This window comes from Panthera leo, chromosome A1 (genome assembly GCF_018350215.1).
Source record: "Panthera leo isolate Ple1 chromosome A1, P.leo_Ple1_pat1.1, whole genome shotgun sequence".
Taxonomy (NCBI): domain Eukaryota; kingdom Metazoa; phylum Chordata; class Mammalia; order Carnivora; family Felidae; genus Panthera; species Panthera leo.
In genome coordinates this window covers 19,037,937-19,174,083 of record NC_056679.1, presented here as the reverse complement: position 1 = coordinate 19,174,083, position 136,147 = coordinate 19,037,937, and the positions used below count along the sequence as shown (strand labels likewise).

Here is a 136,147-nt window from a genome sequence, read left to right as displayed (position 1 = left end):
ATAAATGGAGACAGATAAGATGTTTTCGCATCACAAGACCCTATGTTGCTGAGATGTCCATTGTCTCCAAGTTGATCTATCCAATCCCATCCCAATAAAAACCCTAGAAGATTTTTCTATAGAAATCGACAGATTGTGAAAGTTAAATGGAAATACAAAGGATGTAGAGAGGCAAAACAATTTTGAAACAGAACAAAGTCAGAGGACTAACACTACCTGATTTCAAAATGTATTATAAAGCCACAGTAACCAAGACGGTGTAGCTGGCATTGGTGTAAAGACAAAGAAATCAATGGAATTCAATAGAGATGCCAGAGATATACTTAGACCTCTATGTTCACTTGATTTTCTGCAGAGTTTCCAAGACAACTCAATGGAGGAGAAGGATAATCTTTCCAGCTAATACAGGTAGGTACAGGGACAACTGGATATCCACAGAGAAAGTGTCAACCATGATCCTTAACGCACCTCTTGTACAAACAAACCTCAGAATGGAATGTAGACGTAAATGTAAGAACTCAAACAATAAAACCTCTAGAAGAAAACATAGCGGGGGGGGGGGGGGGACACCTGAGTGGCACCTGAGTGGCTCAGTGGGTTGAGCGTCCGACTTCAGCTCAGGTCATGATCTCACAGCTGATGAGTTTGAGCCCTGCATCGGGCTCTGTGCTGACAGCTCAGAGCCTGGAGCCTGCTTCAGATTCTGTGTCTCCGTCTCTCTCTGCCCCTAACCCACTCACATTCTGTCTCTGTCTCTCTCAAAAATAAATAAACATTTAAAAAAAAAAAAGAAGAAGAAAACATAGGACAAAAATCTTAGTGATTTGTGTTAGGCAAAGTTTTCTTTCTCTTTTATTTTAAATATAATTTATTGTCAAATTGGCTTCCATACAACACCCAGTGCTCATCCCAACAAGTGCCCTCCTCAATGCCCATCACCCACTTCCCCTTCCCTGTCAACTCTCTGTATTTTGAGTTTGTTCTCTGTATTTAAGAGTCTCTTATGGTTTGCCTGCCTCCCTCTCTGTTTGTAACTTTTCCTCCCTTCCCTTCCCCCATGGTCTTCTGTTAAGTTTCTTAAGATCCACATATGAGTGAAAACATATGGTACCTTTTTCTGACTTATTTCACTTAGCATAATACCCTCCAGTTCCAGCCATGTTGCCACAGATGGCCAGATTTCATTCTTTCTCATTGTCAAGTAGTATTCCATTGTATATATAAACTACATCTTCTTTATGCATTCATCCATTGATGGGCATTTAGGCTCTTTCCATAATTTGGCTATTGTTGAAAGTGCTGCTATCAACATTGGGGTACAAGTGCCTCTATGCATCAGCACTCCTCTACCCCTTGGGTAAAGTCCTAGCAGTGCTATTGCTGGGTCATAGGGTAGTTCTATTTTTAATTTTTTGAGGAACCTCCACACTGTTTTCCAGAGCAGCTGCACCAGTTTGCATTCCCACCAACAGTGCAAGAGGGTTCCTGTTTCTTCACATCCTCACCAGCATCTATAGTCTCCTGATCTGTTCAGTTCAGCCACTTGACTGGTATGAGGTGGTATCTCAGTGTGGCTTTGATTTGTATTTCCCTGATGATGAGTGAAGTTGAGCATTGTTTCATGTGTCTGTTGGCCATCTGGATGTCTTCTTTGGAAAAGTGGCTGTTCATGTCTTCTGTCCATTTCTTCACTGGATTATTTATTTTTTGGGTGTAGAGTTTGGCGAGTTCTTTATAGATTTTGGATACTAGCCCTTTATCCAATAGGTCATTTGCAAATATCTTTTCCCATTCTGTTGGTTGCCTTTTAGTTTTGTTGATTGTTTCCTTCACAATGCAGAAGCTTTTTATCTTGATGATGTCACAATAGTTCATTTTTGCTTTTGATTCCCTTGCCTTTGGAGATGTGTTGAGCAAGAAATTGCTGTGGCTGAGGTCAAAGAGGTTGTTGCCAGCTTTCTCCTCTAGGATTTTGATGGTTTCTTGTCTCACATTCAGGTCTTTCATCCATTTTGAGTTTATTTTTGTGTGTGGTGTAAGAAAGTGGTCTAGTTTCATTCTTCTGCATGTTGCTGTCCAGTTCTCCCAGCAACATTTATTAAACAGACTGTGTTTTTTCCATTGGATACTCTTTCCTGCTTTGTCAAAGATTAGATAGGCAAAGTTTTCTTAAATAGGAGACAACACAAACTATAAAAGAAACAGTACACTGGATTTCATCAAAATGAAAACTTTTGCTCTTCAAAAGACACTTTAGAAAACTAAAAGACAAACTAGAGAGTAGGAGAAAATATTTACAAAGCATATTAATAACTTATACCAAGATATGTAAGCCTTCTGACAACTCAATTTTTTCAATGTGAAAAAAAAAAAAAATTGCACTTCACCAAAGAACATAGGGACAAAAATAAGCACATGGAAAGATACCTAACATTCTTAGTCATCAGGAAAATGCAATTACTATCAATGAAATACCACTCACTATGCATCCACTAAAATGGCTAATACTTAAAAGATAGACAATACTAAAGTTTGGCAAGGAACTTGAACTCTTATATACCACTGGTACTGATACAAAATGATACAGCTACTTAAGAAAACAGTTTGACAGTTTCTTATAAAGTTAACCATGTACTCACCATATGACCCCGCAATTACTCTTCTAAGTATTTACCCAGGAGACATGAAAGCATGTACGCACATGTTATACTATCTTTATTCACAATAGCCCTAAGCAGCAAATTACCGAAATCTCCATCAGCCAATGAGTGGATAAAAAAATTGTGACATAGCCATACAATTGACCATTACTTAGCAATAAGAAGGAACAAAATACTGAATAAGACAACATGGATAAAATGAAAAAACTCAGTTTTTTCCTTCCTGTACAGGGAAACATTCAGCTCTCCCTGATTTTGTTTATTTCCAGCATGTCTTAGCTGTTACATAGAATGTTTCATTTCTGACATCTCTGGTCACCAAAGGTGTGGAGGTTCTTTCTCCACAACAAGCAACTTGTGACACCAACTGGGTACCCTACAATTTAATTCAATTCTAACATGACCTGGAGAGAGTGTTAGCTCCCACAGGCCAAGGACTCGGTCCTACAAGACTCCTGCCCTTCAACTTTAGTTGACAGTGGAACCCTAGGTTATCACTTGTGCTTCTGACTGAACCTCTCTTTGGGGTTTGCTAAAATTTGCTGAACCCTTCTTTGGGGTTTGCTAAAATTTGCTAGAGCAGCTCATAGACCTCAGAGAAGTATTTTCATATGTTTATTAATTTTTTAAAGATAAAGGATACAGATGAACAGCCAGATGAAGAGATACATAGAGCAAGGTCTGGAAGGGTCCCGAGTGTAGGAGCTTCTTCTGCTCCCTGTGGAGTTGGGGTGTGCTACCCTCCTGGTGTGGATGAGTTCACCAACCTGGAAGCTCTCCAAACCCCAAACTATTGGGATTTTATGAAGACTTTCTCATGTAAGCACGATCGATTATTAACTCTATTTCCACTCTCTCTCCATTCTCTGGAGAAGTGGGAGGCCACGGAAGGACCTGAAGATTCCAAGCTTCTTATCAGGGCTTGATCTTCCTGGCGACCAGCCCCCATCCAGAATCCCACCAAGAGTTTCCTCAAGAGAGTGAAAGGTGCTCCTACTGCCCTTATCACTTAGGAAATTTCATGGGTTTTAGAAGCTCTATGCCAGGAACCAGGGGCAGAGACCAATACCTATTTTCTATTATCTCACCACGAGTGAGACTCAAAAACATGCCATTACATTTAAGAAGCCAGATACAAAGGACTACATACCTTATGATTTCATTTACATGAAATTCTAGAAAAGACATAGATTGTACATGAGTGAAATCATATGGTATTTGTCTTTATCTGACTTGTCTCACTTAGCATAATGCCTTCTATATCCATCCATGTTGTCACAAATGGCAAGATTTCATGCCACCTCTTCTTTGTTAATCTATCAGTGGACACTTGGGTTGTCTCCATACTTTGGCTGTTATGATTAATGCTACAATAAATATAGAGGTGCATATATCTTTTTGAATTAGTGTTTTCATTTCCTTTGGGCAAACACCCAGTAGTAGAATTACTAGATTGGATAGTAGTGCTATTTTTGTTTTTTTGAGGAAACTCCATAATGTTTTCCATGATGACTACACCAATTTACATTCCCACCAACAGCGCACAAGGTTTCCTTTTTCTCCACATCCTCACCAACGTTTGTTTCTTGTCTTTTTGATTCTAGCCATTCTGACAGGTATAAGGTGATATCTCATTGTGGTTTTGATTTGCATTTCCCTGATAATTAGTAATGAGCAAGTTTTCATGGGTCTGTTGGCCATCTGTATGTATTCTTTAGAAAAATGTCTATTCAGGTCCTCTGTCCATTTTTAATGGGACTGTTTTTTGGGTGTGTGTGTGTGTGTGTGTGTGTGTGTGTGTGTGTGTGTAAAGGTATATAAGTTCTTTATATAATCCTTTATCAGATACCACTTACAAATATCTTCTCTCATTTAGTAGGTTGCCTTTTTGTATTGTTGATGGTTTCCTTTGCTATGCAATAACGTTTTATTTTGGTGTAGTCCCAATTGTTTATTTTTGCTTTTATTTTCTTTACCTGAAGAGACATATCTAGAAAAATGTTGCTATGCCCAATATGAAAGAAATTATTCTCTATGTTTTCTTCTAGGAGTTTTATTGTTTCAGGTCTCACATCTAGGCCTTTATTCCATTTTGATTTTATTTTTGGGTATGGTGTAAGAACGTGGTCCAGTTTCATTCTTTTGCATGTAGCTTTCCAGTTTTCCCAGCACCATTTATTGAAGAGACTGTCTTCCCATTCTTGCCTCCTTTTTCATAGATTAATTGACCATATAATCATGGGTTTATTTCTGGGCTCTGTATTCTTTTCTATTTGTCTATGTGTCTATTTTTGTGCCAATACCATATTATTTTGATTACTACAGCTTTGTAATATATCTTGAAATGTGGGTTTGTGATACCTCCAGCTTTGTTGTTCTTTCTCAAGATTGCTTTGACTAGTCAAGGTCTTTTGTGGTTCCATACAAAATTTAGCATTATTTGTTCTAGTTATGTAAAAAATGCTATTGGTATTTTGATAGAGATTGCATTCAATCTGCATAATGCTTTGGGTAGTATGGATATTCTTTTTTTTTTAATTTAAATTCATGTTAACATATAGTGTAATATTGGTTTCAGGAGTAGAATTTAATGATTCATCATTTACATATAACATCAAGTGCTCATCCCATCTGGTGCCCTCTTTAATGCCCATCACCTATTTAGACCACCCCTCACCCACTGCCTCTCCAGAAACCCTGTTTGTTCTCTGTATTTAAGAGTCTCTTATGGTTTGTCTCCCTCTCTGTTTTTGTGTTATTTTTGCTTCCCTTCCCTTATGTCCATCTGTTTTGTTTCTTAAATACCAAATTTGAGTATTTTGCTTAGCATAACATACTCTAGTTCCATCCATGTTGTTGCAAATGGCAAGATTTCATTCTTTTTGATGGCCAAGTAATATTCCATTGTGTGTATATATGTGTGTGTGTGTGTGTATACCACATCTTAATCCATTCATTAGTCGATGGACATTTGGGTCCTTTCCATAATTTGGCTATTGTTGGTAGTGCTGCTATAAACATTGGGGTGTATGTGCCCCTTCGAATCAGCATTTTTGTATCCTTTGGATAAATACCCAGTAGTGCCATTGCTAGATGGTAGGGTAGCTCTGTTTCTAATTTTTTGAGTAACCTCCATATTGTTTTCCAGAGTGGCGTAACCTCCATATTGTTTTCCAGAGTGGCTGCACCAGTTTGCATAACCACCAACAGTGTGAGAGGGTTCCCCTTTCTCTGCATCCTCAGCAAAATTATTGTTTCTTGAGTTGTTAATTTTAGCTGTTCTGACAGGTGTGAGGTGGTAGCTCATTGTGGCTTTGATTTGTATTTCCCTGATGATGAGTGATGTGGAGCATCTTTTCATGTGTCTGTTAGCCATCTGGATGTCTTCTTTGGAAAAATGTCTATTCATGTCTTCTGCCCATTTCTTAATTATATTGCTTGTTTTTTGGGCGTTGAGTTTGATAAGTTCTCTATAATTCTGTAGAATCTATAGATTCTCTATACTAACTGTTTACCAGATGTGTCATTTACAAATATCTTCTCCCAGTTGCCTTTTAGTTTTGTTGATTGTTTCCTTTACTGAGCAGAAGCTTTATATCTTGATGAGATCCCAGTTGTTCATGTTTGCTTTTGTTTTCCCTACCTCCAGAGACATGTTTAGTAGAAAGTTGCTGTGGCCAAGTTCAAAAAGGTTGCTGCCTGTGTTCTCCTCTAGGATTTTGATGGTTTCATGTCTTACATTTAGGTTTTTCACACATTTTGAATTTATTTCTGTGTATAGTATAAGAAAGTGGTCTATTTTCATTCTTTTGCATGTTGCTGTCCAGTTTTCCCAGCACCATTTGTTGAAGAGACTGTCTTTTTTCCATTGGATATTCTTTCCTGCTTTGTCAGCGATTAGTTGGTTGTACATTTGTGGGTCCATTTCTGAGTTCTCTATTCTGTTCCATTGATCTGTGTGTCTATTTTTGTGCCAGTACCATACTGTCTTGATGATTACAGCTTTGTAATGTACCTTGAAGTCCAGAACTGTGATGCCTCCAGCTTTGGTTTTCTTTTTCAACATTACTTTGGCTATTTGGGGTCTTTTCTGGTTCCATACAAATTTTAGAATTGTTTGTTCTAGTTCTGTGAAGAATGTTGTGCTATTTTGATAGGGATTGCATTGAACGGGTAGATTGCTTTGGGTAGTGGTAGTATAGATATTCTAACAAGATTAATTCTTCCAATCCATGAGCATGGAATGTCTTTCCATTTGTTTGTGTTGTCCTCAATTTCTCTCGTCAATGTTTTAATAGTTTTCAGAGTATAGGGCTTTCGCCTCCCTAGTTAAGTTTATTCCTAGGTATTGTATTCTTTTTGGTGCAATTATAAATGGAATTGTTTTTTAAATTTCTCTTTCTGCTACTTCATTATAAGTGTATAGAAATGCAACCGATTGCTGTGCTTTAATTTTGTAATCTGCAACTTTACAGAATTCATTTATTCTAGTAGTTTTTGGTTGGAGCCTTTAGACCTTTCTATATATAGTATCATGTCATCTGTAAATTGTTTTTAATCCCCCAAACTACTCAAGTAAAACTTTTACCTGAGAATACTTTGTTCCATTAGTCTCACTTTATAGCTATCAAGATGAGTAATTTCTAATGTCATTTTTTCATGATCTCTTCTCTTAGAAAAAGAGAATTAGTGATGATGAGACTCCCCCACCCCGCTTTTTTTAAAGTAGGCTCCACACCCAATGTGGGACTTGAACTAATGACTCTGAGATCAAGACCTAAAATCAAGAATTGGATGCTCTACCAACTGAGTCACGTAGGTGCCCAGAGACTCCTTTCTTTATGAATGAGAATGGCCATGCTCCCTGGAGGCAAAAACACATCATGCTTGTTCAGCATCACTATTTATTAGGGAAGTGCAAATCAAAAGTACAATGAGATATCACCTCACACCGCTTAGATTGACTATCATTGAAAAAAAAAAAAAACAACCCAAGTATTGGCAAAGATGTGGAGAAAAGGAAACCCTTGTACACTGTTGGTGGGAATGTAAATTGGTTCAGAAATATGTTTACTTCTCAAAACTTTAAGAATAGTACTACCATGGGGTACCTAGGTGGCTCAGTCGGTTAAGCATCTGACTTCGCCTCAGGTCATGATCTCACAGTCCGTGAGTTCGAGCCCCGCGTCGGGCTCTGTGCTGACAGCTTGGAGCCTGGAGCCGGCTTCCAATTCTGTGTCTCCCTCTCTCTGACCCTCCCCCGTTCATGCTCTGTCTCTCTCTGTCTCAAAAATAAATAAATATTAAAAAAAAAAAAAGAATAGTACTACCATATGACCCAGTTACTCCGCTTCTGGGTATTTATCCAGAGTATGAAAACACTAATTCAAAAATATATATCACCCCTATGTTTATTGCAGCATCATTTACGATAGTCAAGATATGGAAGCAACCTAAGTGTCCATCGATGGCTGAATGGATAAAGAGGTGGTGGTGTGCATACACACACACACACACACTCACACATTGACAGTGGAATATTAGTCATAAAAAGGTTTGCAATCTTGCCATCTGCAACAACATGGATGGATTTGAGGGTGTTATGTTTAGTGAAATAAGTCAGAGGGAGAAAGATAAGACAACATATGATTTCACTCCTATGTGGAATCTAAAAATAAAAGAAAACAAAACAAATGAGCAAACAAAAGAAAAACTTATAGACACAAAGAGCTGATGGGTGGTTACCAGAGGGGAGGGGGTAGGGGTGGATCAAATGGGCAAAGGAGGTCAAATGTATGGTGATGGATGATAGCTAGACTTTCAGAGGCGATCACTTTATAATGAATAGAGAGGTCAGATTATACATACCAATTTCACCTCAATCAAAAAACAAACACATCCTGCTTTTAGTTAAGAACTAGAGTTCCAAAAAATATAGCAACTATGATGATCTATATAGTCTTTTTTTAAAAAATGTTTATTTTTGAGAGAGAGAGACAGACAGACGGGGGGGGGGGGGGGGGCGCGGTGGTTAGGGGCAGAAACAGAGGGAGAGAGAATCCCTAGCAGGTTCCACACTGCCAGCGCTGAGCAGGGTCTGAACTCATGAACCGTGAGATCATGATCTGAGCCTCAAGACGCCTAACCGACCGAGCCACCCAAGTGCTCCAATGATAATCTATATAGTCTTATAACAACAAAAATCTTCCCATTACGTACTTCAAGAAAATCATAATGTAGAATAATTTTAAGCAGTGATAGTAGCAATACATGTACCAGTTGTTTTAAACACTCTACCACTATTACAGAGGCATATCGTAATTAAAAAATTATATTTTAGAAGGGGAACATAATGCCCACAGAAAAACAAAACTCAAAAATTAAGTTCTTCTACTATCTCTAGCTTTCTTCTCATATTTTTGACCTGGTTTTGGTCTCAAGTTTCTTGAGCTATGAAGATACTTAACTCAAAACATGTATAACCTGTGGTGTGTGTGTGGGGGGCGGGGAGTGTAGTTTTGGTCATGTGATTGCATTCTAGGGCTTTCTCTCCCACAGCTCACAAGACACAGGGGTCCTGTACCATTTTCCATACATGGAGTGGAACCCTCGGATCACAGAACTCAACTGTCTACACTTTTATTATCTCTCTTCTTTTTAGGGAGCCGGGTTGAACAATTTTAATCTTGATTGTTGCATCCTGAGGAAAAGAGGGTCTTTTTCCTGTCCCTGCTGGCTTCTCAGATTTCCTTCTCCCTGGCTCTCATGTTTGAGCACTTCTCCTAAGTCAGCCCTGGGAATACTGACAGCCCTGTGCATTGGATTTCAACAACTTTCTGCTTTCAGCTAGTTGCAATGATGGTTAATTTTATATCAACTTGGCTGGGCCACAGGGTGCCCAGATATTTGGTCAAATATTATTTTTTTAAATGTTTTTATTTTTGAGACAGAGAGAGACAGAGCATGAGCAGGGGAGGGGCAGAGAGAGAGGGAGACACAGGATCTGAAGCAGGCTCCAGGCTCTGAGCTGTCAGCACAGAGCCTGATGTGGGGCTCAAACTCACGGACCACGAGATCACGACCTGAGCCGAAGTCGGATGCTTAACCAACTGAGCCACCCAGGCGCCCCTGGTCAAATATTATTCTGAGTGTTTCTGTGAGGGAGTTTTTGGGTGAGAATGACAGTTAAATTGGCAGACTCTGAGTAAAGCAGATTGCCCTTCATAATGTGGCGGGCCTCGTCTAATCAGCTGAAGGCCTGGACACAATAAAAGTCTGACTCTCCCCATTCCCAGCAAGAAAAATTCTGCAACAGATGGCCTTCAGATTCAAACTGGAACATCTGCTCTTTTTAGTTCTCCAGACTGATGGCCATGATGGCCTTTGGACTTGTACTGTACCATTAGCTCTCCTGAGTCTCCAGCCTGCCTGCCCTTACTGTAGATTCTGGACATGCCAGCATCCATAACCATATGCATTAATTCTTTATTCCATCTCTTTCTCTGGAGAACTCTGACTAATACAGATGCCCTGTTCTCATTCTTGGACGAACTACCAGGCAGGTACTCTGGCCTACTCCATTCTTATCTCTTAACATGTCTGAGACACATGACATTTTTCCTTGCTCCAGCCTAGAAAGAGAAAACCCTTGTACAGGCGTCTATCCCAGCAGCTGTCATGTGTCAGGCACATTTGTTTACTGTGAAGTGTATGCCCCTCAAGGGTAGGGTAGAATGCATACCTTGTTTTCATGTCCATACTACCCAGCATTTTGATCATGGCAAAATCCAGGAGAAACTGCACAATTCCACATCAGACTAGGACACTTAGCTTACATGATGCCACTTTTAATAGGAGAAAAGGCAAAAAGATATAAATAATCTAACAGTAAAAAATCAGGAAATGACAGTAAATGGTCACAGGTAATGATGGCATATTACCATGATTAAAATGTCAAATAGGGGTGCCTGGGTGGCTCAGTCATTTGAGCATCCAACTCTTGATTTTGGCTCAGGTCATGATCCCAGGATTGCTCCACACTCAGTGTGGATTCTTTCTCTCTCCCTCTGCCCCTCTCCCTTGCTTGCATGCTCTTTCTCTCTAAAATGAAAATAAAAAATAAAATGTCAATGTTTAGTGCTTTGGGATACAGTCACGATATAAAATGAAAAGTATGAAAAGACAGAAGAAAAGAGTCATAAATAGACCAGAACATACACAGAATTTTAGAACATGATATCGGTGGTGACTTAATTCAGTGGAGAAAAGATGGTTTCTGTATGTTGGAAAGAGTCTTACCTTTCTTATAAAAACTCTGCTACAGATCAGTGACTCCATGATTAGGAGAAATGCAGAGCCATGGGAAAAGAGAGGGAGTCTTTCCTCCATCCCTCGGTCACATGGGCTGGCATGCAGCTTTGGGACTTGAAGGACAGACCAGGGTAAGGCAAGTAAGTGCCCTCACATGCATGGCCTGACTTCACTCTCCTTGCCGTAGTCCTGGACTGTTGATTTTGCCTTTAAAATGAGTATTTTGCTTATCATAGATTTTTTTTAATTCATCTTGTAAAAAAAAAAACAAAACATTGCTTTACTACACCAAAATAAAAAGCTTTTGGACAGCAAAGGATAGCATCAACAACACAAAACAACCTACTGAATGGGAGAAGTTATTTGCAAATGATACATCTGATAAGGGGTTAATATCCAAAATATATAAAGAACTTATACAACTGAACCCCCTCAAAAACAAATAACCCAACTAAAATGGGCAGGGGACCCAAATAGACATTTTTCCAAAGAAGATATACAGATGGCCAACACACACATGAAAAGACATTCAACATCACTAACCATTGGGAAAATGCAAACTAAAACCACAATGAGATGTCACCTTACACCTTTCAGAATGGCTACATTCAAAATGACAAGAAGTAACATGTGTTGGTGAGGATGTGGAGAAAAAGGAACCCTCATGTACTTTGGTGGGAGTGCAAATTCATGCAGCCACTGTGGAAAACAGTATGGAGGTTCATCAAAAAACTAAAAATAGAACTACCTTATGACCCAGTAACTCCACTACTGGGTATTTACCCAAAGAAAGTGAAAACGCTAATTCAAAAAGATATCTGCATCTCTATGTCTATTGCAGTATTAATTATAATAGCCAAGGTATGGAGGCAGCTCAACTGTCCATCGATAGACCAATGGATAAAGAGGTAGTATATATATACAAGGAGTATACACAAGGAGTATTACTCAGCCATAAAAAGGATGAGATCTTACCATTTGTGGCAACATGGGTGGATATAGAAGGCATGACACTAAGTGACATAAGTCAGACAGAGAAAGACAAATACCACATGATTTCACCCATATGTGGAATCTAGAAAACAAAATAAGTGAATACACAAAAAGCAGAAAGGGACCCATAAATACAGAGAACAAGATGATGGTTGCCAGAGGGGAAGGGGATGGGGGGAAGGGCAAAATGGGTGACGGGAGTGGGAGACACAGGCTTCCAGTTATGGAATGAATAGGTCATGGGGATACCAGGTACAGCATGGGGAATATAGTCAATTAAGAAAAAAGAATTAAAAAAAAAAACACCAAACCTATTTCTTTAACATATCATTTTTCTCGATTACTGAATTTTTTTGGCACCTCCTCAAGTTTTGCACCTGTGAGGAGTGTCTCCCTCCCCTCGCCTGAGTGCCAGGCCTGCCCAGCTTGGGAGAAATCAGCGGCTTCTCTTGCCAGCAGCACTGGAAAGGAGTTGAACAGTGCCTGACACATAGCGGGTATTTAATGAGTAGTTTTTGAATACTGGTTTAATGAGTGAGTAGGTTGAAGTCAGAGAAGCCTGTCTTTAAATAGCTCCAAAGAGATGTTCTCAACTTACTGACCTACTTGCCTATGGTTCCCTGGGAAAAACCACCTGTCAGTCCTTGCCATGTGAGATCCTAGTAGGGTGCCTTGCATAGGCACCGGGAGATCTCACAGATATAGAAAAGCAAAAGCAATTATAAGACGCTTAAGGAAACAGCAGCTTTAAGAAGGAACAAGATGAATTAGAATAGGAGGCTACTGTGGAGTGTGAATTCAGGGATGTCATAGAAGAAAATGTTATTAAAAATGCGGTAAGAATTCTGCGTAGATATAATCAGAACATTCTAGTGTTTCTGGAACTAAAAAATATTTGAGAACTTCAAAAAGTCCCAATTAAAAAATTCAACAGAAGAATTGGAAAAATGAGTGGTCACTATTAACACAAATTTAGTCCCAAAATATATAGAAATGAACATGATAGGGTGAGAGGTAGGGGTCATGGGAAACAGCTATGATGGACCTAAAACACACAAGTAATCAAAGGTCCTAAAGGGGCAAAAAAGAACACATAGACCAGAAGTAATAATCAAAGAAATAACAGAGGAACACTTTCCTGAAGGGGACAGAAACTTGAGCCTTCAAATTTAAAAGGACCATCATCTCACAGGCAGGACAATGGAGAAGGATACAGGCCCACAATCTCTGACCTGGTGAAATTTCTGGACCTCAGGGGTAATGAGAAACTCTTAAACAGGTTCCAGGCAGAATGGATCACTTACAGAGAACGAAGTAATCTAGTACTGGGCTTGCTTATGCTTCGTTGCCTCTTTCAAGCCGTGGCGTGGCAAAACCACATGCCAAATCAAATCCATGTCTTTCCTACTCTCCCATTAGGTTTTGCCCCTGAATGGGGCTGGAGTATTGCTCCTCTGGCGTCACTTTAACTGCGTGTTAGCAAACTTCGAGCAGGCCAGGCAATCATAGTATCCTTAGGTATGCGCTCATACCTCCTCATGCCTCCCCCCCCTCTTCCAGTCTTGCTTCCTCCTCCGAGAAAATCAGTCCAGGGAATTTTTGCAGACTCCCACCGCAAAATCTCTCCGCCTCACATACCCTGCTCTCCTCTGATGATAGAAACGTCTCTGACCCTCTCTTGTGCCTTCTCATCTTCTCAAGGACGTCACCCAAGCACATCCCCCTCTCTCACCACCTACCAGTGCTTTGCCTTCAATCACTGCTCTCGGCATTCAGACATATGATTATTTTTTTCTACCTGGAAAATAAATGAACAAACAATCCAAACTTCTCAGCCTCACTCTGCCTTCCTGTTACCAACCCATTTCTTTGCTCTCCTTTGCAGCAAAGTCCTCAAAGGAGTGGTCTCTATTCCCTATCTACAATTCCTCTCCTCTTTTTCTCATTTAAGACCGCTCCATTAGGACTTGTTCTTCTGCCCCTCCATTGCACTCACTCTTGTCAAGGCCACCAATAACTCCACCAATAAGTCAACGCAGTGAGGAATACTCACTCCCATGGTCTTGACCCATGAGCAGATTTTTACACAGGCTCTTTCCTTCTCCTTAACAGTCTGTCTTTATTTGGCTTCCAGGACACCACGCTCTCCTGGTTGAATTCCTACCTCACCAGCGGCTCCTTCTCCATCTCCTTTTCTGTGCCTCTTCTTCTCCTGACCAGTTTAATTTGGTCTAAATTAATAATCCTATCCTCTTAAGTGGAGGCTGTCCAACTTCATATGGTGTTAGCCATTCTTCAGGACAAGGATTTTCTTTCGATTAAAAGGCATTGAGAAATAGCCTCATCAGTAAATGAAAAATAAAAGAATAAAATCACTATCAAGTAGCAAACATAACAAAAGTGATAACATCTAATATAGACAGAGCTACTTAGCCTGGGAAAAAGACCAATTTGCTGGTGGCACTGCATCCTGGTTAAATAAGTCCCCAATATGTAGCAAGCTAAAATTTGTGCAAACTCTTTAAAGCAATAATTCTATTTTGGAAAGACCCGCTAAGAAAATAATCCTAAAAGCCAAAAAATATATCAATTGTAGCACTACAAATAATGCAAAGTGTATAAATAAAAGGAAAGGGGTAGCGACAGAAGCCCTGCAGGTGGGAGCCGCCAGGGTTTGTGGGGACCAACGCACAGATAAATTATGGAAGATGTACACATTAAAATATCGTCTAGAGTAAACTCATGATACTGAAAATGTTTAAATGAAAATGATTTTTTTTTAAAAGCAGGCTCCACTCCAGTGTGGGACTTGCACTCACCACTCTGAGATCAAGAGTCACATGCTCTACCAACGGAGCTAGCCAGGCACCCCTAAATGAAAATGGTTTTAATGGGGAAAAAGGAGGGGGGGGGAACCAAGGTAGTACTTCCATACAGTGTGGAGAGAACAGTTCAGGCCACAAATCTTCATTTGGAAAGAAAAGTTCCAGTATTATTTACAGCCTTTTACGAACGTGGCAACATGCTGGGCAGTGACAAGAAAACGGCACAAATACAAGGGATAATGCACGATAAGGAAGTCCAAGCTGCGTCCTGGCCTCCCTTGCAAGACCCCGCCGGGCCACCGGCCGACTGACCGCCAGGGGGCGCTCCACGCACGACCCCAGGTTTCCCGGGCACGCTCCCTCCCTGCCCGCCTCCGCCCCGCCCGCCGCCAGGGGGCGCCGCAGGCTATTCAGCGCTGGGCTCGCGTCCCCGGAGCGCCGGCGCGGGCGAGCGGCGGAGGCCGGCCTGCCGGCGGCCATGGACCGCTTCGTGTGGACCAGCGGCCTCCTGGAGATCAACGAGACGCTGGTGATCCAGCAGCGCGGCGTGCGCATCTACGACGGCGAGGAGAAGGTAGAGGCGGCCTCGGGGACGGGTGCGCGGTCTGGCCAGCCTGAGGGGCCTCCGCCCGGGTGCCGGGTCCGCACGCCTCGGCGCTTGGGCGGCCGCGCTCAGGGAAGCGGCGGGGACGGCAGACGGCTTGGCCGGGTGCCTGCTCCTCGGGCCCGGATCCGGCGCGGTGACGGCGGGCCGCGCCGGGCCGGTGCCTCCTTTGTCCGGCTCGCTGGCCGGGGTGCCTCGCCGAGCCGGGTGCGGCCGGCGGGCGTGCGGTCTGCCCCAGCGAGCGGCGGGCAGTGACCCGCAGGGGTTTCTGAGAAGCGTGTCCGGGTCTCACTGGTCGCCTTTCCGCGCCCTCCCCCCCTTTTTTTTCTTCCTGGAATGACTTAAGGAAGGAGTCTTGAGCGTTTGTTTAGTGAAGTGATGTGGTAGGCCATGCCTTGTCACCCGGGCGCAAACCTTGGGAGAGGAGCTTGCGAATGGAGACAAGTGTTACTAGCCCGGCGTGAGCGTCTGGTGGAGACTTCCGTCCGACTGTTACCTCCCGGGGAACCGGCTCGGCTCAGCCCGGGCGGCGCCCCGCGGGAAGATCCGTACTCCAGACACGAGCGCTGGGGGGACAGGCTGCTTTACTCAGGAGGCAGGCGGCCTGGGAGGACGGTAGACTCACATCCCGAAGCCTATCCTCCCCGTCCGGGCGAAGCCAGAAGGATTTAAAGGGGCGGGGGGGGGGGGGGCGAGTAGGGGAGAGGGAGGGGTGCTCCGTGCAGGAGAAGCAGGTGCCCTGGCTTTGTCCCAGGTGGACGTGACCCTGAACAGACTTGCTGGCCTCAGCCGCAGCTGTTTGCCAATGCTGTCAGGCCGTATCTTCTGGGGAAGTTTGGTCCTGATCAGAAAAATGTTCAAAACCCGCTTATTCTAACCAGGATTTTTAGTTTCCAGAAGTTTTCACCTGCTCTCTCATCTTCTTTGTGGTGTTACTGATGAAACTTCCTTCCGTACTTTTGCATTTGTTCCTTGACCCATAGCTTTTCCTGGTCGGTGCTTGCAGAAGCTCGAGGCTTCCTTCCTCCTAGGTCATGGAGGGCAGGGGTTACCCAGCTGTCTACAGGCGCAGCTGACATGACACCGGACCCAGGTGCTCTGCCTCCCTGAGGGCATTTTCCACGTACTGTTTCCTCTCTTATCAAGGCAGGGTCTTTTTCTTAAATAACTTGCTTGGTTTTACTCCATTTCCTGCCTCAGCACTTTGGTTAACTTGATCGCAATTGGGTTTGCATCTCTTGGTCGGAGTGACAAGCTAAATGGTTTTTGAATGAAGGTTACACCCTTGGAACTGTTTTAAATAGGAAGCATGATCAACTTCAGCATTCAGAACTGAATGCTGACAATGATAGATTGGTCTTCAGAAACTCCCCTAAAGACAGTCCATGCTGGAAGTCACACTTTTGCAGAACACCACCCTCTGTTGTTGTATGTAACTCCAGTATGCAAATTAGGAGCATCTTGGCCGGCACATAATACAACCACGTCCGTTTAAGACCATAACAAGTCAAAACCATTAGGACCTGTATATGCAAAACCATTGCTCAATCAGTGAATTCTAGTGTTTCCTTTAAGGTTTTTGTTTTTGTTTTTGTTTTTGCCTATTTTAATGGACAAGTAGATATGGTTATCAGAGGATTAACAAAAAAAGTACTGGGAAGAATTTAGTTAAGATCCTTTGATCTCGTGGAGAATTCTTAACTGTTCTAAAGGCTGAGGGGTAGTGAGGGAGGAATGTAGGTGTCCTGAAATGGAAGCAGAGCTCTCAGACAAGCTTGCTCACCGCTGTGGTCCCTGAGCTGCATCCAATGAGTCACTTGCTGAGCTGTCCCCAGTGTGACTGAGGGCTAGACTGATTCCTAGGGGGAAGTCCCATGTCCTGGCTTCCTCCATCTGCTGGAAAGCTTCCAGACCTCATGCAGTCTGAAGACTCTAGGAAGCTCCTTATCAGCCTCCAGATCTGGTCAAGTTCCCTTTCAGTGTCTTTCCCTGGCTCCCTTGGGCTAGGACACTCCAGTCCAGACTGCTTAGCCTTCGTAGCTTTGCGTCCCAACACGTTCCTCAGGCAGGCATGCACGTGGCTGTCTCATAGGCCAGGTGGACGCTCCTGGAGGGCAGAAAGTGTGCCTTACTCATCCTTCTATCTTTTGGCTCATCGTGGGTGTGAAATACGTGGAAAAAAAAAAAGACCTGAATAATAGGAGTACCTACTATGTGCCAGGAGCTTTACGTACAATCTCATTTAATCCTATTACTGGGCATATGAGGTGAGTATTTTATGGATGAGAAAATAACTCTTAGAAAGTGACTTGCCCACAGAGTTGGTTATCAGGAGAGACAGGAGTTAAATCTCTGTTGATCAGACTCCCAAAGGCTCTGCTTGATTGACTGTGCTACAATGCTTTCACAAATGTAGCAGTCACCAGTGCCAGACTCTTTATGTAATGCTTAATATAGTGAATCCTCCCAAAGATGAGGGCACTCAGTTGACAGTTGAGAAAACTGTGACCCATCTGAGGTGACACATTTAGAGTAGACTGGGCTCTTCCCACCGCCCAAGCGTCTCTTGTGAATAAATGAGCACCTGCTTGTTTCTACAGGCACAGTTTTCATGGGCCCGTTATGACCACACAGTATGTTTTCTTAAGTAGCATAGACAGGTCATTTGTTTAAATTCACAAAAGCTTCTATAGCCTCAGCTAATTTAAATAATAATGAAAGCAGGTTAGTAGTGTATAAAGTGGCAAGTTGGCAACATATACTGGGAGACTTAGAAAATGTTTATTTTCTTCCAGCTAGCTGTTTGACTTTTAGGGATTTACCCTTGGGAAGTAATCAGAGATGCATAAACATATAATGAATGAGGATGCTCATCTCAGCACTATTATATATATTATATATTATTACGTATAGGGAAAATTGGAAGCAATCTCAGTGACCACCGTAGGGTTTTGTTAATTAAAATGGGATATGCCTTAATCAGCATGAGGAATTACTAATGAGAGGTTGCTAACTGAAAAAAGCTACTTATAAAACTACAAATATAATGGCTTCATTTTATTTAAAGATTATTTACACCTGCACACACATATACACACACACATACACACACCCTGGCTGGTATGATTATGAGTGATTTCATTTTCTTTTTTAGACTTCCATTTTTTTCTTCAAATTTTCTACACTGTATTACTTTTATAAAAGAAAAATGTTGACTAAAAACAAAACAAAACAGGGTAAGAGCTTGTCCAGCAAAAGCCTAAGTTACATCAACTTTGAAGTAGTTAAAATTGTTCTAGCTCTGAGTGGCTGGAGCAAACCAGCCTAAACTTGTCTATCAGGTTCAGCTCATAATCCCTTGGAATCCCTGAAGGGAACTATTACACAATTTCTTCACTTGGAGCATCAGCATTACATGCGCACATTGTTAATTGACACGGTAATGGAATATACTCTGCCTTCAGCTTTAACTTACATCCTTATGCTTGAATTTCAGTGAGAGAAAGTGCATCTGCTTAATCAGAACTGTTGTGCTGTAACGTAGCACCAGGTACTCAAGTTGATAAAGTACTTGCTTTTGGAAAAGGGAAATCTTACTCATTGACAAAAAAGAAGTTTTAAAAATCTCTTTTTTATGTGTATTTATTTTTGAGTGAGTGAGCGAGAGAGAGGAGAGGCAGAGGGTCCGAAGTGGGCTCTGCCCTGACGGCAGCAAGCCCGACGCGGGGCTCGAACTCAGTAATAGCTCATGCATGACCTGAGCCAAAATCATGAGTCAGATGCTTAACTGACTGAGCCACCCAGGTGCCCCTGTATTACAGTTTTTAAAAACATTTTTTTACATTTATATTTTGGGTAGGTGATACAATCCCATGACAAAAATTCAAAAACCACAAAAAGTATAAAGTTAAAAGTCTCCCTTTCACCTTTGTCTCTTTGTCACTCAGTTCCCCCTCAGAGGCTAACCAGTGCATCATTCTGGAGAGCTGTGCATATGTATCATGCATAGGTATTTGTATAAATTGTGTTTCCTTTTTTAAGATGTAAATTTGTAATATGCTCTGCATACAGAGTGTTGCATCTGGCTTTTTTCACTTCATCTGTGTGGAGAATTTACCATATTTCATCAATTCTAAATGTCCATTCCCCACCCCCCACCCCCCCCCCCCACACACACATTTTAACAACCAGAATCAGGATGCATTTCGTAATCAGTGGCATCTTAGATTTTATCAAATACTTTACTATGATAGAGCCTCCTGATTTCTTTGTAATCACTGAGTAGTAGTTCATTGTGTGGATGTATATTTCTCTGTTGATGGGCATTTAACTTATTTCCTATATTTTGCTTTTCACAAACAGCAATGAATAACCTAGTAGTGTATGATTATGCACGTGTGGATTCACCTGTAGATAAATTGGATCAAAGGATATGTGTATTTGTATTTTTGATAGATTAATCTATTGCCCTCAGTGGAGGTTGTCCCTCCCAACAAGGTGTGCAAGTGCTTATTTCGCTAACATTTCACTTGCACGGTGTTACCAAGCTTTTGGACCTCTGCCAATCTCCTGGATGGACTGCCCTCATGTTCTCTTAATTGGCTTTTTTCTTGTTATCTGCAAGGTTGGGCATCTATTAATGTGCTTAAGAGTCATTGTAGTTCCTTTTATATGAACTTTCTGTTAATAGTCTTTGCCCATTTCTCTGATGGATTACAGGCTATTTTTTAAAAGTGATTTGTAAGAGTACTTTATACGTTACAGAAATTAGCCCTTTGTCTCTGATGTGAGTTTCAGTTATTTTCCCCAGTCTGCCGTCTTCGCCTTGGTGTTTTTTTGCTACAAGGAATTTGTGTGCATGTGTGTGTGGAGTTCACTTTATAAATCTTTGCCTCTAATGCTAATGGGCTTAGTGTTTTCCTTAGAAAGACCTTCTCTTACATTATGTAAAAAATTCTCGGGGCGCCTGGGTGGCTCAGTCGGTTGAGCATCTGACTTCGGCTTAAGTCATGATCTTGCAGTACGTGAGTTTGAGCCCTGTGTCGGGCTCTGTGCTGACAGCTCAGAGCCTGGAGCCTGTTTTGGATTCTGTGTCTCCCTCTCTCTCTGCCCCTTCCCTGCTCATGCTCTGTCTCTCTCTGTCTCTCAAAAATGAATAAACGTTAAAAAAATTTTTTTTTTAATTCTCTCATTTTTTCTAGTGCTTTTATAATTTTTCTTTTTTTTAACTCTAATATTTGATCTAGAATTTAATTTGGTTAAGTATATTAGGTATAAATCCAACATTATCATTATTATTATTTTTTTTCTCTACTGGAGAACCCAGTTGTCCCAGTGTCATTGATTGAATCTCCAGCCACACTTATTTTTGTAGGTTTATGTCTATTTTCTTATTATTTAAAAATTATTTTAAAAAATTATATGAGTGTTATATACAAATTCAATCTCACGGTAAAAAATTCAATCAGTAATGAAATGGATAGTTTAAAAAAGGGGGCCTCTGCTTCTCTTCTTCCCATTTCCTCACACTTTTTTGAGATAATCATTGTTAACAGATCACTGAATATTCCATTTATATCTTTTTCTACTGTGTGTGTGTGTGTGTGTGGGTGTGTATGTGTGTGTAGACACATGCATATATCTCACATGAAGTTTGGGATATGGAGATTATTTCTGTCTGATTACATTATATGTAATAGGCTGTAAATTTCTTCTTTCCCCACTAACTCTGTCATATAGTTCTGTGATAGTCCATAGAGCTATACCTCATTCTTCCTAACCTCTGCTTGGATTCCACAGTATGAGTGTATCATACTTGATTTGACTACTACCCTATTGTTACTCATTTGGTTGTTTGCAATTTTTTCCTCATTTTATCAGGGCTGTATATATATATATGTATATATACAGCTTATGAAGCGTATAGCATTGCTTCTCTTTAATTTGTGGTAAGCCTAATTCTCAAATGTTTATTTATATGATTAACTTTTTTGTGTGTAATTTATGAGGAAGAAAATCTGGACTGCATTAAGTGATACATCGTTAATATTTTGTGATGATCTTGTCTTTCTAGATAAAATTTGATGCTGGGACGCTCCTTCTTAGTACACACCGACTAATTTGGAGAGATCAGAAAAATCATGTAAGATAAAGGTTTTTTGTTTTTTTTTTAATCTGTTGTAGGTTTTAAATCCCTGAAGTCTCTTTCTGTCTGTCTGTCTGTCTGTCAGAATTAAACAGATGCAATAAATTTCCATTTTCACGGGTGCCTGGGTGGCTCAGTTGGTTAAGTGTCCGACTTCGGCTCAGGTCATGATCTCACGGCTCATGAGTTGCAGCCCTGCGTCAGGCTCTCTGCTGACATCTCAGAGCCTGGAGTCTGCTTCGGATTCTGTGTCTCCCACTCTCTCTGCCCCTTCCCTGCTTGCTCTCTCTCTCTCTCTTTTTCTCTAAAATAAATAATAAAACATTAAAATTTTTTTTTAAATTTCTATTTTCACGATGTCAAGAAGTGTCTCATATGATCTCTCTGAATGGAGTGCAGATAGAGGCTGTCCTTCATTCAGCTCAGAAAAGCTATAGTTGCTAAACAGAGAGAGACTCATGGTCACTCCATTTTTAAACACCAGTCAGCCTACTGCATACCTGAATGTTCCGTGCGTAACGGCAGTATTTCTCCCACCTGTTGTCAGGGGTCCTCAAAACAAACTTCCTGACTGAGAATCTGGAGTATGGGTCTGCTGGGAAGTAGATACTTTAACCTAGATACTGATAAGAATGGCCTCAAAGTCATTCAGCAAGAGGAGAAACCTCCCTGTTTTTTCATTTCTAGGAAGAGAAAACAAGTTCCATGTATAAAGCTATTTTTATTCCAAAGAGCTTTAACTTGAAAGTGTGCGTGTGTGTATGTGCAAATTTCAGTGTTGCCAGTAAAATAAGCAATCTGTGTTATTTTCATAATTGCTGCCCCCCCACCATGACATTTTTATTTTATAGGCAAAGTATATACTGTACTGAGGCTCTTTAAAGGCCACTAACTATTGTAAAATCTGACTCTTTTTAGCCCCAAGAATCAATCTCCTTTCATGGGGATATTGACCTTGTTGGTAAGGCACACCCTAGAACTGTTAATGTTGTCTAATTCTTTTACTTTTTATTTATTTATTAAAAAAATTTTTTTTAATGTTTATTTTTGAGAGAGAGACAGAGCATGAGTGGGGAGGGACAGAGAGAGAGGGAGACACAGAACAGGTGTCTCACCCATATAGAACCACCCATATAGAACCACAGAATCACCCATATAGAATACTCCAGGTTTTGATTTACCTGTTCTGGGTTTTTTTTGTCTTCCCTATAAGAATATATATAAAAAGTTTTCATATAAGTAGTGCTTTTAAAAAGATGTACCTACTGTAAAAACAAAGGTAGATATAGTTTCTTTAAAAAAAAACTTTTTAATGTTTGTTTATTTTTGACACAGAGAGAGACAGAGTGTGAGTAGGGGAAGGGCAGAGAGAGAGGGAGACACAGGATCTGAAGCAGGCTCCAGGCTCTGAGCCCTCAGCACAGAGCCCGATGCAGGGCTCGAACCCACAAGCTGTGAGATCATGACCTGAGCCGAAGTTGGATGCTTAACCAACTGAGCCACCCAGGCGCCCCATTTAAAAAAAAAATTTTTTAATGTTTATTTATTTTTAAGACAGAGAGAGACAGAGCGTGAGTGGGGGAAGGGCAGAGAGAGAGGGAGAACAGTTTCTCTGCAACCTCTTGTGTTCTTCTATGCAGCAAAATGCCACCACAGTACTGTTTCATTCAGTTTTTCTTCAGTTTACTTAAGGACTAAATTCATATTATAATTTTTAAAATTGTTTTTATTATTAAGTACCTTAAAGGTATATGATGCTGTATTAAATGCTATAAAACAAGGATTTCTGATGAGTCTTTTTTTTTGTAATGTTTATTCTTGAGAGAGAGAGAGAGAGTGAGTGTGCAAGTGAAGGAGGGACAGGGAGAGAGAGGGAGACACAGAATCCGAAGCAGGCTCTAGGCTCTGAACTGTCAGCAGAGAGCCTGACCCGGTGCTCAAACTCACAAACGTGAGATCATGACCTGAGCCAAAGTTGGACGCTTAACTGACTGAGCCATCCAGGTACCCCCTCTGATGAGTCTGAAGAGTCATATTTTCTGTTGATTTCCTCCTAGGAGTGCTGCATGGCCATTCCTCTTTCCCAGATTGTGTTCATTGAAGAACAGGCAGCTGGAATTGGGAAAAGGTGAGGTGTTATATACTGCAGTCTTTTTCACAAAAAACATTCCAGTCAAGCTATTATTATTAGCCTGGTAGATATATTGCTGTGCCATGACTTCATATGTGGGAGTGAACCTAATGATTGTGGTTTGGGGCTTTGTAAATAGTGGTCATTGGTCAGGAGCTCCCCTAAGAAGGTGTTTTCCTACATTAAACTCATGGGTAAATGGAAGTCATTCTTAAAGCACAAATCAAGTACCAAGGTTTGCTATATAATATCCTTGGATCAAAATAAATCAATGTCAGCCAGCTGTCACTGCATGTATTTCCACAAACATTTGCTTTTGCACCTCTGTGTATGTAGTACTTAAAATCAGAAAGGACTCATCTGAGAAAAATGACTGACTTTACTTCACTTTCTTTTAAAAAAAATTTTTTTAATGTTTATTGATTTTTGAGAGAGACAGAGAGCCAGAGTGGGGGAGGGGCAGAGAGAGAAAGAGAGGGAGACATAGAATCCAAAACAGGCTCCAGGCTCTGAGCTGTCAGTACAGAGCCCCATGCGGGGCTCAAACGAGCAGCGAGATCATGACCTAGGCCAGAGTTGGACACTTAACCAACTGAGCCACCCAGGCGCCCCTTACTCCCATTTCTAGTTGATCAATTAAGTTTCTCCACTTTGACTTTTTCACATATAGAAAGTATCATAGAAGTATCATAATAGTATCACAGAATAGAAGTATCATAATAGTTATTGTCAAAAATGGGACATTTATAAAAGTAATAGGGGGTGCTGTTTATAATTGGACCAAGGAAGCATAAAATGGGGACTGTTTTAAGCAAACTGGGACATGTGATCACCCTGATTTAAAGTCAAATGTTCAAATGTTTCTGTTTAATCAAGTACATAAAAAATTCTGGGCTTATTTTTTCAGTACATGTAATTGAGGGCAGTTATGAACAAATATTGCTGATAACTTTTTTTTTTCCATGTGGGCCCATCTTGAGCATTAGTATAGTTAACTTCAGTAGAGGTTAAATGGATGTTGAACTCCACTAGAAATGCAATGTGTCCCTTAATTATAATGTAGCTAGCATGAAAGATTGCTTATTTGACATAAAAGAAATTGACCAACATTTCAAAAAGATTAATAAAGGCATAGATTTTTAGAGTAGGCTATTTGTCTAATTTCTGTTTTTCCCCTCGTCATTTGTCTCCATCTCTTTAAGTTCTTTTTTTTTCAAATGGAGGTATAATTACATATAGCATTGTATGACTTTTAGGTGTACAACATAATGATTCAATGTTTGTATGTATTACTTTTTTTAAGTTCTACAAAGTAAAACTTTAAGGTGTTCCAGATCATTTGAATTTTCCTCTGCTGTCTTCCAAGGGAATCTAAACTGTAACAAAAATATTTAAAATATTTACTTTCCCATTAGTGTCTTATTTTTAACCATGTCCAGTGAGTAAGAATTTAATAATATGCCAGGTTAACTTTTCTCAAACATTCTCTTTAGCTCTCATCTCTTCCCTCCCAAGCAATTACCATATTTCATTGATTCAAAGACACACACACACACACACACACACACACACACACACACACACACATATATTTATCGTTTCACCTTTTAACATCTCATAACCTGGGGCGTGTGGGTGGCTCAGTCGGTTGAGCGTCCGATTCTTGATTTCAGCTCAGGTCATGATCCCACAGTAGTGGGATTGAGCCTTGTGTCAGGCTCCGTGCTAAGCATGGAGTCTGCTTAAGATTCATTCTTCCTCTGTCTCTCTCTCTTCTCTCTCCCTCTGACCCTCCCACACACATGGTGCTATCTCTTAAAAAAAAAAAACACACACACACCAAAACACCAAACATCTCATAACCCAAGATGCTTCTTTGATTTGGTGGTTTTTAAACTTGAAATATGGCAATTGAATGACCTGTGAAATGAATATACTTAAAAACTGGCCTGAATATTTTATGCTGACTTTGGGATTTTTAACCTTCATTTGACAAAAGGCTCTAAGCTAGGTATCCAAGATATTTTGACTGAGTGCTTTGGTTTTGTTAATTTTCGGAAGAAGATTGTTTATTGAGCGGGCTGGGGGAAAAAGAGGAATAAAGGCTTATAAAATTGAACAAATATAGTGATATTTTTATTAGCATAGAACATAATGGTAGTCATAAAGATTATGGTAGTTTGTGTTTCTAGAGCAGCAACATTTTGAGAATTGTTTTTGCTCTTGGATTATCTTCTAGATCATGCTGTTGATTGAGTGGCATTTTCCAAAAATTATACTGTAGAATGTTAGTTTTGGACAGAGTTTTAACAAAATGTCAGCTAGCCGGTTTTATACAGATAAGTTTTCACATTTTGTTTTCAAATGAGTAAGGTAGTATGCTTTGGCAGAAATTAGAGGCCCCCCTGGTAACCTCTGGGGATGATTCTGTCCATGGAAAACCCTAATCATAAGCCAATGTAATGAACTATCCCAAATTTTACAAACTTATTTTGAACTTATTTTTGAAACCACCTTCTGAATTAATCTATAGAACTCGTAACTTGAACGTCTTGGTTCGTAGCTTATAAATTATAAGTAGAGGTATTTTTGAAAGGTTCATTAATACTGATGTAATAAAAAATATAAAAGAATTCCTTTCAAGATGTCCCTTGTTTCTACATGAATTTTAAAAGTGAACTCAAATATATTAAAGGTTATGAAAATAGAATTAGTGATGCTTAAAGGTGATTAAATTCATTACATTTATTCCTTAGTGCCAAAATAGTGGTTCATCTTCACCCTGCTCCACCTAACAAAGAACCTGGTCCTTTCCAGAGTAGTAAGAACTCCTACATCAAACTCTCCTTCAAGGAACATGGCCAGATTGAGGTGAGCTTTTTTATGCATAAAATTGGACTAGAAATGTGTACTTGTGTGTATTTTTATTGTTTGTTAATAAGGTGGAAATCCGTATTGTACAACATACCAGGTTTCACCATATTTTTACAACAAAATTTTTCTAATAGATTAAGCCTTATCAGTAGAAAAATGAAGTTTAGGTTCCAGTGAGAACAGGAAGCAGGAGGGTGTGGTCACAAGGAAAACCCAGAAGCTGGCAATATGCTAAGTCATGCTATTAGGCCACTAGTAAACTTTTCAGTGGTTTGGTTAAGGAGGCAGAGTATAATGCAGTGAAATGTTAAACTATCTTGGTATCTGATAGCTCATCAGCCTTAAATCAGGCAGTCTTTCTTTACGGACTCCATATAGATCTAATCACTTACCTACTTACTCCATGATATGATAGTTTACAGGTTCTGATTAGTAAGTGACTATATAAGTATTCCTCAGACATTTACAAGGGTATGTTTATCTCCCCCATTGATATCCTAAATTATTTATGTTTTTTTTTTCTATAACCCCTCACCGAGTGCTCCTCACACAGTAGGCACTAAGCAAATGTAAGTGACTAATTGCAGTCATGCTCACTGTCGGTAAAAAATATAGTTGATTTTCTGTGAGTGTAGTGATGTTTTGGCTCTCATTTCTGGCTTCACATTTTAACTAGACAAATTATTCTCCGCTTCCTTCATGGATAATGGTTGTATATTTTTCTTGGCACTCTGTCTGTTTCACTATAGATTGAAAACAATCCACATATGCAGGATTGTTTAAAGTAAGTCTATTTATTCATTGTCACTCATCTCTTTGTTGAGAATAGCTCACTTAAATAGAAGGTCAGTTTCTTTCTTTCTTTTTTTTTTTTCCTTTGTGCTTTCTGAAGCTGATCCAAGAAGAGAACTTCCTTTGGTTTCTTTTGATGTCTCTGAGAATTCTAGGCTTTTTGCAATGACTGAACAGACCTTTCAACTAAAGAAATGTTAAGTAATAATTTGTATAAGGATACTATAACCTGACTGACTCATTTAAAGTGTATGTATGTGCGCAACAGTTTTATAGGCGTTTGTCTGAGGAAATGACACAGAGAAGATGGGAGAATATGCCAGTTTCCCAAGCTTTACCGACAAATAGAGGACCCCAGGTATTGTTGGAACTATTTCTTAACCCAATGTTTTCAATTCTGTACTTGCATCTTCATTAAGGGAAAAGATTTCTATGATTATAGAACTTGTGAGAAACAAAATGGTACTCTGATAAAACCTTTATTTTCAGAGAACCTAGTTTAGTGCTCTGCACACAGTAGATACTTAGCAAAAACAAATGACTACTTACCAGAGTAACTCTTGGGGTGGTCACAGTTAGATTCCATTCACTACATTCTGTTCTTCCTAATCAGTCTGGCATCAGAGAACAGACAGTGCCTCTAGGTGATGTTTTTCAGACCAGTCTAAATTAACCACCAACTGTGGACAGACACTCAAATGTGTGAAAGTACTTTGTGTAATAATGGTCAAATACCAGAATTTTTAACCATAATTTCTTGCATGTTTGAGACCCTATTAAATATGATACGTATATAATAGTTTACCAAAGAACAAAAATGAATTTAATTTCTATCTAAAATACAGAGTAAAATATGCCAGTTATTGTAGATACAGTTTTTTTTTTAATATTGATTTGAAGATCACTATGTATGACAAGAAACTGACAAATGTTTTGAAAGGAAACTAGATGTAATTGTATGCTGTTTTTCTTTGGTTCTTTGTGGGTCCTTTTCCACCATTGAAAACACATTATGGTGGGTTGCAAAAGATTGTGTCCTTCCTATTTTGTATGTTTTATTTTCTACTTTTGTTTCTCAGCCAGGAAGAATAAGGGCTGTGGGAATTGTAGGCATTGAAAGGAAGTTGGAAGAAAAAAGGAAAGAAACTGACAAAAACATTTCTGAGGTAACTCTTAACATAAGTTCCGGTCAGCTGTCTTTTTCAGCCATTTGTGTTTATTCTTTTGGATGTAGCTGATGACTAATTCCATTCTGTATATTGGAATATATTTAGTTTGCCTGAAGCCACAGTCTCTTATTCCAGGTCTTCTTCTGGGTGGCATAATTTAGCCAAACCATGTTTTAAAAAGCCTTTTCCAAAAAGAAATAAAAACAGTGCAAATTTGTTTTCTCTGATGTTAGAAAACATGGTGTGTTGTTGTGTAAGTTTTAAAGTGTAGATGGAGTTGATTGGATAATACTGCTAATGAATTCAGGGTCCTCTGTATAATTATTTTGGCTGTTTGGTTAACTTAGTTGAGGGAAAAATGCTGTTCTGTGGCTGTTAACCTGGTTAGATACCACACAGCTTTATGCTGATGACCACTCGGGGACCAGACACAGAGACAGTAAGAATGGCTCAAACCAGTCCGTTATTTCCACTAGGAGAACAACGCTGAGCATGTGCATAACAGTGTTTTTGAACCTTCATCATATATGAGGAAGTTCAAGTGAAAGGGGAAGAATTCTAATTAAGGAAACCAGTTATGCATATTAGACTCTGTGGTTAGTTAATACATCTGAACATACCAGTTGTTTTCCTGTGTTTATATAAAGATGGTCTCGGATTTTTATGAAATTACTCTATGAAGTAATTCTTCAGTTTTTAATAATAGTGTTTAAGTTAAATCCCATTGACTAGTGCTGTTCATAGAATTTCAAGGATATGTATCAGTCACATAAAGTCTAAACTGCAAATAGTTATTGAATACCTGTATTAATCAAGATTCTCCAGAGAGAAAGGATCTCTTTTGCACTGCTGGTGGGAATGCAAACTGGTGCAGCCACTCTGGAAAACAGTATGGAGGTTCCTCAAAAAATTAAAAATAGAACTACCCTATGACCCAGCAATGGCACTACTAGGTATTTATCCAAGGGATGCAGGTGTGCTGTTTCGAAGGGGCACATGCACCCCCATGTTTATAGCAGCACTATCCACAATAGCCAAAGTATGGAAAGAGCCCAAATGTCCATCGATGGATGAATGGCTAAAGAAGATGATGTGTGTGTGTGTGTGTGTGTGTGTGTGTGTGTGTATGTAGCGAAATTAGAGAAAGACAAGTATCATATGACTTCACTCATATGAGGACTTCAAGACACAGAACAGATGAACACAAGGGACGGGAAGCAAAAATAATATAAAAACAGGGAGGGGGACAAAACATAAGAGACTCTTAAATACGGAGAACAAACAGAGGGTTACGGGAAGGGTTGTGAGAGGGGGGATGGGCTAAATGGGTAAGGGACATTAAGGAATCTACTGAAATCATTGTTGCACTATTCGCTAACTAACTTGGATGTAAATTAAAAAAATAAAAAAAATAAAGAAAAGATTCTCCAGAGGGAAAAAAACAATGGGAGATATATAGATGTAGATATCAATATATACCTTTATATACATCTATCTTTCCATACACAGACACACACACAGACATTTAAATTTTCTTTTAATGTTTATTTACTTTTGAGAGGGAGGGTAGGGGCAGAGAGAGAAGGAGACATAGAATCGGAAGCAGGCTGCAGGCTCTGAGCTGTCCGCACAGAGCTGGAACTCATGGACTGTGAGATCATGACCTGAGCTGAAGTTGGACATTTAACTGACTGAGCTACCCAGGTGCCCCCAAAGACATTTAATATAAGAAATCGGCTTGTTTGATTGTGGGGATTGAGAAATCCCACAATCTGCCAACTGCAAGCTGGTGACCCAAGAAAGTTGGTGATATAAGTTCTAATCTGAGTATGAAGGCCTGCGAACCAGGAGCACTGACGGTTTAGGTCTAGTCCAAGGGCAGGGTAAGACTGCTGTCTTGGCTTAAGCAGTCAGGCAGAGAAAGAAAACGTGAGTTCTCCTTTCGACCTTTTGTTCCTTCAGACTCTCAGTGGATTGGGTGATGCCCGCCCACAGTGAGGAGAGCAGTTGTGCTTAAGTCTACCATTTCAAATGCCGACCTCATCTAGAAACATCCTCACAGACACATCAATAACGTCAAAACCTGGGAACCTCATCATCTGATCAAGTCGGCATGTAAAATTAACCATCATAGTACCAATTCTTGGCCCACTAAATTGAAAATATAGGTTATCATTGAGAAACCAAGGTCATTTGGCCTAGTAAGTGCCCGTGGTCTAGGTTTTGCTGATCTCACATTTATGGTAAAGTTGTACGTGTTCCTCGGCTCTGTGTATTTCCTGCAAATTGGCAGCTGGATCCAGAGGCTTCACCCGACCTCTCTTTGATCCCTTTGATAAGATTAGTGGTGATACTGTATTCTTTCCTCAGGAGGCACATCATGTCTTTGTTGATGTTGTCAGCAGCTGTTCACGTTCGGTGCATAGATCTTTTGGTTCTTTGGTGGTTACAAATGGCAATATTTTAGGATTTATTTTTTATTTATTAGTTGAAATCCTTTTTGAAGAGCTGCTTCCCTTCATCTATTTGACTACTCATACGGGGCAAGATAAATGACTTTTTCTTTATCATCAGCATAATGAATTGGTTCCTTATCCTCCAATGCCAACTCATTGGAGTTTTTTACATATTATTGTGAACTCATAAATTGTAACATATTTGGTGGGTTTCAATCAGTTACAATTATTATCCTGTTTAAAGCCCACATTGTCCCATCTTTGGCCAGTGGGAGCCTCTTCAGGTTGGCCCCTTAGTATTTTTGATGTGACCTGGTGGACTTTGATAGCTTCCCTACTATTTGATGTGACAAAAGTTCCAGAACCATCTTGTATGTTTCCTGCCCCAATCTGGAATCAATCGTTACCTAAGAATCTCTGTTTGTTTTGTTTTGTTTTAGTGGTAAGTTATATTTTAAAACACAATCTGCCTGCTAGGACTCTATCTCTGCTGGGCTGATCTTTATTTATTTCTAGTCCTTTTTAGTGGAAAGAGCTAGGTGTTTGTTTATTTGTTTGAGTACAAGTGCCTCATAAGGTCATAGTGATACTTCCTGTTCAAAGTCAGGACACCACTACCAAATAATTACTAAAATAGTTAAAAAGATTGTGTGTGTGTGTATGTGAACTCCCCATTATTCCCAATTTTAAACATAGATGTGCAGTATCTGAAGATTCAGCCACTGGGTGCACTCTCTCCGCTCTGGCTCTCAGTGAGTCCTAGTTGTACAGGTAACTATGTGTGACACCACCCGTCCTGATGTGGACCTCCCTCCGGTAGATTTTTCAGAAGTGCTCACGGGAACAGTATTCCCTGAGTTCTGGCATGTTTGTATCCCTTGTACATGAAGTCATTTGGTGGATTTAAAATCCTTGGCTCACGTGTTCTTTCCCTGAGTGCCTTTAATCGGTTACTTTCAGTTTTGTGTCTGGCATGAAGTGTTGCTGTCAAAGGGGGAGGCTAATCTAATTCTTCACCACCGTAAAAGTCAGTATTTTTCCTAGATGCCCAAAGGCTTTTTTCCCCCTTTTTTAGAAAGCCCAGTAATTTTAGCAGACTGTGTCAATGTGTTAGTCATTCTGGGTTGTTATTTTCAGGTACACGGGACGCTTTCAGAATTCGGTTCCAGAAGCTGTTTCTTTTAATTTCAGGGAGTTTTTTTTTCAATTTTATAGTTTTTAATAATTGCTTTTAATTTTTCTTCGGTGACTCCTGTTAGCTGTATGCTGGAGCTCTACTGCCTAGCTTTACTGCTCGCAACTTTCTTTCAGACCCTTTTTATCTCTTTCATTTCTGTTCCATTTAGAAGATTTCCCTCTTTTTAAACTTTTGTTTCTCTTAATATACTATCTGTTGTGTTTATTCACTTTTGCGTTCTAATATAGTCATTATTTCTGAATTGATTTTTTAAAAATTCTTTCATGAATCCTGTCACCTCATTTCTGACTTATTGTGTCTACTGATGGCTTGTGTCATTTTATTAACGTCTTTTAGCTCATGTTGAAATAAAAGGTTATTTGATCTGATCTATGAGCATGTCAGTCTGGCTTGCTTTTATTGTCTGTAATGTTAGTCTCCTTATTTTCTTTTTTCTCATAATAACTTTGTGTGGCATTTGACCTTGATGCTTGGCTGTTGCTATTTTTCTTTTCTTTTTTTTTTGAAACAGCTCTTTTTATTTTTAAAGCTTATTACTTATTTAGAGAGAGTGTGAGCAGGGAAGGGGCAGAGAGAGAGGGAGAGAGAATCCCAAGCAGGCTCCGCACTGTCAGCGCAGAGCCTGACACAGGGCTTGATTCAGAAACCATGAGATCACGACCTGAGCCGAAGTCAGATGCTTAACTGACTGAGCCATCCAGGCGCCCCTGCTGTACTATTTTTTACGTTAAATTAGTTTTGCTGCCCTTTCAGAGGAAGGCCTAGTGTAGGGTAGCTGGTCTTATTCCACAAAGCCCACTTTTCTTCTGTGTTGATGCATTATTAAAAGCGGTGGTGGCCTGCTTTCTGGTTTCCTGGCCCTATTCCCTTCCTCTGTTTTTTATCTGGACCCTTTTTCCCCCCTTCCTCTCTCTCTCTTTTTTTTTTTTTTAAGTTTATTTATTTTGAGAAAGAGAGCGTGCAAGAGCAAGGGTGGGGCAGAGAGAAAGGGAGAGAGAGAACCCTAAGTAGGCTCTGTGCCGACAGCACAGAGCCCCACTTGGGGCTCCATCCCACACACTGCGAGACCATGACCTGAGCTGAAATCGAGTCAGTCCCTTAACCGGCTAAGCCACCCAGGCACCCCTATCTCGAGGTTATTATAGCTATTTTGTCATTTCGTTTTATAGTATATGCTGCCTATGGGTTTTTGGTTTTGAGATCTAGTTGCGCTGTCTTGTTTCATGTTGGGATTTAGAGAGATTAAAAAACTATGCTGCCATAGCCACCATCTTTCCAGAATCTTTAAATTCATAAAATTCCAGCATTTTGGCATCAAAGGGGTTTTTTTCTATCCAGAGAAGTAGTCATCTCAGAGCTAGTGACTAGATTCAGAACCAGGGTTATGAGAACTCAGTCTTCTGATTTGCAGACAAGCGTAGTCGACTGCATCATAGCTACTCTCTTCATCGTTCAGAAGGTACTATCACTGCCCTCTTTCAGTGACATTTACTGTCATCCTCTTGTGTGACACTTCTGGAGACGGCACAGAGCAGTGAACTAATTTTGAATTAGTATTCTTCTGAATTGTGCCATACTAATTTGGTGTTCAAAATAATGTTTTTCTTGGGGCGCCTGGGTGGCTTCGTCGGTTAAGCATCGAACTTCCGCTCAGGTCATGATCTCAAGGTTTTGTGAGTTCAAGCCCGATGTCGGGCTCTGCGCGGATGGTACAGAGCCTGCTTGGGATTCTCTGTCTCTGTCCCTGCCCCACTCATTCTGTCTCTCTCTAAATAAATAAGCTTAAATTTTTTTTTAATTAAAAAAACCCAAAATAATGTTTTTCTTAATTTATGAAATGCTGCTGTGTTTCAATCTAATTTCCATGGAGTTGCATAGCTCAAAGGATTCAATACAGTCATCGTGCTCGTTCATGCAGGTCAGTGATTTATTCAGCAGGTGGTCCTTGCTCTCCACTTTGTGCAAGCCCTGCATCAGGTTGATGTTTTAGATATTGTGATGATGCACCAGACGGGCAAGCAAACAGGCATTCTCTACAGCGGGAGAAATGCTGCGTTAGAGAAAATGGCGGCTGCAGCAGGAACACAGTATATGGCCTCTAACTTCCTTGGGGTTCAGGGAAGTCTTGTTAGCAAAAGTAATGGAAGTCAAGGCCTGAAAGTTTAGCAGGCACTAACAGAAGACTAGTAGAGATAAGAGGATCCAGGTAGAGGGAACAGAATATGTAAAGGTACAAAATCAAGAAAACCAAAACAGAATATTCAAGAATATATTAATAGTTACTAAAGCTGATAACCAAATTAATGACTGGAAACAAGAAATAATGCTATAAATCAGCATACGAGGGTACTTTTAAAGCAGATGTCATTGTTTTTTTAATTGGAGTAGAAATTTGACTGTGGACTTGGTAGAGGGTTAGAAAGTTCTATAAACTGGCAGATAAGATAGCAGAACGGGCAAATCATCTGTTTTGCATTTGCACATGTGTTGCTTTTATTGTAGGTAGTTTCTCTACCTCTTTTTTTGGATAATTGGCTGATTGCTTATTTTAGAATAATAATATGGATAGATGTGAGGAAGCTTTCATTTGTGTTTTATGATTACTTAAAATATAGATAATTCTTCTAAGACACTAAAATATTTGTATTTGTCTTTTACAGACTGTAAGCAACAGGGCTAATTGATGTATTCTGTGTGGAATCACTATTACTTTTAGCATATTTTTTCTATGGAAATGTAACCTAGTAAATAAAGTGATTTACCATATAAAATTTTTAAAGTGTTGTCTTACTAGTGTTCCCTACCCCGGTAAAAGAAATCTGTAAATATTTTGTATATTCAAAGTAAAACTCTAAGTGTGTAAAGTGTTTGTGTCTTTTATTTTTGAAAACTAGGTTGGTGTGTGATTTGCCCTCCATTTAAATGTTAGAGTGGACTTAGTTTCAGAGCTGGTGCCCCGAGTTTCCCACAAAAGGTTTCCTGCATCTGCTGGCTGTTGCTGATAAGAATCCAGTGTTTAAGCCTTTTGTTTATCTGAGGAAATTCCTGTTAGGTGTGTGCACATTCCCCTTTGTTCTCAGTATTAGCCTTAGTAAGTCTGGCCATAAGAATCTTACACAACACTCTATTCTTTTAGCAAAATCCTTTTGCAGATGGGGGATACTTTTCTGTATGTGATTACGATGGGCATGGGCTTATCAGAATCTGCTGACCATTATTCTGTATCGACCAAAAGATTCTTCAGTTAATGCGAAGTTGCTTAATTGGCTTAAAAAATAACATTTGTGCACATCATTTGGCAGATGTTCTTCATTGGAAGTATGTTTTCGGCGATATGAAATAAATTTACTATAAATATGTCTGATTAAAGTTTGAAGAGGCCTTTGAAGTGGATATTCATTGTAGTAAATCAAACAATTAATGGGTTTTATTTAGGTATATTTTGGTGGTATTTGAATGTTTTTCTTTTGTGATATCCACTACATCCCAAGCTACAAGTATAAACTCTTCAATATTTAGAGGCTGAGGTTTACAGTTTCAGTTAAGTCACACCTGCTATTAAAGCCAAAATTGTTGTGCCCAAAGAAGTATTCTGGCAGCTGCACATTGCCATTTTCAACCAGGAAAGCTTTACAATGCCTTTGATTCTTGACCTCCCATCAGGAAATGGTTTTGGCAAGAACCAGTGACAAATTCTCTTACTTATGTGAAAGAACAGTAAACAATATTTTCTGAACGATTTATTACTTATGTCACCTTTTGTTTGTTTAATCAATCATAACCTTTTTCTTTGAAAATTTGAAAAGTTGTTTTTTGCAGTTTGTTTTGGAAAATTTATGGTTTCTTAGCTAAACTGAATCCTTAGAATAAGATAGGCTTATTACTTATGTAAATATTTATATAAATAGATATCTGTAAGAAGTTTTCATAAATTTTTGTCAAAGGGAAGAAAACAGAGTGCTTCATTGCTTAAAAACATCTTTAATCTTTAGATTCCAACAAAAACTCATTTCTCATTTCAGGCCTTTGAAGACCTCAGCAAGCTAATGGTCAAGGTATATGTAATTTATACCTATTAAATTCTTACCAATTATCATGTAAGTTTTGAACTTGTGTTTTGTTAGCAAGGCACTTTGGGGACTTTTTTTTTTTTCAGTCTTTTACTGTTCTCTTCACAGGCTAAGGAAATGGTGGAGTTATCAAAATCAATTGCTAATAAGATTAAAGACAAGCAAGGTGACATCACAGAAGATGAGGTAAATAGATTGCTTTTTTAAGGCATTAGAAACCAGGTTACACAAATAACACAGTGATGTTTCAGTGGTTTAGCAGTTTCTTTCTTAATGTAGTGTTTTCTTTTAGGACTTGCAGGTATATGAAAGTGCTAACGAAAAAGTCAACCATAAAAACTTTGTTGGTTCTAGTAGGATTAAAGGATACTTCTGTACGTTCTCTTAGAGTGTGGAAAAGAGAGATATGGAAATGTGGAAGGAGTGGTTGTTTTATACATATCCATAAATTTGATACTTGTTTCGGTAAATTTCAGTACAATCTGGTCACAGCCATTTTCCTTTCTAAGTTTTTGGCTCTATCATTTGGTTGGCATTAAATACAGCATGGTTGTTCCCTAGCCACTTCTCACACCAAACTCATGAGCTCAGTGGAGTATGAGATATCAAGATAGAAAAAAGAAGAAGAATTAGCTTCACACAGGGAACTACTGGAAATCCACTTTCTTAGAATTCACGCTATCAAAACACAGTAGAAGAAATGGGTAGATACAGATATAATTGAGTAGCATTGAATTTATGATAGAAAGATTTTCAATGTTGGGGTGGAAAGACTAATTCTGCTTTTTAGTCTTTTTGTGCATTTTCTCCTCTTATTATAGACCATCAGGTTTAAATCCTATTTGCTGAGCATGGGAATAGCTAACCCAGTTACCAGGGAGACCTGTGGCTCGGGCACACAGTACCACATGCAGCTGGCCAAACAGCTGGCTGGGATACTGCAGGCGCCTCTGGAGGTAAAAACAAAACCTGAGTGGTCTCTTTCGGTTGTGTTAAATTATCTCGATGTCATCAGAAATCTTAACAAGAGTTTAACTCCTTTCACAGTATGGTTACTATTCAACCAACATGTTATTTTTTGTTCAGGAATATTAAATTACTGGTTTTTTTTTTTTTTTTTTTTTTTTTTTTTGTCAAAATCTAAGTTGTTTTCAATTCCCATCTCAGGTATCTGTTGTAACTTCCTAAATCTATTTGATATAAAGTTTTTCTTCTCTCCTGTTTTCAAAAGGAAACATATGATCTCTACATGTTTACATATATTTCTATATATCTAGTCTGAATATATAGTGTACTGTTATAATTTGATAACACAGATATATCTTCTAACATGACTCAGGCAATCAAAACTTTACTTATTAAAGCACTCATATTAAGACGTATTTCCAACATGACAAAATAAGAAAAATATAATGAATCCCTGCATGCCCATCATCCAGGTTTATCTGTAAACATTGTCCACTGGAAATTATTTTAAAGCAGGGGCACCTAGGTGGTTTAGTCGGTAAGTGTCCTGACTCTTGATTTCAGTTCAGGTGATGATCTCACAGTTGGTGTGTTTGAGCCCCGTGTAAGGCTCTACACTGACAGTGCAGAGCCTGCTTGGATTGTCTGTCTTCCTCTCTGCCCCTCCCCGACTTGCAGGCCCACACTCACGCACTCTCTCAAAGCGAATAAATAAACATTAAAAAAATATGATTTTAAAGCAAATCCAAGACATCACATTACTTTATGTGTAAATTTTTCAGTATGTAATTACAAGGATAAAGATGCCTGTAATGTAATTATAATCCCATTTCACAAATTAAAAATTATTTTCAATATAATCAAATATCTACTTAGTGTTCACATTTTTTCTTATAGTTAGTTTGTTCAAATCAGGATACTTTGCAATTGGTTGATTTGCCACCCAGGTGTTTTTTTTTTTTTTTAATTCCGTGGGTTTCCCTCTCCTCTTTTTTTCTCTCCTATAAAATTTATTTATTGAAGAAACTAGTGGTTTTTCTTATAGAGTGTCTCAGAGTCTGGATCTTGCTGACTTGTATGTTAACATACTTCCCTGCCTTATGTATTCCCTGTAGACTGGTAGTTATATCTAGAAGTTCTTTTTTTTTTTTTTTTTCCTGCTGGATATTTCATAGAGGGTGCTGTGCATTTCCATCAGCAGGCGCAGAATGTCTTTTTTTTGTGTGATGTTAGCAGCTACTAACACTCAATGTCTAGATCTGTTACTTCATTAGAGATTACAATGGTGATATTGCCATTTAATTCTATAATTTTTTCATTTATTAGTTGTAATAACTCAAAACATTTAAATACACTTTTTGAAACTTGGTGTAGAGGCCCTCTTTTTATTTATGTAAATGTTGAAACAGTAATAATGATGTTAAAGTCCAAATATTGAATTTGAAATGCTTCACGTATCTGGCTAGGTTTTCCTGTGTGCAAATTTAGTTTTTAAAAGGCTTCTTAGGAAATTTTATGAATCCTGATTTCACTCTGCTTATGATTTCTGTTAAGGAATGCTAACTTGTGTGAACTATAACATAATACTTTTTAAATTTTGTATTTTAACAGGAACGAGGGGGAATAATGTCACTTACGGAGGTATACTGTTTAGTAAACCGAGCTCGAGGAATGGAGGTAAGAATAGAACATTTAGATATTCTTTTAACTAAATATAGACTTTCTTAACATAATACAAGTTCCCCTACAGTGAATACAATTTGAGGAAGGGCTGAGAATATCAAAACCATCTGAGAAGTAGTGTGGTGCAGTGACAAGAATACTGTCCTGCTCTGGGGATCTAGGAGGTAGACACTCTTCCTGGTTTTACCAGTGACATGATGATTGACCTTGAGTAGCTTACTTAACTTCACTGAGACTCGGTTGTCCTACGTCTAAAACAAGGATTTGGACTGATGGATACCTTCTGGCTTTAATATTCTGTGTTTGTATTGTGATTAGTAAGGTTGTGTATGAGGCCTTTTCCCTGTGACAGTTCCGTGTTTGGACTAACTGGGTTGGACACAGATGGCCTGGAGAGAAACAGAGGGAAAGCTGCCCTCTGCCTTTGGCCGTGAATCAGCAGTGGCTGCTCTTCAGCTCTCATTGCCCCTTCACACCCACATGTGTATGGTCCGTGCACTCTTTGTGCCCTTCAGTCAAACAGTTTTGCGGTGTCAGCAGTCACCTCTGTGCAGAGAACTCCTACATCTTTCAAGCGCCCACCCCAGGTTCACGAGCAAAGCCTCTGCTCTGTTTTTATTTGAATAGTCCTCAAGACTGCCGTCAGTGAGTACCTCCTACTGACCAGGCCTCCCAGTACCTCAGTGAGGCAGCTACTTTTACTGTCCCCGTCTTGGGAATAATATGAGGATGAGGAACTTGAGGCTTCCAGAGATTAAATTATTTGACCAAGGCTGCACCTGGAAATAGAGGTTTGACAGGCATTTGGACCCAGGCTGGGCCTATGACTCAAAGCTGTATTTGTCAAACGCCACAGTGGGCTGATTCTTTAAGGTTGCATGGGTCTGGAAGGGTGGCCACTAGCTAGCTACATGTGACGACTGTGAACTTGAAATACACCTAATCCAAACTGAGATATGCTGTAAGTGTAAATTACACACCAGATTTAGAAGACTCGGTACAGAAGAAAGAAATGTTAAATATCTCATTGATAATTTTTATATTGATTATATGTTGATGTTTTAGGTTTATTGGCTTAAATAAAATACATGTTTTAAAATTAATTTCACCTGTTTCTTTTTATTTTATGAATATGACTACCAGAAAACTTAGAGTTACATATACGGCTTGCATTGCTTTCTGTCGGATAGCACTGCTTCGCTTCTTTGTTAATCCTTTTTTCCTTGTGGTGATTAAGGCAACATGAAAGCCTTGATAAATGATTATTTATTTATTTATTTATTTTAAGTTAAAAAAAAAAAAAAAAGACTCCACACCCACCATGGGCCTTGAACACACGAGCATCACTCTATTAATTTGTAGTATAAACTGGATTTTCTTTCTATTAGTTGCTCTCACCAGAAGATCTAGTGAATGCATGCAAGATGCTGGAAGCACTACAGTTACCTCTCAGGTAAAAGAACCTCTGCAAGAAGCGTGCCAACTTGAGCCACTGTTCGTCACACAGTAGACAGGAAAACCCTGCCAGGTCTGCCCACACAGGTCTGTGCGTGGTGAACCAACACATCGCCCCTCTGGGAATTATACCGTGTGAGCAGAATTCACTTGTTCTCCTAGCTTCCCTCCTTACCCGGGCGGTACATGGCCTGAGGGGCTAGTGGGCCAACTCTTGTTGATTTGGGGCAATGAAAGAAGAATGTGGGCTCTCCTATGAGGTCAGAATAACCAGCCCCTCTGCTAGACATTTCGTGCTTGTTTCTGGAGATTTAAAACTACAGATGTTCAGCTGTGAATTGTATTTTCCTCCCTTCAGATTAAAAAAAAAAAAAAAAAGTGCCAGACATATTTTATTTAGCCTGTGGATTATAGTTCATAATGTTATTAACTGTATTTATTCGTGAGTTCCTAGTTATGCTGTAATTGCCTGTGGTTGTTACGTTTTAGATGCTGTTTTGTGTTAATATTGCCCTCATGCCCAGCATAAAAGAAAGTACAGGATATTTGTACCTCCTTAGTGGTTGAAGATCCTAGATACTCACAGCTTGGTTTTCCCATCTGCGGTTTTCAGGCTCCGAGTTTTTGACAGTGGCGTCATGGTAATTGAGCTTCAGTCCCACAAGGAAGAGGAAATGGTGGCCTCAGCCTTGGAGACCGTATGTGAACCAGTTTCCTCATTAGTCTGCCCACCAAGACGTGACTCCATAGCAACTTGAGAAACAGGCTTTCCTTTTGAATTTAATTTTTCTAAAAAGTAATGTTTGTAGACCCAATTAAAAACACCTATTAACACTAGTGAATACTAATCAAAATGATACTTTTAAAGCTTTTTGAGACTTGCCAAGGAGAATTAGAATTCCTGAGGTGTTATCTTTTTGTTTGAAACTCAGTCTTGTGGACAGGTTTTTAACTTTGTTCATCAGAATGTTACCCTTGACTGAACTTTTTCTGTCAGTACCACCTACATAAACAGTCTTATAAAACATCACAAGTTGTTTTATGAAATAATTGCTTCAAAAAAACACGAAAAGGAACTGTAGTTTAGATGGATTTTACCAGCCAAACTGCTGCTGTTACTCATTAGGAGACTTGAAACATTACTGCCTTCATAGCCTCTGTGGCGAGCCTGCCTAATTTAAATATTTATTACATTTATTTTAAATTAGAGGAAAACCTCAAGACTATAGATATTTCTACCGTATATTTTAAGCTAAACCTATATATAAGGACCCTATATGTGGGACATGCAGTATGTACTCCATTAGAATTTATTATATGTTCCTTTTCAGAATATCAAGGGTTATTTTGGCGGTTTAGTACAGTGCCTTTGTAACTTTGTAGAGGGCTTCGTGATGTTTTAGGCTCTGCTATATTCATTCTGGGCCCTTCCGCATTTGTGGAATTGAGCATTAGTGAAGAAGATTTAGTTCAATATTGAATATTCTTGAGTTTTATTAGGAAATCCAATATATTCTTTCCTGAGCATAATGGTAGACATTCTCCCTAGGTTAGTACCTAGGTGGCCAAATTATCATATTTTTTTTCCTGCTGTGTTTCTGTTAGGTTTCAGAAAAGGGATCCCTGACATCAGAAGAGTTTGCTAAGCTGGTGGGAATGTCTGTCCTCCTGGCTAAGGAAAGGTAAGCGAGTCCTTGGTCTTCATTACAACTGTGTTTGTGTTTCTGAATGGACAGATGATTGTGGTTTTCCCCTTGATTCCTAGGTTGCTTCTGGCAGAGAAGATGGGCCATCTTTGCCGAGATGATTCAGTGGAAGGCTTGCGGTTTTACCCAAACTTATTTATGACACAGAGCTAAGGGTTTTGTATTTAAAATACTTTGTGTCCATACACTTGTATCATGTAGAGGTTGTATGACATTGAGCTCAGAGTAAACCTTGATGAACTGAGAATTTCTGGAACTTTACACTATAATATAAAACCCTTTTAATTTCTCCCTAAATATTATGGTCCAGGAAGTTTACTTAGGATAAATATAGGAAAATACAGAAAACTGAATGCCACAGTGAGTTGGAAATCATGCTACAGTTGTATAGAGCCCTCAGGGTTTAACTTGAAATATGGTGAATTTTAACTTGATCCTCAAATCTGTTTTTTTAAAGAAGGGAATCTAGTTATTAATGGGGGAAGAAGTTGAGTGTTTGGACAGGTTAGATCATTTTTCTGGTGTGACTAAAATTCACTGAATTATAAACAAAGTTTTTCCTCTGCATGTAATGTGCCCATTATGGGAGAGTGTTCATGAAGCAAGTCATACGTACAGTGTAGCTTAAGTGACAACACTGAACAGGACGTGAAACCACAGAACGCCACATGAGGCTTCTCCTAAGTAAGGGCTTTTCTTTAGAAGCAGTTATAAGCATGTCTTCAACAGACACCTTAAAAAAGGAGAGAGTTGTATTTGACTTACGTATGTATAGTCTGACTAGTTTTTTTTTTCCAAGTAATGATTTCATAGCTGGCATTTAAAGAATGCAACTATGTCATTTTGTTTTAAAAATGCTGTGGATTTTGAAACTGAATTAATGAGCTGTATAGACACGCCCAGAGATGTGATTACAAATTTGGAACTTAGAGGGTTCAGGAATTCCCTAGGGTTGTGTGGGGGAGGGGCCGGGAGAACCTTTAGGTCGCTTAAACAGGAACCTTGGTGCTCTTTGACCTGGAAAGCCAAGGACAGGAACATTGAAAGGGGACAAGTAATTGGTCTCCTTTTCCTACTCTTAAGGAGTTTCAACACTGCACTTTAAAAAAATATTTCATATCCCAGCAATATTTTTTTTCTTTACCCCATATATTAGAAGCTGTGTTGAGAAACTATGTCACTAGCAAGTATTACCAAGATAACAAAAACTGGCTACTCCTGAATTTCGATTGTTTGAGTTCTAAAGTGGGCTGCCTGACTTCATATGTCGGTGTGTTGGCATTACCTCAAACTCAGGGACCCCACAGGGACGCAAAGAGATCCCCTTCTAAGACTGCGTCGAAAGTGGGAAGCAGGGATGGTTTTCGGCCAAGCCTCCAGAAGGGATAGCGTCTGCACTGAGAGACCCATGGTGACCAGCAGGTGGGGATACCCAGGCTTAAGCTCTGGGATCCCTAAGATGTCACTGAGTGAGGTGGAGGGCCCCCTGCAGATGCCCTTTGGGGAGTTGCAGGGATCCTCAGCTGTAGACCCAGGGAATCCCTCCCACTGCAGCCAGAGTCAGTCTCTGATCCCCACCTGCAAAAGTGGCTGTTGCTGCTTCACATCCTCCAGCCTTACGGGAATGTCTTCATTTTCCAAACTTGTCGCTCATTCTGTATCGTGATGACAGATAGCCCCTAATGTCCTCATTGTTCAGCCTCAGGTTTGTTTTGGGGGAATTCAGTGTCTAGCCAAACAATGGCCCCATGTCTTTCAGGCCACCGTGCAGACTTGTTTGTGTGGCACTCCTGTTTCTGGGTTACACTCACACTGCTCTGGCAGACTTGTACACGCATGTTCATACGCACTTGCACACACGCTTACACACATGATGTCTCATCTGGCTAAGGCTTTTCAGAAATTACAAAGGTAAATAATAATCTGTTTCAGCGGTTGGGATGAATTGCAGTTGAGACTGTTTGAGCTACTGGATCTAGCTCTTAGGATTTGGATTCATTACAGCAAACTCCCACGGTTCAACATATTTGTTTACATTAGTGTGACAACACATTAACAGAAGTGGAGCAGTCTAAGTTGTATAAAGTGAACTAGGAGGAAGAAAAGTGACATGACTATATTTCGCACATGTCACATTAATTAGAAAACAAGTATGATTGATTTTACTGTTAAAGTGGGCATTCTTCACTGTTTCTAGACTTATATATGTATATTTTTGATTCCACCCACCCACCCATTCCCTCCCCCTCCTTTTTTTTTTTTTTTTTTTTTTTTGCCAAATAAGATGTTATTTTGGTCTTCTATTGGTAGAAGTTATGTTTAAATACAACCAATCAGGCCCTAAATGCAAAAAAATTCATCTCGGTGCTTATCACTGGTATAATTATTATTTTTGCTTTACTAACTTTGCTCTTAGGAGCATAAATTTGTAGCTTTATGATAATGGAATTTTTCTAGTCACTATCAAAGATTTTTTTACACTGTACAAGTGCAGGTTGTTTTCAGGATTAAATGATTGGAATTAATGTATATAGAGTAAAATTACTGGAAAACTTGTAAATGATTTTTCTTACCTTGGTGTTCTTTTTAAAATACTCTTTGAAAAACATATTAAAATGATAAACTTTTAATCAGAATAAGCCAGTACGTTAAACATTTTTTCTTTATTTTTGACCTCAAGATCTTACTGTTTTAGTTGTTCTAAAAGAATGGGAAATGGCTCATGAACTTTTTTTTTTTAATTCTTGATGTGAATTTCACGGTTGACTAACCTTGTGCATTCGCGTGAATGTACTGTCTCTCCAAGTGTTGGTTCCCTATAACCAGACTCGCCTGACCAGACATGGATTCATCAGGTGGTCATTCTCATGCTCTGCCCAACAATATCAGCGTTTTCACTTTGGTACAGTAGAGTCACACATATAAGCTGGTTAGATTTTTAAAGACTGTGCCTTGGAATGAAATCAAGCATGCTTAAAATGATCCCTGAAACTCTTAAATTGCCAGCGAAGTTCTTTATATCGTCTTACAGGTCGAATCCCTATAGAGTGATACATGGGTATGAATATATTATGAATATAGTAAGTACAATATACAATAAAAACTACATAGCAACAGTAGACATTTATAACACCAATAAGTAAACTATTTAAATGTGTGTCTTGTTTTTGTTTTTTGGCCAAGAGTTATGGTTGAATTTCTGTGAATTTATTTGCTAATCCCATCCCTTATTAAGACAGATCTAGAGTGTGAGCTCCGTAAGGGGAGAGCTTTTTGTCTGGTGTGTTTGTGGATATATCCTCAGAGCCTAGAACAGAACCTGGCACACAATAAGCATTCAATAAATATTAACTGAATGAATGAACTCTCATGTATATACCTATTTATAACCTGGCTCCATTTATCCTACTTTATCTCCCATTCAATTCAATAAAAAATTTTTTTGTTAAAAATCCATATTGACTGTGTGAGGAATTACGTGGGCTGCCGGTGGGGGGTGGAAACAAAATGAATAAGATACAGTCCCCACCTTTAAAAGGGTGGCGCAGTTAGGGAAATAGACATGTAAACAACCTTACCTGAAGATGGAATGGAAGGGGCACAGGTACATGCTGTGCAAGACAGAAGGAGGATCCTTTAGTTCTTGTGGGAGAGGAAGAGCCTCATAAACTAGGCTCGCAAGGACCAAGAGATCGTCAGTAAGTGGAGGCTGTTGGGTTAGAGGAACAGCATGAGGTGTGCCCCTTCCCATTCCTGGGGCATACTTCCTTTGACTCTGCAGACTTCCCTTTCTTAACTGTTTCCCCATTCACTTCTCCATCTCCACCCCAATTATCATACTGTGCTCATTCCTACCTGCTTTAGAAAAATCTGTTTTCAGGGGCGCCTGGGTGGCGCAGTCGGTTAAGCGTCCGACTTCAGCCAGGTCACGATCTCGCGGTCCGTGAGTTCGAGCACCGCGTCAGGCTCTGGGCTGATGGCTCGGAGCCTGGAGCCTGTTTCCGATTCTGTGTCTCCCTCTCTCTCTGCCCCTCCCCTGTTCATTCTCTGTCTCTCTCTGTCCCAAAAATAAATAAAAAAATTAAAAAAAAAAAAAAAGAAAAATCTGTTTTCAGTATATGACTCTATTTCTAAATTCCGTAATAGTTATTATCTGTCCTGTGTACATGACTATATTTTGTCTTGGAGCCATAAAAAAATAGAGGAATTGGGTTTCTTTAAAGTTCAAAGATTCAAGGGGCGCCTCGGTGGCTCAGTCGGTTAAACATCCGATTTCAGCTCAGGTCATATCTCACAGTTCATGAGTTCGAGCCCCGCATCGGGCTTTGTGCTGACAGCTCAGAGCCTGGAGCCTGCTTTGGATTCTGTGTCTCCCTCTCTCTCTGCTCTTCCCCCGCTCATGCTCTGTCTCTCTCTCCTTCAAAAATAAATAAGAACATTAAAAAAAAATAAAGCTCAAAGATTCATATAATTGAATCTTTTAAATCTTTTCTGGTTTAGGTCAGTGATTGTACATGGTAGGCTCCTAGTTAAGTATTAGCTGAATACTTGAATGATTTTTGGATTATGATGTGTCATGAATTTACTTGCAAACCTAAGTCTGTGTCCTTTACCATATGCCCAAGAGGTTTCTCAACCAGACTTGTCAGGACTCAGCCCGTCTGAGATACTGTGTCTTACATGACATGGGGCATATCCATGATGTGGGAAGCATGCCAGAAATCAGGTTAACACACGTGTAAGATCTTGTTATTACAGGTGAAAATTGGGTCATTTGTGTTCTTCCTTGAGTCCTGATAATCATGAGTCAGTTAAAGCTTTTCTCTCAGAGCATTATCTGAGGAAATAAAAGATCTCTCCATGTGTATAAAGGACACTGTTGAGATTGTGAATACGTTTTACACAATTTGCACAAAATTACTAGACCAGTCACTGACCCTGAAAGAGAATTAAAGGTACCTTGACAGCAGCTTGTTTTAATTAATCCCAGCAAGACCATATCACCGTTCTTTTGGAAGCTTTTTTTCCCTACACGCCTATGCCGCGTTCCTTTACCAAAAATTACACCCTTACATGTGCAACAAAGACAGAAACACAGTCTGGCAAGAATTCTGATTAAGACAAAAATGACCAAGCATCTCAATACAGCTGTTACTTAAAAAGTGTCCAAGTGCACTGATCCAGTCACTTGTACCTGGATTTAGGTCCTCCTAAATTCCAAGGGTGGATTTGTAGGGAGAGTGTGTGTCTGCAAGATTAATGCAGAGCAAGTTGCTTTCTATATATATATTCCACTTCGTCACCACACTACGTCAGTACACCTATGCCTTTTATGCTGGGGGAGAGGAGGGATTAAACGTTTGCCAAGGTTACTGAGGTAGGGCTGGAACGAAGCTTTCTGTAACTCCAAAGCCCACTCTTTATGTTGAGCTTTTACTTTCAAAAACGCCAAGGACTGTGGCATGTATTTGAAAAGAAATCCCGACTTGAGCTGATGAATGGATGTTGGACTAGATGATTCTGTCAGTGAAAGCTTGGATGGATTGAGTTGGTACTGATAGGATTAATTATTGGACAAGGTAAGTACTTAGCAAATTTGGTACCTCAGACAACCTCTGATAACTCTGATAAAGAATTGTGCTATCTTTTCAAAGATTAAGTGACGCATTCAAGCACCTGCAAATGCTGTATTTTTGTTTGAAAAATTGAGGTAAAATTTCAGTGAAATGCACAGATCTTAAGATGGACGCATTTTAACAAATGCGTAATAGATCATGTAACTCACACCCCAGCCAACAGAACATATCTGACATCCCCAAAGTTCCCTGGTGCCTCTTTCCAGTCACCTGCTCCCTAGAGGCCACCACTATGTTCTGATTTCTATTACCACACACTACTTTTGTCTGTAAAATGGTATATTTTGCGTAAAAGAAAAGCAAATGGGAAACTATTCACATTTTTTTTCCGTGTACTGAAAACCAAGCACAGCTGTTAAGGTGCAGCTCTATCCTCTAGCATTCTTTTCAAAAGACAACTTTAACACTTGAGAATTAAGAGTTTATTAAATGTCACTTTTTATGTTTTTAATTGAACCAACTCTGGCTCCTGAGAGAGAAAAATCGAAACTGAGATGCACTTGACCTGATTCTCTTTTGACAATCCCCAAGAACATTTGGGAAGCCAAAGTTTACTGCCCACCAGTTAGGCCACTTGGATGACCTACTTTTGTGGTCCCCCAGAAGAAAATGACACCGGGGGAGAAGTGACTGAATCGGAACGAGGGAAGACCGCGGCTCGCCCTTGGCCCCGGCCGTGGGCCGTGGGCCGTGGGCCGCGGGCGAGGGCGCGTCGGGGCTCTGCCCGGCTCCCCGAGGCTCCGCCGGCCGCGCGCGCTTGGGAGGATGCGCAGCCCAGAGCGGGCGGGGTTGACTTCGCCCGCTGCCCGGCCCCCCGCCCTCCGGTGCCGCCCTCCCTGCGCCGTCCGTCGGGGGCGGGCCTGGGCGGGGCAGCGGAGCCGAGCGCCAGCGGGCTCAGGCGGGCAGTCCCGGGACGCGGGATGCTGTGCGCGTTTCCTCGCGGCCCCTGAGGCCACCAGCCCGCCGCCCGCCTCGCTCGCCCCAGCTCTGGCCGCTGCGCCCGCCGGTCCCGAGAGGTAGGAAGACCCTGCTGCCCCCCAGCCCCCGTGGGCGCTGCTGCGCTGCCGGAGTCCCCGGCGGCTCCGGGGGGTGGGGGTGGGGGGTCGGGCAATACCCGTTGGACCCTGCCCGCCCCGCCCTCCCCGCCGGCTCGGAGCGCAGGTGGAGGTGCTGTTGCAGCTCCCTCCGCCGCTGGGTGCTCAGCCTCCGCCCCAGGGGATACTCTGTAGAAAGTGTCCGTCTGCGCGTCTCGGAGTCCCGGCTCTCTTGGCACAGGTGTTGGCGAGAGACCCGGGCTGGCTGCAGACTGGTGTTGAGTCCGGTGGGTTGGGACCCTTGAAAGATAGCGTCTTGGGGGTGCTCCGCGTTTCTGAACAAGTTTGCCTATTTCCAGAAAGAAATCTTTTCTGGGGTACACACTGTATGAGATTTCAGCATTTCAGAACGGTCCTCATCTTAATGGAGCTCTGTGCTGACAACTTGGGCAGGGCTAGATTTCCAGGCATGAACTTGACTTGCGGGCCCTTGGGAAACTGTAGATGTGGGGAGCGCACAGCCTCCTAGGGAAGCTGCGTCCAGTCCGTGGGACCAGGGCAGAGCCCGCTGCACTGAGTGTATAAATAATGCCTGTTTACACAGGCTGCTTTGGAACTAGGGATTTCCGGTTAATAAATATTATTAGATGGATGCACACGAGCGTGTGCCTGTTTGTCAGAAGGGATAGAGTCACTTTGCTTCTTTTTGTTTTCCCTTTAATTCTTTGATAAATCATTGGTCCTAGTAGAGTTTAGGTTAATTCCTTTTCTTTTTCCGCAGCAATGAAGACACCGTAGGAATCAATCTTAACTGGTTTCAGCAAAAACAGGGGATCTGAGCTTGGTGTGATGCCATTAGCCACTGAAAATATTCACTACTTCTCCCTACCCTCTAGCTGATGCATTTGGAATTTTTCTGTAAATGTTTATGTCTGAATGCTATATAGAAGTGTTTTTAAATGTGTGTAAAATAGACGTAAGTTTTTATTTTCTCAAAATGATTCTCAAGCCAAACGTTGTAAAAGTAGACAGTCTTGGTATTGGGAACAACATGTTGGAAGACAATAAGCAAACAAAGTAAAAAGAGAGAGAGGAAGGAAGGAATCTTATTTTTTTAAAAAAATGTGCTTTTTACCCAGCGTTCCATTCCATTGTGGGGTGCTCTCTTAAGGTCTTCAAATTAGTGAATGGGATAGTAAAACTTAAGCATTTATTTTCAAAAGCTTAAGAACATTTTAAAAATCCTTATGATTTTTAGGTAGGCTTATTTTTCCATTTCCATTCAGTTCTAAATACAGATTATCACACTATTCTGTGTTTTACTCATCATTTTTATAAGAAGGAAAATGTGTTACAATCACATCAGTTGCGATTAGGAGCTTCTTTAAAAAATGGTTATCATGGAAAATCAAGCAATTTGGGAGGAGCCCATTCAACTTTTGGGAGCCAGGGATCCTTGCCCCTCCTTACTGTGGTTACTTGAGTATCAGTAATTCAAAAGGAAGCGTTTTATTGCCTTAAGTGCCCAAACTTGCCTGGGGGATACGGTGATGTTCACCTGCTGTCTTCCACCCTGTTTCCCAGTCCAGGTTCAAGGAAAAGATTGGGTCAAATCTATGCCTAATTCCAGCAAAGTGGAATTTTCTTTTTATGTTGGGGAGGGGAGTGGCCCTTAATCATCTGCCTAATTACACTTCAAATCTCTGCTTCCCTTTGAGGAAGTACAGTGTTTCCTTTGTTCAACCAACTCCTACTGAAAGAAAGCTAGTAGAGACAAATCAGTACCCCCCCGCCGTTGATTTTTTTTTTTATTATTATTTCAACAGGCCTTTTAATTCCATTAATTTCTGTCTTTTCTGAAGAGATGTACATATATATTTGGAATATAGTATATTATTAAACTAGACTGTGGATAATGGGGAAATGTAAACATTAAGAAAAGACCTGGTTGATTATGCTTACTAGCCCATAGTTTAGTAGATTTCAATCGAAAAAAATTGACAAGGGCCCTGGATCTTATTCTACAGTCTAGTCTATTTATAGACTAGTCTATTTATAGACAAAGTAAGTGCCCCCTCCCACAAATCGTTCTGAAGCACAGGCCAGCAAGGTATTTCCTACCCTCCTAGGTGGTCTGGCAAGACTGCTGCATGAAATCATCTGCCTCCTGATGCATTACTGACAGCAACAAGTATTGGGAAACTGACAGAAGATGATAATTGTTATTTATTTGTTTTCTCTTGAGAGTACCCTAAACAATGGAAGTCAGTGTCACAGGGAGTTTACATTTAAATGCAACACTCTGAGTATCTTTTTAAAAGGCTTGATAGTTTTGATATAGCTCCTAGGCATTAAGAAATGAAGCAATCCAGATAACGTGCAGGAAAGACAGTGGTTGTAAGTCCATTTGTAGAAGCGAGCCCGGTCCATGCAGCACAGTGCAAAATGAAAATTCGGCAAAATTTTAGCAAATTGATTGGCGTGAAATGCCAAACAGATAAATAGGTGAAAGTGTGTTATCCAGACTGGCTCTTAACTTTGATGAAATTCAGCACATAAACTCTCCACTGAAGCACACGTTACAAAGATGAGAGACTTGGTGTTTTGCAAAAATAAGCTTGGTGTTGCACACACCTGAATGTGCTTAACAGGTGAGCTGTAATGGAACCAAAGGGACGTACAAGCACAAATCATTTCCCCGGGGAAAGTTAATGTCCTCCCTATTTTCAGTGGCACCCATGAAGTTTGACTTCTCAGAATGGTTTTGCCATTTCATGATTACTATTTTGTGAATCACGTTGAACAGAGGCATCATTTTTTGAGATTCTAATTTCAGGTGTTTTTGAAAAAAAAAAACAACACAAAAAAACACAGTTTGGATGTGAGAAAGGACATGAGGAGACCAAAGACCTGGGATTTTGCTGATCAGAATGAAACAAATGTTGAAAGACTTTTCAAATCTACTCTTGGTGGTACTTTGTGACTATGGTGAGTATTATTAAGTATACATCATGCTGTCAGTGTCAATGAAGAAACATAAACGTGGGGTTTATAAATGCATGGATGTTGATGACCCTGCATGAAGGAGGCAGGGCACGTCTATAGTGCAGTACCTTTTAAACTGGAATCCTTGCAACCCTGGGTTCTCTTAAGGTTCTATATATATTGATGCAAAATTCCCTTTAAATATATTTTGAAGCCTTTAAAAAGATAATTTAAAAAAAGGCATTTCATTTATTAATTTTTTGAAAAATTTTAATGTTTATTTATTTTTGAGAGAGACAGACAGATAGACAGACAGAGCATGCATGGGGATACAGGCAGAGAAAGAGAGAGACACAGAAACCGAAGCAGGCTACAGGCTCTGAGCTGTCAGCACAGAGCCTGATGTGGGGCTTGAACCCATGAACCTTGAGATCATAACCTGAGCCCCCCAAGTGCCCCTCATTTTCATTTAAGCAAACTGGAGACAAGCATGTTATGTTGAATTTTCTTTGACTGATGTCCTAGTAATTCAGTATTATACATTGAAACTCTCAGACACACATGAATGTGTGGTTGTTTGTTTGTTTGTTTGTTTGTTTTAAATTGGGATTCTCCGTTTGATTTCACTTTACAGGAGAGTTTTGCTGTTAAAATATCTTTGGAACCAGTCCAAATTTCAGTCCTTGCCAGTTGTTTGCCTTGGACAAGTTTCTTGTTGACATCACAGTGCTGTTGTGATGATAAAATAGAAAGGGAAAACACCTTGTCTGAGCCTAGAGTAGGTGATTACTGTTACTTTTCTTTATTCACTTTGTTTCAGCTGAAAATTGAGTTCGTTACTCAGAGAGTTTTATGCAACTACTGAACCTTAACAGATTCAACAATGTACTACTTTTCTTTTGATGATTTCCAAATATTTCATAGACATCTAAGCAGTTCATGGTATAAGAGTGGAAATTGTTTTCAAATTGAAGAAACATGATCCAAGGGATCATGGCTTGTGTGATATCAGTGACACATCCACATAACTGGACCAGAGTGTGGACTGTTCATTTTGTCCATTGAATCGCTTTCCTCAGCCTTTTCGTTTGAAGAAGTTTATTTAAACAAGAAGATGCTTGATTTGTTGAAAATGAGCCTGGGATTCAATTATCTTAATGTTATTCATCCCTACTTAAAATCCCTATCACTCCATGTGTAACAACAGCCTCATACAAAAAATTACAAACGTGTCCTTGGTTTCGTAATGATAAAGACATCAGAATTTTCCATTTGTACACAGTGTGCAAGGATGTTTGTCGTTGAGACTAAATATCTTACTGGAATATGAGAATAAAAGTTCAATGAGCATAAAATAAGAACATAGAAGTTGAGTGCACATGCTGCTAATGGAAAAGGAAGTATTTTCCTAGACCTGGGTTTTTTCCCTCTCCATTTGATATTGATCAAAATATACCATTAACAGTTGTTGTTTTTAATGCAACATGCTTATATTGAGACACCAATTACTTTAAATATAATAAAGGAATGGGGAGAGGCGATCTAAAAGAATGGAGAAAACCACACCGTGGTAGCCAGAATGTGGTACAATTCAATTGCAGTTTTCTAAATGAGGATGTATTCTTGTCTATGAAAATAAGAGTTCTATAGTAAAGCAAGTTCTCTCCTCAGTACACCTGCTCTCTGGGCTGCTGGAACCCATCAACTGTATCTTTTTTCTCCATTACTGACTGGGCCTGTGTGTCTTTTCAATTTATTGGATGCCCATCAAATCAGAGTCTTATTTGCCTGGTTGACAATCTCTATCATGTTTGTTAGTTATCCTAAGTTGTGTGTGGTCTCAATCTTAAAATGCATTAAAAACTGTCCTGCCCCATGAGATTCAAGTCAATCTGATCTTTGTTCTCAGTCGTAACTCCTTCCTCGGTCTTAACTGCTTCTCTTTAGCCACCTGTTTACAAATAGGTGCTGGGTGGCCTCTGAACCAGGCACAGCTGTGTCAGAATCAGCACCCTTCCTCAACTTTGACTTCTCTCCCTCCAAACGAGAGTATCTCTCAACTTCCGTTTTAACTGAAGGAAAAAGAAAAAAAGAAAAAAAAAACCTTCATTCTATTATGGTTTTCAAGCAAGTGTTGATCAAGCATTCCAGGTTATCCAAGTTTTATATATTTGATTTCGTCTCATCTCAAATAAGAAATGTGTAAAGCACTGAGCTGTTTAAAAAGGAAAAACAGGGGCATGTGGGGGGCTCAGTCGTTAAGCATCCGACTTTGATTCAGGTCCCGATCTCACGGCTCATGTTCGTGAGATGCGGTTTGAGACTCGCATCCAGTCTCTGTGCTGACAGCTCAGAGCCTGGAGCCTGCTTAGATTCTGTGTCTCCCTCTCTCCGTGCCAGTACCCTGCTCATGCTCCGTCTGTGTCTCGGTCTGTCTCTTTCACAAAAATAAATAAATAAACGTTCAAAAAAACACAAAAAACAAAAAAAACCTCTATGTGCCAATATATTCACGTACTGATTCTAATGATCATTAACCGAATACACGTCAGGGTGTATTTAAAGACCACCAGCCCAGATAACACTTAGATGGCCTTTGGACATATATGATATGTATGCCATGATATGTGTATATTATGTATGTATAAGAGAATCACAATAAGAATAATAAATTCATGCTCACACATGTTATTTTTCAAGCCAAAAGAACCCTGGAGTGCCTTAAATCTAGAATTGTTTCTTACCCTAGCCATGGGCCCGCTGATTGTTGCCCTGCCAAATGCTGTCTCCTTTGATACGTATTTGGATAGGATTCAAAATAGAAACAAGGATTCCTGTGTGTCTGTGTTTTTTCCACTCTTTACTTGAGCTGCTCTGATGGGTTTCTTTTTTAAAAAGATATGATTGATCTTAACTGAGTGATAGTTGTGGGCTAGCAGTCATCTATCACATCGAGGCTAGCAATGGTTACTGTGATGTCACTAAAATTGCCGAGAAGCCTGGCTATTTCATAAACATTCACTCTATCCCTTGGATGACCTGTGCAGAAGAAAGTGTCAGCAATTCTTATTCATCTAAAAATTTCTGCTTCATACGAACCAAGGGCACTGGTTCCTTTACTGGTAGAAATGCTTAAGTACTTGGCTTGAATATCAGAAAATAACTTGGAAGTATATTTATGTCTTCCATTTTAAGTCATCTACAGCCGTCTGTATTGCATCATGTAAATCAAGTTTTCTCACTTTACTGTTTATCCATTTCCCCCAAATACCTAGACACCAGACTATGATTTATCAAAACACAACACAACTCAACTGAGTGAATTTGAAGATCTAATTGGCTTTATGAAGCAATTCCTGAATCAGGCAGCGCCCCATCTAGCAAGTAGCGATGGTCCTAAAAGTTGCACAAAATGGAAGGTTTTTATGGGAAGGAGGGTGGGGCAAGAAGTTCTTAGCAAAAGAACAGAAGGGATTATTTTCAGGCCAAGATGTCTTTTTTACCGGGGGGGGGGGGGGGGGGGGGGGGGGGGGGGTGGAGTTGGGTGTCTTTAGCAGGTATTTTTTATCATGGAGATAACCTCTCTAGTGCAAGAAATTTCAGATTGACTGTGAAAAGATCTTATTCCCAGGTAGGTTGAAACTATGAAGTCTGGGTTTGCCGTCCTGGGGGGCAAATGTCTCCATGTAGGGCTTTTTTTTCCTCCCCTTTTCTTTTTAACAGATTAAAATGAGAAAAGTAAGGTATTGGATTTACATCTTGAGAATTATCAATTGTTACTCTCGCTTTATAGATTTTCATTGCAGACGTGTTGCTTTGTTGAATGTGGTGAATTCAGGGTATTTGTCTCTAATTCCTTGTTTTAAGCATAACCATGAAAGAGGATGAACGTGCAGAGCCACTTTAGAATGAAAACAGTGCAGGTGCCCAACTAACAGAATCCGCACTCAGCATCACTCACGCACCCTTTGGCTGAGTTTCACACTTCTCTTATGTTTATTTTTTATTTATTTATTTTTAATTTTTTTTTTTTTTAACGTTTATTTATTTTTGAGACAGAGAGAGACACAGCATGAACGGGGGAGGGGCAGAGAGAGAGGGAGACACAGAATCGGAAGCCAGCTCCAGGCTCTGAGCCATCAGCCCAGAGCCCGACGCGGGGCTCGAACTCGCGGACCTCGAGATCGTGACCTGAGCCGAAGTCGGACGCTCAACCGACTGAGCCACCCAGGCGCCCCTCTCTTATGTTTAAAGTGCTGCTTTCTTTGATGTCTCCAACAGTGCTGCTCAGAGATCCCTTTGTAAAACCAATTCTCACCATTTCATTTCAGTTCTTGCAGAAGCTGAATACCTCCTCTTGGGAAAGCCCGGCCATGTAGCACTAAGCAACAATACAGTATCGGTGGGTTTCCAGTATGTCAGTGGGGCTAATGGGACGCTGAGGAATGTATCTATCCTGTTGTTGGAGGCCAACACCAATCAGACCGTTACCACCAAATACCTCCTGACCAACCAGTCCCGGGGAACACTGGAGTTCGAATGCTTCTACTTCAAGGAGGCGGGGGACTACTGGTTCACCATGACTCCAGAAGCGGCAGACAACAGCACTCCAGTCCACCTGTGGGAGCAAAGTGCCTTTCTCAAGGTGGAATGGCCTGTCTTTCATGTTGACCTGAATAGGACATCCAGGGCAGCGGAAGGCACCTTCCAGGTGGGACTTTTTACCAGTCAACCACTGTGCTCATTCCCTGCGGACCAACCTGACATCTTGGTGGATGTCATCTTTACCAACAGTCTTCCCGAGGCAAGAACGAGTCCAGGACAGCCGCTGGAGATAAGAACCAGCAAGAGGACACAACTCTCTCAAGGTCAGTGGGTTGAGTTTGGCTGTGCACCCGTGGGGCCGGAAGCCTACGTCACTGTGGTGCTGAAGCTGCTCGGCCAAGACTCGGTCATTACCTCCACAGGACCCATTGACCTGGCCCAGAAATTTGGATACAAACTGGTGACGGTGCCGGAACTCACGTGTGAGTCGGCAGTGGAGGTGATGGTGCTGCCTCCCCCGTGCGTCTTCGTCCAGGGAGTGATCGGGGTCTTCAAGGAGGCCCCCAGACGCCCTGGGGAAGGGACCATTCGGCTGGCTGAAAACAGCCTGACCTTGGGAGAGAGGAGAACAGTATTCAACTGCACTTTATTTGACATGGGGAGGAATAAATACTGCTTTGACTTTGGCGTTTCAAGCAGAAGCCATTTTTCCACAAAGGAGAGGGAGTGCATGCTAATCCAGAGAAACATAGGTTCGTATTGAGATTTTGTTTTTAAGTTTATTTATTTATTTTGGGAGAGAGCACGTGCGCGCAAGGTGCGGAGGGGCGGGGGGGGGGGGGGGAGAGAGAGAGAGAGAGAGAGAGAGAGAGAGTGAGAGTTCCAAGCAGGCTCCGCACTGTCAGCACGGAGCCTGATGTGGGGCTTGAACTCACAAACCACAAGGTCATGACCTGAGCTGAAGTCCGTTGCTTAACCGAAAGGGCCGCCTAGGCCCCCGGGTTGGTATTGAGATTTCAAAAAATTTTTAATCAAACTGGTGCATTCATGCAGTCAAAATTATTATTTTGAATTTAGGTGAGCTGTACCATCGTTGTTATGGTTCCCTTCTCATAATGTCGCAAATGGCATTGTCCATCCTTATCTGAAAAACTAGGAGTAATGATAAGCAGACCCAGCTCCCTGCTTACCTCTCTAGGTCTCAGTTTCCCCACTAGTAAAACAGGGATAATAATGGTTTCTGCCTCAGAGTTGTGAGAATTCAGTGAAATACATGTGCACGGTTCTCCGCATTGTGCCTGGCATATAGGGACCAGGTGCTTCCAATAAACCTTAGCTGCTGTGCATTATAGTTAAAAAAGTTATATTATTACATCATATGGCAAATCCATGGCAGGGAAGAGCAGAATTCAAAGCTAAATCTCAAATTGTATGTAGTTAACTTCTGGCTTCCTCTAGCGGATCATGTCTCTTTACTGTTACATCTTTCATTCACAGGAATGAGTTTCTTTAGAAGTGAGATTTCAAAGCAAGATTTCCCAAAAGTTCAGATTCTAAATTCTTTGCATAATGCCCTACCTAATCACAAAGAAGTGGGGCTATTACCATTCCATCCATGCCCCATGCTCCTCTTTGCATTTCTTTTCCTTTTCCTGGGTGCAGGCCTGGTCTTGGCGAGAGAATCATCCGGCAGGGATTGTCCCGTTTGCTTACGTCTTCATCCCCGCTAAGCTCCATGCACCCTGACGGCCCAAGCGTCTGTCTGTCTTTGGAACCCCAAGTGTTTCTTGCTCCAAATTCACCCACTTTCTCTCCTTGGAAGCTCATTTCCTTTGACTTTGTCTGCACCCTGTGGTCACTTCTCTGCTTGCACTTACCTCTCTGTCCAGCCTAGATTCTATGGCCCGTTTCATCTCTCTCCTACCAATACCCGAAACTCCTGTGCCCTGTTATCCTTCTGATGCACGAATCCAGCTGCCTGCCCACTGCATGGAGGCTGGACGAGAAGGTCACACCCAGGAGACAGGGGCACTGTGAGTGGGTTGCACCTCCCTCCTCAGCCGGGCCCACCATGCTACCCTGGCCGGCGCTGCTCCCATTCTCTAGAACACCGCCCCCTCAGACCTCAACCCCTGCCCCATGGCTGACTCTCAGAGCTGAGTTTGTCTCCTGCCACACAGGGCAGCTGGCAGCCATCTGGTACGAGCCACCTCACCCTCCCACTAAAATATCTGTGCGCCTGCAGCCATCGGTCCTCCTTTGTCACCACCGTGGAAGAAGTGTCACTCCTCCAGTGCGAGGTCAACCTTGCCCTCTGCTGTGGACCCCAGTGTCTTTGCTCATATCAGGAATCCTCTGTTAATCCTGATCCCCTCTCCCTCTTCTGTCTCTAACTGTCCCTTGATGGGCTTCTCCCCAACAGTTTTGAAATATGCTTAATTCTCTTATCTAAAAATACAGCCAACACCACCCCTCATCCCTGGTTCTCCCCCACATAATACCGTCTTTCTCTCTCCTTCCTTTTGTAGCCCAGGTTCTTGAAAAAGTCACCTATACACTGCGGTGTATTTCCACACCTCACGTGCACTTTTCAGCCCACGTCTAAGCCACACTCCTCCCCTGAAAGTGCTCTCACTAAAGCAGCCAGTGGATGACTTCCAAGGTCCCAAAACCCAGGGGCGCTTTGCAACCTGTGTCTTCATTGACCTTGATTCCGTGACCTCACACTCGCCTCGCTTACCTCCCACCTGCCTGGCTGTTCCTTCATGGTCTCCTTCGCCTGCCAGTTCTACCACCTGGTCTCATCCATTAACCATTGGACTTCCTCGCCTTTTTTTTTTTTTTTTTAATGTTAATTTTTGAGAGAGAGACAGAGCGTGAGTGGGGGAGGGGCAGAGAGAGAGACACAGAATCCAAAGGAGGCTCCACTCTGAGCTGTCAGGAGAGAATCCGATGGGGGGCTCGAACTCACAAACCATGAGATCATGACCCGAGCCAAAGTCGGACACTTAACCGACTGAGCCACCCAGGTGCCCCTGGACTTCTGCGCCTTATACTATTTACACACCCACTAGGTGACTACCATCCTGATGCCAGTGACTCCAGACTGGCATCCCTCCCCTGCATCTAAGTGCTGCTGCACAGCTGTCACCCCTCACGGGTCTCCCATCTCTCTCAAAAGCCACATACCTAGAATTCGACTCATCATCTTACCCCCTAAACCTGCTCCTCGGTAAGGCCTCCGCCACCCCTTTCATTGTTCAGACCGGAAGCCCAGGAGTCTTCCTCTTCTCCTTCACCTCCTATAAGTAATAAATCACCAAGTCCTATGAGTTTTGTCTCCTCGGTGTCTGAATCTCTCCACGTCTTCCCAATTCTGCGGATACCACTTGGTTTAAACCTCTGTCATCCCTTAGCTAACCTATTGCAACAGATTCCTAATCGATTCCAGCTCCCTCCGCTGTCCACTTCGTTCTCTCACTGCAGCCAGAGAGATTATGTAAAACTCAGGTCTGCTGAGGTTGTTCCCCCGCTTAAAATCAAACTGTCAGTCACCTCACTGGATATGAGGATGAGAATCCGCAGGGCCCTCTGTGGCCGGGCTGCCCAACCCACAGTCACCATCCCTGGGTGGGAGCCTCCTCCCGCCTTCACCTGGTTGACGTTAACCTGTCTCCCAAGTCCTCACTTGGGTCACTCTTCCTTGACCCCAAACTTGCTAAATTCCCTTGCCGTAAGCTGGCACGGCATCCTTCATTCCTCTTTCATGGCATTGATCATTTCTGTCGTGGTTTGTTCAGTGTCTTTCTCCCCCGCCCTCAGCCTTATGCCCACCCTCACTCTCATGGGGGAAGCTCATTTGGTGGGAAAAGCCAACTTGCGCTGCCATGAAGCTATTTATGATATTTATTTGGCCCACTTAGTAGGCCTGGCACTTTAATAGCTGTTCAATACATGTTTTATTCAAGTGAAAATTGAATGCAAATGTGGCCGGTCCAGATATTAGCATAGAAAAATTATATTAAGCTAATTTAATCATTCAAGCTACACTTGCCTTTTCAAAAGAAGTTAAGAGAAAAAAAAGTCTAATTGAATTTAGTGGAAACAAACCAAGGGATATAAAGACATTTGAGCCATTTGATCAGAAACACTGGGAGCAGGAGGTCTACCTTGTGGTTCTCCCAGCTGTTGGGGTTCCCGCTGATTCTTCTGCTCGTTTAAAGACTGAGTTTTCCCCACAGCAGCAGGGAGAAGACACTGGAGAGGGGCGGAAGGAAGGAGTGGTTCTCTGAGGTTCCAGCCTGAGGGTGGCGAAGGGCTCCCTATGGGGCTGCAGCAACCAGACACAACTGGCCACCAGGGCTGGACGCAACACCTGGAGGGACTAATGCTCCTGGAGACTCCAGGAGTGTGGCTCTGACTCCGGCTAATCACTGACATTTATGCTAGTAATGGGGACCTCAGTGCCTTCTCTGGTTTTAGTATAAAAAATGTATGACTGAATCGAGTTCTCTTCTTTTCATTTTCCACTTAAATTGGCAGCTGACTTTTTTTTTTTTTTGGTAAATAGTATCATTTAGGGACCCCATTGAACCCACCATGACTTGTGTGAGCTGCTGCCTCCACTGAATTTCTTACTAGTTCCTTTGGACAATGGAGTAATGTGTTTGACATGTTTGTCTCTTTTTCCAAATATATCTTCAGACCTGAAGATAGTAAGTAAATAACAGTTTACAGGAAATGCAAAATAGATGTGCTGCATTTAAACCAAAAATTATTTATGATCTTCATTAATCCTACTTGGTGTGAATGTTCATATTTTTCTCTGCAGAAATGTTAATGTGTTTGGCTATGGGATGCTGCCTGAGATCCTGGTAGGGGAGTGTTAGTAATCTTGGCATAGCACTGTAATAACTTACAAAAATAAGTTGAGAAATCCTAAATTCTGAGCACATCTGCCCAACATCCCGTTTCAGACGGGAGTATATAAATTTAGGGTAAAAGTTGATAATGAATGATAGAGGATATGAAGTCATAGTCACATAATTTTTTTTAACTTAGGTTTTTTTTTTTGGTAAATAAAAAGTGTATATATTTATAGTTTCCTTGATAATTTAATTTTTAGGCCATCTTCTTGTTTCTGTGATTAAATGGTATGGTTTTTCTTTCATAATGACTGAACAAGAGCTTTTTACCAAGGACAGAACTATCAACCCTGTCAGTTCCTTCCTGTTTGCACGTTGTGCATTATCTTTAATTCTCCGCCAGAATCTTTTTTAAGCTACTTGTCCACTTTGGGAGTTAGTTTACCTAAAGCTAGAAAATACAGTTGTAAAAATTCATGTAAGTAGACCCCTAGATGCTGCACTACTCCATATTCTTTGAAAGTGAATGATTATGTAAATCCTTCCAAGAATAAACTCTTCTTTTGGGATTCCTTAGGAATATCCTGTAGGATATCTGACATCCTGTGTGCGATCATCTGACATAATAAAGCTAATGTTTATATAGTGATTACTTTGTAACCAGGCACTGTTCTGAGTGATTTATAAATATTAACCTGTTTAATCTTCATAACAACCCTATTAGTTAGGCTTATAATTTTGTCAGTTTTATAGGTGAAGAAATAGAAGCCCCAAATAAGTAACTTGCCTGAGCTCAATTGGTGGTTAAGTGGCTTAACCACTACTGATGGTTGACTGGCTTTTACCCTTATTCTTCACTGCCTCCCATATAATCAACTGTCAATTCATGTATTAAATAATGTAAAATGTTTAAATTGAAAAAAGTTATACTATTTTCTCATCTCACTGGCTTGTCTTGTGCTGTCCACCCCTCTTGAAACACACATAACCCACTTTGGAACCCACAAGCATGATTTGGCCGATATAAATGAGCCTTGTTCTGTGCACAGAAAGTCTGACCTGCTTATCCAGGTGCCTTTGCTCCACTGTTGCTTTTAGTTACTCTTGTCTAGAGAACTTTCTTTTCTTTCTTTCTTTCTTTTTTTTTTTTAAAGCTAATGTCTTTTTTTTTTAATGTTTATTTTTTAAATTTATTAAAGAGAGAGAGCACAAGTGGGAGAGGGGCAGAGAAAGAGGGAGAAAGAAAATCCCAAGAAGGCTTTGCACTGTCATCGCAGAGCCTGATGTGAGCCCATTGTGGGGCTTGAGCCCACAAACTGTGAGATCATGACCTGAGCTGAAACCAAGAGTCAGATGCTCAACTGACTGAGCCACCCAGGCGCCCCTAAAGAACTTTTTTTAGAAGCGTGTTTTGTTTGGTTGCTTTAGTTTCTTGAGCAAAATGTCTTCCAGTTGTGAATGTTTCATGGGCTATATTCTTTCAGATAGTCTTGAGGGGTGGAAACAAATTTCCCTTTTCCTATTCCAGACAAATTTGGCTCATTCAGAATTAATATCCTCTATAGTAGCCTGAAAGGTATTTATGCTGGCCAAACAGGTTTGTTATGTAGTGTGAGTGCATGTATGGACATCTAACCAGGACAAAACAAAACAGCTTTCATTCATGAAAAGTATTTGAAATATTGATCATCTTGCTCTTTATTTCTAAAACACGAACTACATTTATCTAATGACGTTTCATTTAGCCTGGTATTTCCCTCAAAGTTATTGGTAGAAATCTTCAGGGAACAGACAGAATTACTTAAAGCATTAAAAATGTTTGCCTGATTAAATTTGTTAATTGCTTTGATTGATTTCCTATGTTCCTGTTTGATTAATGTGGCTTAAAATTAAAGGACATAAGATGTAGCCTAAATGTTTACTTTTTATTGTTGATTGTCCTACAAACCATGATTTTACTTCCAAGGGAAAAAGATACAACATTTCAAAATGAAAATTGTTTTTATATAATTTATTGTCAAATTGGTTTCCATACAGCACCCAGTGCTCATCCCAACAAGTGCCTTCCTCAATGCCCATCACCCACTTTCCCCTCTCCCCCACCCCCATCATCCCTCAGTTCTCAGTATCCAAGAGTCTCTTGTGGTTTACCTCCCTCCCTCTCTTGTGGTTTGCCTTTTTTTTTTCCCCTCTTCCCCTCCCCCATGGTCTTCCGCTAAGTTTCTCAAGATCCACAGATGAGTGAAATGAAAACACATGGTATTTGTCTTTCTCTGTCTGGCTTATTTCACTTAACATAATACCCTCCAGTTCCATCCATGTTGCTGCAAATGGCCAGATTTCATTCTTTCTCATTGCCAAGTAGTATTCCATTGTATATATAAACCACATGTTCTTTATCCATTTGTCAGTTGATGGGCAGACATTTAGGCTCTTTCCATAATTTGGCTATTGTTGAAAATGCTTCTATAAACATGAAATTTTTGACGTTAATATTCATGCTTTTATTAAAACTTTGATTTTTTTTTTCCTGGCCACTACTAGTGGAATTTTTGTTTTTAGTTTGACAAATAACTTTATATATTAAATAAATTATATTTATGTAAAGTAAATGAGAGTTTACAAAAAGATTATTAGCATTTGTAATTCTACCTTTTGTGGTCTTAAATATGAGCAGAAGAGAAGGATAAACTATGCACTGACTTAATTTTCAGTTTAGATTTCTCAGTAGTGGAATTCCCAGTTGATTTTTCAAAAATAAATCACCATACTTTCATTCAAAGAGAGTTTAATATGAGAGTCCCAAGGCTTTGCAGGCACGAGGGGCTTAGTGTCTGAATAGCTCTGTAGCTTAAGGACAAAGCTGGCTTATTGTTCTTCCATTTGCGGAGCTGCAGTGTAATCTAGAGACACAGAACCAATATTGTGTTCAGTTGGACCTCTGGATGGAACATAATTACCACACCTCAGTTGATGTTGGTCCAGGATCGTGGTTTGTAATGCTCCCACTCTTGTGAAAATCCCAGAGACTTTTAATTGCTTTAAAGAGCTCATACTCCATGACTCATTTCAAAGATTGCACCACTTGGATTACCTGAGAATGTATCTGCCCTATGTGTTCTTATGTTTTCCTAGTGCTTTATATACCTGTGACTGTATTGAACTTTTGTCCATAAATGATGAAGAAAGACTTTTAGGCAGCGGGTGTTTTGGTGCCCAGGGTTGGTATGACCTGGGTCTTGAGGTTGGATGGGTACTGATAGAGAAGGGTCTTAGAACAATTTTTTTTTTGTAGGAGACTACTTAATTATTCTATCTGGCAGTGATTACATATATGCTTGGAAGAGATGCTTGCATGTGCCAGTCATTAAACTGTTCTGGGAATATTTGGTATGAATTTGAAGCTCTGGTGGTAGGTGCACCCCCATTTAAGATTGTTAAGACTCCTTTCTAGATTAACCCTTTTATCATTATGTAATAATGTCCCTCTTATTCCTGGTAGTATCCCTTGTTCTGCAGTCTACCTTGTCTGATGCTAATATCGTTACTCCAGTTTTCTGTTAAGGAATGTTCATGGGTTTAACTTCTCCCAACTGTTAATATTTAACCTATTTATGTATTTAATCTTTAAAGTAAGTTTTTTAGTGAAAAAATTTTTAACTGAGTATAGTTGACACACAATGTTACTTAGTTTCAGGTGTACAACATACATAGTGATTCAACTTCTCTACATGTTATGCTTAGCTCAACACAAGTGTGACTACCATTTGTCACCATATGATGCTATTACAATGTCTTTGACTATTTTCTCTGTGTTGTGCCTTTTATTCCTATGACTTACTCATTTCTTCACTGGAAGCCTGTATTTCTCACTTCCCTTCATCCATTTTTCCCATCTCATCACCCCCTTCCTTCTGGCAACCATCAGGTTGTTTCTGTATTTATACATCTAGTTCTGCTTTTTGTTTGTTTATTCATTTGTTTTTTAGATTCCACATATGAGTGAAATCATATACTGTTTATTTTTCCCAGTCTGACTTATTTCACTTAGCATGATGCCCTATAGGTCCATCCATATTGGTGCAAATGGCAAGATCTCATCCTTTTTTGTGGATGAGTATTATTCCAGTGTGTGTGTGTATGTGTGTGTGTGTGTGTGTGTGTGTGTGTGTGTGTGTACCTACCTTACATCTTTTTTATCCATTCATCTATCAGTGGACACTTTGGTTACTTCCATATCTTGGGTATTGTAAATAATGCTGCAGTAAATATTGGAATGCATATATCTTTTTGAATTAGTGTTTTAAGTGAGTTTCTTTTAAGTAACATATAGTTAGGTCATGCTTTTTTACCCAATCTCACAATCTCTATCTTTTAAGAGGTGTGTTTAGATTATTTATATTTAGTGTAACCATTATATGGTTAGATTAACATCTGTCATCTTGGTAGTTTTCTGTTTCTTCTGTTCTTTGTTTCTTTTTCCTCATTTCTGCCTTCTTTTGTGTTAATTGAATATTTTTTATGAGTTAGTTTAACCACACTGTTGGTTTATTGTTTATACCTTAAAATGTTTTTTTGTGGTTGTCCTGGAGTTTACAATATATATCTTTAATTATTCTTGGTCTACCTTTGAGTAATAATGTTTTGCTTCACATGTAGTGTAAGGACCTTATTAATAGTACACTCCCAATTCATTACTCCCATTCTTTGTGTGATTATTGTCATACATTTTACTTTATATATGCTCTGAATACTATTATTCTTTAGCAGTTATAGTTTAGAGCATTTAAAAATAAGAAAAAATGAGTTTTATTTTTACCTTTATAAAAGCCATTTCCAGCACTTTTCAGTTTTTTGTACAGACACAATTTTTTTCTGGTATCCTATTCCTTCTGCCTGAAGGATTTTCTATTAACATTTCTTGTAGTGAGGGTCTGCTGGTAATTAATTTTATTGATTTTTGTTTGTCTAAATCTTTATTTCTCCTTAATTTTTGGAAGAATTTGGGATTGGTCTTTTTTTTTCTTTCATTACTTTAGAGATACTACTCCACTATCCTTGGATTACACGACAAGAAGTCTGCTGTATTTCTCATCTTTATTCTTCCATATACAATGTGTTTGCTCCTTCCACCTTCCCTCCTCCTCCCACAGCCTTAAAAGTTTTTTTTTTGTTTGTTTGTTTTTATCAGTTTAAATATAGTGTGTCTAACTTCTTTTAGTTTATTTGCTTTTTTGTATTTATTCTGCCTGATGTTTTCTGAGCATCTTGGATAGAGCTTAGTATATCTCATTAATTTTGGAAAATTCTTGGTCATTATTTGATTCTCTTTTTCTCTTCTGGGATTCTAATAACATGAGCAAGAGATTATTTGATATTGTCCCCCAGATCTTGGATATTCCATTCTGTTTTATTCACTCTCTCTTTTTATTTTTTTAATTTAATTTTTTTATTTTTTAAAAATGTTTTATTTTCAAGAGAGACAGAGACAGAGCGCAAGCAGGGGCGGGCAGAGACAGAGGGAGACGCAGAATCTGAAGCAGGCTGAGCATGTCTGCACACAGCCCGACATGGGGCTCAAACCCACGAACCATGAGATCATGACCTGAGCCAAGGTCAGACACTCAAGCAACTGAGCCACCCGGGCACCCCCACTCTCTCTTTTTAATCTTTGTGTCTCAGTTTGAGTGATTTCTATTGACCTATATTAAATTTACTGTTTCTTTCCTCGGTAAGTCTACTTATGAGCATTCTAGAAGGCATTCTTCATCTTTGTTCTGTGTTTTTCATTTCTAGCATTCCATTCACCTCTTCTTAGTTTATAACTCTCTAATGAAAATTTTTATCTATTCATCTTGTTTACCTTTCCACTAAAGTCTTTCATGTTAATCATAGTATTTTAACTTCTCTCTGATAGTTCTAATACCCGGATCACATTTGGGTCTGGTTCTCTTGATTATTCTATTTATTGGTAGTTTTTTTCTTGCTGTTTGTATGTCTCATAATTTTTGGTTGAAAGTTGCACATCTTATTTAGAACTGTAGACAACAATAAATAGTACTTATGTGGGGAAATGGGCATACTCTATTTTTACTAGTCCATTAGTGTGGGGATTGGGTCAGTGCACTAAGGAATTAAGCTGTGTTTGGGTTTGTGCTGTTGCTATGGCCACCCTCAGTACATGATAGAGTTCATCAGAATTTTCTAATGTTACTTTGCAGTTAGGGTAGGAGTTGGCTTGCCAGGCTTCTCCACCCTCAGCTTTAGGCTTGAGCCTGCACACAAGAGAGGTTGTCATCTGTCGCTCTTGCCCCTGCACTAGCAGTGGGTTGTTATTAGTGATACTTGGAAATTGCTAGCATGGTGCAGGGTAGGGTTTGGGTGATGGGAGCTGGAGAGCTTTTTCTTGTTCCATTTCATCCTTAGTCTTAGATAAATGCTGTGCCCCTGAGTCTCAGGGATGGGGCCTTCTTGATCTTGCCTCTCTTCAGTGGTGGAAGCTCTCTAATAGTCTGGACTCAGTATATTTTCTGCTCCTCTTCAGGGGTGAAGGATTTCCTTCTTTTTGCATTCCTTAGCAGCATTGTGTCTCACCTGGTGCCCTTAAAGTGACAGGGCTGCTGCTTTCCCCCCAGTGGTTGAGGCTTTTGTTGGTAGAGCAGATGGGGAGGAGAATCCACATGAGGTTTGTCTTTCCCACAGTGCCACTCCTTCTATCCTCAGGCCTGAACTAAAAGGAAGGTCCTCTCTGGCCTTGCACTTACCCTCAGTCCTTCTTGTGAGCATTTGATGAGATCCACGAAGAACCTGCAAGTGGGTACAAATGCCCATTGGATATGTGGCTCCCAGGGATTCTATATTCTCATGCTAGCCCACACTAGGCTTCTAGCAGTTCATATGTTTTCAGATGACTTCTTTTCACTAGCTTTTATGAGGCCTGGTATCTATCTCAGGAAGCAAGGTTTGCATCCTGTCTTGCCTTAGAGGAGGCTGTGTTTTCTTCAGGCCATTTGGTTGTCCTGTGACCTTTGCTCTCTGATGAGTTCCAAAAAGGTTAATATTTTGTAAATTATACAGCTTTCCTTTGTTTTAAGGGTGGTTACACACCCTTTCCAGCTTTCCGCGTCTTTGGGAATATTTTCATTTACTGACTTTTCAAGGCCTGAGATTTGAGTTTGCTGCTTCATTTGGGTACAGTTAAATTCTGATTCTCAAATGAACTAGCATTAAAAGCATGGCTAATGTCCTTGCAGAAACTTGGGGACTGTGGCAGCCGTGGAGCCAGTGTAGTGCCACGTGTGGGGATGGTGTCAGAGAGCGACGCCGCGTGTGCCTGACTTCCTTCCCCTCCAGACCTGGCTGCCCTGGAATGTCCTCGGAGACCTCCCTGTGTTCCCTGGAGGAGTGTGCTGGTAGGTATGCTTCTTTCTTCGGGAATCTCTCCACAGAGGGACTGTTGAATCTAGACCTGCCTGAAAATCACCAACCTGAGTTCAGAGGTGGACTCATTGACACTCTGTTATTGCTGCTGGCTTTACTAAGGTTATGCTCAGTAGTTTTTCTATGACTGGGAGTAGCTGGCCAGTGAGATGGCGGGGGATTTCACACTATGGAAGACAGGGAAATGACAAGGAAATCATTTTTAAAAATACAAAAATAGGAGGGATGATCTTTTCTTCCCGAGATATTTTTGGTTGTGCTTTTGTTTTCTTATTTATCCTTTACTGCTTCCTGCTAAAATTGTGGAAGAACATGTAAAAAATGCTTTTTCTCATCATCTCAGAGAAGCTCGAGGGGACCATATAGACGGTTATTTGTCAAAATGGGTCAAGTCACCCTGTCTTATCCCTGAATGGCCTTACATTTCCTCTTTATTACCCCTATTCAGGAGGAGAAGGTGGGGAGATTTCTTCTTGTCATCATCTAGAGACTGGCCTTTCTGTCATCCTCTCAGCATCTTGAAGGCACTCGTGGGTGTTCAGTGAGTTTTGATATGAATGGTTTATAGATGTAATGCTGACAAGCTCGGTTAGGTGTGCTTCAGCTTATGGAGTTGGATTCCATTCGTTTGCTACAGGTTACAGTAATACTAATCCTTGTTCTTTCCACACACCATCTCACCTACTGATCTACAAACAGCCCCCCACATTTAATTTGACAGCCTTTGCTTTGGTCCTGACCCTTAGATAAAGTCCTTCTGTCAAGTCCTGACTTCTTCCACTCTCCAATTCCAGGTTAGAAAACCATCCCTAGTTCTTTGTCCCTTAAGATCTGGGGGAGTTAGATTTTTTTCTGTGTTTGGATCTCAGAGCATCTTTAAGCAAAAACCACAGGCACGTGGCAACACCTTGGCCAGTGTCCCCCACATGTGATCTTACAAATTCATTTTTGCTGTCTCATTTTTCCAGCCAGACTTGTTCCCTTTATTCCAGCATCCTGAGGATGTTCTTTCTTCTGATTTCCCTCAGACTTAAGCTCTTCTGCTAGCCCTTAGCCTGCCCCTCTTCTTTCATAAGCCCTTGACCCCACTCTGAATCTGTTCTATCTCGAGTTATATTTTGTATAATTTTCTAGGCTCTATTCTCTGTCTACTCTTTCTTTATAAGCCCCCTTCACTTTCACAGCTCCTTTCTTGGGTATGAGTACCTTCAAATATATCTGTTCCTCTCAATTCTGGGATGGCATGTTGTGTTAAGATATTCTATCTAGAGTTCCATAATGAAGGAATAAATGAGTGAATGAATGGATGAACTCAATTGAATTTAAAATCAATTGTCACTGGCTTCTGTACCTTAGAAGCGACAAGATATAAATGGTTTGTTGACCATTTGCTATGTGCCAGCACTTTAAATACATTATCACACTTAATTGGGACTCTGTAGCATAGAGAGGATAACTGACCTGCCCAAGACCATAAAGCTAGAAAGCAGAGGATTAGATCTGACCCTTCTAAGCTACCTATCTTGAATAACTTGCCTTTCTGCACCGGCCAGTCTAGCTTTCTGGAAGCATCAACAACCTGGAATTAGCAATTAATTTTGAGGATATATGGAATTATTTCATGTTCTTTTGTCTTAACTCTTTAATATTGGGTGGGAACTAGAAATTTGTACTAGATTTTTGGAAAATTTGGGAACTAGAAATTATAAATTAGCAAAAAGGTCCTCAGATACATGCTTATGTGGATAAAGATGATAATTTCTTCCAAGTGTTCATCTTCGTATTCAGTCTATTTCACACTCCTTGGAAATGTAAAGATCTGTTCGTAGGCTGCTTAGCATCTGGAAATCTTCACTTCAAGTGAAAGAGGGAAGTAGATGAGGCAGAGAGGGGTGAGGTCAGCAGCTCTTGGGCTTTTCTCCAGCCATGGTTTTGAAGGGAGCCAGCACAGTCAAAGATAACAGCTAAATAAAGCGACCATGATGTGCAATTGAATTGCTGCTCCCCATGGAGGTAAGCAGCCACTGTACTTGAATGAAGTGATGTCAGGAAACAAGTCTTTCATCATTCAGCCAGGTTCACTTGGTTAAGAGTTTAGTTTTATTTGGCTTTGAAGGATGTTTTTTTGTCAAGTTCTATGTTAATCTGACCATCTCGTTCAAACTTGAGAATGGGAGGATCCACTGCCATATGTCCACATTCTGTCAGGTGGGATATTGATCATTTTGCTATTACCTTTTTAATAATGAATTAATCTAACATTTATTGGATACCAGCTATGTGTAAGTTACTATGACTGGGGTTGGGAATATAGTAAAATCTTAGATTGCGAGTAACTCGTCTACGAGTGTTCCACAAGACGAGCAAACATTTCTAATAAATTTTAACTTGATAAACAAGCAATGTCTTGCAGTACGAGTAGTACATGATGCCAAATGCCACATGATCACAATTGAGCCAATGGTTCTTGAAATTTGCTTTGATATACAAGTGCCTTGGATTACCAGCATGTTTCTGGAATGAATTATGCTCGCAAACCAAGGTTTTACTGTGTGAAGATAAGGCATTGTTCCTATCTGGAAGGCACTTAGGATATAGTAGCTCAGCAGACACACAGGAATAATATACAGCACAGTGTAGAGCCTACAATGAAAAAAGTATCCACGGCTTACTATGGAAGCTTTCCGGGGTGAAAATCCATACTGGGAATAACTCCTTTGTTGGAGGTGGTGATATCTGAGCTAAAGTTTGAGAGTTGAGTAGGTGTCACTGAGGTGAACCAAGTGAGAAAGGGAATTTAGCAAGGGGAACAATGGATGAAAACATGAAAGAAGATGGCACATTAAGAGAGCCAAAGAACTGAAAATAGTTTAATGTATCTAGAGCATAGTGTACCAGACAGAGTGGTAAAAATGAACCCAGACAGGTAGGTAGGAGCCAGATTCTAAGGGACTTTCAAGGTTTGGCCTGTATTTCAGAGGGATCTCTTAGCTATAGTATGGAGAATACATTGGAAGGGGTAGGAATGGCAGCAGCAAGGCCTGTTAAGTGTTTTTCAGGTGAAAACTCAGGTGAAAAATGAAATGATGACAGTGGAGAGGCAGAGGAGGGAAGGGGTCAAAGACTCTGGATGTGGAGAGGGATGGAGAGGGGAGTATCAAGGATTAAAACCAGGATTCTAGTACTGGCAACTTCATGGACAGCAGTGCCATTTCCTTGAGATTGGATATATTGGATGAGAGCCAGGTTCTGGGGGAAAGAGGATGAGTCTTGGGCATGTGAAAGTGAAGGTGTTGATGGGACATTGGTGGAGAGAGTAGAGCTAATGGAGCCAGGATAGGATCTAGATCTCCTTGCTCCAAAGTCGATGTTCTTTGCTCCAAATTAAGTGAGTACTATCGTTGAAGCCAAGAAGAGAAAAAGTTTCAGGAAGTGTTGGGAAGTAGCCAATACTGCAGTCAAGGAATATCAGGACTAAATTTTTTTGAATTTAGCTACTAGATCATTAATGACCTCAGCAGAAATTATTTCACTGAAACTAATTCTGGAGGCAGGTTGCAGGACTCAGAGGTGATGATGTGGAAGGAGTAAGTCAGCAAATATAGACTCTTCTTTATTTAAGCTTTGCTGGGAGGACAAGGAATAAGATATGGTTGTGGCAGTAGTGAGAGGGTTCTGGAAGGGTCTTTTTAAAGTGAGAGCTTAAGCATGTTTGCACGGAGCTGCATAGGGGAGAAGCTGGAGAGAACTGGTACAGAGGGTTGATTCCCCTGGAGAAGGGTGACCGAGTGCACTTGGTGGACCCACCTTTCTAGGAAGATACTTCTTCCACTCCATAGAGAAAGAAGTAAATAGAAGTGTGGCTGCTCCCAAGTCTGCATGGGAGAAGAAAATGGCAAAAGAAGCTGGGGGTGTACTTTCCAGATAGCTTCTATTTTTGTGTGAATCAGTGGCATTCTGAGGAGGAGGGTTGGTAGGGGACTTGAGAAAAGTGGTGAAACTTGTAGGGAATGAAAGAATTGAGTTGCTTAGGAGCCCATGCTGCCCATGCTGTGGGCAGCTGAGGTTGGGGGCTGTCGGTAAGCAGAGGCGCTGACCCACACAGGTGCATTATTTTCTCCACCAGTGCTCCGCACCTTGGTGCAGCAGCTGGTAATTCACGTTTTGGTTTACCTAGGGATGGACTTTTGCTGTAGATTGGGGAAAGGAGTATGGCTCACTACTAAAGGTCAGAGAGAGGTTATTGGTAAGATAATGGTTTATGTAATGGATCATAAGTGTAGGGAGAGAAGTGAGGCCAGGAGTTGGCTGGCATATGGGGAGAAAATAAATGGATGAGTTGGGGAATCAGAAATTGCAGTGAGGTTGAGAAACCAGTGTAATAATATTGGCCGAGTGAGAGGAGAAGAAAATAGGCTATGAAATTGAATATTCATAAAATAGCTTGAAAATAGGCTCTGAAATTGAGTATTTCAGAAGAGGAGCAGCTGCAAACAATGGTAAGGCTTTATATGTTGGATGGGCACTGACATTGCCCAGTTGGGCCTACCTGTAGGATGGTAAGGAAGACTGAGACCCAGGTGCTAGTGACTGATGGCTGCCACAAGGTTGGAGGATGGCAATGTTGAGGGGGTATTAGGCGGATGGTCTGGGTACATGGCATGGGCATCAGAAGAGTAGAAGACACCTTGGATATCACCCTTAGTAACATATTTATGGATATTTATCCTCAGACAAGGGAAACAAAAGCAAAAATAAACAATTGGGACTACAAATAAAAAGCTTTTGCTGCACAACAGAGGAAACCATCAACAACACAAAAGGGCAACCTACTGAATAGAAGATATTTGCATATATCTGATAAGGGGTGAATATCCAAAAAATATAAAGAACTGACAAAACTCAACACCAAAAAAAAAAAAAGAAAAGACAAAAACAAAAAACAACAACAAAGAATCCAATTCAAAAAGGGCAGAGGACATGAATAGACAGTTTTACAAAGAAGACGTACAGATGGCCAACAGACCCATGAGGAGATGGTCAAGATCACTCATCATCAGGGAAATACAAATAAAAACCACAATGAGATATCACCTCACAGCAGACAGAATGGCTAGTACGAACAAGACAAGAAATAGTAAGTGTCGGTGAGGATATGGAGAAAAGAGAGCATCTTGTGCACTGTTGGTAGGAATGTGAATTGAGGCAGCTACTGCAGAAATACTATGAAGGATCTTCAAAAATTAAAAAAATAGAAATATGATATGATCTAGCAGTTCCACTACTGAGTATTTACCCAAAGAAAATGAACACTAATTCTAAAAGATACATGCACCCTCTGTTTATTGCAGCAGCATTTACAATAGCCAAAATATGGAAGCAACCCAAGTGCTCATCAGTAGATGGAATGGATAAAGGAGAGGTGTTAAGATAAGTGAGACAAATACCACCTGGTATCATTTATTTGTAGAATCTAAAAAACAAAACAAAAAAATGAATTCTTAAACAGAGAACAGACTGCTTGTTGCCTAAAGGAGGTGAGTGGGGGCAGATGGGCAAAATAAAGAAGATTAAGAGGTACAGACTTTACAGTTATAAAATAAATAAGTCATGGAAGTGAAAAGTACAGCATAGAGAATTTTTTTTTTTTTAAGTAGAATTTTGACACGGAGGTATCAAACAGCTGAAAATGGCAATCAGGAATGAGAAGAGTGAGGAACACTCCGTGCTGCTGGTCTTGTTTGCTTATTATAAACAAGTGTGCATCACAGCTTCCACACAAGAGGGTGGGCAGGGGAAGCCGTGCCCCGCAGGAGATCCAGTCCCCTCAGGTAAGGCAAGGAAGGAGGCAAAGGGAAAGGTTCTGGATGCTGAGGAGTTTGGTTATCCCATTGGTGGGGGGAAGCAGAAAAGACAGGGAAGCAGTGGGAAAGTGGGTTATGGACATGACACACAGAGCTGGTAGTGGTAAGACTTAGGGGGGCAATGGGACAGGACAGGTGACTGGAAGCCCCTGAAGGGTGGTCAGTGACAAAGAGGTAAGAGAGGGGAGGCCTGGTGGCATTAGGTGGTCTCAGTTTCCTGGGTATTTCAGTGGCAGTACAGGCTGAGGCCCCAGCTGGTATCTGAAGCTTGGTGAAACATTTTGATGACCATGGGACAAAGCAGTTGGAGACAGCAGGGAAGAAAAAGACAAATCAACACCCCACGGAAGGAGGCAAGAGGAGAGGACAGCTGGAAAGAGAAGAGTGAGCCGAAGAGGCTTCAACCAGGAAAGCAAGTTCTTTGACATTAGAAGGGAAACTGGAGTTGCATTACATTACCTAAAGACTTGTGCTTGTCTCCGCAGCACATGTACTAAAATTGGAACCATACAGAGATTAGCATGGCCCCTGTGCAAGGATGACATGCATTCGTGGAGCGTTCACTATTGCCTAAAGACTTATTTTCACCTATTAATTTCTTCAGATATGCGAACTGAGATACAACCTACCTGAATCATTTTGCATGTCAGGTTTTAATACTTGATAGGAATTTTCTGCTGTGCATCTCAAAGGTACATTTAACTATAGATATCCCGTGTTCACCGTATCTTGATTTTACCCTGACACTTTCCTTATGCTGCTACTTTCTATGTGGAACATTTGAGACACGTGTTAGCAGGAGCCAGTGAGCCCCGAAGTCACCCCTGATTGTGGTTTATCTGCTCACCTCATTTCCGTGTGCCTTGGTGTTTTTTGTTTTGTTGTTGTTGTTGTTGTTGTCGTTGTTGTTTCTGTTTTGGGGTTTTTTTTTGTTTTGTTTTGTTTTGTTTAAGCTGCCAGCAGAGACACGTGTGTTAAGACCCGAAATCCCAGTCCTTGTTTATTTTACGTTTTTTTCTAGAACTGCTAGATAATCAGAACCTTAAAACCACGCAGAGAATCAATACCAGAGAATACATTTGCTCTCCCTTGTCTTGTAGCTTTCCAGCCATCCAGTGCATCCCCTCTTCAGCCCCAGGGTCCGGTGAAGTCCAACAACATCGTGACCGTCACTGGGATTTCCCTGTGCTTGTTCATCATCCTCGCCACCGTCCTCATCACGCTGTGGCGGAAGTTCGGCCGCACCCCGAAGTGCCGCACGCCGGCTCGACACAACTCCATCCACTCCCCCAGCTTCCGGAAGAACTCGGACGAGGAGAACATCTGCGAGCTGAGCGAGCAGCGCGGCAGCTTCTCGGACGGGGGCGACGGGCCCGCGGGGGGCCCGGGGGACGCGGGCATCCCCCTGACCTACAGGCGCAGTGTGCCCGCGGCTCCCGAGGACGACGCCTCCGGCAGCGAGAGCGTGCAGTCCAACGCCCAGAAGATCATCCCCCCGCTGTTCAGCTACCGCCTGGCCCAGCAGCAGCTGAAGGAGATGAAGAAGAAGGGCCTGACGGAAACCACCAAGGTGTACCACGTGTCTCAGAGTCCCCTGACAGACACGGCCATCGACGCCGCCGCCGTGCCCCCCTTAGACGTAGAAAGCCCAGACGAAGCCGCGGCAAACAAGTTCCGGATCAAATCCCCGTTTCTGGAGCAGCCGGTGGGCGGGGCCGCGGCCAGGCCCCCCTCCAGGCCCGACCACCCGGCGTGTCAGGCCAGTTGCGCCGTCAGCCCCAGCCAGACGGTGATCCGCAAGTCAGCCACGAGGCACGTGGGCGGCAGAGGGGCGCTGCCGGAGAGGAGCCACCCCAGGGGCTCCCACTTCAGGAGGACCGCTAGTTTTCACGAAGCCAAGCAGGCCCGGCCCTTCCGGGAGAGGAGCATGTCCACCCTGACTCCACGCCAGGCCCCGGCCTACAGTTCTAGGACGCGGACCTGGGACCAGGCGGAAGACAGATTTCGGCCTCACAGTCGAGGCGCCGCCCCGTTTCCCGACAAACCGGAAGGGGCGGGTGCAACCAGAGGTCCACTGAGCCCTGCCCCTAAGTCCTACACCCTGGGGCAGCCCGTGAGGAAACCAGACCTGGGGGACAGCCAGGCAAGCTTCGTGGTAGGAGGTGAGAGAACAGAGCCTCACAGATCTCGGAGGGGACCGTCCCCCAGTCACAGGAGTGCCTCAAGGAAGCAGCCTTCCCCCACTGCCCCCAAAGACAGCTACCAGAGGGTCAGCCCCCTGAGCCCTTCTCAGGGTAGAAAAGACAAGTGTCAGAGTTTCCCAGCCCACCCTGAGTTTGCCTTCTATGATAATACGTCATTTGGCCTCACGGAGGCTGAGCAGAGGATGCTGGACCTCCCGGGCTATTTTGGGTCAAATGAAGAGGATGAAACCACGAGTACTCTCAGTGTGGAGAAGTTAGTCATCTAGACCCACATCAGCCTGAGACTTCATACAGCTGGGGTCCTTTGCCCAGCTCCTGGTATCAGCTGCTCACAGAGCTCTATGGACTGTTTTGTACAGCTGTCTGTACATCAGGATTGGGTGGGGAGGGAGTAACTCAAGTGTGTGCATGTGTTTTCATTCATAAGGAAGAAGTTACTTATCTTGAACGTTTCCCTTTGTTATCCTAGTTCTATTGGTTTATTACTAATAACCACAATAATAAAATTTAAACAGGAGTGAAATAGGGCTTGGTCTCTCATGTGGATGTGAAAGGACAAGATGTGACTTGTAAGTATTAAGTGCTTTGAACACTTTGTTGGCGGTGTCGGACATGAAGGAAATTTGGAAGTCTCAACTATAATAAGGGCTGGAACAAAGCTAACTTTGTTTATTAAGTTGTAAATAAGAATTTGACTCCTACAGGGGCAGTACTGAATGAGTTTCATGTTTGGCAGATCAAGTCAATTTTGACTGGTATGTACTAGACTACCTAGAAAATGCTGATGCCACAAGAGATTTCAGAAGAACCTTTCATGCTAGAGTTGGGTGATATCTTAATGTTTTTTATGCAACAAAGAGTCCTGGTGACTTGACACAAATTAGATGAGTTGATTCTGCTTTGGATAAATAATATAAGAAGCTGATTGTTCAGGTAGTCAAATGAAGACCTATTCATATACTCATTGTTCGGAGCAAAGAGTATACATTTTAGAAAGGAAAGTATTGTCTCCTGAGAGAGTATCAACTAGAACATGGGTAGTGAATGCTGATAAGGACGCTGACTGGCATTAAGATTCTGACCGTGTGTGCCTGGACCAGACTGGCAGCCAAGACCCCAGAGGGTGTCCTTCTGAAACCAGTGTGTATATGTTTCTAAAGATGACTTTATCATGTTACTCAGAAAGTATGTGAATTAATCTCAGGTACATGGAAAGCAGGTAGACTAGACTGTTTTTAGTGCTTAAGTTTTTTAATTGGAAGAACGAAGTAAAGGAAGTAGAAAAAATAAGTCTTTTAGAAATAAATCTTTTGTTTTCTGGTTCAATCTGCCTACCACCCTTTTCAGGTGAAGAATGGGAGGCTCAGGGAAGGGAATTAACTCTTGCAGGATTAGATGGACAGAGACTCCTATTTTTATTCTAATGGCCATTATGCACGATGCCATCACAGCCTTTGCAACTCTTCTCTGACAGCAGGGACCTCAGGAGAAAGCTGGCCCTTTCGGCAAGAAGAGGGCATAGAGAGATGCTTTTACTAGCTTTTCCCAAAGGAAGGAAAACTTTCTACTGCTTGATGTTACGACTGGTCTTGCAGCTTGCTTTGTTTGGAAGCGAGGGCTAAGCAGAAAAACCTAAAGGTTGGGCTCTTTCCCTGGAAGTCTGTCATCAGGTATCATGTGGGCAATCTTCAATCTGGTGTACTTCCTTTCAGCCCTAGAACCTAATGCCTTATCTGCATACATTTGAGTAGCTGCACTTCTGGTTCACCATGACCTCTTTCGCGGCCACACCCACCTTGCCTTTTACATTGTTTTACTTCTTCCTTGTAGAGTTTATCAGGATATCAGCCTGCTGGTGAAGGTTCAAGGACCACCGGAGAGAATCGAATGAGGTGGGACCAAAAAAAAAAAAAAATTCACAAATGCAAATACTGTACTTTTTAAATTTTCTCTTTTATTGTTGCATTGCCACTTCATTTGTGCCATTGTCCCAAATTAAAACATACTTCCTTTTGGAAATGCTTTCATAATGACATCTACCTTTCAGGAACAGGAGGAGTAGATTATTCAGTGGTATCTGACAGCTGTTATGTGCTGATGCAAAGAAGAGGAAACCAGGCTTCTTAATCTACATTTTCTTGGTTTACCATATTAGAAAGCTTTGTTCTCTTTCCAGGTTCACAGGCTTGCATGCCAACTTTTGAGGACAGAGGGCACATGCTCACTTGTTCCATACTTCACAGTGAATTTCCCTACAGTGTCAGACTAAAACCGAAACAGACAAAAAGAAGGTGAAAATTAGAGAAAAACACTATGAACAGAAAGATTTGCGTTCCAGTGATGTTCTTTCCCAATATATCATGCATCTAAATTAATGTAACCGTGAAATAATATCAGTGTGTAACCTGTTCACCATCTACCTAGCACAGTTTTCTGTGGCTCTAATCAAAAGCCAACTTTACCATTCTAAGTTAAGCTAATTTGGCCCTTGTCTCGGAGAAAGAGAAAAGTAGATATTTGTCTTTGGCGGATAAGTGATAAACTTCATCAGAAATAATCTCCTATAGAAGAATATGTTCCAAATGAAAGAATAAGATAAAACCTCAGAAAAAGACCTTAATGAAATGGGTATAAGTAGTTACGTGATAAAGAGTTCAAAGTAATAGTCATAAAGGTGCTAATTGAAAATGGAACAAAAATGGATGAACACAGTGAGAACTTAAATAGATAGAAAACATAAGAAGATACCAACCAGACTTCTGGGCAGATGGTGTAGAAGGAGGAGTATAAGGATTCTGAGTTTCCCTCATCCCACAGGCACACCTAGATAACAGCCCCATCCGTGCAACTAACCCAGAAAACAACCCAAAGTCTGGCAGAACAGACTTTCCACAGTTAATCATAGGGAGGAGACCACACTGAAAAGAGTGGGAGAGGTGGAGATGTGGTCAAGAACCACACTCCCAGTGAGACTTACCACAAATGGGAGGAAGAAGAGAGAGGAGCAGACCCCACAACAGTCACCACAGGCACAGCAGACCTGCACTGGGAAGATGAATCCCCATAACACTTGGCTTTGAAAACCAGCTGGGCTTAACTTACTGACCTTTTAAACTGTGGAGCTTAATTCCAAGTTCTTCAAAACCCAGCAGGCTTAGCTCTTTGAGAGCAAGAGGACAATCAGAAACTGAGTCCCTACCCTTGAAGAAACAGAATGACAATCCCACCAAGATAAGCATAGAAGCAGCAGTTCAAAAGTGTTTGGGATTTTTCTGAAGGAGATTTATTTACTAATCTCAGAGTGTGTGCTGGAGAGCAGGGATCTTTAGGCAACTTCTCCAAGAACAAATATCTAGTAGAGAACCATTTCTCTCCCCTGCCCTCCCAGCGTAGATACCTGGACACCTGTGGATACCAGCATGGACACTCCACCTACCTTGCTAACACCACGTGCCCCATCCCCACCTTCTCCTGAGGATCCCTCTAACCTGCCCCACTCAGCAGAAGTTCCTCCAAAGTTCCTCCTGCCTCCTGTCATCCTGCAAGCAGCTCTGGCAGGAATTGGTGCCACTCTAAAGTGGCTCCTGCCTTGGGGAGAGGGAAAGATAAACACACACACCACTACACTTGCAGTGCCAGCAGCCAAACCCTATAACTGGCAGTGCAGAGAGAGTGCCCTGTCAATTAGTGTGTCTGTAGCCCCAGCAGGTGGACTGGGGACAGGCGTCTGATCTGACTGCTGGCCCCACCCACCAGCAAAAACCTCTCAAAGTGCAGTACACAGGGAAAGCCCTGCAGTTTGGGAGGCTGCAGCCCTGGTAGATTGGGGACAGGCATCTGGTCTAACTGCTGGCCCCATCCGCCAACAAAATCCTCTTGGGGAAGAGACAGAACACCCCACAGGTTGGCGCTACCGTAACCCCAAAAGACAGATGGTGGACAGGCATCCGGTTTGACTGCAGGCCCCATCACCAATGAAAGCTTCTCAGGGGACAAGGTGGGGAGAATGCCCTGCAGTTTGGAGTGACAGCAGTGACAGCAAATGGGCTGAGGGCAGGCATCTGGTCTGACTACTGACACCGCCTAACTAGAAGCCCATAGCAACTCCAAACTGGCTCCTTAACAGTACAGGGTCCAAACCCTGCCTACAACAAACTGGGCCATTGCAGATGACTAGACTGAAGGCAAACCAGGCTCAGCCACAACAATAAGGTGCACAAAACCCATACAGGAAACCAGAAGTGCCTGGTTCTGCTAAATGGGACGTTGCACTACAGGGCACCACAGGACTTCTCTTTCATAAGGTTACTACTTTGAAGATAAAGAGACATAGCTGGCTTTTCTAATACATAGACACAATGAGTTAGACAAAATGAGACTGAGAACTGTGTCCCAAATGAAAGAATAGGACAAAACCACAACAAAAGAGCTAAATGAAAGACAAGCAATATTCCTGATACAGAATTCAAAATAATGGTCATAAATATACTTACTGGACTTGAGAAAAGAGTGGAGGACCTCAGGGGGACCTTCAAGAAAGAGATATAAAATATTAAAAAGAACCAATCAGAGATGAAGAAATGAATAACTGACATGAAAAATACACTAAAGGGAATCAATAGCAGATTAGAGAAGGCAGAAGAATGGATCAGTGAGCTGAAAGAGTAATAGAAAACAACCAAACTGAACAGCAAGAGATAAAAAGAATAATAAAAAATAGGTTACGGGAATTCAGTGACATCATCATGCAAAATAACATTTGCATTACAGGAATCCCAGAAGGACAAGAGAGAGAAAAGGGGGCAGAAAACTTACTTGAAAAAATAATAGCTGAAAACTTCCTGCAACTGGAGATGGAAACAGACATCCAGATCCAGAAAGGACAAAAGGCCCCAACAAAATCAACCCAAGAAGGTCCATACCAAGACACATAGTAACTAAAATTACAAAATGTAGTCATAAAGACAAAAATTTAAAAGCAGCAAAAGAAAACAGTTATGTACAAGGGAAACCCCATAAGGCTATCAGCTGATTTTTCAGAAGAAACTCTTCAGGCAGAAGGGAGTAGAATGATATATTCTAAGTGCTGAAATGACTAAGCCTGCAATTGAGAATATTCTACCCACCAAGGCTGTCATTCAAAAAAGGAGACATCAAGAGTCTCCCAGACAAACAAAAGTGAACCAGACTTACAAGAAACATTAAGAGAGTTCTTTAAGCGAAAATAAAAGGCCATTATCAAGAATAAGAGAATTATGAAAGGAAAAAAATTCCACAGGCAAATACAAACATAATAAAAGTAGTAGATTGACATAAAGCCAGTTTAGAGGTTAAAGCACAAAAGCAGTAAAGTCAATTAAATCTATAAAAATTAGTCAAGGATTTCACAAAATAAAAGGATATAAAGTATGACATCATATACATAAAATGGTGGGAGTTGAAAAAAGAGTAGTGTTTCTAGAAAGGGTTCAAATTTAAGTGACCATCAACTTAATATATAGACTGCTGTATACGTAAAATGTTATACATGAACATACTGGTAACCACAAATCAAAAACCTGTAATAGATATGCAAAAAAATAAGGAAAAAAGAATCTAAGCATACCATTAAATAAGCCATCAAACCACAGGGGAAGAGAGAAAGAGAAGAAATGAACAGAGAAAAACTATAAAAACAACCATGAATCCAATAACAAAATGGCAGTAAGTACATCCCTATCATTAATTACTTTGGATGTAAATGAATTAAACACTTGATTCAAAATATATAGAATGATGGAATGGAAAAAAAAACAAGACCAATCTCTATCCTGTCTACAAGAGACTCCTGCCAGGCCTAAATACACATCAAAAGTGAAGAGAGAAAAAAACATTTACCACGCAAATGGAAGTGAAAAGGTAACAGGGGTAGCAATACTCATATTGGAGAAAATAGACTTTTTTAAAAAAGACTATAATAAGACAATGGACACTACATAGTGATAAAGAGAACAATCCAACAAGAAGATATAACAATTGTAAATATTTATGAACCCAACCTGGAAACAACATAAATACATAAAGCAGCTATTAACAGATATAAGGGAAGAAATTGACACCAATACAATAATAGTAGGGGACTTTAGCACCCACTTACATCAATAGATAGATCATCTGGATAGAGAATCAACAATGAAATAGTGGCTTTGAATAACACATTAGACCAGATGGACCTAAGAGATATCTTCAGAACATTCCATCAAAAAACAGCAGAATACATAATCTTCTCAAGGGCACATGAAAAATTCTCCAGAATAGTTCATATGTTAGGCCACAAAACAAGACTCAATAAATTTAAAAAATTTGAATCATATCATGTGTCTTTTCTGACCACAATGGTATGAAACTAGTTATCAATCACAAGAAAAGATCTGGAAACACACAAATACATGGAGGTTAAATAACATGCTACTAGAAAATGAATGGATCAGCCAAGAAATCAAAGAGGAAATTTTAAAAAATGGAGACAAATGAAAATGTGAACACAAGGGTCCAACATCTTTGGGATGCAGCAAAACTGTTCTAAGAGGAAAGATTATACCAACAAGGGCCTACTTCAAGATGCAAGAAAAATTGCAAATAAACAACCTAACCTCATATCTAAAGGCGCTAGAAAAGAAAAATGAAGGCCAAAGCCAGAAGAAGGAAGGAAATAACAAAGAGCAAAAATAAATGAAATAGAGACTAACAACCAAAACAAAACAAAACAAAAATGAACAAACAAAAACAATAGAACAGATCAATAAGACCAGCAGCTGCTTCTTGGAAAAGATCAACAGAATTCTTAAACCTTTAGGCAAACACATCAAAAAAAGAAGAGTGAGAAATAAATAAAATCAGAAATGAAGGAGGAGAAATAACAGATACCACAGAAATACAAAGGTTTTTAAAGAATATTATGAAAAATTATATGCCAACAAGTTGGACAACCTAGAAAAATGGATAAACACCTGGAAACAACCTCCCAAAACCAAATTAGGAAAAAATAGGAAATTTGAACAGATTGATTACTAGCAGCAAAATTCAATCAGTAATCGAAAAAATTCCAAAAATACAGAAGTCTAGGACCCGAAGGATTCACAGGTGAATTCTCCCAAACATTTAAAGAAGAGTTAATCCCTATTCTTCTCAATCTATTCCAAAAAAAAAAAAAAAAAAAAAAAAAAAAAAAATAGAAAAAAGGAAGCATCCAAATTCATTCTACAAGACCACCATTACCCTTATACCAAAACTAGATAAAGACACTGCAGAAAAGAGAACTATAGCCAATAGCTCTGACAAACTCAGATGCAAAAAGCCTCAATAAAATATTTGTAAATCAAATCCAATAATACATTAAAAAATTCACTAACAATGATCAAGTGGGATTTATTCCAGGGATGCAAGGATAGTTCAATATTCATAAATCCATCAATATGGTATATCCCCTTAATAAGAGAAAGGATAAAAACTATATGACCATCTCAATAGATGCAGAAAAAACATTAGACAAAGTAAAACATTCATTCATGATAAAAACTCTCAACAAAGTAGGTTTAGAGAGAACATACCTCAACATAATAATGGCCATATATGAGCCAAAGCATAAGAGACTGTTAAAAACTGAGAACAAACTGAGGGTTGATGGGGGGTGGGAGGGAGGGCAGGGTGGGTGATGGGTATTGAGGAGGGCACATTTTGGGATGAGCACTGGGTGTTGTATGGAAACCAATTTGACAGTAAATTTCATATATTAAAAAATAAAAAATAAAAAAAAAAAAAAAAAAAAAAAAAAAAAGAGATATCAGATAAATTATAAAAAAAAAAAAAAAAAAAAAAAAATAATGGCCATATATGATCCATTTGTGGATAAATCCACAACTAACTTCTTACTGGTGAAAAAATGAGAGGTTTTCCTCTAAGATCAGGAACAAAACAAAGATGTCTACTCTGACCACATTTATACAAAATAATATGGAAAGTCCTAGCCACAGCACTCAGGCAAGAAAAAGAAATACAAGACATCTTGTATTTCTTTTCTTCTTTTTTTAAATAATTGATTGTCAATTTAGCTAACATACAGTGTATACAGTGTAGTCTTGGTTTGGGAGTGGATTCCCGTGATTCATCACTTACATACAACACCCAGTGCTCATCCCAACAAGTACCCTCCTCAATGTCCATCACCCATTTTCTCCGCCCTCCCATCCCCCCACCTCCATCAACCCTCAGTTTGTTCTCTGTATTTAAGAGTCTCTTATGGTTTGCCTCCTTCTCTGTTTATAACATTTTTCCTTCCCTTTCCCTATGGTATTCTGTTAAGTTTTTCAAATTTCGCATATGAATGAAAACATATGGTATCTGTCTTTTTTTCTGACTGATTTATTTCACTTAGCATAATACTCTCCAGTTCCATCCACGTTGTTGCAAATGGTAAGATTTCATTCTTTTTCATCACTGAGCAGTATGCTAGTGTGTGTGTGTGTGTGTGTGTGTGTGTGTGTGTGTATACAAGGCACGCACGCGCACACACACACACACACACACACACACACACACACACACAATATCTTCTTTATCCATTCATCAGTTGATGGGCATTTGGGCTTTTTCCATAATTTGGATATTGTTGATAACACTGCTATAAACATTGTGGTACATGTGCCCCTACGATTCAGTACTCCTATATCCTTTGGATAAATTCCTAGTAGTGCAATTGCTGGGTCATAAGGTAGTTCAATTTTTAATTTTTTGAGGAACCTCTGTACTGTTTTCCAGAGTGGCTGCACTTGTTTGCATTCCCACCAACAGTGCAAGAGGGTTCCCCTTTGTCCACATCCTTGCCAACATCTGTTGTTTCCTGAGTTGTTCATTTTAGCCATTCTGACTGGTGTCAGGTGATATCTCAATGTGGTTTCAATTTGTATTTCCCTGATGATGAATGATGTTGAGCATCTTTTCAGGTGTCTGTTGGCCATCTAGATGTCTTCTTTGGAAAAGTGTCTAATCATGCCTTCTGCCTATTTCTTCACTGGATTATTTTTCAGGTGTTCAGTTTGGTAAATTCTTTATATTTTGGATACTAACACTTTATCCAATATGTCATTTACAAATATCTTTTCCCATTCTGTTGGTTGCCTTTTAGTTTTGTTGATTACTCCCTTTGCTGTGCAGAATCTTTTTATCTTGATGGGGTCCCAATAGTTCACTTTTGCCTTTATTTCCCTTCCTTTTAGAGACATGTCAAGTAAGAAGTTGCTGCAGTAGGGGTGCCTGGGTGGCTCAGTTGGTTAAGTGTCCAACGTCGGCTCAGCTCATGATCTCATGGTTCATGAGTTCTAGCCCCACGTTGGGCTCTGTGCTGACAGCTCAGAGCCTGGAGCTTGTTTCAGATTCCGTGTCTTCCTCTGTCTCTGTCTCTCTCTCTCTTTGCCCCTTCCCATGTTGTGCTCTTTCTCTCAAAAATAAATAAACATTTAAAAAAATTAAAAAAAAAAAAGAAGTTGCTGAGGCTGAGGTCAAAGAGGTTTTCTCCTCTAGGATTTTGATGGTTTCCTGTCTCACATTCAGGTCTTTTATCCATTTTGAATTTATTTTTGTGTTTGGTGTAAGAAAGTGGTCCAGTTTGATTCTTCTGCATGTTGCTGTTCAGTTCTCCAAGAACCATTTGCTAAAAAGACTTTTTTTTCCCCATTGGATACTGTTTCCTGCTTTGTCAAAGATCAGTTGGACATGATTTGTGGGTCCATTTCTGGGTTCTCTATTCTATTCCATTGGTCTATGTGTCTGTTTTTGTGCCAGTACCATACTGTCTTGATGATTACAGTTTTGTAATACAGCTTGAAGTCTGGGATTATGATGCCTCCAGCTGTGGTTTCCTTTTTCAACATTACTTTGGCTATTTGGGTTTTTTTGTGGTTCAATACAAATTTTAGGATTGTTTGTTCTAGCTCTGTGAAGAGTATCGGTGCTATTTTGATTGGGACTGCATTGAATGTGTAGATTGCTTTGGGTAATAATTGACATTTTAACAATATTTGTTCTTCCAATCCATGAGCATGGAATGTTTTACCATTTCTTTGTGTCTTCTTCAATTTCTTTCATAAGCTTTCTATAGTTTTCAGGGTACAGATCTTTCACCTCTTTGGTTAGGTTTATTCCTAGGTATTTTATGGTTCTTGGTGGAACTGTAAATGGGATCTATTCCTTTATTTCTTTTTCTGTTACTTCATTATTGGTGTATAGAAATGCAACTGATTTCTGTACATTGATTTTATATCCTGCAACTTTGCTGAATTCATGTATCAGTTCTAGCAGTCTTTTGGTGGAGTCTTTTGGGTTTTCCATCTACAGTATAATGTCATCCATGAAAAGTGAAAGTTTGACTACTTCTTTGCCAATTTGGATGCCTTTTGTTTTATTGTCTGATTACTGAGGCTAGGACTTCCAATACTATATTAAACAACAGTGGTGAAAGTAGACATCCCTGTCATGTTCCTGATCTCAGAGGGAAAACTCAGTTTTTTCCCATTGAGGATGATATTAGCTATGGGCCTTTCATATATGGCTTTCATGATATTAAAGTGTGTTCCTTCTATCCTGACTTTCTTGAGGGTTTTTATTAAGAAACGATGTTGTATTTTGTCAAATGCTTTCTCTGCATCCATTGACAAGATCATATGGTTCTTATCTTTTCTTCTATTAATGTGATGATCACATTGATTGATTTGAAGAAATATTGAACCAGCCCTGCAGCCCAGGAATGAATCTCACTTGATCATGGTGAATAATTATTTTAATATACTGTTGAATTTGATTTGCTAGTATCTTGTTGAGAATTTTTGCATCTATATTCATTCATCAGGGATATTGGCCTGCTTTTTAGTGGGGTCTCTGGTTTGGGAATCAAGGTAATGCTGGCTTCATAGAATTAGTCTGGAAGCTTTCCTTCCATTTCTATTTTTTTGGAACAGCTTGAGAAGGATAGGTATTAACTCTGCTTTAAATATCTGATAGAATCCTCCTGGGAAGCTATCTGACCCAGGACTCTTATTTGTTGGGAGATTTTTGATAACTGATTCCATTTCTTTGCTGGTTATTGGTCTGTTCAAATTTTATACTTCTTCCCATTTGGGTTGGTAGTGTGTGGGTATATAAGAATTTGTCCATTTCTTCTAGATTGTCCAGTTTGTTGGAGTATAATTTTTCATTGTATTCTCTGATAATTGTTTGTATTTCTGTGGTATTGGTTGTGATCTCTCCTTTTTCATTCATGATTTTATCTATTTGGGTCCTCTCTCTTTTCTTTTTAAGAAGTCTGGCTAGGGGGTTATTAATTTTGTTTATTCTTTCAAGAAACCAGCTCTTAGATTCATTGATCTGTTCACTGTTTTTTGGGCATTCTATATTGTTTGTTTCTGTTCTAATTTTTATTATTTCTCATCTTCTGCTGGCTTTGGGCTTTCTTTGCTGCTCTGTTTCTAGTTCCTTTAGGTGTGAGATTAGGTTCTGTTGTTGGGATCTTTCTTGTTTCATGAGATAGGCTGGGATTGCAATGTATTTTCCTCTTAGGACTGCCTTTGCTGCATCCCAAAGGGTTTGGACTGCCATGTTTTCATTTTCATTTGCTTCCATATATTTTTTTTTATTTCTTCTTTAATTTCCTGGTTGACCCATTTATTCTTTAGTAGAATGTTCTTTAACCTCCATGTATTTGGAGGCTTTCTAAATTTTTTCTTTTGGTTGATTTCAAGTTTTATAACATTGTGATCTGAAAATATGCATGGTATGACCTCAATTCTTTTATATTTTTTGAGGGCTGCTGTGTGACCCCATATGTGATCTATTTTGGAGAAAGTTCGATGTGCACTCGAGAAGAATGTGTATTCTGCTGCTTTGGGATGAAAAGTTTTGAATATACCTGTCAAGTCCATCTGGTCCAGTGTATCATTCAAGGCCATTGTTTCCTTATTGATTTTCTGTGTAGATGATCTTTCCATTGCTATACATGGAGTATTAAAGTCACTTACAATTACAGTAGAATTATACAGTATAATTATCAATAAGTTTGCTTATGTTTGTGATTAATTGATTTATATATTTGGGTTTCTCACATTTGGGGCATAAATATTTACAATTATTACCTCTTCTTGATGGATCGACCCCTTAATTTTGATATAATGCCCTTCTTCATCTCTTGTTACAGTTTTGGTTTAAAATCTAGTCTGTCTGATATAAGTATGGCTACTCCAGCTTTCTTTTGACATCTAGTAGCATGATAGATGGTTCTCCATCCCCTCACTTTCAATCTGCAGATGTTTTATGTCTAAAATGAGTCTCTTGTAGGCAGCATATATATGGATCTTGTTTTTGTTTTTTGTTTTTTTTATCCAACCTGATATCCTGTGTCTTTTGATTGGGGCATTTAGTCCATTTACATTCAGAGTTATTATTGAAAGATACGAATTTAGTGTCATTGTGTTATCTGTAGGTTTCATGGTTGTGGTGATGTCTCTGGTACTTTTTAGTTTTTGCTGCTTTCCACTCACAGAGTCCCCTTTAGGATCTCTTGCAGGGTTGGTTTAGTAGTCATGAACTCCTTTAGTTTTTTGTTTGTCTGGGAAAGACTTTATTCTGAATGACAGTCTTGCTGGATAGATTCTTGGCTGTGTATTTTTCCTATTCAGCACATTAAATATTTCCTTCTGGCCTGCCAAGTTTCAGTGGACAGGTCTGCTACCACCCTTCTGTATTTACCCTTGTAGGTTAAGGCCCATTTGTCCCGAGCTGCTTTCAGAATTCTCTCTTTATCTTTGTATTTTGCCAGTTTCACTATGATATGTCTTGGTGTTACCTGTTTTTGTTGATTTTGAAGGGAGTTCTCTGTGCATCCTGGACTTGGATGTCTGCTTCCTTCCCCAGATCAGGGAAGTTCTCAGCTGTAAATTGTTCAAATAAGCCTTCTGCTCCTTTCTCTCTCTCTTCTTCTTCTGGAACTCCTATGATATGGATACTACTTCATTTTGTTGAATCACATAGGTCTCTAATTCTCCCCTTGTGGTCTAGTAATTTCCTATCCCTCTTTTTCTCAGTTTCATCATTTTCCATAATTTTATCTTCTATTTCACCTATTCTCACCTCTGCTTCTTCCATCCTTGCTGTCACTGCATCTAGCTTATTGTGCATTTGCATCTCAATTACAGCATTTCTTAATTTGTCGTGACTATTTCTTAGGTCCTTGATCTATGCAGCAATAGATTCTCTGCCGTATTCTATGCTTTTTTCAAGCCCAGCTATTAGTCTTATGACTATTATTCTAAATTCATGATCAGATATATTGTTTATATCTGTTTTGAGCAATTTGCTGGCTGTTATTTCTTCCTAGAATTTCTTTTGAGCAGAATTCTTCCTTTTGAACACTTTGGCTAGTTTTCTGTCTTTTATGTATTTTAATAGCTTGTTATGTGTCCTGAACCTGAGAGTACTACTATATTAAAAGGGGATCATACACTGTCCAGGACCTGGCAATTCAAGAAGTGTTTTTGGAGTGTGTTGGTACACTGTTGTGTCTTTGGTTGCTTTATCTCACTGGTTGTAGTGTTGGATTGGACCAGGTGTGTTTTGATTTGTTCGTTGAAGTAACCCTGGAAAAAAAGGGGTGAGGGGAGGGAAGAAGTCTTATCCTATACAAAGACAGAAATGACAGGGGCAGAAAAAAATGAGACCAGGCAGAGAATCAAACAAACTATAAGGCTTAATCCAGAGAGAGGGAGAGAAAGGAAAATAAAGGAGTTACAGGAAAGGTATAAAAAGAATAGAGTAAAAATGCTTGATTAAACAAAGAAACATCCAGAACAGAGAAAGAAAGACAAGAAGAAACAAACAAACAAAAAACCCCAGACTAACATGCAAAACTGCAGGACAGTTGTCTCTTGGTGCTTGGGACCCGTGGCTGTGCTGTTCTGGAGGAGAGGCCGTCTGGTTCAGTCAGGGTCAATCTCACTCTCGTACATAAGCATTTACAAGGCACGGGAGGGGCTGGGTTTGGTGTAAGCAGTCCTGCCTCCACTGGGGGCCTCTGTCCTGTTCCCTGAAGTCCCACCGTGCTGGTGATGGGGAGAACAATGGTGACACCCCAATCTCTCCTCTCCCCACCTGGTGTCTCAAATCATGCAGTCCAGGCAGCCCTCACTGAGTAACACTGGCCGGCTGACTTGTCCTGTTCCAGTCTCCCACACCTCCTAGGTGCTCAGCTGGGATTTAAAACCCGATGTCTTAAAGAATCCTGTTCCCTATGGACCCGATTCTGGAATAGTGCCACTCTGCCCAGGTGACAAAGGGCCTCTGGCTGGCACCTGCAAGTCTTTTGTCCTTGGAGGGGCAATATATCCTCTTCCCACGGTATTCAAGGGAGGGGACTGCTGTTTCCCAGTGCACCGCAGGAAATTGATACTGAGCCCCGGGCTGGCTCCCCTTCCCCCGGGAGCATGCACACGGCCAGCTGCTCTGGTGGGAGAAAGTTGTGCAACCCTGAAAACTCTGATCTTCACTCCTAAGGCTATTTGCAAAGTAGGAACTGGCTCTGTCCATATTTTTTCCCCCAATCCATAGTCTAGAAAGGTTTTTCTCTTGTCCAACTACAATCCCACACTTCCACAGCCTCTCTTTTCCCTTTGCTTCTCTACTAAAAAAGATCCCCCTCCAGTGCCTATGCCACCCGTTTTATCTCTCCCAATTTGCAAACACACACACCTCTGTCCCGCCAAATTTTTTCCATCTGTGGATATTTTTCTGTCACCCTGTATCTGGAATTCCTGGTATTCCAAGTGTTCTGACCTCAATACTGCTGCATTTGAGGGAGGAGGGAAATTCTGATCCCCCTACTTCTCTGCCACCTTGACTCACCCTTGGCATCCAAATTTTCAAGGCAGAAGTAAAACTTTCACTATTTGCAGAGGCCATAATATTATATATATAAATCCCTTAGGACCCCTCCAAAAAATTACTAGAACTGGGGAGGCCTGGCTGGCTCATTTGATAGAGCATGCAACTCTTAATCTCAGGGTTGTGAGTTCAAACCCCATGCTGGGAATGAAGCCTACTTAAAAAAATCACTAGAACTGATAAATAAATTCAGCAATGTTGCAGGCTACAAAATTAATATACAGAAATCTGTCTTACTTCTGCACAATAATAAAAAATAATAAATAAAAACATTTTAATAAAAACATTTATTTTTAATAAATAATTTTTAATAATTAAATATTTTAATATTTACTTTAATAAAAATATTTATTTTGTTTAACAAAAATACATAAAAATGATGAAGTATCAGAGAAATTAAGAAAATAGTCCCATCTACAATTGTACCAAAAATAAAAACTATAAAAGACTAAACTTATCCAAAGAGGTGAAAGACTTCCACTCAAAAACTATAAAACACTGATCAGAGAAATTGAAGATCACACAGATGGGAAGATATAACATGCTCATGAATTGGAAGAACTAATCTTGTGAAAAAGTCCATAGTATCCCAAACAATCAACAGATTAAATGCAATACCCAACAGCAGTTTTCACAGAACTAGAACAGATATTCCTAAAATTTGTATGGAACCACAAAAGACTTCAAATAGCCAAAGCAATCTGGAGAAAGAAGAATAAAGCTGGAGTTATCACTATCCCAGAATTTGAGACATACCTCAAAGTCACACTAATCAAAATTGTATGGTATAGGAACAAAAATGAACACATAGATCAATGGAACAAAATAAAGAGTTCAGGAATAAACCTATACTTGTATGGTCAATTAGTCTACAATAAAGGAGGCATGAATATCCAAAGGGAAAAAGATAGTCTTTTCAACAAATGCTGGGAAAAATGGACAGCTACATGCAAAAGAATGGTACTAGACCACTTTCTTACCTTACACACAAATAAAATCACAATGGACTGAAGACCTAATGTGAGACCTGAAACCATAAAATTCCTAGATGAAAACACAGGCAGTAATTTCTTTGACATTGGCTGGAGAAACATTTTACTAGATACATCTCTGGCAAGGGAAACAAAAGCAAAATTAAACTCTTGGGAGTACACCAAAACATTTTGCACAGCGAAGGAAACTGTCAACAAAACAAAAAGGCAACCTACTAAATTAGAGAAGATATCTGCAAATGACATATCTGATAGGGGGTTAATATTCCAAATATATAAAGAACTTCTACAAATCAACACTAACCCTTCTCCACCCATAATAATCCAATGAAAAATGGGAAGAGGACCTGAATAGACATTTTCCCAAAGAATACATACAGATGGCCAACAGACACACAAAAAGATACTCTTCATCACTAATCGTGAGGGAAATGTAATGAAAGCAATGAGATATTACTTTACACTTGTCAGAATGTCTAAAATCAAGAAGACAAGAAATAACAAGTGTTGGTGAGGATGTGGAGGGGGAAAAAAAAACCTTCATGCACTGCTAGTCATAATGCAAATTGGTGAAGCCACTGTGGAAAACAGTCTGGAGGTCTCTCAAAAAATTAAAAATAGTTTTACCATATTATCCAGTAATTCCACAACTGGGTATTTACCCAAAGAAAACACGAACACTAATTTTAAAAGATATCTGCACCCCTATGTTTATTGTAGCATTATTTACAATACCGAAATATGGAAACAACCCACGTATCCATTAAAGATGAATGGCTAAAGAATAGGTGGCATATATATACAATGGAATATTATTCAGCTATTTAAAAAATGAAATCTTGTCATTTGCAGCTATATGGATGGATCTGGAGATTATAATGCTAAGTGAATTGATTCAGTCAGAGAAAAACAAATAACCATATGATTTCACTCATATGTGGAATTTAAGAAAAAATAAATGAACAAAGAGAAAAAGAGACAAACAGAAAAACATATTCTTAAATACAGAGAGCAAACTGGTGGTTGCCAGAGAGAGGTGGGTGGGGAAACTGGTGAAATAATAAAGGGCATTAAAGTACACTTATCCTGATGAGCATTGAGCAATGTACAGAATTGTTGAATCATCATATTGAATGTACACCTGAAAGTACTATCACACTGTAAGTTAATTATACTTGATTTTTTTTAAGTGAAGATACTAGACAATTCATAGAGCTAAAAAGTACAAAAACTGAACTGAAAAATGCACTAGAGGGGTTCAACAGCAGACTAATGAAGTAGAACAAATCAGTGACTGGAAGATAGGTCGGTGGAACTCATCCAAAAAAGAGCAACAAAAAGAAAAAGGAAATTTAAAATGTGAATATAACTTAAGGGAAATGTGAGACAACATCAAGCAGAATAACCTTTGCAATATAGGATCTTAGAGGGAGAAGGGAGGAAGAAAGGAGCAGAAAATTTACTTGAAGAAATAGTGGTTGAAATGTTCCCTAACTTGTGGAAGGAAACAGATATTCATGTGCAAGATGTACAAAATTCCAAATAAGACGAACCCAAAGAGATCCACACCAGGCACATTATAATTAAAATATTAAATTTAAAGAAATAATTTTTTAAATGGCAAGAGAATAACAACTTATTATGTATAAGATAACCAGCTGATATTTCATCAGAAGTTTTTCAGGCCAGAATAGAGTGGCACAATATATTCAAAGTGCTAAAAGCAAAAAAAAATTTACAAACAAGAATACTTTACCTGGCAAGGTTATTGTTCAGAATTGAATATGAGATAAAGAGTTTTGCAGACAAGTGAAAGCAAAAAGTCATCACCACTAAACTGGTCTTACCAAAAATGTTAAAGTGTCTTCTTTAGCAGAAAATAAAGTGCACTAAGTAACAAGAAAACATATGAAAGTGGAAATCTCACTGGTAAACGCAAAAATATAGCAAGGTTAGTGAATTAACCACTTATAAAGCTAGTATAAAAATTAAAAGACAAGAGCAGTAAAACTAACTATAACTACAATAATTACTTAAGGGATACACAAAATAAAAAGATGTAAAATGTGACACCAAAACATAAAATAGGAAGAAATGTAGAATGGGAAAAGATTTCATTCTTTTTGATGGCTTGAGTAATATTCCATTGTATGGATATGTGTGTGTATATATCTATATGTAGATATATACCACATCTTTTTTATCCATTCATCAGTCAATAGACACTTGGGCTCTTTCCATAATTTGACTATTGTTGATAGTGCTGCTATAAACATTGGGGTGCATGTGCCCTGTTCGAATCAGTATTTTTTATCCTTTGGATAAATACCTAGTGGTACAAATAATGGATCGTAGGTATTTCTATCTTTAACTTTTTTTTTTAAGTTCAATTATTTATTTTGAGAGAGACAGAGATGGCATGAGCAGGAGAGGGGCAGAGAGAGGGAGAGAAAGAGAATCCCAAGTAGGCGCTGCACTGTCAGCATAGAGCCTGAGTGGGGGCTCAAACTCAGAAACTGTGAGATCATCACCTGGGCTGAAACCAAGAATCCTACATTTAACCGACTGAGCCACCCAGGAGCCCCTCCATCTTTAAGTTTTTGAGGAACCTCCACACTGTTTTCCAGAGTGACTGCACCAGTTTGCATTTCCACCAACTGTGTAAGAGGGTTCCCCTTTCTCCACATCCTTGCCAATATCTGTTGTTTCCTGATTTGTTAATTGTATCCATTCCGACAGGTGTGAGGTGGCATCTCATTGTGGTTTTGATTTGTATTTCTCTGATGATGAGTGATGTTGAGCATCTTTTCATGAATCTGTTTGCCATCTGGATGTCTTCTTTGGAAAAGTATCTATTCATGTCTTCTGCCCATTTCTTAACTGGATTGTTTATTTTTTGGGTGTTGAGTTTCATGAGTGTTTTATAGATTTTGGATACTAGCCTTTTATCAGATATGCCATTTGTAAATATCTTCTTTCATTCTGTAGGCTATCTTTTAGTTTTGTTGATTGTTTCCTTTGCTGTGGAGAAGCTTTTTATCTTGATGAGGTCCCAATCGTTCATTTTTGCTTTTATTTCCCTTGCATCTGGAGATGTGTCTAGTAAGAGGTTAGTGTGGCTGCGCTCAAAGAGGTTGCTGCCTGTGTTGTTCTCTAGGACTTTGAAGCTTTCCTGTCTCACATTTAGGTCTTTCATCCATTTTGAATTTATTTTTTTGTATGGTGTACGAAAGGGGTCTGGTTTCATTCTTCTGCATGTCGCTGTCCAGTTTTCCCAACACCATTTGTTGAAGAAACTGTCTTTTTTCCATTGGATATTCTTTCATGCTTTGTCAAAATTGAGTTCACCATACAGTTGTGGGTCCATTTCTGGGTTCTCTATTCTGATCTATTGATCTCTGTGTCTGTTTCTGTGGTAGTACCATCTTGTCTTGATTATTATAGCTTCCTAATACAGCTCAAAGTGTGCAGTTGTGATGTCTTCCACTTTGCTTTTCGTTTTCAACATTACTTTGGCTATTCGGGGTCTTTTCTGGTTCCATACACATTTTAGGAGTACTTGTTCTATCTCTGTGAAAAAATTCTGGTAGTATTTTAATGGGGATTGCATTGAATGTGTAGATTGCTTTGGGTAGTATAGACAGTTTAACAATGTTTGTTCTTCCAATCCATGAGCATGGAATGTTTTGCCATTTCTTTGTGTCTTCTTCAATTTCTTTCATAAGTATTTATAGTTTTTGGAGTACAGATCTTTTACCTCTTTGGTTAGGTTTATTCCTAGATATGTTTTTGGTGCAATTGTAAATAGGATTGATTCCTTGATTCTCTTTCTGCTGCTTCATTATTGGCATATAGAAATGCAACAGATGTCTGTATGTTGATTTTACATCTTGCAACTTTGCTGAATTCATGTATCAGTTCTAGCACATTTTTGGTGGAGCCTTCAAGGTTTTCCATGTAGAGTATCATCCATGAAGAATGAAAGTTTGACGTCTTCCTTGCTGATTTGGATGTCTTTTATTTTTTATTTTTTGTTTTTGTCTGATTGCCAAGGTCAGGACTTCCAGTACTATGTTGAACAACAATGATGACACTGATGACAGTGGACATCTCTGTTGTTCCTAACCTTTGGGGAAAAACTCTCAGTTTTTCCCCATCGAGGATGATATTAGCTGTGGGTCTTTCATACATGGCCTTTATGATATTGAGATATATTCCTTCCATCTCTACTTTCTTAAGGGTTTTTATCAAGAAAGGATGCCGTATTTTGTTAAATGCCTTTTCTGCATCTATTGAGAGAAGCATATGGTTCTTATCCTTTCTTTTATTAATGTGGTGTATCACATTGATTGATTTGTGGATATTGAACCACCTGTATAGCGCAGGAATGAATCTCACTTGATTGTGGCGAATACTTCTTTTAATGTACTGTTGGATTCAATTTGCTAGTATCTTGTTGAGAATTTTTGCATCAATGTTCATCAGGGGTATTGGTCAGTAATTCTCCTTTTTAGTGGGGTCTTTGTCTGGTTTTGGAATCAAGGTAATGCTGGCCTCATAGAATGAATTTGGAAGTTTTCCTTCCATTTCTATTTTTTTGGAACAGTTTCAGAAGAATAGGTATTAATTCTTCTTTAAACATTTATAGAATTCCCCTGGGAAGCCATAAGTCATTCAGAGAAAGAAAAATACCATGTGATTTCACTCATATGTGGCATTTAAGAAACAAAACAAATGAACATAGGGGAAGGGAAGGAAAAATAAAATAAGATACAAACAGAGAGGGAGGCAAACCATAAGAGACTCTTAAATACAGAGAACAAACTGAGGGTTGATGGAGGTGGGGGGTTGGGAGGGCAGGGAAAATGGGTGATGGACATTGAGGAGGGCACTTGTTGGGATGAGCACTGGGTGTTATATGTAAGCAATGAATCACTAGGTTCTACTCCTGAAACCAATACTACACTATATATTAACCAATTTGAATTTAAATAAAATCTCAGAAGAAAATAAAGGCTCAAATAAGTCAGAGAATAAAGAGGAGTTACAATTGATGCCACAGAAATACAACAGATAATGAGACACTACTTGAACAGTTATATGCCAACAAACTGGACAACTTAGAAGAACTGAATAAATGCCTAGAAACATACAATCTTCCAAGACTGAATCATGAAGAAATAAAAAATATGAATAGGCTAATTACTAGTAAAGGGATTGAATCAATAAACAAAAACCTCCCAACAAACAACAGCTCAGGAATAGATAGCTTCACTGATGAATACTATCAAATATTCAGAAAGATTTAATAGCTATCTTCAAAATTTTCCAAAAAATTGAAGAGGATGGAATGGTTCTATACTCATTTTACGAGACCAGCATTACCTTGATACCCAAACAAGGACACTACAAGAAAATAAAATTACAGGTCAATATTCCTGATGAATATAGATGTAAACATTCTCAACAAACTATTAGCATACCTAATTCCCCAATACATTAAAAGAATCATACATCATGGTCAAGTGAGATTTACTCTAGAAATGCAGAGATGGTTCACTATTTGCAAATCAATCAATGTGATACACTACATTAACAAAATGAAGGATAAAAAGCATATGATCATCTCAATGTATGCAAAATTTTTTTTGACAAAATTTAACATTATAATAAAAACTCTCAACAAGGTGAATATAGAGGGAACATACCTCAGCATAATAGAGGTCGTATATGACAAACCCACAGCAAACGTCATACCCAACAGTGAAAAGCTGAAAGTTTTTCCTCTAAGATGAGGAAGAAGACATGGATGCTCATTCTCACCACTTTTATTCAACATAGCTTTGGAAATCCTAGCCAGAGAATTAGGCAAGAAGAAATAAAAGGCATCCAAAATAGGAAAGGAAGAAGTAAAACTGCCACTATTTGCAGATGACAAATCCTAAAAACTTCACCAAAAATTTGTTAGAATAATAAATGAATTCAGTAGAAGTTGCAGGACACAAAATAAATATACAAAAATTGGTTGTTTCTATACACTAATAATAAACTATCAGGAAGAGAAATTAAGAAAACAATCTTGCTTCCAGTAGCATCAGAAAGAATAAGCACTTAGATACAATTTAGGCAGAGAAGTAAAAGACCTGTACACTGAAAACTCTAAGACGTCGATGAAAGAAATTGAAGAAGGCACAAATAAATGGAAAGATATTCCATGCTCATAGGTTGAAATAATTAATATTGTTAAAATGTCCATACTACCCAATGCAAACCTCCAATGGCATTTTTTTTTTTTTTACAGAAGTAGAACAAATAAGTCTAAAATTTGCATGGGACCTCAATAGCCCAAACAATCTTGGGAAATAAGAATAAAGCTGGACATATCATGCTCCCTGATTTCAAACTATACTACAAAGCTGTAGTGTTCAAAACAATATAGTATTGGCATGAAAACAGACACATAGATCATTAGAATGGGATACAGCCCAGAAATAAACCCATGCATATATGGTCAATTAATTTATGGCAAAGAAGGCAAGAATATGCAATGGAGAAAGGGCAATTTCTTCAATTAATGGTGTTGGGAAAACTGGACAGCTACATGCAAAAGAATGAAACTAAATGGCTATCTCACATTACACATAAAAATTAACTCAAAATTGATTAAAGACTTAAAATAAGAACATAAACTACAAAACTCCTTGAAGAAAACAAAGACATTAAGCTCCTTGACATTGGTCTTGGCAACATTTTTTTTTTTTTTGCATCTGACTCCAAAGGCAGTGGCAACAAAAGCAAAAATAAATAAGTGTGACTACATCAAACTAAAAAGCTTCTACACAGTGAGGGATATCATTAAAAAATACATAAATAAATAAATAAAAAGAGAACCTACTGAAAGGGAGAAAATATATCTGACAAAGAGCTAATATCCAAAATATATGAAGAATTTATGCAAATTAGTAACAAAACAATCTGATTAAAAAGTGGGAAGACGATCTGAATAGATTTTTTCCAAAGAAGACGTATAAATGGATAAGAGGCACATGAAAAGATGCTCAACATCACTAATCATCAGGGAAATGCAAATCAAAACCACAATGAGATATCATTTCATACCTGTCAGAATAGCTATTAACAAAAAGACAAGAAAGAACAAGTGTTGGAGAGGTTGTGGAGAGGAGAGAACCCTCCTACATTGTTGGTGGGATTGTGAATTAGTGCAGCCAGAATGTAAAGCCAGATGGAGGGTCCTCAAAAAATTACAAATAGAAATACCATATGATCCAACAATTCCAATTCTGGGTATTTATCTGCAGAATAGGAACACACTAATTTGAAAAGGTATATGCACTCCATATGTTCACTGCAACATTATTTCTAATAGCAAAGCCATAGACACAACCTAAGTGCTCATCGATGGATGAATGGATAAAAGTGTGGCATATATACACACAGAATACTACTCAGCCACAAAAAAGAAGGAAATCTTATCATTTGTGACAACATGGATGGCCTAAAGGGTACTGTGCTAAGTAAAATAAGTTAAACAGATAAAGACAAACACTTTATGGTTTCGCTTACATGTGTAACCTAAAAAACAAAACAAAAGAACAAACAAGAAAAAACTCACAGATACAGAGAACAGATTGGTGGTTATCAGAAGGGAAAGGGGTTGGAATGTGGACAAAAGGTGTGAAGGGGTCAGTCTTACGGTGGTGAATGATAACCAGACTTATTGTGGTGATCACCTTGTAGTTTATACAAGTATCAAATTATTATGTTGTACACCTGAAACTAATATAATGTCAATTTTACCTCGATTAAACCAACAGACAGATAAAGTGGATTTCATGGATGTGAGAGAGCCTGAGTGTGCTATGCCTTTGCCATAACTACCCAAGTATTAATTAATCCCGCCCTACCCGCCAATTTTGTCTCCTCAAGCTGTATTCTGCTCCAAGGTCACCCCCAAAATACAAAACCGTCTTATGATTTTAATGATTTCCCATTTTATTCTAGACAAGTAACTTATCAAATGATATTTCACAGTTTTTAGTCTGGACAGTTTCCGAATTACTTTTGTACATAAATAACATTGTATTTAAAACTCATAGTATGATGTAAAGGCCTTATTCTCCAGGTCATACCAGCTGAGTCATGGTTTGGACAAAAAGAAGTAGTTTGACATAGTCAAAAGCATGGAAGTTTAATTTTGGCCCTTTCTGTGTGATCTGAGGCCAGTCACTTAATCACATGAGCCTCTGTTTTCCAACTGTAAAATGGGAATAATCCCTACCTTTTCTAACTGGCTCAAGATGGGGACTTGAACACACATATTTATTCCCTCTTCCTCTTAGGGCTCAATTATAATTATACAAAGGAATATAAAAGTTACAATACCAAAAATGGTTTGGAGAACAAAGGATAGGTACTATCCATGAATTTCTGGAAGACAAATGGGACAAGACTGAGTGCAAGAAGCTGTAGCCCAGGATATGCTTGGAGGGTCTTGCAGAAGACGAGGAAGCCTCTGTATGTGCTAGGACCTGGCAGAGGTTGGGGACTCGGAGAAGTTAGCAGAGTGCAGAGAAGACAGAGGACAGTGAAAATCTGTATGTGAAACAGTCATCCTCCACACTACTCAAGTCTGGTGCCAAGAACGCCCAGGAACTCGGTGCCCAACTACACACAGAAACCAACCAATAAATAACCAGAGGGGACCTTCCGAAAGACACTGAAGGATCTGTCTGAGAAAACGTGGGCAGTGGAGTCGTGGCTGGCGTCTAGCACAAAGCCATCTACATTCTGGCCTTTGAGAGACCTCAGCATAAGGATCAGGCCTCTAACTAGTCACCCTATATTGACGCCTGCCACTCAGCAAGGTCCACAGGAGGCCTTACCCCTGTCTCATCTTTAGGAACAGCCTGATAACTGAGAATCACCTGAGAAAAGCCTACAATATGATGAAAAAAAGATAAACATAGAAAAACCAACCCCAGAGGAAAACAGAATTCAGGGAATATAACAAGAGTCAAATAAAAACCCTATAAAATTAACTATTTGTCCCTAAGGAGATGTGAAATGATACTCTATTAAACAAAACTATGATGCCATAGAAAGGAAAAATCAGAAAATGGGATAGATGGGGTGCCTGGCTGACTTTGTTGGTGGAGCATGCGACCCTTGATCTTGGGGTTGTGAGTTCAAGCACCACATTGGGTGTGGAGATCACTTAAATATAAAATCTTAAAAAAAAAAAAAGAAAAGAAAATGGGACAGAACCCTTGGAAATGAAAATTCAAGAGAGGATTCTAAGATAGATTAAAGGAAATCTCTCAAAACCTGGAGCAAAAAATATGTAAAATATGACAGCATGAACACACAAAAACACAAAGGGTAGATCCAGAGGGGATCCAATAAGAGACTAAAAGGAATTCCAGAAAGAACAGAGAAACTGAGAGGGAAAAGATCCCAAAGAAGTAATACAATGAAAATTCCACTACTAAAGATATGAGCTTTCAATTAAAGATAACTGCCTGAGGGGCGCCTGGGTGACTCAGTCAGCTAAGATTTTGGCTCTGGTCATGATCTCCCAGTTTGTGAGTTGAAGCCCCACATTGGGATTCTCTTTCTCTCCCTTTCTCTCTGTTCCTCGCCCACTTGTGCTCTCTCTCTCTCTCTCAAAATAAATACACTTAAAAAACAATGTTTGAAAAAAAGGGCCTCCTGAGTTTTGATTAGGGGGAGTGGAAAAGGCCACACATCATTTGGAAGTTTTAGAACAAGCTATAGAGAGGAGATCCCAAGAATTCTCCTGGGGTGAGGGAACTGCAGCTCCTACAAGAAACAAGAATCATAGTGGCATTAGATTTCTCAGTAGCCCCACTAGTAACAGTGGCATAATAGCCTCAACATTTGGGGGAATAATGATTTTCAACTTTGGAAACCTATACCCAGTCAAATTAGTTGTGAGGGCAAAATAAAAACTTTGTTAGGCATGCAGGGGCACCTGGGTAGCTCAGTGGGTTAAGCATCCGACTTTAGCTCAGGTCATGATCTCAAGGTTCATGAGATGGAGTCCCACATTGGGCTCTGTGCTGACAGCTCAGAGACTGGAGCCTGTTTCAGATTCTGTGTCTCCCTCTTTCCCTCTCTGCCCCTCCCCTGCTCACACTGTCTCTGTCTCTGTCTTTCTCTCAAAACTAAATAAACATTAAAACACACACACACACACACACACACACGTCAGGCATGCAGAAACTCAGAAACCTTACTGGCCATACACCTTTCTTAGGAAGTTATTTGAGCCTGTCATCTAGTAAAATAGCCAAGTAAAGGCTCATGGGATCAGGAAACACATGTTACCAAGAATATTAGCTGTGTGGTGTCTCGTATTTGAAGAATAGGGCTCTAGGAAATAAAGGAATTTCATAGAGCATAGAGCTGGAGGATTCCAAGTATAGCATGGGCAAGATGGCACAGATTTTCTCTTTGATTAAAAAAACACTAGGAAGAGAAAAAGAAGGAAACTAATCAACTTTGAACAGTTGAGTAGTACAGGGTTGTGACACTGAGTACAGCCAAGGAGTCACATTTCTTGGCTCTGCTGTGAAGGAAAGTTTTCATAAATATAATTGTGTTAATGCCATTTATTACAGTAAGTCTATTAGACTATAGTCTATAGACTGCTCTGACTCTACCCTAAGCACAAACTTTAGGAGACAATAATGGTTACAGAATGGAATGTAAATGTTCTCAGTCGTGGAAATCTAAGGCTCAGAGCACAGCTTTACGAAATGTTTGGAGATGGAAGTGGAGATGGGGGGTGCTTGGCTGGGTCAATCAGAAGAATATGTGACTCCTGATCTTGGGTTGTAAGTTTGAGCCCCACCTGGGCATAGAGATTACTTACATAAACAAACTTAAAAAAAGATAGAAGTGGAGGTGGGAGTTGTAAGAGTCACCGAGCTCAAATATCCTCTCACAAAAATCCTCCTCCACAGCACCAGAGATGCTGTTTCTATTTAAAAGAACTGAAAGCAAAAGTTTAAGGAAATTAAAGTTGCAAAAATAAAAAATAGAACTAAAAATAGTGATGAAACGTGTGTGTGTGTGTGTGTGTAGTGGGGGGTGATATTAAATGAGCTGCATCTTTACCTGTCATTCATTGCAAGAGTCCATAAGTAATGTCTGAAAAATGTGGCTCGGTCATATTTGCATGGTTGGAGAGCACCAGCAAGAGAATTTGAAGCCAGGGAGTTAAAAGAGGTTTGCATGTACAAAGTAAGACAGAGGCTGGAACTAACAAGCAAGGAACTTTTTGTTGTAAATCTTCCTGTACTATTTTCCCCTCCCCACTTGTTAACACAAAACCCAAACATAACAATCCTACCTTACAGGGTTATGGTGAGGGTCAGGATAACCTATTACTAATGTCTGGAAATCCAATCCGTGAGCCATCTTGTGGCTGTCATTAGCACAATTAGCTCCTGGTGTTGTTGCTGGACCTTGGCCCTCCCCACCCTGTTTTTTGTTTTTTGTTTTTTGTTGTTGTTGTTGTTGCTTTCCCTTCCTTGGGGAAACTGGATGGCTCCTACCTCCAGCTGCCCTGTCCTGTCTACTCTTTCTCCCAGCATCAGCTGTGAGACTTGTCTCTCACTGCCCACCTCTGCCCCGGATGCCACCCCCGCAGGATCCTGCCTGAAGTTACTGCTGTTGTCAGTTTCTCCCTCAGCTGTTGCCAAAACAATCAAGCAGCATTTTATTTTTCTTAATTGATGGACATAAATTTATAAGTTCAAATGCATGCACTGAAAATTTAATATTTAGGTCACAATCATATAACTAACTACTCAATTAAAAATACAGCTCAAAATATACAAAACCTTGTATCTGTTTTTTGGTGTTTCTGAGCTTTACACTGCAGAACTGCTTTAAAAACAAAGTTCATTTTGTATGCTCGTTACAGAAGATTTGAAAAATAGATGTACTTGTTCCATTCATCGTCATCAGCTTGGGGCACAAAAAGAAATCCCATTGTGTGAAAATTAGGTAACCCTGAGCCCTTGTACCACTTCTGAAGAAGAGCCTCTTTTTCCTCCTTGAATCCTTTGGCCTGAAATCCTTCCCAAACCCCCAGGGAGGCTTACATCTCCTCTTTCTGAGGTGTCACTCTGGCCAGAAATCTGGAAGTCATCCTAAACTTCTCCCTCCTCTTCATTCTTCAGATCTACTCAGTATTAAGGCCTTGGGGAAATTAAATACCCTGCCCAGGTCACGTAGCTTCTTGTGGGTGGGCCCTAGGGGTCAAAATCTAGTATTTAGGAGGCTTAGGTTAAAGCACACTGCTCTTTGGTAGGCTTGTGCTTAGTGGGGCGATGTGGGTGGGGGCCCCACAGAAGATGTGAATGGAATAAAGCCTCTCCCAATTCCCCTCCACTTCCCTTTCCAAGAACCTTCTCTTGGCATCATTGCCCTCCTACCGCTACTAAGTGGCAAAGACAGGATTCACTGCCTTGGTGCATTTTCATGTCAAACTCTCATCTTTTTTCTTATTTTTTTCCCAAAATTTTATGAATAAAATGTTCAAATAATCAGAAGAGTTGAAGGCATGTACAGTCACACTCATCTATCCACCACCAGACTTCAATAACTGTTAACATTTGGTATATTTGTTTCATTGATCGGAAACAGTTGAATAGAAACAATTTCCTAGAGTTCAATCTTGGGTGTGTGTGTTGCTGAACAATTTGAAAATATGTTGCAGGTTTACATGACCCTTCAAAATGTATCTTCCAAGAATGACATTCTACAAAACCCATATTATTATCACCCCTAAGAAAACGATTCTCTAAAATAATCTGATATCCAATCCATATTCAATTTTCTCCAATTGCCCCCACGGAGTCTGTTTCTGATTCAGGATGCAATCAAGATTTATGCATTGCATTTGCTTATGTATTCTTTTACACTAGATCATCCCTCCACATACTCTTTTTATAAAATGATATTGAGGAGCACCTGGGTTGCTCAGTCAGTTAAGTGCCCTACTCTTAATTTCAGCTCAGGTCATGATCTCACGGTTCATGACACCAAGCCCCATGTCAGGCTCCATACTACCAGTGGGGAGCCTGCTTGGGATTCTCTCTCTCCCTCTTCTGCCTCTCTCTCTCTCTCTTAAAATAAATAAATAAATTTTTGAAAGAATTTAAAAACTAAAAAATGACATTGGCTTTTTAAATTGGGTCACTTGTCCAGTGCAGATTTGTCTGACTGCTTCCTGATGGTGGTAACTTACTCCTCTATTCCCTGTATTTTTTGTAACTTGGAAATTATGTCTAAAGACTTAACCAAATTCAACTGAAGATTCGTAGGAGTTTCTGTATTTTGGGTTGCATCACATCAGGAGGCACAAGTATTCTATTATTAATGACGCTAGGTTTGAACTCTCGATTAAGGAGGCAGTGGCCAGATCTCTCCACTGTAAATATGAATGGGGAAACAACTCTCCATGGTCTCTCACTTTTCTGTACAACTTATAAGCAAGGCACTGACTGCCTCCTCCCACAACTCCTCCCCCCTCCCCACTTCTTTTCAAGGAAGTTTGAATAGCAAGCAGCCTTGGAAGATACAGATCCTTTCTCCATCTACAGCCAAGGGAAGGCATGCTTACTGTCTGGTATAAAAAGTTAGGGTTCCTTAAGCTCAGGGTTCTTTTATTGTTATACAGTTCACTGTGTGCCGGTATCATCTGGCCCTCTTCACTTTGCCCTGTGGATTTGGGGGAACCAGAACAAAAATACTGATACATTTTGAGGAATGAACCCTCACTAAGGTATCCAAAAACTGGCAGACTAATTTGTCTATTTGCAAGTAGGGTTTTCTCAGACCCTTCACAATTATTGATGTTTCCCTTGGCAATTACTTAAGTAATCTGTGGGTGATAGGGTGTACATGGGCACTGTGTCCACATCCTGTTCCCCCAAAACATTTTACCTAATGGTTTTAGATTCCATTTATAATTGCTTAAATCAACCAATTTGTTGGAGATAGCAAAATAGTGGTTTTTTGTTTCTATTATTCTTTCCACATTTATTAACTGTGTTTTTGGCTGAGTTTCCCTTCATCCACTGGCAATGAACTACAGTTCCTTACAAAAAGGTAGGATAAAAACCCACTTTCCCCCCATGAATTATCAATCTGTTTGAGAAGGAGAGACAGAGAGAGAGAGAGAGAGAGAGAGAGAGAGAGGGAGAATATACAAGTGGGGAGGGGCAGAGAAAGAGGGAGAGAGAGAGAATCACCAGCAGGCTCCGCACTGCCAGTACAGAGCCCGATGTGGGGCTCAAACCCATAAACCCTGAGATCATGACCTGAGCCAAAGTTGAATGCTCAACCGACTGAGTCACCCAGGCACCCTAATTATTATTATTTTTAAATATAATTTATTGTCCAATTGGCTAACATACAGTGTGTGAAGTGTGCCCTTGGTTTTTGGGGTAGATTCCTGTGGTTCATCGCTTCCCATACAACACCAAGTGCTCATCCCAATAAGTGCCCTCCTCAATGCCATCACCCGTTTTCCCTCTTCCCCACTTCCCATCCACCCTCAGTTTGTTCTCTGTATTTAAGTCTCTTATGGTTTGCCTCCCTCCCCTTCTGTTTGTAACTATTTTTTCCCCTTCCCCTCTCCCATGGTTTTCTGTTAAATGTCTCAAGGTCCACATATGAGTGAAAATATATGATATCTGTCTTTCTCTGACTGACTTATTTCACTCAGCATAATACTTTCCATCCACGTTGCTGCAAATGGCCAGATTTCATTCTCCCTCATTGCCAAGTAGTATCCCATTGTATATACAAACCACATCTTCTTTCTCCATTTGTCAGTTGATGGACATTTAGGCTCTTTCCATAATTTGGTTGTTGTTGAAAGTGCTGCTATAAACATTGGGGTACAAGTGCCTCTATGCATCAGCACTCCTGTGTCCTTTGGATAAATTCCTAGCAGGGCTATTGCTGGGTCGTAGGGTAGTTCTAATTTTAATTTTTTGAGAAACTTCCACACTTTTCCAGAGCGGCTGCACCGGTTTGCATTCCCACTGCCAGCCAGGCACCCTAATTATTAAATTTTAAAGTAAGTCACTAGTATAATCATTTCTGTATACATGAACTAACTCATGGAGTTTTAAAACAAAGTAATAGTTTATAATCAGTTATTCCTTTTGATGTCCAAACTGTTTGAATCTATCCAGTGGGGGCCTCTTCAGACTGGCTACTGTGTCCTCTTGGCAGATCCCTGTTAGTCTTTCTAACTTAGAGCTTTCTTGCTTTTTGGCACATTAAGATGTCCTGGGTTCAACTTGCATTTCTCTGCCCAGGGCTGAAATCAGCCATGTGTTTAAAGAGTTCTGCTTTCTTTTGGTAGGAAATAGTGTTTAGAAACCAAGATCAAGGGTGCCTTTGCTTCTGGCCTTTTCAAAGGATAGTACTGGGAAACATATTTTTAAAAATCATGAGGTCATAATGCTATTTTGATTCAGGCTTGTAAAAATTGTGGTAAAATACTTATAAAATTTACCATCTTAATTGTTAACTGTGCAGTTCAATACTGTTAAGTATATTCACATTATTATACTTAATCCCCAGAACTTTTTCATCTTGTAAAACTGAAACTCTATACCTGTTAAACAACTCCTTGTCCCTCCTATTTCCCCGCAGGCACTAGAAACTACCATTCTATTTCCTGTCTTTACGAATTTACCTACTCTTGTACCTCATATAAGGGGAATCATACGGTATTTGTCCTTTTGTAACTGGCTTATTTTACTTAACATAATGTCTTCAAGGTTCATCCGTGTTGCAGCATGTGTCAGAATTATCCTTCTTTTTAAGGCTGAATAATATTCCATTGTATGCAAAAACCAATTTTGTTTATCCATTCATCAACTGATGGTCATTTAAATTGTCTGACTATTCAGAGTGGCCAAAATGAACAAATCAGGAGACTATAGATGCTGGAGAGGATGTGGAGAAACGGGAACCCTCTTGCACTGTTGGTGGGAATGCAAATTGGTGCAGCCACTCTGGAAAACAGTGTGGAGGTTCCTCAGAAAATTAAAAATAGACCTACCCTATGACCCAGCAATAGCACTGCTAGGAATTTACCCAAGGGATACAGGAGTACTGATGCATAGGGGCACTTGTACCCCAATGTTTATAGCAGCACTCTCAACAATAGCCAAATTATGGAAAGAGCCTAAATGTCCATCAAATGATGAATGGATAAAGAAATTGTGGTTTATATACACAATGGAGTACTACATGGCAATGAGAAAGAAGGAAATCTGGCCCTTTGTAGCAACGTGGATGGAACTGGAGAGTGTGATGCTAAGTGAAATAAGCCATACAGAGAAAGACAGATACCATATGGTTTCACTCTTATGTGGATCCTGAGAAACTTAACAGAAACCCATGGGGGAGGGAAAGGAAAAAACAAAAAAAAGAGGTTAGAGTGGGAGAGAGCCAAAGCATAAGAGACTCTTAAAAACTGAGAACAAACTGAGGGTTGATGGGGGGTGGGAGGGAGGGGAGGGTGGGTGATGGGTATTGAGGAGGGCACCTTTTGGGATGAGCACTGGGTGTTGTATGGAAACCAATTTGACAATAAATTTCATATATTGAAAAAATAAAAATAAAAAAATAAAAAATAAAATAAAATAAAATAAATTGTCTGACTATTGTGAAAAATACTGCTATGAACAAGGATGTGCAAATATCCCTTCAAGATCCTGCTTTTTATTCCTCTGAGTATATACCCAGAGGCAGAATAGCTGGATTATATGATAATTTTGTGTTTAACTTTCTGGGGAACCACCATACTGTTTTTCATAGTGGCTGCACTATTTCACGTGTCTGTGGATAGTGTGCACAAAGGTTCCATTTTCTTTACATCTTCACCAACACTTGTTATTTTCTTTCTCTTTTTTTAAACAGTCACCATCCTAATGGGTGTGAGGTGATACCTCAGTGTAATTTTGATTTGCATTCCCCTAATGACTAGTGATGTTGAACCAATATACTTATTGGTCATTTGTATATCTTCTTTAGAGACACATCTATTCAAGAACTTTGCCCATTTTTAAGTAAGATTCTCTTGCTTTTTTGTTGTTAAGTTGTAGGAGTTCTTTGTATATTCTGTATATTAATCCCTTATCAGTCAAAATTTATAAATATTTTCTTCCATTCTATAGGTTGCCTTTTGACCTCTGATCGTGTCCTTTGATGCATAAATCAATTCAGATTTTAACATTATTATATTTTTTAAAACTCTTAGACTTTTTTACACCATTTTCTCTTGCTAAACCTCTTGGTTCCTAAAAATATCAAAATATTAATTTGCTTTATCCCTAATATACACAAAATAGTCTCAAAAAGTGCTATAATTATAACTCAAAGTATAGGATGAAGTTTAGGATATCTTCAAAATTTCTTTTGCCCTTAGACTGTATTGTAATAAGGTATATAATTAGAGCATTGTGTTCAAAAATTCATTCAGGGGCACCTGGGTGGTTCAGTCAGTTAAGCATCCAACTTTGACTCAGGTCATGATCTCACGGTTCTTGAGTTTGAGCCCTGCGTTGGGCTCTGTGCTGACAGCTCAGAGCCTGGAGCCTGCTTTGATTTCTGTGTCTCTCTCTCTCTCTACCCCTCCCCTACTTGTGCTAGCTCTCTCTCTCTCTCTCTCTCAAAAATAAACATTCAAAAAAACATTCAAAATTCTTATCTCTGTGTGGTTATCTTATCAGTTTGATACACTGGTTGGTTTGTTTCACTCTGTTTTTAATTTTACAAACTTCTTGTTTCTTTTTTAAATAAATAAAGCATTTATATGGATCATAAATAAAAACTATAAAAATGTATACTCAGAAAAGTCTCACTTCCATCCCTATCCCTTCTAATCCATTCCCCATACACCTTACCTGGGGGGTTTCTGATTTGTCCTTCCAATGTTTCTTCACGCAGAAGTAAGATCTATGTTCATATCTATGCATTTATGTTCTTATTTCCCTCATTCTTTACACAGAATGTGAAGGTTTTGATATATTGAAGAAGTTCACTTTCAAAGTATGCATCTTAACCTGTCTGTTTTTAAAATCTGCATATAAGGCTCATAGTAACCAACCACATATAACCTTAAGAAATTGCTGATGTTAAATGATAAGTGTTGGATACACATTTTAAAAAGAAAGTGGCATTGAAGGGTACTCACTGTGTCATCATGAGAATTTATTCATATTTTGCCTCTGTCATTCCTGTTCTCCCTCCTGGCTGACCACAAACACACAACTGCCTGGGAGAATTTACAAGCCTGTATTCCCACAGCACGTTGCTCATAAACCAGTTTCGCATTCATCTCATTGTTCTATGGTTGTTTATATGTTTTTATTCCCAATAGAGTGTGAGAGCTGAGAGCAGGGATTGTATCCCATTCCTGTTTGTATCTCAAGCAGCGTGTTGTAGGGGAAAGCTCACTCTGTCTGGAACCTTGGCATTGCTACCTCCCAGCTGCGTGAACTCGTGCACGGTGCCTCAGCACCGTGGGCTTGTGTTTTCTTACCATCAAGTAAGAATAGTCTCTTCTTGCCAGACTGGTGATAACATTAAGCGAGATGGTGTGAGTGAAAGGCCCAGTGTGTGGCCCAACTGTCCTCCAAGCTCTCAGTGCCACTTGGCCACCTAGATTCAACTTCCATTTCCATATCTGACTTCAGCTCTTTTGATACATTTTACATATTTATTTCTTTATAGCCTGTGTCCCAGCCAGTTGAAACCTTCCAGGACATCCCTGTGCTCTGTCTTTTGAAAATAGATGTTCTTCCTGGGGCGCCTGGGTGGCTCAGTTGGTTGAGCGGCTCAGATCATGATCTCGTGGTCCGTGAGTTCGAGCCCGGCATCGGGCTCTGTGCTGACAGCTCGGAGCCTGGAGCCTGCTTCAGATTCTGTGTCTCCCTCTCTCTCTGCCCCTCCCCCACTCATGCTCTGTCTCTCTCTGTCAACAACCTCCCTATTCACACTGCACCCACACCTCTCCCACACCCAACGCCAGACCTCCTGACCTGTTTTACTTCTCTGCAGAGTACTTATACAGCATATTAAAATTTCACATATTTCCATGTTTATTGTCTGTGTCCCTCACGAGAAATAAGACTAGAGGCAGGGATTTTTATTTTCTAATTCGTTCACGGATTTATCCTCAGCGCCTTGAATAGTGTGTGTACCTAATAGGTGCTTCATGCGTATTTGCTGACTTGAACAAATACGTGATTTTCTTGTTTCCAAACTCATTGTCTCCTTTTCAGACTGTGACCTACTTGGCCTTCCGGTGATATTTGACACTTGCCACCCTGTGTTTCCAGGACCACAGTCTCTCCTGGGTGTCCTCCTATTTTCAGACCACTTCTTACTTCCCTTTGTCAGCTTCTTCTCTTCTTCTTACTCTTTTTTTTTTAAATTTTTTTTTCAACGTTTTTTATTTATTTTTGGGACAGGGAGAGACAAAGCATGAACGGGGGAGGGGCAGAGAGAGAGGGAGACACAGAATCGGAAACAGGCTCCAGGCTCCGAGCCATCAGCCCAGAGCCTGACGCGGGGCTCGAACTCACGGACCGCGAGCTCGTGACCTGGCTGAAGTCGGACGCTTAACCGACTGCGCCACCCAGGCGCCCCAACTTCTTCTTACTCTTAAATATTGGTCCTCCTGGTATCATCCTTGTTATTTTTCTCCTTTCACTCTCCATACTTTTCCAGACAGGCTTATCCGCCCTCAGGGCTCCAACCACCATCCATGAAAATTCTCAAACATGTATTTATAGCTCTTGGCTGTGCTCCTTCACCTCCAATCCGATGATTTGAAGAAGATCATCAAAACTGTATCAATGTTACCCCTGCTTGTTTCAGCCCTATTGCACTGCCTTATAGTTTCTTGCTTGTACTGTTTCATTAATTTTCCAAAATTCCCCTGCCTCTGTCTTGCCGTCCTCTAATTCATGTGGCCCATGGCAGCCAGAGCATTCTTTTTATTGTTATTATCTTTTTTTTAATTTTTTTTTAAACGTTTATTTATTTTTGAGACAGAGAGAGACAGAGCATGAACAGGGGAGGGGCAGAGAGAGAGGGAGACACAGAATCTGAAACAGGCTCCAGGCTCTGAGCGGTCAGCACAGAGCCCGACGAGGGGCTCGAACTCACAGACCGTGAGATCATGACCTGAGCCGAAGTCGGATGCTTAACCGACCAAGCCACCCAGGCGCCCCCAGAGCATTCTTTTTAAAGTGCACATCTGACCATGACAGTCCCCTTAGGGAAATCTCTGTAGTGATTTCCAACTGTCTGCAGAAATCATCCAAACTTCTTGGCATGCTTTGGAAGACCCTCAAGACCTGGCACAGATTTCCTGCGTTGACACAAATATCCTATACATTATGTGCAGTTCCTTAAAGAAGCCACACTCTCATTTCCTAGGCTTTGCAATGCTATTCCTGAAGTACGGGTGCCCTTCCATGCTTTGTCCATCTGGTGAACTCCTACTTAGGGCCTCCCTGATATTTCTGAGCAGAGATGAGGAGCTTCCTCTGTGTCCCCTCCCACCTTTAAGTACCTCCCTTACAGCATACGTAGTCGCATTTGTTTTTCACATGTTTGCCTTCCTCAAGAAAATCAACTTTGTTAATAGTGGCCGGCACACAGGTTTCACTCAAATTTATTAGATTGAACAAAAAGAATACTCATCACCGTCTCATGCTTAACATAGATCCCTAAAACACTCTCTGGATGGCCCAGAGTTAGGCGGTTGTTATTATATACAGAAAGAAGGAAGCCATCCATGCGCACTGCAGAGAACAGCCTATCAGTCAAGAGCCTGAGTTCTCTCTTGGCTCTGTGTGGACTTTGCAGAGATTTAACTGGGTAGGCTTCAGTTGCCTCACCTCCAGAATGAGGAAAGGAACAAGGGGTTCGAACAAAAAATGTAAGTGGAACTAAAGTAACAGTCACAGCTCTGTTGTGAAAACCAATTTACCATTCCAAATTCAGTTCCGTGTATTTCATGTGTTTGTGTCGCAATTACAATTCTCTTATCTGTTGTATGTCTACCAGAGTCACAGGTGGTCGTTTTAGATTGCAAACTCCATAAGGAAGAAAAGCCTTATAATCCTCTGCCTAGGGCGGAACAGGGTATCTGGGCCTTCGTATACACTGGCCGAGGCTACTTGAACAGAGTTCAGAACAACTTTAGAGAGCAGACTTGGAAATGGCAAGATTAGACACAGATTTGCTGTGATTGTAAATAACAAGGAAAAAATGTTGTGCTTCTGCTAAATGGGAAGGCAGCAGTGTATCTAAAGAAATAAGAAAGGAAAGTGATGGCATGATTTGCTAAATCCAAACCCTTTTAGTAAAATAGGGGCTGAAAAATAGAAAAACCTGCCTGGCTGCCCTTGTGATGTTTGGTAACGCGCAGGGTAGGCACTCCTTGAACGAATGTTGTTACTCCACTGGGTAGGGCTGCCGTGAGCTCCTAGGAGGTGCTAGCCACATCGCTGAATAGGGCCTTATTGCCGGCAGCTGCAAGATATGTGGTGTTAGCTCGTTGTTAGATGGTGCAGGAGGAGAAAGGCCAATCCTGAATGCACATCTTGGGGACTTCTGGGAGGATGGAGTTAGGAGTGCTCCTGGTGGGAGAGTCTGTGCTGTATGAATGGAGATTTTGGCCCTTGGAATCCCCATGAGAAGATTTCCATGAGGATCCGTGCTCGAATAAAGAGGGGCAGAAGGAAAGTAGCAAGCAAAAAGTTTATTAAAGCGAGAGTACACTCTCAAGGTGGGAGAGCAGACAGGCTCCTCAAGGTGGGACCGGCCCTAGGTTGTTCTGGGATTGGATATTTGTTGCTAGTCTCTGGGCTGGGAGGAGCTGTGACGCATAGCTGGGTGGTCTCTAATGGAGGCTGATTCCAAACCTATGGGGGACTCCTCCCACTGGTTGGGATGGGGGGTGCTTTTGACCCTAGGAGATAGTACCAGAACCAGCAGAGCAGACTTGGGTCAGCGTCAGCGGGCAGGGCTGTCCCGCTATGCAAATGTATTATAATGAGTGTAGGGGTTACCCTGGGGCAGCGGCGGAAGAGGAAAGCGCATGCTCCACACCTGTGGCGCTTGAACTTTCAGCCCCAAGGTCAGGCTGTCGTGCCCCAGGCTTCTGTGTAGCTTATTTCTTACCGTCCTTCCTAGGTCTACCAGCTCAGGCCTGTCATTCCCCTTCAAGAATTTGGGACTCTGCCTCCTGTCGTTCCTTCCACTGCTCATATCTAGCTTCTACCTAACAGAAGGATCCTGAGCTCACCTTGTCCCACCGACACAAGGAGATAACAGCCACATCAGAGCCGCTAACTCTGAGAGCAACCGGAAGACTGGCGGAACAGACTTTCCACAGTTCTTTGTAGAGAGGAGGCCACTTGAAAAGGGTGGGTGGGGAGGGGATTCAGTGGGGAACAGAACTCCTGGCAAGACTAACCACAAACAGGAGGGGCCCCCCACAAGCGACGAGAAGGGAGAAGAGCGGACCCCACAGGGGGTACCCCAGACACAGGGGGGGCTGCACTGGGAAGATGAGCCTCCATAAGATTTGGCTTTGAAAACCAGTGGGGCTTAATTTCTTGAGTTTTTACAACCAGTGGGACGTAACCCTGGGTACTGAATAATTCTGTGTATTGCATATAGAATTTAGTAATAGTAGTTTAACAAAGAACTAATGTAAACCTCATTCTGTGGTAGAGCCCCTTCCTGAGGAACGTGATGGAGGCTTTCTCAGAACGAAGGAAGGCAACCTGCCACGTGGCCCAGTCAACTCCTATACACGTAAGCATAACCCTGACACGACTCTGTAACTTGGATTGTGTCCAATCAGACTATATGTGTCACCAGAAACAGGAGACAAAGAAGTAGAAATTGCATAAGAGGCTGCACCCCGCTGCACTCGGGGCTCAGTCTTTTTGCGGTCTTAGCTGGCTGAGCCTGTGCTGGCACGGATAAAGCTGTTTCCTGGAAAGAAGAGCCTCAGTGTCCCGTCTGTGTAAGAATCCCGCTACATTTCTTGGGGTCTTGCGTCCAGGATTCGGAGACGGTGCGTTTCCTCCTCCTTTGTCACTGGGGTGCGAACCTCAGAGCGCTGGGAGAAGCCACCTTTCCTGGTGCCAGCGGACGGCTTGATCTGTAGAAGACTAGCCCCTCCGGGTGTGCCAGGGAGAGGACCTGGGACGCACAATGGAACCGGTGAGGCCCAGCAACCAGCTCAGGGAGTGCCACATGTCAGACTGATAGGACCCCAGGTTCCTTTTGGTAGACCTGCCCCTAAGAGGCAGAATGGGGTGGGGGGCCTGATCACCTCCCAGAGTTGCCTGAGTAGTCCCATAAGGAATAAGGAATAAAACCACAACTCTAAGGCGCCGGGCGTTCGGCGATGGGTTGGAGTTGCTGTGTGACTGTGTGTGAATGAGAAGGAGAGCAGAAAGTTTCCAACCTGATCAAGGGGCCAAAGCTGGTGTTGAGTGCTGATTTGCGGTTCCCTGGCGACCTCATATGGCTTAAGGCGGTGTCAGACCTTCCTCGGGTGTCTGACCCGGGTCAGGGCTTGATACTGGACCTGCCAATGCTAAGACGCGCCTGAAGTATCTCCTGGAGGATGGAGAGTCCTGGCCTCCCGAGGGAAGTATTCAGTGTAGTGCTATCTTACAGTTAGATCCATATTGTCGAAGAGAGGGTAAATGGTCAGAAGTTCCTTATGTTGCACGTCTTCTTTGCCTTAAAGGAGCCAAGAAAGGCAAGTACTCGCAGACTCACCCCCTGAGGCCTCTCCTCAGGAAAAGCCACTTGTTAGACCCTCATGACCTCCTTATCCAGGATTGCCAGGGATAAAAAATTCTCCCCCTAAAATCAAGGCATGTTCAATGCATCTATTGACTACAATGCGTTATGGTGGATTTGGCCCCGTAAAGGTTCCACTTCCCTTGCAAGATTCTAAGCAAATAAAAAGCACCTGGGCAAATTTTCAGACAACCCTTATCAATATATAGAAGTGTTCCAACACCTAACCCAGGTTGCTAAAAAAACAAAACAAAACAAAACAAAACAAAACAAAACAAAACAAAACACAGGCCATCCCTAACAAAGGAGACTGACACTCTCTCTCACTATTTCTCCTCTTACATTCCCATAACTCTAACCGTAGGTGGGGGCTTCTCCCTCCTTCATTTCCTGGGTCAATGACTATGATAATTAGAGCCAACTGACTCTCGTTAGTCTACCTCAGGATGGAGACATTAAGGAATATTCCCAAGCAGCTGCCAAAACTCCTTTTGTTTCGGGGAAATTCCCTGTCTTCTCTAGATCTATGTGGACTGCCTAATTCCCCTTGGTGGTGGAAAAAATCTGCATCTGCTTTTCTGTCTGAGCTGACAGGCTTTAGGACCAGGAGACCTCTTTCTCTGCCCTCTGGCCTTTTATCTGCCTCCAGGCCTCTTGGTGGCACCTACCTCCTCTGCCTTCCTCTCCCCATCCTGTTTCTGCGCCACCTTGGGCGAAGCTTCCATATCTGGCTCCTAGACCATCTGGGTGCCTCCCTCCCTTGCTGTCAAAGAGCAAAGAACATCCCCTTAGACTTACCCTAAGTATAAATTGACAATGGTGGACTTTTAAGTAAACACAGGTGAAACAAGATACCTCTGTTACAATTTGTCAACCAAAAAAAGCCATGGCTTAAATTGATGGTTCATTTTGTCTGGCTCAAAGTTTTCATGGATAATTATTAAGATAACTTTCAGGGTCTTTGGTAACCTAAAGCCTTAAAGGTTTGCTTATATAATAAACTAAATTAAATCCATTGGACATTTAGGCCTTTTCCAAATTGAATGGAATGCTAAAGCTTATGGCCAAAAAAAAAAAAAAATTCTGATGTAACAGTTCACAACTGGTTACTACTTAGTTTTCACTGGAGACTAAGGTTTCTAAGAGTTAAAATTCTGCTAAATGTAATTAAGACTGAGAAAAATAAGAAAAGTAACTCTGTATGTAGAAAAGTAGGAGATATGTAAGAAAGGTATAAGAAATGGGAACACATTTTTGTTGAAGGTAAAAGAAAGTAATTTTGTCCTAAATGAGACTGATTGTTTGGAGAAAAAGGGCTTAGGTCAAAATCTGAAAGCAAAGAAGAGTTGTAGAAGGTTTGTGAAGGGGATTCTTTGGAAAGAAATTTTATATGTGGTCAGGATGGACTAAGGTTAAAATAAATGGATTTTAAAAGCACGCTGGTATAAGATGAAAATTCTGCTTTACTCTTTGTTAAAAAGGCAAAGTTTTCTTAGATGGTTGGTATGCTTTTAATAAAAAAAAAAAGAGGTAAACAAAGTTTTCCCTTTTTGTCTGCCCAAAAAGATGGAAAAAAATATGATTTTTAACCAGAAGGGCAGGACAGCATGCCCTTTTGAGTTGTTTTATTCAAGGCTTGATTGAAATTGCCCCTCCTTTGATCCAAAGGCTGGGGAGAAGGTGACGGCGTCCTTGCTGCCAGCCTCCAAATGCTCCACATTTGTGTTGTTTCTGTCTAGCAAAGAAAGGGATGCCTGTGCCATATAAGAGATAGATGACTATAATATATAAAGGGCTTTTACTGGAATACATAGGAGCCATTTTGCTACATTTAGCCCAGGGTGTGCCAATTTGTAACCCTAGATACTCTAAAGTGGATATCCATGTGGCTAGAACATATTTATGTGGGCACTGCTGACAAAGGCAAGGAAATAGACCTCGACTTTGGCCCTTTTAGCCCCCTTGATGACCAATTTTATCCTTACAAAAATGGTTTTCCCCAGCCTTTTAAAATGTATTTGTACATTGTTAAAAATGTATTTGTAAAGAGGATTACTGTTGGGCCAAAATAAAATTAGTGCGTCCTCTACAACCAGGGAAGTCTTGCTTGGCCACAGACGATACCCCCAAATTCCCGCAGGCAGAAAACAAAGGGATAGGAGAAAGACGAGGTCAATTCTTGGAGGTAGGGTCAAGCCTGGATAAGAGCGACTGCTCCCAGCACCTCGTGAGACTGACAAAGCTTTTGGCTGCCAGTCGAATAGCCAGCCAAAACGCAGGACCAGGAGATGAGGCTTTTCCTGGCCAACTATGAAAATTAAGGGATGCCTCTTCCTCCTTTTTCCTATAGATGGGCAATTCCCCAACCAAAGCCAATACTCCTTTGGGATGCATTCTGAAAAATTGGGATGATTTTGATACATAAACTCTAAGAAAACAAAAACAAGCAAACACAAACAAACAATAAAAAAACAACTCATTAATCATCATGGGACTGGAGGTACTATAGGGAACTTGCAGTTTTCCACCAGGGCCCAGGTAGTTCCATCCCAAGATTCTAACTGGGACTATGACCATCCCATTAAGAAATGGTATTGCTACCACTTCCAAACTTGTGCTGTAGAGAAATTAAGGAAGTCTAAAGTTAAGCCCTTAAATTATGCTAAATTAGCCACTATTTTACACAGAATGAGAGCCCAATGGCCTTCCTGGAGAGGTTGAGGGAGGCTCTCATTAAATATATGGCTATTCCCCTGACACCCTTAAGGCTGAGATGATTTTAAAGGACAAATTTGTCACTCAATCAACCCTAGATAGAGAAAATGCAAAAATTGGCTGTTGGCCTTGAAGGGACCATGGAGGAGCTTTTACAAGTGGGTTATTACAACTGAGATCAAAACAAACAAACAACAACAACAACAACAAAAAACAACAGGAAAAGGGCTTAAGAAAAATCTGAGACCTTAATTGTGGCCTTATGCATTATGCATTAAGACCAGACTTCCCGAGGTCTGGGGACCAAACGCCGCTTACGTGGCCAGTCAGGGCACTGGAAACTGAGGCTGCCCTCTGAAGGGACCACAGAAGTCAAAGCCCTCCTAGCCATGCCCCTTATCTGGAGACAGTCACTGGAAGTCTAAATGCCCTAAGGGACCTCTCTCTGTAAGGGCTCAGATAACCAGTGTCCCTGAAAAGGACTGATGGGGCCTGGGGCTCTTCGAGATGGCTCCTGGGAACCAACAGTTTTTTGGAAGCCCCAGGAGCCTCGGAGCCTGGGGGAACTCTGGAAAACTCAGGTGACTAAAAGGCTGGTTCATTTCCTTCTAGATACCGGAGCCACCTTTTCTGCCCTCCTTTCCACTCCAGGGCAACTATCCAAATGTAGGATAATGATCAGAGGCGTCTCCGGAAAACTTTTAACTAAATTTTTCTTTCAGCCCCTGGGATGCATACGGGGAAAACTAATTTTTTCTGCTTCTTTCTTGATACTACCAGAGAGTGTTACTAAGAAGGGACATTATAACAAAATCAGAGACTATAGTGATCCAGGACCGATCAACAATTGTGTGAGTTTCTGGGAATTACTGGATTTGGTAGGCTGTCGATCCTGAGTTCAGAAAATAGCTTGCCTGCTGTATCAATTTTTAAAGGGGACTCAATCCCACCTACTCTCCCAAGGAAATAAACTGGGGTCTGACTCATGCACCCTGTCTCTAGCCCTCGGGATGGTTACAAACAGAGCAGGGGCAATAACTCTTAATGAGCTCACAGAGCTAAAAGATCATTAAAGCACTGCATCAGGCCTTTCATTTAGGGAGGAATCAAACTTATCACATGGCCCAAAGGATGTTTACTGGGAAAAATTTGTCAAGGACAGTTCAGCAAGTAGTATCAGCCTGTGAAGTATGTCTTAGAAACGATCCTCTCGACTACAAACTGGCTCTCCCAGGCCATCAAGGAACTGGAGGCTTAGGGAAGACTGACAATTAGGTTTCACTCATATGCCAAGGTCGAAGGAATGCCAACATCTGTTGGGATGGGTTGATGCTTTTACTAATTGGGTAGAGGCCTTCCCCTAAAAAACAAAACAAAACAAAACAAAAAAACTGAAAAGGCACAAGAGGTAATAAAAGCTTTGCTTTATGAAATAATACCCGGATTCAGCTTACCTAAATGTTTGTGAATTAGTAATGGTAAATGGCTACCTTGACTCTTTCTCTGGTAGGACCCCCAGCTCTTGAAAAAGTCTTATACCTCGAAATAAAGCAAACTATCTGCTTATACTCAGCAAAACTCTAAATAACACCTCACAAGCTTTAGATGCTTTAAATAAAAAAAATTAAATCAAGTTAGGGCCCCACTCTTGGAGAATAGAGCCACCGTTAATTACTCCTTCTCCATCACCTGGATTATGAGAGATTCCCTGACATGTGTTGTTTCAATATAACTGATAATTCTCACATAGTCTTAGAACTGATAGATGACATTTGGCCATAAATGGTCAAAGTCAGGGTCTCTCCCGGATTCTTTGACTGATTTGGGAACTGGGGACAGTATCTTAAGATGCCGTCTTGTTGGTCAGTATAATCTTTACTTTGTGTTTTTCTTTGTGTCTGCCAATGTTTGTGCCGCCTCGTGCCTGTCAGCCTTTCTGCAGAACCCTACGATGGGCCACTTGACAGACCCTTGGGTAGGCTCTAACTGCTGTACCCTGACACAGTCCCTTATCAGCTTGAAGAAGCCAGAATGGTCATCATCCCTGTTCCCTAAAGGCAGTTTAGGGCCCTATTCCAGGGGGAGGAATGAGTAGGGGAAGGGTTAACATTAGGCAGGGAGAGATAAGTGACCTTCAGGAGGCAGACTATAGCTGCAAGTGAAAGGCTGCAGAAGCAGATGGGGTTCTCCACTTATAAAATCCTTTATGGGTGCCCTCCCCATTATCAAGGGCATAAGGGGGGGATCTAAACGAGATAGGCAATCTAACCCTGAGGCAACACATGCGGGCCCTTGTCTTCACCTTAACCACCTTACACCACTGGGTTAGGGAGCGATTATATGTGTCTGACCACAGACGCTCACCCCTTTATTTTTTATTTTTATTTTTTTAAAATTTTTTTTAACCTTTATTTATTTTTGAGACAGAGACAGAGCATGAATGGGGGAGGGTCAGAGAGAGAGGGAGACACAGAATCTGAAACAGGCTCCAGGGTCTGAGCTGTCAGCACAGAGCCCGATGCGGGGCTTGAACTCACGGACCGCTAGATCATGACCTGAGCCGAAGTCGGACGCTTAACCGACTGAGCCACCCAGGCGCCCCTAGACGCTCACCCCTTTAAACCAGGAGATGCTGTGTGGGTAAAGGAATGGAATGTCCAACCCCTAAAGCCCCTCTGGAGAGACCCATTCATTGTCCCCTTGTCCAGCCTTACTACAGTAAAGGCAGCAGAGGTGTGTTCCTGATTCATCAACGCCGCGCAAGCTGACCATACGAAAGAAGCAATCTGCAACTCCAGGGGCTCGGGGAGACTGCAGCCCTGCTTTAGTCACTCTGGAAGCTGACCACGCACGGCAGAAGCTTGAGGAGTCCACAGTCTGGTGGAACAAAATAGACCGTCCTTATCTTCTATATGTTTCCTTACTGTGATGCGCTGTCACCCCTTGTGTCTCGCTGTTACTGGGATCCTTGCTCCACTTTTCACCATAGGATTGGCAGAAGCCACCCAGACCAGCTGGGAGTGTGGTGAGAGGTTTCTATTAGCACTCACCTTCCTTTTGTGGATAGGATGCTTCGTTGGTACTGTTGCTTCTAATCTGGACCCCTTCTGTAGACCTAGATTCCTCATCATGTGACCCACGTATCTGCATAACCAGGTCAGGCCAAGGAGTCACTTGGACCTTACTATACCATACCGACTTCTCATGCCAGGGAAAGATCCTGGGGACCTGCAAACGCGATAAGACCACCTATTCTATCTACCAACGGGAGAGTCAATACACTTGTTTTGACCCACAGTGCTCCCCAAAGGAGGAATGGCTAGAGGTCTGGAGTCACCCCAAGACAGGCACCACCAGTGTGGGCCGACTAATTAACAAAGCTCAAATTCCCAATCCAAGCCAGCCGGTGTCTATATGCTTTGACGCGTGCACAGCCTAGGTGACATATTGCCATGTGGTGTGCCACGTGGAGGTCTGGCATGGGATCGAAACTACCAGCGCAATGACGAGCACATGTGCGAGGAGTCTGGTTTATGTGGTCACTGACCCCATCCACCTCAGTCTTTCTGTCCTTATGGAAGCTGTGTCACCTGGGCCACCTGGCAGACTGAAGACAAAACAGCCCTCCAGAAGTGTGTGGCTGAGTCAAACTGCCAGTCAGGATCCTGTAACCTCGTTAATTTTGCCATCCTTAACCCAGGAGACTCAAAATGGAAGACGGCCGTACGTGTGATGATGTTATGGAAATAGAAACCTCTAAACCAAGATGATGCTCTTTGACCCAAAATGCGAGGTCTGAGCATCCAAGGGGGGAATGTGGTAGAGCTCCTCCCTAAGGAACGTGATGGAGGCTTTCTCAGAACAAAGGAAGGCAACCTGCCACGTGGCCCAATCAACTCCTATACACGTAAGCATAACCCTGACACGACTCTGTAAGTTGGACTGTGTCCAATCAGACTATATGTGTCACCAGAAACAGGAGACAAAGAAGTAGAAATTGCATAAAAGGCTACACCCCCTTGCACTTGGGGCTCAGCCTTTTTGGGGTCTTAGCCGGCTGAGCCCATGCTGCCATGGATAAAGCTGCTTTCTGGAAAGAAGAGCCTCAGTGTCCCGTCTCTCTGTGTGAGAATCTTGCTACAATTTGGCTAGCGATACAAATTCAAAAACAACCACAAAAGTTGATGTCTGGTTGCCTGAGGATTAACCTTGGCCTACAGATAATTTTTAGACAAAAAGTTTTAAATAGAATGCTTTTATTGGTGCCTCTACAATCCACATTTTCACAGTTCCTAACACTCTCTTTTAGCTTGCTTCACTCATTTACATAACTGGTGAGACTCCCTCCAGGCAGGAACCCCTGGTTTACAGGAAGCAGAAACCAGAGGGAGACATCCTTTGGGTGCCAAACTTGCCTACTGTGAATTTAGTGTTCCAAATGGGTTTAACCAAGCTTTCAGAACCATTGGGTACTGTTTCTTTATCTAATTTATCTGAAGAGCTTTTTTGATGGCGGTAACTTGTGGGAACTTAGAAAAGAAGGGCTTGCTATGAGTAATTTCCAGAGGATCTCACAGATATGCATCTTTCCAGTCAAGAAGTGCTTACTGTGTGAGCTCTGTGTAGCAGCCTGGGTGCATAGGTGTAAGGCAACTCATTGAATTTGCATGGCCGTGGGAGACTCCCGGAGAAAGGACTTGCTCAAGGTCACACAAGCATCACTATGGCTGAGGAAGATTCACTGTTGGCCAATCCATTCCACAGGTCCCTGAGGCAGCACATGATTTTCCATCACGCTGGGCACTGACAAGGATAGGAATTTCATAATCCAGAAATCATCAGCATTAAGAAAGGTCTGTGTAAGGTCTTAAACTAAAGACAGCTAACATTTATTGAGTGCCTACTATGTGCTGACACTGTGTGTAGGTGCTTACATGTATTATTTAATTCATACATCGACCCTAGAAGGCATTCTTCTCAGTTTACAGATGAAGAGAGTGAGGTACAAAGAAGTTAAATAACTTGTTTGCCCAAGAGCACAATTAGTGAGTGGCTGAGTCAGGATTTGAACCCAGGCTGTCAGGCTCCAAAGTTCACATACGCACAATAAACTATGTTGTAGCTATTGCCTTTTATCTAAGGTGGGGTAAGGATGGTTGGATGTAGCAAATTCAGCACTAGCCTGCATTCAAAATCTAACAAAATATTCATAGGATAAAGATGAGAACATGATCTTTATTGATATTTTGATTGACATTCAATGCTTTATTACTATGACACCCCGTGATATGAATGTACAATTTCTTTGGAGAGTTCTAGAACAAGATAATATTTTTGAAGCTAATTAGATGGAGACATTTAAAATAATATCCTTGTTTTCCTAGGTATTTATTATTTCCTGTTAGATTAGGAAAACAAGGGGGAAAAAACGTGGAGTGAGCAGCTCTGGGCTGTCAAAGGGCCACAGCTCTCCTTCTGCACAGTCTTTATAGTGAATGCTTTCCAACGAGAACTTCTTGTTCAAGAAGATCAAGGCAGAGCAATGTTTTATGTAGGTTGGACTTTGACTGTTTTGAGCCACTTGTTATTAGGAGACCGTTCTATTGCTTCTGTGTTGTGTTGTCAGTCAGTAACTTGTCACCCTTATTCATTAGATTAAACTTTGGTTATTGCGAGTCAGGAAAAAGATTTAAATTTCAAGTCTGACATTTTACAGGAAAAATTCGTTCCGAAATACAAGAGGTAGCAGAACTTGCTATGGGTTCCTTGATCACAGTTGGAAAATGTAACATTATGAAAAGGAAGTTTGCTTGACCTAACTGTAAAGACCAATTGATTCTGAGGCTCCGTGAGGCGATATTCAAAAGTAATAAATAATAATTGTTTGAAAGTTATTTGAGTCAAAAGAGGAAATTTGTTAATGAGGAATTTTAACTTAATTTCCATATGTTTCAAATCTAGTTTAAGACTAAAGGCACTTTTGAAGAAGAAAAGGGCTGTCACAGATCCGTAACACCACTTTTCATTTTTCAACGTTCATTTCCAGCCTATGACATTGGTGAGTAATCTATAGATACATATAACGCAGGATGTACTGATAGTGTTAGCAAAACCTATCCAAAGTCCTACTACTTAGTTTAAAATTTATGACCCACTCAATAAGACTCAACGCAAGTGAAAGAAGGTTTTTTTCATTTAAGAACAATTTTAAAATACAAAGTTTGCTTTCAGGGAATTTGTTTTCTAGCGTTCAAGAGGGTGTGGTGACTATAAAAATCAACAGCTGTTTGTTGTCTCTGTGTTGAAGTAATAGAGGCTTTGGCAAAGCAAAATGTCGGGAAGCATTAAAGAAGCCAATCTTTGGTAAGAAACAGCAGCAGCAAAACTGGGGAATGATTGCGTTTTGGACGGGCTGGAAGCCATGCTGAGGCAGAGTCTGGAGTTGGCAGTGATGGGCCAAAGGCAGGAGATGAGAGTGGAACACAAGAGGGAGGGGCTGGATCCAGTTGGAATAAGCTAGGTCCTGAAATTAACATGTGGAATCCCACATCTATGGAGAAGTAGCTGTGAGGCCATATATTATTTATACTTATTATAGTGTTCTAGAATGTTAAAGAAATAACTCGTCAATGTTTCTATGGGAAATAGGGACCACTGTTTGGATTTCCAAATACTAGAGCTAAATGTGTGTGATGTGGGCATTAAAAGGTTAAGTAAGTCCAAAGAGTAACTGGTCTGCTTGGCATTTGCTGTGAGGGCACCGGTGCGTGTAATCCCAGCTAATATCTGTGGAGAGTTTGCTATGTGTGAGGCACAGGTCAAGGCACTTGATATGTATTAAATAATTTAATTTTATGCCAATTTTGTGAGCTACATGTCTCCAGACAAGGACACTGAGACCCGGTGAGGTTAAAGAGCTTGTGCAAGGTCACATTAAGAAAATGTGGAGTTGGGGAGCCTGGGTGGCTCAGCCGGTTAAGCGGCCAACTTAGGTTCAGGTCATGATTTTGCGGTCCGTGAGTTTGAGCCCCTCGTGGGGCTCTGTGCTGACAGCCTGTTTCAGATTCTGTGTCTCCTTCTCTCTGACCCTCTCCCGTTCATGCTCTGTCTCTCTCTGTCTCAAAAATAAATAAACGTTAAAAAAAATTTTTTTAAAAAGAAAAAAAAAAAGAAAATGTGGAGTCAAGCTCATACCCCTGGCAATTTCCTCCACGGTTCACACTCTTAGCCACTGTGTTATACCTGCCTCCCTGATGTGTGACTTCTGGAGTGGTGTCTAAGGAGTCTTGCCCCCGGAAGGGCTCACAATATTCCCCTCTAAAAGACTCACATCTAACCGTAGTGTGGTGGATGATAGGATTCATTCACTGAGCTGTCCTCTTCCACCTGACTTTATGTGGGCATACAGTTTGACTTTTACCTGCTCAGTTTTTAGGCTTTGTTTCCTGGCTCCCTGGGATGTTCCAGCCACCAGGATCAGCACAAACGTTAGCCTTTCCTTTGGATTTGTTTTCTAGTACTTTCTGGTCCTCTTACTAGCTGTTTTATTTTTATCCCAATGTAGCGTTTAAAAATATGCCTTTTGCGGTAGCATATTTAGATTTTTTTTTTTTTTTTTTTTTTTTTTTTTTTTTGCAGTAGCATTTTTTAGATATTCTATGCTGGGAAAAGTGATTCTAAATGTTTGCTTCTGTCAATAGTTCTCTTCATTTATCTGAGATGCTCTTCTCCAATATTACTGTGTAAGAGTTTGGACTCATCAAGACCTACCTATATCCCACTCATCCAACAGGAAAAGGGATTCAGGCTAGTACGGAATGGTGGCTGTTACTGCTTTGGAGTAACATAGAAGCATAAAGCAGTACTTCTCAAAATGTCTGGGAATCATAATCTTCTTGGGAATTAGCTTAAAATGCAAATCCCCATCCCTAGCCTCCTTGAGACTGAGATTCAATAGGTCTAGGGTAGAACCCAGGAATGCACGCTTAATAACCCCCAACTGCCTCTGATACAAGTGAACAGCTGACTGACTTTGAAAAATGCTTAACCATCGGAAGATTGGGAAATGCTTATTAATATGGGGAGAGGGCTTTTTCATTTAGCTTTTCTCTTTAGTCTCATTTCTTTTAGCTGTCCTGGAAATACCTCTTAATGACTCACAGAAAATAAGCCCATACCAAAAAGGTGATAAATTTAAGATTTCAAAAGTAGTCCTTGGAAATCTGTTTAACTTTATTCTATTTTTTACTTGGAAATTCATTGGGTGGGTGCCATGAGCTCAAATTCTACCTCCAAATTATGTCTCACATATGCCCATATTTCTCCATCTATAGCTAATGAAGGCCATGCCCATCTCCCCAGAACTTTACTGCTGGAAATCTGTCTTCTTTTCCCTTTACACTTCATCTCCTCCATGGAGAACAATGGACCATATTACTTGGCTTCCTAAAATCATTGGTTGGACGCACTTAAGATACAATCCAGCATGCTTAAATGCAGACTGCTAAACTGCATGATCTAACCCAAGTCATTCCTCATCAGCTTCATCTACCACTGTTCCTTCCAACGTTAGGTCCCAGCCACATGCCCTTCAGTCAGATCCTCAAGTACATCAAATAGTTTCCTCCCTGGGGCCCTCACGTGTGCTGTTCCTTTTACCCACCTGCTCATTTCTCCACTCTTTTCTCTAGAACTGTAGTTATGTTTCACTTGTTTTCTCTGTGGGTTAATTCTAAAACTTAAAAGCCAAGCAATAACATTTAAGGGATGAACATGTATATATATAAACACAAAAATAAGTGGTAAGATTGGGCCTATTAAAAAAAGTCCACTCAATCTGGAGACACTTAACAGAAGTCCATGGGGGAAGGGAAGAGGGAAAATTAGTGACAGAGAGGGAGGGAGGCAAACCACAAGAGACTCTTAAATACAGAGAACAGACTGAGGGTGGATGGGGGAGTGGGGGAGAGGGGAAAAATGGGTGATGGGCACTGAGGAGGGCACTTGTTGGGATGAGCACTGGGTGTTGTATGGAAGCCAATTTAACAATAAATTGTGTTGGGGAAAAAAAACACAACCCCCCCCCCTCAAACAGCAACAACAAAAACAAACCCTCCACTCTTAAGTATTTACCCAAGACAAATAGAAACATAAGCCTTCAAAAACACTTATACTTAAATATTCATAAGGCTTTACTTATTAGAACGCCAAATTAGAATTCCAAATTCCATCAACAGAAGAATGGACAAATTGTACTATATCTGTGCAATGGATTACTATTCAACAATAAAAACAAATGAACCATGACTATATGCAACAAATTGAACCTCCAAAACATTATAATGAACTAAAGAAGCCAGATATAGAAAAGTATATGTTGTATGATTCCATTCACAAGAAGTTCAAGGGTAGGCAAATGAATCTATAGCAATAGAAATCAGAACACCTGCTGCCTCTGTGTGTGTGTGTGTGTGTGTGTGTGTGTGTGTGTGTGTGCTGACAGGAAGAGGGACATTGGCTTGAAAGGATACAAGGGAGTTTCCAGGGTGACGAAAATGCTCTACATCTTGCTTTGAGTAATGGGGTCACATGGGTATATTCATGTGTCGAATACTTACAGAAGTATACACTGAAGATCTATGCATTTTATTGTATATGAAATATACCTCACTGAAAGAATGTTAAAATCTCTTATTTTTGTAGGCCATTCAAAGGAGCCTTTTTCAATAATCAAGTCCAGTGCATCATTTTAGTTTCTTTCTAGCTTCCTTCACTTCTTCTGAATCATACTCAAAGCTCATGTATGTTAATAACGTAAAAGGTTATGTCTCCCTCTGGCTCTATAGACTTATTTTATATGCAACATTATGATCCCAGATATTTCCTTCTTAAGCTTACACCAGATTAGAAGTAGCTGAAAAGTACATAGGCAGGCACATTGGTAACAATGAGTAGGCTAACACCTTGACAGTTAAGGAGAAAAAGAAAAATGAAAAACATAACCTAGAAATTCAAAAGAGTGTGGGCTTGGAATAATTGAAACAAAACCAGACATGCTATACATGTCCCATTAAAATAGGGCTCATCCAGAAATATTAACTTATATGCCATATACTCTATTATTTTTAAAAAATTTTTAATGTTTGTTTATTTTTGAGAGAGAGAGAGAGAGAGAGAGGGAAAGACAGAGTGCAAGCTGGGGAGGGGCAGAAAGAGAGGGAGACACAGAATCCGAAGCAGGCTCCAGGCTCTGAGCTGTCTGCACAGAGCCCGACGCGGGGCTCGAACTCACGAACTGTGAGGTCATGACCTGAGCCCAAGTCGAATACTTAACCAGCTGAGCCACCCAGGTGCCCCAGTATACTCTAAGTGCAAGGATGGGTAAATACATGAACATTCTATAGAGAATACTTCAATATTTTTGTTTTGGTGCTTGAAAGGATAAATCTTTCAGATATGTGGACTAACCCGGTCAGGGATTAAAGCCACTCCCTGGTAGAGCCAGGACTGGTGGCAGAGGAGCCACCTTTGAGTAGATGACTACTGTGAAATAGGTGAGTAGAGTTCTACACGAAAAGGGGTCATGTAATCCCAACAAGTACTGACTTAACACGATTACCACCAACATGTAATTTCATTACTGCTGTAACAATGCTGAGTAATTCTGAAAACATGTGCTTTCCTTGGGGCATATGGTTGTGAGCACTCCATAGGGTAAGGCCCATGAAAAGTCTTGCTAGTTTTTCTGAAAGTGAATCATTCTAAATGGGCTTCTAGTGAGTTTTCTGGGTGATTTCTACTCTCCTGAGATTTGACTGCAAAAATCTTCCAGGAAATTTTAAAAACAAACTCAACTTCCTATGACAGTTAGAAACTGTACCACGTGGGGTGGAGTATTAAAATCGCTTGTTGGGGGCACCTGGCTGTCTCGGTCAGTTAGAGCACGCAACTCTTGATCTTGGGGTTGTAAGTTCCAGCCTCATGTTGAGTGTAGAGACTATTTAAAATAAAATCTTAAACAAACAACAATAACAACAACAACAAAATACTTGTTTGTTGCATTGAAGGAGAAACTTGATGAGTGGAACTTTGAAATGAGAGCAAAAAGTGGATAAATAAAGAGGATGAAAATTTCTGATTATCAGCAGCTAAAGAAAACTTCGCCGAACTTGGAAATCACCATGAAAAGGCGATCTCTTCTAGTTCGAGGCATTGTATCCTTGAGCTCAGATTCATGCCTGAATTAGAAGCTGTGTATCTGCAGGGATAAAGGGCCCACAGGAGAATGAGAACAGGGAGGCGGATACTGTTGGAAAAAGAGCATGGAATGTCCGTAGTGGTCAAGAGAAATGCATCTGTGGGTGTGTGGGAGGGTGTCGAGGGAAATGAACTCTGCCAAGCTGATTTATTTTTTAACTGCCAAAGCATTCCTGGGACACTCTCCCTAGATGCTAGGATTAGAGAGGTGGCGAGTTTCAACAATATGCTTCTCCATTACAAGTACAAGCATTTTTTTTTTCCAGATGTATTGTTAATTCTAAAAAGACAATGATGACATTAAAGAAACTTTGAAACAAAATGACTCCTCATGATTCCACTATTCTTTAATAACTGAAAACAAAACAAAACAAAACAAACCTCTAACTAGTTTATGTTTTCTTCTAGACCAGAATTCTCTTCCTTAGTAATTCTTTCGGGCCAGTAAGTTACCTCTTGGCATAACTGGGAAAGCAGCTCCTTACCCCTAACAAGCTGGGAACAATTCTCCAGTGCTGTATAATTTTGCCTTAAATTGGAAGCTTGAACTGAAGAGATAGATGACCTACAATGATCATTTCATGACTGTTTTCAGGATTCTTCCTTTCAGCAACTGATCATCAATGGTCATTTGGTCTGCAGAAGGAAGGGAAGGCAGACTGCAACTCTATAGTTCTCTAGAATGGGCTTGGGGACCATCCATCCTAAGTTCCTGTTTAGTAAGGAAAACGAGGCCCAGGAAGGTCATGGAACTAATAAAGGTTTGGAGCAGATATTTGAACTAAGCTCTTAAAAATTAGAACTTCTAATTTTAAATAACTTTAGGTTTATAGAAAAGTTTTAAAAGTAGTACCTGGAGTTCAAGTATACCCTTCATCCAGCTTCCCTTAATGGTAACAATTATACAACCACAGTTTGATTATCGAAACCAGAAAAGTAGCATTGTTATAGTACTATTAATTAAACTCAAACCTTATTTGAATTTGATCAGTGTTCCCTCTGGTGTCTTTTTGTCTCCCATTCTGGGATTGAATCCAGAATCTCATATACATTTAGTTGTTATGTCTCCTCAGTCTCTTCCAATCTGGGAGAGTTTCTCGGTCTCTGCCTTCCATGACCTTGACACTTTTGGAGAGTACTGGTCAAGTATTTTGTAGAATACCCCTCATTGGGTCTGTCTGATGTTTTCCTACAATTAGACTGAGGCTATATGTTTTTGGTAAGACTACCACAGAGTTGAAATGTCCTTCTCAGTGCATCTTTTCAGAAAGCACACACTGTTGTTATGTCTTCTTACTTGTGATGTTAACCTTGGTCACTTGGTCGAGGCGGTGTCTCCACTGTCGACTTATAATTTTTTCCCTTTGTAATTGATAAATAACCTGGAGGAGATGCATGGAGACTATGCTCATATCTTGTTTTTCCTCAGACTTCCACTCACAGATTTTCGTGTATCTATCGGTGGATAGATCTCGCCTGCAACAAATATTCTTGTGATGTTCACCTACTAGTAACTTTGTAGAGTAGTTATATTGATATGTATGAACTTGTGGATATTTATTTTATTCTGTAGGTTATACTGTCATTATTTTGTTGCCCAAATCGCTCCACCTTTGGCCATTGGAAACTCCTTTAGATTGGCTCCTTTATCATGCCTTATCCTCGTGGGGTTGCTGTTTTCAGTCTTTCCTTATTTTCAGACACAAGGTTTTCCAGGCTCAATTAGATTTCTCCCACCCCAGCCCTAGAATCAGGCACTCCTCCAAGGACACTCATGAACCAAGACCTTTTGATATAAACCTCTTAGGTTACGTCTATTTTAAAGCGTTTATTTACCTAGGGGCGCCTGGGTGGCTCAGTCGGTTAAACGTCCGACTTTGGCTCAGGTCATGATCTCACGGCTCATGAGTTCGAGTCCCATATCGGGCTCTGTGCTGACAGCTCAGAGCCTGCTCCAGATCCTCTGTCTCCCTCTCTCTCTGTCCCTCCCCAGCTTGGGTTCTCCCTCTCAAAAGTAAATAAGCATTTTTTAAAAACCGGGGTAGTATTGGTTTCAGGAGTAGAACCCAGTGATTCATCACTTGCATGTAACACCCAGGGCTCCTCCCGGCAAGTGCCTTCTTAAACAATGTGACTTGAGCCCTTTATAAGCATTCCTGGAAATATAGTGTAAAGGTAGGTGGAGTGTGTCCTTGCTGAGCTTGTCCTAGTCAGCCTGCATTGCCTGCGGTGAGTCCCAATCTTTCTTTGTCCGCTCTACTCATACTGCTGGGATGAGGCAGCAGGCAGATGAGAAGATACAGGAGTGGATTTGAGTGTGAATAAGGGTACAGCTGTAGGCAGAGATGCTGTGGATACAGACGAAGATATGGAGAAGGAGGCTGGGAGAATCTCAATAGGACTCAAATATACACATCTAAATTCTTTCTGCTTACCACTATGAAAATTAAAAATCACACAATTTCATAAGTGAGTCAGAATTTAGAAAGTTTCATTTTTATCAGGCGTTTGATCCACTATGTCCATAGGGAAGGTGCTCCTCGTGAGTTCAGCTCTCCTCCCTTTCTCTCCCTCTCAAGGTGCCCCCAGCAGATGTCTGAGCTGATTTATGGGGTCATGGCAATCTGCTTCTCGCAGTCACACCCTCACTGGGTATGTATCATTATCCTCTGTGTTAGGGGTGGATGCAGTTAAACATATGGATGTGAAATGAAAACAGAGCTGGGTTCACAGTGGAAATTAAAAGACTGAAAACAGAAACTACTGAAAACAGAAATTCCAGATTTCTAATCTTTTGTATAAAATAATAGAACTGAAAAAACCACTTAGAAAATCATTCCAAACGGGTCAGTATGCATCAAGATTTAAATACCTGCAGGAAAGCTCACCTTCTATTCCAGGATGGAAGAACACTTAAGGGTAACAAGCAGAATTTCTTGGGGTTTGTTATCTGTGCAAGATGGCTCTTCTGCTGTAGGAACAATCATTTCGTGTGTTTGTTTTTGTAATTTTCTACAAATGACACTCTACTTTTTCTATGTACATGTCCCTGTGTCTCTGTGGGTTTGAATGTGTATGGTGTATGTGGGGTGTGTGTGTGTGTGTGTGTGTGTGTGTGTGTGTGTGTGTGTGAAAGAGAGAGATGTGACATACTAGTTTCTTACTTTTACAGGAAATTTAATACATGTCAGCACAACTCTGAGACTGACTCACTTGGCAGGAAGAATAGGTTCACACGCCAGAGCAAATAGAACAGAGATCTCAAGGAGAGGGAAAGGGTGGGGGGAGGCAGCTTACAATTTAAGATATGAGTAAAGGTGCTCTATTAAAATTATTTTCCATTTCTCACACTCATGTTGAATTTTTATCCTGACCTCCGGAGCACTTGTCTTCAACTGTCCAGGAAACTCCTCCCCCCACCCCCCCCACCCCCGCCCTGCTCTGAGCCTCACAATCATCTAGGCATGAAGTCCAACCTCTTCTGCCTCCTCCAGATTTATCCATTTTTCTCCTCCTTTATCCCCATGGGTACCCATGTGATTCAGGCCTTCACCAAGTTTTGTCTGGACTATGGCTTTCATCTTCTTTTCATCTTCCATTGTCTCTGAATCATTCGTTCCTTAGCACACATCCCAGGCCTCTCTTCTGAGGCAGTAAGAGCCATTTGTTCTTTATGCCACCTCTGAAACTTGTGTTAACCCAGTGAATCCGCCCCAGGTGTATTCTATTTGGTAGTTTGTATACTTAATCTGCCCTACTTGACCAAGCCTGTGAACTCCATGCGGGCTGGGATGGTCTCCTTGTGTCTATATCCTCCATGCCTAGGAATGTTGGGCACAGTAGATGCTTGGTAAGTGCTTGGCCAGTGAATGAAAGTCATGAACAAATGGATGGGTGAATAAACGAAGGAGTCTACTCAGTTCCCTGATGAGCTATTATTAACCAGTAAACTATTCATTGTCAAATCCCAGCAAATGTTTCTCTTTGGGGCTGATAATTCATTCTATAGAAGATTAAACCCTTTAAGATGACACCTTATAAGTGATAGTTTCTCGTCTACAAATATTTTCTTGGGGCGCCTGGGTGGCTCAGTCGGTTGGGTGGCTGACTACAGCTCAGGTCATGATCTCGTGGTCTGTGAGTTCAAGCCCTGCATTGGGCTCTGTGCTGACAGCTCAGAGCCTGGAGCCTGCTTCCAATTCTGTGCCTCCCTCTCTCTGCCCCTTTCCTGCTTGGTCTCTCTCTCTCTCTCTCAAAAATAATAAACATTAAAAACATTTACAAATATTGATATCAGGAGTTATTTTTCCTCTCTGAAGTGTTTGTAATATGCCTCATACCTCCATCTAGTGAAGCAAATTGGTAATACAGCAATTAAAATGTCTCAGTGTAAGAACCACAGCTATGAAAAATCATTTATGGAATATTATCCTTCCTTCTCCAGGTTCAAAAACCTCCCATTGTGACTCCTTTGTATTTTCCAGAGTTCAGCAAGTTTTTCTTGCCCAAATGACCTATTTCTAAATATCTGGACGGCGTTAATGCCGCTGAAAAATAATGTGGGTGTATGAAAAACATTTACAATTAGCCTTTCACCATCTTTATTTTTTTATGTTTGTTTGTTTGTTTGTTTGTTTGTTTAGAGAGGGAGAGAGAGAGTGTCTGATCAGGGGAGGGGCAGAGAGAGAGAGAGAGAGAGGGAGAGAGAGAATCCCAAGCAGGCTCTGCACCATCAGCACGGAATCTTACATGGGGATCAAACTCACGAAACATGAGATCACAACCTGAGCCAAATCAAGAGCTGGCCGCTTAACAGACTAAGCCACCCAGGCACCTATTTTTCACCATTTTTAAATCAAAGAGCCATTGCTATTTATTAACATGGAATGTTATTTAGATATTTTACAGAATAACATTTGTATAAATTGTGCAAACAGTTAACGGTTAAGTCAACTAATATTTCTTGTGTGTTTTTGAGTAATCAAGATGTGCTTCAAGGTAAATATTATTTCATAATGACACCCATTTTTATAAAGCTAAAATTAAACGTAACAAAATAATCTTTGTCACCTACTATCTTTCTATCTATCTAGACTATAAAGAAAAGCAAGGGGGTTATGAACATAATGGTCAGATAGGTGGTACCCTCTATAAAAAGGCAAGAGGAATGGATCAAGGAGGAACCTCCAGTAGCTTCCCCAGGATGAGAAATGTTTTCATTCTGTGTGAAGTCCTGGGTTTATGGATGTTTATTTTATTGTTTTGCTTCCTGACTTAAATGAATGTATTCATTGATCTAGTAATACTACTTTTGAGAATACCTCCTATGGAAAGGAAACACCAACATATAAGGATATGCATTAAAAAGGGAGAAAGAAGAAAGAAAAGCTAAGGGGCACCCGGGTAGCTCAGTTGGTTAAGCGTCTGACTTCAGCTCGTGTCATGATCTCACAGTTTGTGAGTTCGAGCCCCACGTTGGGCTTGTGCACTGACAGCTCAGAGCCCGGAGCTTGCTTTGGATTCTGTGTCTTCCGCTCTCTCTCTCCCGCTCCCACACTTGTGCGCGTGCACATGTGCGCTCTCTCTCAAAAATAAATAAATGAAAAACATTTAAAAACAAAGAAAAAAATAACAAAGAAATGAATACAGTTACTACATAAGGTCTGTATATACTCTACTTCTGTACTCTTA

At 40.6% G+C, this 136,147-nt stretch overlaps 2 protein-coding genes and 1 non-coding gene across 4 annotated transcripts; all 3 read left to right on the top strand.

Moving 5' to 3' along the window:
• Window positions 1-15,239: 15,239 nt before the first annotated feature.
• VPS36 (vacuolar protein sorting 36 homolog) lies at window positions 15,240-45,491 on the top strand. Its single transcript, XM_042907263.1, has 14 exons — window positions 15,240-15,362; window positions 21,466-21,534; window positions 23,595-23,665; window positions 26,425-26,539; window positions 27,603-27,692; window positions 28,414-28,500; window positions 36,180-36,212; window positions 36,336-36,413; window positions 37,049-37,183; window positions 38,805-38,870; window positions 40,265-40,329; window positions 40,945-41,029; window positions 41,937-42,013; window positions 42,097-45,491. The coding sequence occupies exons 1-14, from the start codon at window positions 15,267-15,269 to the stop codon at window positions 42,188-42,190; spliced, it is 1,161 nt and encodes a 386-aa protein (XP_042763197.1). The 5' UTR covers window positions 15,240-15,266; the 3' UTR covers window positions 42,191-45,491.
• Window positions 45,492-48,616: 3,125 nt separating this feature from the next.
• On the top strand, window positions 48,617-115,480 carry THSD1 (thrombospondin type 1 domain containing 1). 2 transcript variants are annotated; one of them, XM_042907145.1, is made up of 6 exons: window positions 48,617-48,689; window positions 51,544-51,695; window positions 56,024-56,989; window positions 68,356-68,514; window positions 75,507-78,502; window positions 115,397-115,480. In XM_042907145.1, the coding sequence occupies exons 2-5, from the start codon at window positions 51,638-51,640 to the stop codon at window positions 76,874-76,876; spliced, it is 2,553 nt and encodes an 850-aa protein (XP_042763079.1). In that variant the 5' UTR covers window positions 48,617-48,689; window positions 51,544-51,637; the 3' UTR covers window positions 76,877-78,502; window positions 115,397-115,480. The 2 variants fall into 2 exon arrangements, with proteins under 2 accessions (XP_042763079.1, XP_042763121.1); XM_042907187.1 differs by lacking the exons at window positions 48,617-48,689; window positions 68,356-68,514 and having other exon boundaries at window positions 50,548-51,695.
• LOC122202624 lies at window positions 74,876-74,977 on the top strand. Its single transcript, XR_006194772.1, has one exon. It is a non-coding gene; the product is annotated as a U6 spliceosomal RNA (small nuclear RNA).
• Window positions 115,481-136,147: the final 20,667 nt, after the last annotated feature.

Excerpts from the sequence above, each read along its gene's own strand:
- VPS36 (XM_042907263.1), top strand. The coding sequence starts at position 15,267 with ATGGACCGCTTCGTGTGGACCAGCGGCCTCCTGGAGATCAACGAGACG. Across the intron at positions 37,184-38,804 it reads TACTGCAGGCGCCTCTGGAG|GAACGAGGGGGAATAATGTC; the intron begins GTAAAAACAAAA and ends GTATTTTAACAG. Across the intron at positions 42,014-42,096 it reads GTCCTCCTGGCTAAGGAAAG|GTTGCTTCTGGCAGAGAAGA; the intron begins GTAAGCGAGTCC and ends CTTGATTCCTAG.
- THSD1 (XM_042907145.1), top strand. The coding sequence starts at position 51,638 with ATGAAACAAATGTTGAAAGACTTTTCAAATCTACTCTTGGTGGTACTT. Across the intron at positions 51,696-56,023 it reads GGTGGTACTTTGTGACTATG|TTCTTGCAGAAGCTGAATAC; the intron begins GTGAGTATTATT and ends ATTTCATTTCAG. Across the intron at positions 56,990-68,355 it reads GCTAATCCAGAGAAACATAG|AAACTTGGGGACTGTGGCAG; the intron begins GTTCGTATTGAG and ends ATGTCCTTGCAG.